Source organism: Diachasma alloeum, unplaced genomic scaffold, assembly GCF_001412515.2.
Source record: "Diachasma alloeum isolate Michigan unplaced genomic scaffold, Dall2.0 Dall_scaffold_00216, whole genome shotgun sequence".
In the NCBI taxonomy this organism is placed as follows: Eukaryota; Metazoa; Arthropoda; class Insecta; order Hymenoptera; family Braconidae; genus Diachasma; species Diachasma alloeum.
In genome coordinates, this window is record NW_021680381.1 from 502,395 (window position 1) to 646,573 (window position 144,179).

Sequence of the window (144,179 nt, forward strand, 5' to 3'; positions counted from 1 at the left end):
GGTTATTAACACCAATAATTGTTATTGTGATGATTATTATTGTATTCACGAGAAGAAATGCAAGTCATTTAGGCACATGGAGGTAGACTAACGAATAATTATTAAATATCGAACATGAACATGTAATTAACATCTAAAAATGGACGTATTCCGGAATTTTCAGTTTTGCGTAAAAAAATTGGTTTCCTTTGATTTCGTTGAATGACTAATTAATAATCAGTTACTCAATTAATTATTGATCAATCATCAGTGGAGCGAGACTATCGAATTGAAATGCCAACAATAGATAATGTTTTTCAAATAATTTAAAATAATTTACTTCGTTTTTTTTTTTTAATGAGTCATTATGTTACGTTTATGAATACAATGTTTTCTCCATCCACTCTTCCAATGTGAACGTAGCTGAGTTAGTATGCTGGGGATCACGTTCGTGAAAGATGTCTGCAAAACAAAGCAGATTCAGTTAATTGGTTATTCATACCGAGAAACATTGATGTAAGCGGTGAATATTTCGAGAGTATGGGGACGCATCGATGATTACGACAATTCCCACTGTATTTTTGATGAGATAAAAGTGTCGGGGAATATTCAGAGGTTGAATTAAAACATGGACACGTATGAAAAAATTCAATAGAAAACCTAGCGCATTCGCTAGAAAATTCTATTGGAATTCTACAGGAATTCTATGGAGTCATTGCAAATGCAAGTGCACTGCGTTGCACTGTAAAACTGAAAAATCAATTATTTGAAATAATAATAATACCAATAGTAATAATAACAGTAATGGGGAGCGTGGGGTAAAATGGACACATTTGACTTTTTTAAAAATATTCATAACTCAGAAACAGATTTATCAATTGAGCTCAGTCTAAGCTCATCACAAAGAGGAATCATTGTTTTTAATTGAAAAATAAAACTTCCATTTCATGAACAATTCAACACGTCAGGAATATTTCAAAAAAAGTCAAAAGTTCCCATTTTACCCTACCCTTCCCTAATAAAATGTAATAATTATAAAACTGAAAAATCAATCATTTGAGATAATGCGTTGCACCTGCATTTGCAATGACTAAGATAATCATGAGATATTTAAAATCATCATCCCTATACGAGCAATAATTCATCATCCAAAGAGTAGTGACCCTGACCGATCATAGTTTTCAGTCGGACTGCGCACATGATGTAGTCGTCAAAGTGAATAAGCCCGTCTTTAGTCCCATATCGATGCACAAGAATATTCAGAATGTGATTGTTCAGTCGATATCCAGCACTGTTGAGGGCCTGGCGGAGCTCAAAGGCACTGAGGTAGCCAGAGCCATCCGTGTCGTAGAGTCTGAATACAGCCTAAAAATTAAGCATGAAAAGAACGATCATGAATTTTAAAAGTAAAGCGGCAAAAACAATTATAGAAAAATCTAGGGAATTCGTAGATGTTAAAGTATAACAGCAACATCGAGCAAATTGAGCATTTTAATTCCAATATCCTACTGGACTTCTGAATTTCTGTTAAAAATTCTATTAATTTTGCTTATTCTGTTGAAAAAATCCGCAGCCTGTTGATGCATTTTTCGCCAGAGAAATGTTCAGTGGAGATTATTTCAGTAGTGAAGTGGTAAACGGAGATAAGTCGACTTATCTCCCAGTTGAGCTTTTGAGGAATATTTCCAAATCTAAGGGAGATAGCGAAATTTTCGTAATTACATTTGTTGCAGCACTCAATTGGCTCCACAAAAAAGGTTATAACAAACATTTTGCTATCTACCTTAGATTCCGAGATAATGGTTGAAAACTGGTCAATAGTCAAAATTGACTTATCTCCTTTTACCACTTCGCTACTGATTTTATAGAGAAAATCAGTAGAATTTGATTCCTTTCTACAATTTGTTCGATTGAGATATTTTTCCAGAAATTCCTCTACTCCTATTTTCGAAGTTCTTTTGTTTGATTTTTTCAATGAGAAAAGAAAAGAAATGGATTAAAGAAAATGATGTCGAGGGTTTTTTCGACCATAAGAGCCCGGAAAAAAATAAAAAATAAAAAACTCACCCTCCAGTTTCTTATGTCATTCCACAGCGTCTTGAACTCTTCGAAGCCGAGTTTCCCAGAGTGATCAGTATCCATCATGGCCACCATGCTGCGACAAATGTCCTTGCTGAATCCCTCGTTATGCATTTCTAGAATAATAGTTTCAGTTCTTGGTTCATTCGACAATTTCTCAAATAATTCCAACTGGTGATTTTTCATTGCCGTATTAATTAGCAAAAGCTATCTGGTAATGGTTAGGGAGAATTATACAATCATCAAGCGCAGCATCAGCATGGAACACAAAGTAGATATGACGATAAATGATTCGTTGCAGCAAAGTGATCCCAGGGAACGAGTTTAATTATTATGAACGAGTTCAAAAATTACAATTTTTTTTCAATAGAAATGATCAATGGAAAATACTCCACAGGAAAAATTAATAGAATTTGATTCCTCCATACAACTCATTTTATTGAGATATTTTCTAGAGAAACTCCTCGGCTCTAATTTTCTGTTTTTTTGCTCGATTTTTTAATGAAAAGAAGAGAAAAATTAAGTAAAAAAAACTTAGAAAATTCATATCTCAATAGGAAAAGTTGTGTGAGATGATTTTTTCAATAAAATAGTTTCTATTGGACATTTCCCGTAAAAAACGCGCAATAAAATTTCAGAATTGATGAATGAAATCGGCCAAAAAATGATCGGATTTTCTATAAATTTTTTTCGTGCGTGATTTCATTGAAGCGCATCATTCTTCTGGGTGCATTTCATCTAATTACTTATAAAACATCTCTGATACAAGATGGTTTATCACAAAAAAAGACAGAGGACCTTCTCCGTAGTCAATGAAATTTGAATAAAAAAAAAGTTCCAATATTTTTCTCTCAACGCATTGGTTTCATAATTGGAAACCTCTCTCCTCTAGAATATTTCACAGCTGCATAAGGTTGAAAACTCTCAGAATAATAGTTTTCTCGACGAAAATGTGAATGATGATTCTTACCTACAGGTTTACCGTACTGTTCATTATTACAAATAATTCCGCAGAGTAGGGAGATGATGAAATCGACCATAGAGCCATCTTGCTCAGTATTTGATGGTTGTGCTTCATTATGTCGAGTTTGTGGGAGTTCTAGCCAGTAACAACACACTATGTTAGCGAATTATTATCGAACACGTGCGGGCGTGAATCGATGAATTTACATTAGAGATAGACACTAATTACTTTCCATTACACAAGAGATTGTGCAATCAACTGTTTGATTCAAGCGTGCGAATTATTGCATTTTTCAGATGTACGAATTTATTAATAGAGAAATCTCCAATATTTTAATAAGCGAATTGATAAATTACCTGGAGAGCAAAGAGTAAAGCAGTAATGAAATGAAAACAGCCCAATAACCAACTAAAACATTATTCAATGTGTAACAGGACGATTCAGTGGTGAAGTATAACGTGAGGTATAACAGAATGAAGTAATTTTCTACATTTTAATCATGACAATATCTTTGTAACAAGTGGGTTTGGACGTATGAAAAAAATTAATAGAAAATCCTAGCACTTTCTTTAAAGAATTCTATCGGAAAATTCTATTTTTTTGCGCCAGTTCAAGTAAAAATTATGTAACAACCCTATGCGTTTTTAAGTAAATATTTGCTTTTAGAAAAAAGTTTATAGATGTTGGTATTTTCATAGAATTCTATAAAAATTTTGGGCCCAGATGTTCCAAGTTTTTTTGCCTCCGTTCGATTATGAAAACCAAATAAAAAAAACAGTGGAAAAAACTTGGAAAATTGGAATTTTTATAGAGTTCCAATAGAAATTCAATAGGATTTCTCAGAGAAGTGTTTGGCAAAAAAGTTTTTCCACATTTTTTCCTGCACTCACTCATCACTGAACGTATTTCTCCTAAAATTCTATAATAATTATGGAATTATCCTCGCAATGAAAATAGTCTCTCTATATTTCCCCCTAAACCCACTCGCTACCAAGATAACTGTACATTCTCGACTTCTCTACAAAATTCAATTTAGATACGACCACGAGATGTTTTTAGAGACGTACCTTTACGCATCGCGTAGTCCAGGATCTCTTTCAATTCCATCCAATCGACCTCCATGTCGTCCCCAGCGAGTTTCCGGAAAAAGTCACGAACTTTTTCCTCGTTGCGATCCGGCTCTGGCTGGTCCCTGACCTGTAAGCGATTGAAATAATTTGATAGAAAAGTTTCTCCGGTGACATTTCCGCAGAGTTTAATTGGTATTGTAATTAGGGCTTGTGTACTTGGGCGTTCCTCTTCCTCCTCTTGTGGTGGGAAAGAAATTGTGAAAAGAAATTTAATAAATTGTGTAATGGGAATAATTGGTAGGAAATTTAGTAGTGAAATGAGAAGAAGACGTGAAACGATTCCAGATCTGCTTTTCTTTTTTAAAATTATAAATTACCCATTTAGAATTTCCTCTCTGTCAAAAACATTCGAAAGATAATCCATCCGGGACGTAAGTTAAATTTTTTTGATTACTTGACTAATTGATATTACCCAACAATTTTTTAATTATTAAATCAATCATCAATTAAATATTCAAATACCGAATTAATTTATCAATCAATAATTAAGTTTGGAGGATTGACTATTATATGGTTAATCGAAACAAAATATCTTGTTAAATTTAGAATTATTTACCTGACAGTCAATTAACAATCTCATATTGTCAATTACTTCAATCATAGTTAATTGAAAATTTATATTATTAATTATTCCATTATTTTTCAAATTTTAAAGATAGATAAACATTCATTATTCTAAGGTGTAAGTTATTATAATATTACAAAAATATTAAAAAATATTGCAGTTTAAAAAAAAATATAGGAAGATTGTTTTCGTAGAGAATTTTCTGCTCTAGAAAAAATATTTTGTAGATATTTTGAAAGAAAGTAGATTAAAAATTGTGGAAATTCTGGAATTCATCTCTCATTCTCCCCTCCAGAATGATTCTCTCTAATTTATTTTTAGTGGATGAAGATAATTATTAAAGCCATTAGTAACTCACACTGTGGTCTCCTCCACCCCCAACCTCATCTCCACGATTAATTACCTAAAAGCCAAGCCCACTCTCATGCGTGTTATGTTAGCGTTTTAGCACTCCCAGAAGAAGAAACCATGTTATCATTAATTAATTGTATGTAACAGTGAGGATGAGAGGATGTTTATTTTCTGGATGATCAATGACTCGTCTATTATGTGGTGTGCCTACAATGACGTTATTTATTCAGTCATTGAGACTGATTCACTGAGTGCATGATCAACTACTCGTGCTGACGTGTCAGAAATGCCATTGTTCATATTGACATTTAATTTCGTAAAACTGAAGGTGAATTGTCGTACATACCCTGTCATCGACTTCTCCAATGCCAACAGATTCATCGTTTTCCCTGGAAAATTACAAATATCGATAGATAAATATTTGAGAATAGATTTGACAAGCAAGAATGAACAAATGGGGTCAAAAGAGATCGATACATTCGATGAAAAATGTCATAAAACATTTTTGTGGACAATTTCATCAATTTGAAGCAAAAATTTTGAAATTTTCAATAACGAAGAATTTTTACGAAACTTCTATTAATTTTGTTATTCGCGAGTCAGATAATTTTATGAATATTCAATAGATTTCCAACTTTCAGGTCAATATTGCGATGAAAATTATTGATGTTAAATTCAGGTTCATTGAGACATTATTTCTAAATAGGGGACGATGGAGTAAAATGGATACTTTTTACTTTTTTTCAAATGCTAATGACTTATTGAATTGTTAATGAAATTGTATCATTGTTTTTTTTCAATAAAAAGGGCTATTCTTCTTCCTCGTGATGAGCTCAGACTGAGTTTAATCGATAAATATATTTATGAGTTATGAATATTTTTTTAAAAGTGAAAAGAGTCCATTTTACCGCATCCTCCCCTATTTGCAAAATAATGAGAGTAAGATTTTCGCACTATTTCCTTTTTTACGGAATTATTTCCAAAATTCCTTCGTTAAACTAATTAATAATAACTTCTACGTACTCCATGCTATTTTTATTCTCAGAGAATATCCTCAACAAGAATTCCCCTTCCTCATTAGGATCATAAGTACTAGGAACGATGCAATACGTGCCAGGTGGCAATTTGAAACGACAGCTGACTTCCCTCAGATTGATAAACGAAGGTGATCTGGCAACGGACGCATTATACTTGAAGAAATTCAAGTCCAGAGGTTTTGGCAGGCGCTCTGGGTAGTCGAGGTGATAAATAGCAAAGCCAATTGTCAGACAATCAGCGCCCATTCGTTTCTGGGCTCTCCTGTTCTTCTGCATCAGCGCTACAATCACTGTACACTTATCATCGCCTTCGTCAGGGTATTCTAGGGTCACGATGTACTGGGGATTGTGCCAAAATGTTTCTGAAATGCAAACAACAGTTTTTTATTTATTTTTTTAATGAATAAAATTAATCTGAAAATTCTTCTGTGAATATGTTTGGAAGAAAGGGGTTTAGAGGTCTCTTGAAAATTTTATCTGATTCTATACGTACGAAAAAGTTATAGAGAAAAACCTAGGGCATTCGCTACAAAATTCTACAATTTATCTGTGAGTTTTTTTACGATAGAAATATCTGATTGTAAACATTCTAGAATTTTACTATCGAATTCGTTAGGGTTTTCTATAAAAATTGTTGATACGTGCAAGTTTTCTACATATTCTCAAAATAACCTTCTAGTCGTTTTAATTATTTGGAACAAAATTCCTGGGAGATGGACAAAAAATAAAGCTGAATTAATTCGAAAAAAGGGCGAAAACAAGAACAAAAATCATCAGATTCTGAAAAATTACCCAAGAAATTCCTGCACCCCCCAGCAGTGACTCCCCTCACCCACTCCCCCTCGAAAACGCTCATCTCCCACCTCTTCTTCCCCGAGTTAAGATCATCCTCAGTAAGCGAATCAGGATTCAAATTGCAGATCTCCAAATTAGTGAAGAACCTCTTCCAATCCTGGAAGGACATCCAAAATTCTCCGTCCACATCGAAGGTGAGTCCCAGCTCCTCCTTCTCATGATCCGGGATGAATCTCCACTCTGGTGATCCATCGCTCCAGGGGCCGTTCCACTCGGCCTCATTTCCCCAGGGGTTCCTCAGCCTCAGCAGTGGAATTCTCCCGGACTGATTGGGGGTCTGAATGTCCACGTACTTGACTCGGGTAATACTGTAGGCATGTCCCCTGATGAGGCCCTGGGGTGTCTCAGCCTCGAGGACATTGGGATCTGGCTCCAGCGAGCAGCCCATCATCGAGTTCCTCTCGTAGGCTTTCAGAAGAATGCTGAAGAGATTCGGGGGAGTCTCCTCCATCTGGTACATCTCTGTGACTCCACCTGTGAAGTCCTCCATAGCTTCACATGTTGTACCACCTTTCAGTGCTTCGTAGGAACCGTGGAGTTTGGCGTAGGCTTTCTCCAATAGGGCACTCCAAAATTCGCTGTTCTCTGCTGAACTGAGGTACATCAGTTTACCGTGGTATGTTGGTAGGCGATCGTCTATCACTACGTCCACCCATCTGCCGTACTGCCAGAATCTAGTGGGCATTGGTTTAACAGTGATTAGTACTGAGGACAGACATTCACTGTTGAAGTATTTAGAACAAGTGGGAAATTGCTTTTGTCACAATACAGTCGATATTTTTTTGCTAATAAATTAGCAATTTGCTTGTGAATGGAATAGAGTCATTTATTCCCTTGATGCTACTAATACAGTTTGAATTTCTAGGACTCTAAGGACTTTTAGATAAATGCAGTGGTTTCGCAGATATTTGAAAAATTATCTGTAACATTTTTAGAATTTTTAATAGCTTGCAGCAGACATCGGTCCAATCGTCAATTTTGAATTAAGACTTGTGTATTATCTGGTGGGCATTGGTTTAACAGCGATTAGTACTGAGGACAGACATTCACTGTTGAAGTATTTAGAACAAGTGGGAAATTGCTTTTGTCACAATACAGTCGATATTTTTTTGCTAATAAATTAGCAATTTGCTTGTGAATGGAATAGAGTCATTTATTCCCTTGATGCTACTAATACAGTTTGAATTTCTAGGACTCTAAGGACTTTTAGATAAATGCAGTGGTTTCGCAGATATTTGAAAAATTATCTGTAACATTTTTAGAATTTTTAATAGCTTGCAGCAGACATCGGTCCAATCGTCAATTTTGAATTAAGACTTGTGTATTATCTGGTGGGCATTGGTTTAACAGCGATTAGTACTGAGGACAGACATTCACTGTTGAAGTATTTAGAACAAGTGGGAAATTGCTTTTGTCACAATACAGTCGATATTTTTTTGCTAATAAATTAGCAATTTGCTTGTGAATGGAATAGAGTCATTTATTCCCTTGATGCTACTAATACAGTTTGAATTTCTAGGACTCTAAGGACTTTTAGATAAATGCAGTGGTTTCGCAGATATTTGAAAAATTATCTGTAACATTTTTAGAATTTTTAATAGCTTGCCAGACATCGGTGCAATCGTCAATTTTAAATTAAGACTTGTGTATTATCTGGTGGGCATTGCTTTAACAATGATTAGTACTGAGGACAGACATTCACTGTTGAAGTATTTAGAACAAGTGGGAAATTGCTTTTGTCACAATACAGTCGATATTTTTTTGCTAATAAATTAGCAATTTGCTTGTGAATGGAATAGAGTCATTTATTCCCTTGATGCTACTAATACAGTTTGAATTTCTAGGACTCTAAGGACTTTTAGATAAATGCAGTGGTTTCGCAGATATTTGAAAAATTATCTGTAACATTTTTAGAATTTTTAATAGCTTGCAGCAGACATCGGTCCAATCGTCAATTTTGAATTAAGACTTGTGTATTATCTGGTGGGCATTGGTTTAACAGCGATTAGTACTGAGGACAGACATTCACTGTTGAAGTATTTAGAACAAGTGGGAAATTGCTTTTGTCACAATACAGTCGATATTTTTTTGCTAATAAATTAGCAATTTGCTTGTGAATGGAATAGAGTCATTTATTCCCTTGATGCTACTAATACAGTTTGAATTTCTAGGACTCTAAGGACTTTTAGATAAATGCAGTGGTTTCGCAGATATTTGAAAAATTATCTGTAACATTTTTAGAATTTTTAATAGCTTGCAGCAGACATCGGTCCAATCGTCAATTTTGAATTAAGACTTGTGTATTATCTGGTGGGCATTGGTTTAACAGTGATTAGTACTGAGGACAGACATTCACTGTTGAAGTATTTAGAACAAGTGGGAAATTGCTTTTGTCACAATACAGTCGATATTTTTTTGCTAATAAATTAGCAATTTGCTTGTGAATGGAATAGAGTCATTTATTTCCTTGATGCTACTAATACAGTTTCAATTTCTAGGACTCTAAGGACTTTTAGATAAATGCAGTGGTTTCGCAGATATTTGAAAAATTATCTGTAACATTTTTAGAATTTTTAATAGCTTGCCAGACATCGGTGCAATCGTCAATTTTAAATTAAGGCCCGTGTAGTATACGGGTCTTAATTTAAAATTGACATTGATATAATGAAATATAATATAATGAATCTCTCTCTCTCAATATAATAAATAAATTATTGTTATTGCAATATTTATATTTGTTTTATCGTTCAAGAGTAAAAAAAATACTTCCCTCCGAACTAAAATGGCTTTTCAAAAATCCTCCAAAATCCCCACAAATTACCTGAAGTGAAAGATCCCAGCGTAATTCTCCTCGAACCCCTGGTCCTCCGGAACAACTTGAAAGAACAAATGTGGATACATGGTGAGATTGGCGACAGCAGCGAGTAGCCAGCAGTCCCCCAGCTCTCCCTGCTGGACATCGAACCTGGAGAATCCCTCGACGAATAATTGGGGATTGTCCGCAATTTCCTGAGGGAACAATGCACTTTGCAATCTGAAAAGCCACCCACGTAAATTCAATCCCTTACCATTGGTCGCTTCCATTCTATGTATCTGTCTGGACGTCTGGAGAAGTAGAGGGAGGAGTCGTCCGCTGGGAACTCTGGATCCTCGAACAGCTGGCCAGATTGGAGACACTGTTGACGCAGTTGATTGAAATCTTGAACAGCCCCCTGAGGTCTGAATCCCGATCCTTTCTCTCCTAACTGTCAATTATAACCGGAATTAATTCATTTGAAATCAATTGCAAACTCGAATTTCGTTGGTAATTCATTCACTGAACAAATTTCATTCATTCATTCATTCATTGGAATGGATTTATTTACTGAAGGAAAATAGAAAATGAGTGGACATTTTCCTCGAGCATGATCTATTTCGTGAAAATATTTCTTCGAAATTCGTGTCAGTTTCGGACAGGGAAGGCCATCAATATTGTGTTTCTTTAATATTAAACGGATTTGCGACTTACGTTGATAAATATTTAAATATATTCATAAAAATTTAAAAACAATATATTAATAGTTTAAGGCCCGGGTGTACTATCTTTCGAACGTTATCTCGATGTTTTTTTTCATCTTTCGTCAGCTGAAATTGCCAATTGAGTCCTGCATCATGCGGAACTTTTGAAAAATTATTAATGAATAATCAAAATAAAGTAGAAGAAATTCTTAATTTTTTCAAAGAGCATTTTTAATTTATATTCAGAATAAGTTGAATAACAAGAAATTGAATATGGCTATCCCTGGTTTCGAAGCACAATTTTCTTATTGAATTTTCCAGGGCCTTAATGATTTATCATTTAAAAAATTGGAACGTAATCATTAAATCAATTATTATTATTCCATTTAATTCTGAGAAAACTAATTAATTTATAAATCATTACCCCCGATGTTATATTAATCTTATTAATTATTATTTACGTGGAGACAAGGTTTTTACATTGAATTTGCTAATGAGTTCATTAAAAATCGATTCTTATTTTTTAATTTATTGTTTAATTCGTTATGAGGAAATTAATTATTAGATGAGAATTGAAAATAGGATGAAAAATTCGTTTTGCTATTGTTATTAATTTTATTAATTGTAATTTCCGTCGAAACAATCGTTTCCTATTGAATTTCTTAGTGTCTGAATGACTTATCCCCATTAAAAATTGTAACAAATTTATTCAAAATCAATTCTGATTACATTTATTCGTCAAGTCATCCTCAGAGAATTTATCATAAAATGGGAACCAAAGCACAACGGAATATTTTTTAATCGATAAATCATTTCTCCTCTTGTCATTAACATTATTAATTATAATTTACGTTCAAACAAGCGTTTCCTAGGGAATTTCCTCGTGTCTTAATCGGTTTATCATTATAAATGAAATGCCTGTTCACTGTCGATTTATTAGCATCAGTAATTTTGGCCAAATCCGGTCTTGGTGGAGTTAAAACTCTCGTTTTGAGACTGTCCACAGAACTTTTGGTTAAATTGCCACGAATTGTTCCATTCATTTGAGAAATTTTNTTGCAAACTCGAATTTCGTTGGTAATTCATTCACTGAACAAATTTCATTCATTCATTCATTCATTGGAATGGATTTATTTACTGAAGGAAAATAGAAAATGAGTGGACATTTTCCTCGAGCATGATCTATTTCGTGAAAATATTTCTTCGAAATTCGTGTCAGTTTCGGACAGGGAAGGCCATCAATATTGTGTTTCTTTAATATTAAACGGATTTGCGACTTACGTTGATAAATATTTAAATATATTCATAAAAATTTAAAAACAATATATTAATAGTTTAAGGCCCGGGTGTACTATCTTTCGAACGTTATCTCGATGTTTTTTTTCATCTTTCGTCAGCTGAAATTGCCAATTGAGTCCTGCATCATGCGGAACTTTTGAAAAATTATTAATGAATAATCAAAATAAAGTAGAAGAAATTCTTAATTTTTTCAAAGAGCATTTTTAATTTATATTCAGAATAAGTTGAATAACAAGAAATTGAATATGGCTATCCCTGGTTTCGAAGCACAATTTTCTTATTGAATTTTCCAGGGCCTTAATGATTTATCATTTAAAAAATTGGAACGTAATCATTAAATCAATTATTATTATTCCATTTAATTCTGAGAAAACTAATTAATTTATAAATCATTACCCCCGATGTTATATTAATCTTATTAATTATTATTTACGTGGAGACAAGGTTTTTACATTGAATTTGCTAATGAGTTCATTAAAAATCGATTCTTATTTTTTAATTTATTGTTTAATTCGTTATGAGGAAATTAATTATTAGATGAGAATTGAAAATAGGATGAAAAATTCGTTTTGCTATTGTTATTAATTTTATTAATTGTAATTTCCGTCGAAACAATCGTTTCCTATTGAATTTCTTAGTGTCTGAATGACTTATCCCCATTAAAAATTGTAACAAATTTATTCAAAATCAATTCTGATTACATTTATTCGTCAAGTCATCCTCAGAGAATTTATCATAAAATGGGAACCAAAGCACAACGGAATATTTTTTAATCGATAAATCATTTCTCCTCTTGTCATTAACATTATTAATTATAATTTACGTTCAAACAAGCGTTTCCTAGGGAATTTCCTCGTGTCTTAATCGGTTTATCATTATAAATGAAATGCCTGTTCACTGTCGATTTATTAGCATCAGTAATTTTGGCCAAATCCGGTCTTGGTGGAGTTAAAACTCTCGTTTTGAGACTGTCCACAGAACTTTTGGTTAAATTGCCACGAATTGTTCCATTCATTTGAGAAATTTTCAACTCTGCCACACCACTCTCTATGTAATTTTTGTAACGTGTTGTGATGCTGTAGGAGTACGTCTGCTTCTTCTCCATTTTAATTTCCAAATTTCCGACTGGAGAAGAACTAAATGAGATTTGATCTGAGGGGCTTGATGTCAAGGGTGGAGACCGCTTTGTTCTGGGCAACTGGCAGAAATAAACTGACCAGTGTAATAGTTCTTTATCTGGTGAGGAAAACTTGGTATTAGTGTCCGGTGCGTTATCAGGCATGATATCAGACTGTTTCCATAGTCCTTCAGCGAAAAATTAAAAATATAATGCCTGTTGGGGGCATGAGGCGACGGGTGATGCCGAGAACTAGTGAGAGACAAGTTTAAAAAATCGTAATGGAGCGTTTCATTACTGATTGGATAGAAGAAAAAAGGGATCGGAAGAGAGTGTAAATTGAAATCCAATTGCAGTGGGATGCATGAGCCATTGAGTGAGAATTTATGAGAAAATGTTTAACATGTGTCATGGAACGTTTACTCATGTCATTGATTAAGAGATCATAAAGGGATTACGGAAGTGTCTGGAATTATTGTTGCAGTGAAGGAAGTTCGAGGTAGAGTTTAAAAGTTAGGAACTGTAGAGCTGTAGGAAGTTGTGAAGAATGAAGGAACCAGATAGATGTGATCAACTAGTGTTTGAAGGTGCGAATAGAAAATTTAATTCACAGATTATTCCGTAATATCCAATAGGAAGGAAGGATAGGGTTGCGGTCAATTAGTGTTTAACGTCGTGATGCAAAAATTAAATTAATCATTCTGGAAGGGAGATTACAGATTCTCTCAATCAAGAAGATTCTCTCGTCTTCGAGGCTAGTAGGTTGTTACTAAAATATTAAGAGACCTTTGCAAATAATTTTAAGACCTGCACAGGAGGTCCTCATTGGAGGATTTTCGAGTCTAGTTCCACTCCAAAAAGAGCCATCCCTCGGCTCTTTCAAGAAATCCACTAGCTATTGCTGGAATTGTGAGGAAATTTGATCTGGGAATTCTGCGATTCCTGAGAATAAACATTTTTGAAGAAGTGATGAGAAAACATTTTTGGCGAGTATGTGACGTGTGCACTGGGAAATCCCAGAGGTCTCTCAAGTAATTTCCTGTTGTGCAAAAAAGGCCTAAAATTATCCCTAAACCCACTGCCAGTCAGATATTCGCTTATCAATCCATTTGAAATGCTTCAGTATCAGGAAATAATTTCATCGTGTTTCTTCATAACAACTGAATCACCTCCAGTTTACTCACGTCATAATCGCCTTCTCCCACTCACTCCATCTCCATTCGTTACCCAACAGTCCCTCCAAAACGTCCGAAAGGGAGATAATTGCTCCCCGCTTCAATGGTAAATACGCGGAAAATAAAAGAATTTACTCAGTAATTGGAAAATTGAAATTTTAATGAAAAATGCTAGCGTTGCTTGTAGAATTTTACGGAATTCCTTTTGGAATTATATTAGAATTGCATTACAAAATTTTATCTGTCATTTGTGCCAATTCTATTGAAAATTATGTGATTCTCACACGCGTTTTTCAGGAGATATTTTTCATAGAAAAAGTATATAGGTGTTGATTGTTCCATATAATTCATTCTATAGGGATTATTTCTATAAAAATTCTTGAACAAGTTTTTTATAAATTGTATTAGATTTCATTATGAGGAACAAATGAAAATGTAACAAAAAAACATGGAAAATTAATGCCCAAGATTTTTTATAGAAAAATCAAAATCAATTCTCCTAACAAAATGACAGAATTTTCGCTGAATTTTCAATAGAAATTTGATAGATTCTCCCAGCAAATGCGCTACGTCTTTCTATCAAATTTTCGCTTGTTTTTTGTTTTCTCAGTTGAGAATTGAATGGAGAATTTACGGAATGTCATGTGTACGTTTTTAATGGGCATTTGGTATTTTGGATGAATGATCGAATAGCGGAGATCTTTAATTGTTTTGTAAGTGGATTAGTTAATGAGAATATGAGGTAATTTTTATAAATTCGAATAACGTTTCGTCTGTTTCCTGGATTCAGAGATATTTATTTGAAAGTAAAATTCTACAGTAATTCATTTCAATTCTAATTCAATTTTTTTCTCATTTCGTATAGAATTTCTCAGGGAAAGCGCTGCCCCAGCCACAAAAAAAAAAATTCAGTAGCGAAGTGGTAAAACGGTTCAAGTCGACTCATTTCCCAGTTGAGTTTTTCAGGAATATTTCCGAATCTAAGGGAGATAGCAAAATTTTCGTAATTACATTTGTTGTAGCTCTCAACCGGCTCTACAAAAAAGGTTATAACAAAAATTTTGCTATCTCCCTTAGATTCCGAGATATTCACTGAAAACTGGTATTCACTGGAAAATTGAAGTTTTTTTTCAATACAAAGAACAATTCTTTCTTTTTGTGACGAGCTCAATTGATCAATTTGTTTCTGAGTTATGAATAATTGTAAAAAAGTCTGGTATCCGTTTTACCCCAACCTCCCCTATATAATTTTTTACCTCCCCTATAATTGAAAAAAAATTATATAGGGGAGGTTGGGGTAAAACGGACACGTTTGACTTTTTTAAAAATGTTAATGAGGGGTTGAAATGTTGATAAAATTTAATAATTTTTTCTTCAAAACAAAGAACAATTCTTTCCCTTTGTGACAACCCTAAACTGCGCTCAATTGATCAATTTGTTTCTGAGTTATGAATAATTTAAAAAAAGTCTAAAGTGTCCGTTTTACCCCACCCTCCCCTAAATTCGAAATTTCAATTAAATTCAAGAACGCAGGGCATGGCAATTTTTATAACAACCCAGGGTAACTTAGACTGCACTAGGTTTGTCTGTTAAATTTTTCCATACGTCAAAAAGTGAGGTTATGCATCAAAATACCTATAGTAAACAGAATAACCGAGCATCCGGGGATAATAAGTGAACCCAATCATGCAAATACAAAGAAAAATGTCCACAAAGGTTCAGTACCACTTTGATGGCGAATAGCGACGGGAGAACGCGTTTGACTTGGCACTCTTTCTTGACAAATACGTCGTTTCCAGGCTCGACAGCCGCCGCGTTCCAGCCGTAGCCACACGGCTGCTGATAATTTCCGTAATCACTCATCCCGATTGTCACCGGTCAACAATCAAGAAGTCAACACTCAGGAATTGCCTCACTTTGGTCACCACCAATTCGTTAACAAACACTAGATCGCGAGGGGAGTTGAGAGGGTTTTTCGCTAATTATTGGAGTCGCATCGACTCGCAAATCGGATCGAATCGCGGGGGACAACTGATGCGGTGCTAGTACTGCGGCGCGAGAGGACCGTTAGGTGACTAGCCATTCCCATTGTGATCTCATCATTGGAGAACTTTCCATTGGCCATTAATCGCGTTTTTAATCTCTTTTCTTGAGGAAAAATTGTGGATGAAGGCGGACTTACGGGGAGGGGTGTGNGGGGGGGGGGGGGGGGGGGGGGGGGGGGGGGGGGGGGGGGGGGGGTGAGGAGAGAATCCTTTCGGGATGATTATTCGTGTTACTGGGTCACCGGGACACACCTCCGTCTCAAGGTCGTTTGCGGAATGTTTTATTGGTGTTTTCGCTGTCGAGAGGCGAATGGGGAATTTACGGAATTTTATTTTTGGGGTTTTAGTGGAATTTTGTATTGTGGGGTTTTAATGGGATTAAAACCGTTAAATTCCAATGTATAACTTTCCCCAGAAGAAAAAATGGAACTGAAATTTACAGCTCTCTTTGATGTTTCCACGAAATTCAGAATTTTAAATGATGACATTCCCGAGTGGAAATCCTGTTCAGGTCTCGATCAGAAACTTATCAAGTCCGATCCGAAATTCTGATCAGGCATGTTACGCCTCCACCTTATGTTTTTCCACTAGGGTACCATCATTAGGCATTAATTAAATTTAATTTTTTTTGAGAGAAAAAATTTAGGGACTTCCTAGCCGGGAATCGAACCCGAGACCTTCCAATGTCGCGTCAGGTGCTCTTACTTTTTTTTTACCAAGTTTTTTATTCATTTTTACAAGTGTTATTTACAATATTTACAACTATTTACATAAAAAAAAGTGGTATATAAAAAAAATTAGTCTATTTTATTTGGGTTTATAAACATTGTTCACTCTGTGACGCTCGCGTTTAACTTATTCTAGGGTTTTGTTTTGAATTATTTGTTATTCTATTTTTCAGGATTTTGAACCTCTACTTCCTTTTGAAGTTTCCTTTGTATTTTATTTTGTGTGCGCTTGAAAAAAAAAGAGAAAAAGGCTTTGAAAAAGGAAAAAAAAGATAAAAGAGAGTAGAATGTTTTTATAATGTGAAAAAATAAGCGCAATTAAGTCCGGACTATCAATTTTTTCGGTAAAGATTTTCTGGTTATTCATATTGAGAATAATCCCTTTCCATCTCATCCAAATCCCATCCAATCATTTCGTATGATGTCACAAAGATGTGGAACGCTATATAAATTCCCTTCATTGATGTAAAAAAACAATTCACGGATTAAATTAATTAATTTTCGTAAATTTTCACTTTACGCCCAAGTGATGAGAATGAAATTTTGTGATGAAATAATGTTCCTTGTTCAATTTCTGGTGAATATCTCGAACTTTACGAATGAAGCCCCAATTTTTATCAGAAATTTTTTGAACCCCTTGTTCTCCTCATAAAAAACGAAGAAAACACATCGTCTCGTCATAAAAAATTCAAATCTCCATTCGTTACCCTAGGATCTGATCACAGGAAACCCCACCGAACTTACGTGTACGACATAAATCATCACTCAGCTCGTCTATCGACCTTCACACAATTGGCACTGTTGGTTCAATGCCAATGATCGTTCCAACGCTCCGCAAAATGCGGTACATTGTTAATTGAATTTTCCCTGCGTAAACTTACATTTTTCTCGACTTTCTGTCTGACGAACTCCGGCTCGGCAATAGCATCCATATTCCACCCGTAATTAGTCATCTTGATCCGCAGGGATATTATTCAATTCACTGAGCACTTTTGTCTCCAATTTTTTGTTTAATGACTCATTAAATGTTTCACTAGGTTTTTCAACAGGTTTCACAATTCTTTATCTTTACGACTGAGTAACGTATGGATATAACCACGGCATTGAGTAATTGCAATGCAGTCTTTGTATTATTGATCCCCTAATACGAAATAGAATTGTCGTTGCGAATGACAAGCGATTGCTAATAATTTCCATGAATGGAAACCGACTGTAATGGTTTGGTGGGTGAGGTGTTGTTCCACTTATTCAGTATTATATGACTGACTAGATAGTAATATTTCATAATTAATTTTACATAATTTAATTATGTAAAATTAATTTACGTAATTTTGCATAATTTAACATGATTCTACGTAACTTACTTCATTAATGAAAAAATAAGGGAGTAATATAACAGCTGATAAAAGAATAATTGAAAACAGAATCATTTGAACGAAAATACTGCGAGTATTTGTGAGTACTATATATAATCCCACATACATTAAATTTTTTTTTCAATAAAATTTTGCAATATTAGAAAAAAATCACAAGTCATTTACCAATTTTTCTCAGTATTTATTCAATGCCGTAAAAAATAAATGGCCCGATTACTCGTGCATCATTTCCCCATTCAATTGAAAACTGAGAAATTATGAAACATCTGCTTTAATCACTGATAAGAACCACAACACAACACCTCCTCGACATTTGCTTCGAATTGATAATCAATCAAACGAACGTGAATGAACAGACAAGGAACAGATTTATTCAAGTGACTTTGATTGCTAGTAATAGGTGAATGAAAATGTTGAACTCCGAAATGATAAAACCGCTTAGTCCGAATGATAAATCCACTCATGAACTTGTAATTGACATGAAGAATAGAGTGAGCGTAAATAAACAGCTAGGGAATACTACCGCTGTTCGTGAGTACTATTGTGCAATTGCAATGCTGAGCTTCTTATTATTGATCTCCTGACAGAATAATAGAATTCTCGTTTCAACTAACTGATGAATGATTGCCAATAATTTTTGCGAATTACTTGTACTGCAATCTGTCAAATGTGCATCCCCCACAGATTAAATCGCATTCAATTTCCTTCATTAATATAATAATATAAATGATAATAAAGTAATTCACCAGTATTTCTCAACATTCATTCAATGCAATAGAAAATAAATAGTTCGATTGAACTCGTGCATAATTTACGCGATCAATTGAATTGAAACTGTTCAATTTGACTTTCAATTTGAATTGAAAATTTTGAAGAGAAAATTAGGATAATTTGACTTTTCTACAAAACTTATTCTATTAAAACATAAACTTTCCAAGTTTTTTCCGCTCTATTGAAAATCAACGTCGACTGATTTTTTTCTATAAAATATTTTCTATTGAAAACTTTTATTAAAAAAAAATCGTGACAGAGGTGCCTCAACTTCCAACTTAAACAAAGAATTTCAAATTTCAAAAAATTGAGAATTGAGTGAATTGTAATGCAGTTGTAATGCAACAACTTCGTATTATTGATTCCCTGACACAAAATAATAAAACTCTCAGTTTAAATGACTGATTGCCAATATTTTTTACATACTATTTCATATTATTTCATGCACATTAAATCCCATTAAATTTTCTTCTTTAATGCAATAATATAAGTCATAATAAAAGTAATTCACCAGTATTTCTCAACATTCATTCAATGCAATAGAAAATAAATAGTTCGATTGAACTCGTGCATAATTTACGCGATCAATTAAATTGAAACTGTTCAATTTGAATTGAAAATTTTAAAGAGAAAATTAGGATAATTTGACTTTTCTACAAAACTTACTCTATTAAAACATGAACTTTCCAAGTTTTTTCCGCTCTATTGAAAATCAACGTCGACTGATTTTTTTCTATAAAATATTTTCTATTGAAAACTTTTATTTAAAAAAAATCGTGACAGAGGTGCCTCAACTTCCAACTTAAACAAAGAATTTCAAATTTCAAAAAATTGAGAATTGAGTGAATTGTAATGCAGTTGTAATGCAAGAACTTCGTATTATTGATTCCCTGACACAAAATAATAAAACTCTCAGTTTAAATGACTGATTGCCAATATTTTTTACGTACTATTTCATATTATTTCATGCACATTAAATCCCATTAAATTTTCTTCTTTAATGCAATAATATAAGTCATAATAAAAGTAATTCACCAGTATTTCTCAACATTCATTCAATGCAATAGAAAATAAATAGTTCGATTGAACTCGTGCATAATTTACGCGATCAATTAAATTGAAACTGTTCAATTTGAATTGAAAATTTTAAAGAGAAAATTAGGATAATTTGACTTTTCTACAAAACTTACTCTATTAAAACATGAACTTTCCAAGTTTTTTCCGCTCTATTGAAAATCAACGTCGACTAATTTTTTTCTATAAAATATTTTCTATTGAAAACTTTTATTAATAAAAAAATCGTGACAGAGGTGCCTCAACTTCCAACTTAAACAAAGAATTTCAAATTTCAAAAAATTGAGAATTGAGTGAATTGTAATGCAGTTGTAATGCAAGAACTTCGTATTATTGATTCCCTGACACAAAATAATAAAACTCTCAGTTTAAATGACTGATTGCCAATATTTTTTACGTACTATTTCATATTATTTCATGCACATTAAATCCCATTAAATTTTCTTCTTTAATGCAATAATATAAGTCATAATAAAAGTAATTCACCAGTATTTCTCAACATTCATTCAATGCAATAGAAAATAAATAGTTCGATTGAACTCGTGCATAATTTACGCGATCAATTAAATTGAAACTGTTCAATTTGAATTGAAAATTTTAAAGAGAAAATTAGGATAATTTGACTTTTCTACAAAACTTACTCTATTAAAACATAAACTTTCCAAGTTTTTTCCGCTCTATTGAAAATCAACGTCGACTAATTTTTTTCTATAAAATATTTTCTATTGAAAACTTTTATTAAAAAAAAAATCGTGACAGAGGTGCCTCAACTTCCAACTTAAACAAAGAATTTCAAATTTCAAAAAATTGAGAATTGAGTGAATTGTAATGCAGTTGTAATGCAAGAACTTCGTATTATAGATTCCCTGACACAAAATAATAAAACTCTCATTTTAAATGACTGATTGCCAATATTTTTTACGTACTATTTCATATTATTTCATGCACATTAAATCCCATTAAATTTTCTTCTTTAATGCAATAATATAAGTCATAATAAAAGTAATTCACCAGTATTTCTCAACATTCACTCAATGCAGTAGAAAATAACTAGTCCGCCTGAACTCCTACATAATTTACTATATAATTTACGATCAATTGAAAACTGAAAAATCACGAAACATCTGCTTTAATCACTGATAAGAACCACAGCACAACACCTCATCCGATGACCGTGAATGAAAGGATAACGAGTAGATGCATTCAAGTGACTTTGATTACTAGTGACAGACGCGTGAAAATGCTAAACTCCGAAGTGATAAAACTGCCTGGTCCGAGGGCTGGTGGCACACTGCAGATATCAAAGAGCCACCGCGCCTGTCATATGGCAAGTCTCGGGGTTTGAAAAACGTGAGTCAGTCGAAGCCCTCCGTCTGCTCGTTATTATGTAAAATGACACGATAAAGGAAAGATAAAAGGAATCGCGGGGACAGTTCTTTAAATAGAGCAACATCCCAGGGAAACTATTGAGGGGAGAATTGCGGTGCATCCGTGGGAGATTTGTCGCGTGGATTCTGCGATTGCGTTCGGGAAATCGATTTTCTGGGTTATTATATTGCGGTATGAATCTCTCCGGGAAACTCTGAGGGCAGTGCCGATGGTCCCGACGACCGGGGGATGGAAATTTGAGGAAAAATTATTCTCGGGAATTTTTTAGGAAAACAGAGTCACCGGGACCATGTGGGGACTTTTTTGGGGCTGACGAACTCGCGCCTTTTTTTTCTTTGCGAGGTCTAGAAATAAGTTGCACTGGGCTTTGTTTTGGTGGGTGAACCGGTTAATTCTTGGAATTGTGAGTTGAAAGAGTTGAGAATTATTTCGGGGGAAATTTGAGGAGAGGGGAGATTCGAGGGAGCGCGAACGGTGTAATTTCGTTGAAAAACTATAGCGCATCCGGTGGGGAATTCTATTGGAAATTCCGTCGGTTCCTTCGCAGATGATATTGGGAAGTAAAATGGTCTTGAATGCAAAATGGTTATTAGAACGAATTTGATGTTCGTGAGGAAGTTATTCTATTGAATTATTCTATTGAGATATTTCTGTAGAAAATTTTCGACATAAATTTTCGAGTTTTTTTTTCAGCAATTTTTTTACGAATGTGAATAAATTAAAAAATTTATTCACATTCAGAATTTTACTGGAAATCTATCTCATGCCTAACAAATAAGGTTTTTGAAAATTTAGACAATTCCAATTATTTATTTATAAACAAAAAAGGCTGAAGAAAATAATAATTCTGTGCAAATGATTTTTTTCAAATTTTTCTCATGCAATTTAATTGACAAATTTCATGATTGAAAATGGTTAAATCGATAGTGTGATTTGTATAAAAATGAAATAATAGAATTAAATTTTCGAAACTATCTCAAAAACTGGAAGTTATAAAAAAAATCAAAAAAGATTTATTGGAATTCACAAAATTTCCGACGAAAAAAGTCTTTCAACATTTCTATGCAAACCTGTTCCTCCACGAAATAAATATCTACGGAATATTTTCTAAACCTGTTGTTCGCAAAATGACAACCCATCAAAATAAATGTTTTCCTCAATTAATTCTCCGAAAGGTAAACACGTCCCAATGATTTACACATGAAACCCGTCCACAGCATAAATTTCCAAAAGTCTCCGAAAATGTACTACTACACCCGATACCCAGAACCCAGATCATTTCCTCAACACTTAATCAATTTCCGTGTTGAAAAACGAGAAGATAATTTCCCAGACCTTCGCCTCAATTTTCCTGCTCCTCTTTATGGAAAACATTCAACATAAACATCGAAACATGAGTTAATGATTGTTTGTGTAAAACATGAGATGTGTTTGGAAATAGCGGATCTAAAAATATGGAACCATCACCCCAGCGGGAAAGAGTTGGACCACATCCAGAAGAAATTAACGTTTTTACCAGCATCGTAAATATGACTTGCTTTATTGTTTATAATAAACTGCAGCTTTTCAACTCTTCAGACGCTATGTTTACGAAAGAATTAAATTCTTCGCTTACGGAAAATCTCGTGGAAAAGAGTTTTATTTAATAGAAATTAATTCTCAACAGAAAAGTGAAAAATTTAATAAGAAAATTTTAATAGGAATTATTTTATAGAGAAAATAGGACATTTTTTAAAAATAAAAAATCTGAATGCGAATTATTTAATAGACGAAATAGAACTTGATCATTCTACACAATTTATTGTATTCAGATATTTTCATTAGAAATTTCTCTATAAATTTTCCAAGCTTTGTCGCTCAATTCGATTTCTATTTTCTTAAAAAAAAACCAAAAGCTCATGAAATTAATAAAATTATAACGTTTTATTAAATATAATTTCTTTTATTTTTCAAATTGAGGAATGTGTTAATAATGGTTGATAAAACCTAATTTGATTATATATCAATGGAATAAGCTCCAGAAGAAAACGAAAAAAAAATGTTCTTTTCAAGATTTTTTTTTGATTTTTAAAATTTTTTTCTATTAATTTTTTCTGCGAAGTGATGATGATGATTTTGCAACAGAAGTTCAATAGAATTTTCTAGCGAATGATTTTATTCATACCACTTACACCATTTCTGTTTAGAAATAGAATTCTTTGTACGTGATGAACAAAAAAAAATGTATAAAAAATATGATTCAAACCTTGAATGTGACCTTAGCGGGATGATGAATGTCTCCACAGCCCGTGAGACCTCCCCTGAGATTCCTCGAGAGTAGATTATACCGACCAAGAGTCCCCCAGAGGTCCCCCGGTATTTGAACATCAAGCAGCTCGGCATTTCTAAATAATCAAATTGAAGATAAAAAATAGGAAATTAACAATAATTTCTCATTTGGGGACTGTTTTGCCATACCCTCTGACGAATTTCTCATTTTTAACGTTTCCATTGTCATCGGAGACTGCTCTGACGTAAAAATAAACGTAATTAGGCATGCTGAAGGCCTCGAGAGTGTCCAGCCGTGACTAGAGGCTTCAATTCGGGATAAAACTCATTCTCAAGAGGGTACGGAAAACTATGGGCAAGCTGTAGCAGGCATCGTCACCATCTCGACACTTCTGTCTTAAATATATATAGATAGTACTCTAGTCTGCATGTACACTCGAAAGGTACCATTTAAGCAATTGCTACACAATTTGTAAGACCGCGAATGAAAAAATTTAATAGAAAAACGCAGCGAATTCGTTAGAAAATTCTATTGAATTTCTATTAAACTCTATTTTCAGCCGATTCGATCCAGGGATAGCCATATTCATAAATCATAATTACCGTTAACTTTTGGAGCCGTCAATTACTCAACATTACTTTTAAATTTTAAATCATTTTCGTGATCGTCAATTTAAATATTCAAATTCTGAATTATATTATTAATCAATAAGTTAGGTACGAAGATTGACGATTGTTTGGTCAATCGAAAATCCCTTGACATTTTCACCATCATGACATTTTCCCACACCTCCGATTCTCCGCGGCCCATTCCTTCCCTCCCGATTTCAAATAACGTACCTCTTCAGTTGATAACCCAGGGAATCCCCTTGCCCGCGCTCACATCCCCACGTGCAAGGCAAAACAACCACATCCTCTAGCCCCAGAAAATGTGGTCCCCAGAGGATCGAATAATAGTCCTAATCGACATGGACTGTTTCTTCTGCCAAGTGGAGTCCCGCGATCAGCCGCACCTTAAGGGTCAGCCCTTGGTGGTCTCCCAGAACAACGTAGTCCTCGCAGTGAGTTACGAGGCGCGCGCCCTGGGCGTCACCAGATTCCTGAGATCCGAGGATGCCAAGGAGAAGTGTCCCTCGGTGGCCATCGTCAACTCGCCGATATCCCACGGCAAATCCGACAACACGAAGTACAGGGCGGCAGGCCAGGAGGTGCTCCAGGTCCTGAGGCAGCGCTGCCCAACGATAGAGCGTGCCAGCATCGACGAGGCGTACCTGGACATTACGAACCTCGTGGAGGAGCGCCTGGAGTCGACTGCCACCTCCTCCAGGGACCTGGAGGCTCCCCTCGCCAACACCTTCGTCGTCGGCTACAGCGGGGCCTCCAACGACGAGTCCGCGCGCTCGGAGGGCCTCCAGCGATGGCTGGAGGAGGTCTTCGACGACCCGAGCGACGACCAGTCGAGGCGACTGGCCACCGCCGCGGTGATCGTCGAGGAACTGCGAGGGGAAATCCTCCAGAAGTGCAGCTTCACCTGCTCCGCTGGGATATCCTGCAACAAGGTCCTGGCGAAGCTCGCCTGCGGCCTCCACAAGCCCAACAAGCAGACCATCCTGACGTCTGCCGAGGTCCCAGAGCTCTTCAGCTCGATCCCAGTCAACAGAGTCAGGAACCTCGGGGGGAAAATCGGAAAGACGCTGATGGAGAATCTGGGGTGTAGAGTCATGTCTGATCTCCTGGGGCTCAGCCTGGAGCAGCTGGCGAGGACCTTCGACGAGAGGACCGCCAAGTGGCTGTTCGGTGTGGCCAGGGGAGTGGACCAGGAGCCCGTGACGCCCAGACTGATATGCAAGTCCATCGCTGCGAGCAAGAACTTCTTCGGGAGGGCTGCTATCGTCGACCTGGAGGGCCTCAGAGGGTGGGTGGGAGAGCTCGCGGGGGATCTCGAGGAGAGGCTCCAGCAGGACCTGGAGGACAACCGGAGGAGGGCGACGACGCTGACTGTTTGCTATCACTATCTTAAGGAGGAGAGGACTGTCTCGCAGGCGAAGAGCTGCGCGATGGGGGCTTACAGGAGGGAGAGGATCGCGGAGACGGCTTTCGGTGTTATCAACAGGGGCGCCCAGATGCCGATTGTCTTTATCTCGCTGGGGGCCACCAGGTTCGTTGGGGTTCAGAAGACTGCGGGGTTCGCGGAGTATTTCAGGAGGGAGGGGGAGAGAAAATCGGGGGAGATGATAGGGGGGGAGGGGGGAGGGGAGAGGATTGAGGGGATTTCTGAAATTTCTTTGGGAGAGGAGGAGGAGGGGAGTGGGGGGGACGGGGAGAGTCTGGTGAAACTGAAGGAAATATTTCCTGATTTGGATGATATGGACCATTCGGTGCTGGAGCTGCTGCCGATTGAGCTGCAAGATGAAGCTAAAGTGTTTATGGAAGGGAGGAATAAGGGTGGTGAGGGTAAAAGTAGAGGTTCTGGGGGTAAATCCCCTGGAATGAAGAATGCGGGGGTTGGTAAGAGGGGAAATAGTATTCAGGATTTTTTTGTTAAGAGTTCTGGCAGTGGTGATGATTCTTCGAAGATTAGGTGTGGCGAGTGCGGCCTGATGATCCAGGGGGAGAAGTATTCTGAGCATTGCGATTTTCATGTTGCCCAGAATTTACAGAAGAGGATTAATCGGGATTTGGGGGATTCTGTGAAGAGGATCAAGGAAAAGAGCTCGTCGCCGGAGGGGAGTAAGAAGACTCGAAGCATTGATTCGTATTTTGGGAAATTGAAGAATTAATAAGTAATGAAGAATAGGATAGAAAGAAGTTGTACGATTTTTTTTGTTAAAGAATTCATTCTGTGGTGGAGCTGCTGCCCATTGAGCTACAAGGTGAAACTAAAGTGTATATGGAATTGAAGAATTAATCATTTCAAATTAAAAACTCAATAGAATGGACATAAAAATGTCATAAAATGAAGATTCAGTGACAGTCAAAAAATATATCTCACATCGCAGAATAAAATCTATTACTGTAAAAGTCCAATTCTTGTTAAATATAAAATAAGTATTCAAGAGTAATAATTGAGAATAATAAAAACGATGTATTTTTGCTAGTAATGAATATATTTTTCTCAACTCTGAAAAACACTGCCTTATTTATTATAAATTATCTACTCATATAAAGAATTTTCATCTGGATAACTATCGTATACAGTTCTCAACATGTTCAGAACAACTTCATCATAGTAATATCATTCTCTTAAGTGTTTACTGTTTCATTAACAAAAACAAAAACTGGGAATAATGAGGAAAAAAATAGTACGCCATTTTGACACACTTCAAGCCTCGTGAACATCACAAAGACTTTGTTAATGTAAAAAAAATAATGAGAGAAATACTGGTGCAGCTTAGTATTAACGTCAAGTCTTCTGTAATCGCAAGTTTCTCAGACTTCATCATGAGGTAAACTTTTTTTCTTATAATAATAACAAAAGGTAAACGTTTTCAACTTCTCAATAGGAACTCTAGTCTCGTTGTTTTGGTAGTTATATATTTATCTTGAGAAGGAGGCATTTTAGGAAGAAACGTAACAGACATTTTTTGTAGCTGAGGAAATTTTCAACAGAAAGTGTCTTCTGATATTTTCCTCTAAAATGCGTCATCATCGAGATAATTTCACATATTTAGGAGAAAATGTCAACAAAAAGTATTGCTCTACAATCCCTCAAAATTACTTGCTATGAAGATGATTCAATTAATATTTAAAGAATCTAAAGAACCAGAAATTTCCCCAGGGGACCTGTTCCTCAGAGAAAATCCAGAGTAATAGAGAGTTTTTTTGAAAAACATCTTCATCTCTCATTTTTTAAGAGCAGATTTCAATTTTTCAACGAGAAATCAACAAAAATTTTGCTCTCCATTAGATTCCAACACGTTTAACATTCAATGTATCACTTTCTGCCTATTCCTACGAATGAAAGAATGGATTTGAGCATTTACTTTCCAACGTTTTACCACTGGATCCACGAACGCTCCAGCCACAGGTGCCTAGTTCCTAGCAAAGATCGTCTCCATGGGAATTAAATCAGGACGAAACGGAGACCTAGTGAGTCGTCCCTGGAGTTCGTCCCAATGCCACCACAGTCCATTAATATTGATCCTCCCATAGGTAGCCCTGGCTTTCCCCCCAGCCCTGTTCCTCCTCCGCTCCTCATCCCCCAGCCACATCTGCACCTGCCTCTCCCTCAAGGTGTAGTCCGAGTGGATTCGAACATGGCAGAACCTCGCAGTCTTCTTTTTTTTCAATATCTGCTGCTTGACGCGGTGAGAGGCCACAGTCACCACCAGAGTGTGCCCCCCCTCGACCTTGACGACTCCAGCACGAACCCCCATAGTCCTCCAGAAGTAGTCGTTGAGCTCGTCCTCGAGCCTCTTCCACGAGCGCCGAAAGCCTGTGATGACGATGTTGCATTCCCTCCGACGACGTTCAATCATCTCTTGTTGGAGTTCTATGGGAGTAAGAGGTCCTGGTGAAGGATTCTCCGGGCTCTCCTCCAACTGATGGAGACTCTGCCTGACGACGTCTGGGAATTTCTCCGCAGTGCGCTCCCCCAGACGCTGGAATACCGAGCCCTGGTGGTCATTAGAACCACTCACAGAGTCCAAGACGATCATTCCAGTTAGATCACCAGCTGGATCGTCTGAAGACTGTTGATTCTCCCCAGGAACATCGTCTTTTGAAGCTGCTGGAGGAATTTCCTTCTTGGGATTTCCCTCTTCAGGCACACTCTCAAGGTCCTTGGGCTCTTCAAGGGGCTCCTCATCTGTCTGAGTCGTCTGATCGACCATCCTCTTCCTTCTATTCATCTTAGTCAGGATCATTTTAATCCCTTGAATATTACTGCTCACTGCCCTCTCGTATTTCTTCCTCTCAGTCTCGCTCTTCAAGAACTCGAACTTCTTCTCTCGTTTGTATTCTTCGAGAACTTGTTTGAGGAGAAAGTAGTTCCTTTCTTCAGACTCTGGGAGCTTCAGGTCGAAGACATCAGAGATTATCTCGCTCAGGCACTTCATCTTTGTCTCTCGAGGATCATCAGTGTCTCCAAGGTCTGGGATTCGTTTAGTGGGAGTTGAGTTAATGTTCTTCGTGCTTTCTTCATCTCCAGCAGATTCAGATGAGTCTTCATCGGTCCCTCCAGCTTCCTCAACTCTAATTACGTCAATCAGGTCTTCGATCATGTTCTCAACGTCTGAATGATGATCTTGAACATTAGCTCCTCTCGTTCCCCTCATCAAAATGTTATTCTTCTGTTCGTTATTGTAATTCTGGTTGTTCTCATCGTTCACACGTGCTTCGATCCCATCAGCTGCATGATTATTCGGGCCATTACCATCGAATCCGGAATCATTGAGTTGAATCTTTGAAATTGTGGAGTTTATCGTCAGCTCTGAATTGTCTAGGAGGCTCTCCACCCCAGACTGCTCCTCCCGTTTGATTTCGAAGATCTCAGAATCCTCCAGATCTATCGCAGCCGCTGGATTTCTCCTTCGTCTCTTCTTCGAGGGCTCGACGTTGTTGTTTTTCTCAACCTCTGGATTTCGTCTTCTTCCCCTCTTCAAGGGCTTCATGTTGTTCTGCTCAACCCCTGGATTCATGGTGATCTCCTCCTTGACCTCAGCTGCATCTTCGGATTTTTCCATCGTACCTGAGGTCTTTGGTTTCTTGCGCTTTCGAGTCCTCGGCTCAGGGTCGTCGTACATTATTGTCGGCGAAGTCTTCGTCGAGGCTCGTGTCTGTCGCTTCGGAGTTGTCGATGGTTCCGTCTTTCTCCCCATGTTGAAGAGGGGATTCTTCAATTTTTCCGCTTTTGATTGCTCAGGTTTCTCAAGGCGGCTCGACGACAACGGACACGGCCTGTGACGCCGGCTGACCTTAACCTTGCTTGCGCCTGAAACTGACGGCTTTTTCGGAGACTTCTGGTGGTCATTCAACAGAACACGCAGTTCGCGATTTGGAAACATAATTCGATCACTCGGTTTCTGAGATTTCCATTCTGGATTTTTTTCTGGGTACAGGAGGGGATTTTTCGCGGAAATTGCGGAACAAAGGAACACTGGCGAGTGTTGTGTTCGAGAAGTGTTTGTTTTGATTTGCACCGCCCTCTGCTGTTCTGTTTTACTCCCGGATTTTCGGTTGACCCCACGAAGATCCGATCAATTAGCCCCTCATGTAGGGATTTTCCAAATTTTTATTTTTTTCTTCATTGAAGTAGTTTTGAAGAAAATTGCGAGCTAATAAAAAACATTTGCTAGTTAGTACTTTTTTTTAAATAAATTTTTGAAAAATCACCCCTGAAAAAAAGGCGTTATCCCCCCTATTTCATTATTTCCAAAAAATTTTATCACCAATCGGTAGCAAATTGTTTGAAGATTTTCGCGAGTTAAGAAAAAATCGTCCATGCACTCCTATTATTGTGTAAATTAACAATTCCAATTTCAACTGAAAACCAGAGTTGATGACCAGAATTTGTAGCAGAGATGTCAGACAAGATATGAATGTTTTTTTTGGCTCAAATGAAAGAGCGGGTCGAGAAATGGCGTGCAGAAGTCTTTAAAGATGACAAATCTCTCTAAAGATGATGTCTGTTTTCAATTGAAAAGCGCAATTGTGACAACATTTTCCAGTGGGTTCTAGGAGTCTCCCCTGGTTCAACACCATCTTTAGAGGTCCTAGCACGCCATTTCTCGANTCTCCCCTGGTTCAAAGCCATCTTTAGAGGCCCTAGCACGCCATTTCTCGACCCGCTCTTTTGTTTGAGCCCAAAAAAACCTTCATATCTTTCCTGACATCTTTGCTACAAACTCGGGTCTTCAACCCGGGCTTTCAATGACAATTTCAATGACCGACAATTTTGTTGGTAAAGGAGAGTGACGAAGTAGTTCGTCTGGGATGTGTTCGAAAAAATTTGTGTAAACTCTGTTTGTGTCCGGCGTGGCGCTGTTGTACTTCACGAAAATGTACGAAATGGAATGTGTAGTACAATCTCTCTGGTATAAAGTTAAACGAACCCCCCCCCTTCCCGCAGCCTGAAATGGCCTGCTTTGCGAAATTCTGTATCCCTCCGCAGTTGTCATGACAACAGTTTACCGAGGCACTATTTTCGGAAGTTCACTTGTCAGGTCTTCGGCCGGCGGGAGTTGCCGGTAACGTCCAAAACATCGCTGACACCGCGGTTCATCAATCGTGTTGATTCTCATCGAGAGCCCAACGACAAGCCCATTCGTAAGAGCACCTCACGTCATTTTGATAATTGAAAGAAGTCGATCTGTCCGACAATCGTGATTAATTTCTCATCAACAGTGCGCCGATAGCCACTATCGATTGATTCTCGGGTAGTTGCGTACAGAGAGTTGGAAACTGTTGCCAAGTGCCCGAATTATTAATCGGAAATCGTTGGAAGATGTGAGTAGAAAAGAAAACAAATGAAAAATATAGATTTTGGCTTCAAATGGGGTGGGAGTGGTTGGGAAATTCATTTGGATTTGTTCACCATGAAACCGCCATTTTTCTCATCACCTCTACGTACCTCATTACAATCAATATCCCGTATCTAACTCGCGGGGCTGACCTTTCACCCCTTGAAACATTAATTTCATTTTCTAAAATTATTCTCATGGGTGTTGGGATTATTGGGGTAAAGTGTAGATTGTGATCTGATGAAAAATGTTTAGGTATCATCACGAGAGGGATCATGGACGAGGAGGACGAGGCGGGGGGAATCAGAGAGGTCCTCGTGACATGAAATACGAGGGTAAACACGATAATCACAGGTTCGGGGGGAACAGAGGGGGAATGAGAGGTAAACAGCCTGGTAGTGCCTTGAAGAAGTTGCAGTGGGATGTCAGGTCTCTCCAGCCCATCAAGAAGGACTTCTATGTCGAGCATCCAGCGGTCAAACACAGGTCTGGTTTCAAATACTAAATTTTTTATTACACTGGTGAAAGTGAAGCCTATTCGGGGGAGAGAATCGTGGAATTTCAGATCTCACTGGAATTCAATGAAATTCTAAGCTTTTGATCAGCAGGACGACGGGAATTGCTAAAGTTTCTTCAAATTTTAGACAGAACGTGAATACGCTGTTCGAAATTTGTAGAATTTTCATGGGAAATATGGCAGCAATTCTCATGAGAGTGACGTTGAATCCGATTATGGGAATATTGGTTGTGAAATTTCAAGTTTTAGGTAGAATTCAAGGAAATTCATCACTTTTCAGTGGGAGTGAAACAAAAATTTCACAGCTTGGTTGAATTTTCTATGGAACATGCAAATTCAGAAACAAAATGACATGAATTTTCAATTTTTCCCTGAATTTTCTTGATTTTTTCACAAATTTTCATGGAATAATTTCAGGATATCTTATCATTGAAAATTCAGAATTCCATGGAAAATTTAAGCAGAACTATAAATTTTCGCACCATTTTTCCCTGAAAATGAATAGAAAACCAGAAAATTCTGGTAAATATATTCTTGAATTTTCAGGACAGTGATACTGAATGTGATAAATTAAAAAAAACCATCAAATTTCAGACTTCACTGAAAATTCAATGTAATTTGACACTGAATATCCATATTAGATTGAAAATTCAAATAAATTACGGAATTCTCGTCTTTATGCCGCTTACAATTCTGGTATTTTACTGAATCTGCAATGAAACCCGAAATTTGATTATTTTTTTCCTCTAATCGCATTCAGTGTCACTGGTCCTGAAAATTGTCAACTGTCCATGAAATTTCATTTTCTTTCTAGCAATGTACCTAATTTCGCTGAATTATTGAAAATTTCATAATATAATTTTCTTTGCTTTTATTCATTTTCGTGGGATAATTGAACTGAAATATGGATATTTTCGCCAATTTTTGGAATGGTTTCGTACCTTCAAAAATTTCTATTTCTATTTATTGCCATATATACCCTATTCGGGTTTTTACATGTTTTGCGGTTTCATGGGCCGACTTCCGCTTCAACCGTGTCGCATTATACCCCAAGGAGCTGTACCCCACGTACAGACTCTCCTGGTGACCAAGGGAAACCCTGGAAAACCTTGGTCGACACGGGCGTCCATCGACCGAGCTTCATCGGAGAATGTTTTCCTAACACTTCTCCGATGATTCTCGGTGTCTAGACTTTCGTTCGACAGTTTCCGAAAGATTAAAAATCGCAATTGCCCCAAACTGAACTCGAAACCCGCGCCTCACGGGTCCCGCTGTCCGGCCGAGAGATTTAACCGCTTCGGCCACCGTCGCCGGTCCCTTCAAAAATTTAATTTTGTTGAGGCGTCTTATCTGGTCTTATTATTCAAAAGGCCTCAAAAAAATGTTTTCAAATGTTATTATACCCACAACGTTAACTTGAATTTTATGTTTTTGTCAAAATTTTTGCGTCTCATCAAAGGTCAATTTTTTTCAGGTTTTTAATATGTATTTCTGACGAAAATGGTTTAAAATCTCAAAAAATGAGAAAATTGGGCATGTTGCCCCACCTCGATTGAAGATTTCTTTCTTTTCTTACTTAAAATGAGTATATTTACGAAACATTGAAAAATTAATTTTTTTCAAATTTCGTTTTAAATTTTTTTTTCTAATTTCTCACTTTTTTTACTCTTCTATTCAAAAAGTCATTATTTATGGTCCATAAATCATTGATAAATAATGGCAAAATTGAAAAATTAAAAAAAGGGAGAAATGTTTAAAAACGCAATTTGCAAAACATTTTTTTGGATAGAACGAATCCGAATCCCAGACTAATGTTTTAACATGTTTCGTGAAAATAGTCAGATTCGGTAAGGAATAAAAAAAATATCCTATCGAGGGGATACCACGCACAATTTTCTAATTTTTTTGCGATTTTAAAGCATTTCCGATGATGTGAGCTAATTTGCACCATGCTCAATCGAAAAAAGGGAAAATTTCCGGCGGAAATACTAGGTATCAGAAATTTCAAACAAAATTTTCAACAGTGTTGAAGAACCGAAAGGGGGAAGAAGTTGAAACATTATTTTAGACAGTGAATTATTGATTGGAATAGGTCTCCGGAGGAAGTCAACAAGTTTCGTCAAGCAAATGAGATCACTGTGATGGGAAAAGAAGTGCCAAATCCCATTCAGCATTTTGAGGAAGGGAATTTTCCACCGTACGTCATGCAGGGGATAAAAAGACAGGGGTATCTTCACCCCACGGCCATTCAGGCTCAAGGATGGCCTGTTGCACTCAGTGGAAAAGATCTTGTTGCTATTGCTCAGACTGGCTCGGGGAAAACACTTGGAGTAAGTTGAGTGGCACGCAATAGTGAACGAGCTGCGTAGAACAGAACCAATCTATTTTTCATATTTTGTTGGATACGCTGATCCACACACGAAAAAAATTAATAGACAGACCTAGCGAATTCACCAAACAATTCTATTGCACTTCTGTTGACCTTTCTATGAGTTTTTGGTCGAAAGTATTCTGTAGAAAATTCAAAAGAATTCGATGTTTCTATACTATGTATTCGATTGAGATGATTTCTATAGAATTTCCTCGCCTCAAATTTTCTAAGTTTTTTTCTGTTTGCATGTTTGGCACAAAAAATCCATTTTTGATAATTGAAAAAAATTTTTTTTTTGCATAAGTAAGACTTGCTTGAGACCTCTGTCGTTTTTTTCTCAGTGTGCGAGAAAAGTTGAGACATTTTTTGTAACTTAATTGTCTGATTTCCACAGAAGGCACGAACGAAAACATTTATTAGAAAAACAGCGAATTCGCTAGACAATTCTATTGGATTGCTATATTGAACTTTCTATTAGTCTTTGGTCGATTCCATTGAAATGTTTAATAGAAAATATTCTATAGAAAAAGTCAGTAGAATTCGATTTTTCTATCCAATTTATTCTATCGAGATATTTTCTATAAAATTTCCTCCAGTCAAATTTTTTAAGTTCTCTTGTTTGATTCTCTGGATGAAAAGAAAACAAAAATAGCATGAAAAGAAACTTAGAAAATTTGAACCGAAAAAATTCTATAAGAAATATCTCAATAGAACAAGTTGTATAGAAAAATCGAATTCTATTGATTTTTTCTATAAAATATTTTCTATTGAACATTTCACTACAATCGACCAAAAATTAACAGAAAAACTCAACAGAAATTCAATAGGATTTTAAAAAAATTTATTTAAAGTCGCATCAACAACGAGGTTCTTGTGAATTTAGTAAAAATTTGGTACATTTCATTTACATTTGGTTTTGGTTTATACTTAATTATATTAAATGGTATGTTTTCATGTTCCTTCCGCTGTTTGAATATTTTGGGCAGTTCGTTAGGATATGTTTCACTGCCACGATTCCCCTGCAGCCTTGGTCAATAGAATTCGCCTAGCGAATTCGCTAGATTTTTCTATTAAATTTTTTTGTGCCTGGATTCCTCAACATTTCCTCCCGGACCCGTTTTGTGGACGAATGCATAGCACCCAAAAATGTCCAAGTCATAATTTGATCGATTTTATACACGTGGAATTTCTTCTACTCAAGTACATCCTCCCTGCAATTGTTCACCTGATCAACCAACCCCGGCCAGGTCCAGGGGAGGGTCCAGTGGCCCTGATCCTAGCACCAACCCGAGAGCTGGCGCAACAGATTCAAGAAGTTGCCAATTACTTCGGTGAGACGGCATCAGTCAGAAACACTTGTATTTTCGGTGGAGCTCCCAAAGGACCTCAGGCCCAAGACCTCGAGCGTGGGGTGGAGATTTGCATTGCGACCCCAGGTCGTCTGATAGACTTCCTCGAGAAAGGCACGACAAATCTCCAGCGATGCACTTATCTGGTCCTCGATGAAGCTGACAGAATGCTGGACATGGGATTTGAGCCCCAAATTCGCAAGATTATCGAGCAGATTCGCCCTGATCGTCAGATTCTCATGTGGTCTGCCACGTGGCCAAAGGAGGTTCGATCACTGGCTGAAGACTTTCTGAATAATTACACACAGCTGAACATCGGGTCGTTGTCTCTCTCAGCTAATCACAACATCATTCAGATCGTCGACGTCTGTCAGGAATTCGAGAAAGACTTCAAATTACAGAGACTCCTGCAGGAGATTGGAACTGAGAAGGAGAACAAGACCATTATATTCGTCGAGACCAAGAGAAAAGTCGACGATATCACGAGGAATATCAGACGCGATGGGTGGCAGGCATTGAGTATCCATGGGGATAAGAATCAACAGGAGAGGGATCATGTTTTACAGGAGTTCAGGAGTGGGAGGACACCGATTCTGGTTGCTACTGATGTTGCTGCTAGGGGTTTAGGTAAGATTAAAGGAGTATGAACGTAACTTGAATTTTAAAGAGTAAAATCTGAAATAAATTGTAAACGACAGGTAATATGAATTGATACATTCTGGTTGAGTTTGTGCTCAATCAGTAATAATTAATCTAGAAGTGCAAAAATAACACGAAATCTTATGAGAAAATGAACGTTTCGAGGCTAGGGAAAAGATTAAAATCTAGAAAAGATCTTAAATAGAATGAAAATTCAATGCCCAATAGAAAAATTATTGTCAGTGTCAAACTTTTGTAATAAATTATTGATATTACTCTGTCTCTTAAGGTTTCCAACATTTTATTATGTTTGACAGATGTCGATGACGTTAAATACGTCATCAACTTTGATTTCCCATCGTCGTCCGAGGATTACATTCACAGAATTGGAAGGACTGGACGTCGAAGACAGACAGGAACAGCATATGCATTTTTTACGAGTCAGAATATGAAGCACGCAGGTGATTTGATCGAGGTGCTGAGGGAAGCTGGACAGAGTATCAATCCGAGACTGAGTGAGATGGCTGAGATGGCTAAATCTGGTGGTTTTGCACGAGGTAATGAAATTTTCAACAATTCATTAGGGAAGTCGTAAGATGTAATAAGTGAATTTTTCCACGTTGAATCAGCAGTGAAATTTTAGGATGAGATTAGCTATTTTCATGTTGACTTTCATTTTTCTGAATATCGGAGGATTGAAGAGGACAAAATTTCCATTTACTTTGTCACATACTATGCTTCCCTCTATAAAGATCTCATTCTGGAATTGATGTACGTGAATTAGTTTTCCCACTTCGCTATGGAAATCGCGAATTATCTGGATATTGGTAGATCTAAAGAAAATTTTGAGACATTTCTTTGTTTTCATTGAATGCTTTTTAATGTAACTTGGAAATTAATAGAAATTTGACATCAAAATATCTTGAAATTTAAGGAAAATTTTCAAAGGATTTTTCTTACGTATTTTCCTCTGTTTTATAAAAATGGTCTTGTCTATCCCGAAGTTGATTGAACTCCATTCGTTCTAGCCCTTCGCTGCCGAAATAATGACTTAGCTTGATACTGATAGTTCTAGAAAGAATTTTAAGGGATATTATGAGTCTGAAAATCATTAATTCTTTTCATGATTAAGTGACAGTTGACAAAAATCTATAAATTAACTTACTATATATATTCATTTGGTATAATTTTGTCATTCTCCCAACCGAAAATAATTTGATCAATTAACGATATTTTTCTTCAACTAAATCATATCAATTTATTAATTATGTCTTCATTTGAATTAATGATGTCACTTCATTCGAATTGTGTTAAAACTGAATTATTGATTTGTTAATATTTTTTCATCATCAATTAATGTTAATTTTTTCCCCAGGCCCAAAACGTTTCAATTCCTCCGCAAATGGTGCAGAACGTCCATTGAAACGTCCAGCCCCTAATGACTCCAGAATACAAGGAAATGCCATTCGACCTCGACCAGGCCCTGCTCGAGGTGGAATGCCCTACCACTCAAACATGAAACCCTATCCTCCATCAAACTATCCAGTCAAGTCCGCGGGTGGGCACAATCCTGGCTATGGCTACAATCCCCAGAGAAATTACATGCAGAGCAACAATATCCAGGGTTACAACGGAGGAGCCAATTTTTATGGAAATAATTCACAATATTAATGTGGAGTGTTGAGACTTCTAAGTATTTCTTACATTTCGAAAATGAACGTTGTATCTTTATTCGGTATGTGGGGAGGGTTCGTTGTAGATTCGATGCACAATTCGAGTTGAATCAATAATTTGTTGATTTGGTATTATTTTATTTTTCATTATTATAGTTTTACGTATGTGATCTCGAGGATGATTTCAGTATATTTTCGTTAAAAAAAACGTTAGGAATAGATGGGTGGAACTATCATTTAGCAAGAGACCAGAAGGATTTGCTAGTCATCATTCTATTAGTTGTTTTACGAGATCATTCTTTAATTAGAAAGAGTTTAAATTAATTCGTAAATCGTCATTTTTATTTTCTCCAAATACGAATTAAACACTTCTGTGATTTCAGTATAGACTATTCAGTTTGTTAAACAAAATATAAAGACTCAATGTATGACAAAATATGGAAAGTTGAGGTCTTCTGTAGATTTGATTAATTTACTCATGAATAAAAACACTTGAAAAAATAAAGATTATTGTTTTATTATTATTTCATTGGGAATTGCCGTCTATATGAACCAAGCGACCTTCATTTCATCTCTGAATGTGTCGATAACGCCGCTCAACAGCTTCACAATAACAAACAGCTCAAAAATAAATTTTAGCAATGATGCAAAATGAACATCTTTAATTTTTTTAACCAAGTTTTTGTTTAAAAAAACCTTTATTGAAAAAAAATTTTCATTGCCGTTTTCATTTTTATAAGTAAAAATTTTTTAAAACCATTATTTAATGTCTTATGTGAAAATCGACAAATATTGCATATTTCCAGTCAAATAAACAATTGAAATCAGATTTTTCATTAAACAGTTGAAACTATGAACTTTAGTTAATAATTCATCTATGAATCATTAATCCGTGAAAATTATTAGAAATTATTGAAATTTTTTTCAGCAGTGCATCTGGGAATATCTTTAGAGTTATGCAATCATTTCTATATTAACTATATTAATGAATACAGAAATTAAATTAAAAAATCAATTTCTTTAGGGGTGGGGGGATAAAATGAAACAGCCAAAAAACGACTATTTGACGAAACTCAAGCAAAAAAAAATTTTTATTGACTTTTCTTTATTAACTTTTTTTATCATTGGGAGTACTGATGAGAATAATAATTTTTTATTCGTCTCATCATTCAACTGTTTACAATTCAATTGATTAGACCAGGCCGATTATACAATTTTTTTCATTCCATTGAAATTCAGTATCATATTTTCCTTGTTCTCCCGCTGGGTCTCCCCCTCGGCCTTCCTCTGGATTTTGGATTTTGCTGTTTCATTTGCTTTTCAATTAATCCATTGACAAAATCACCCCTCAAAGTTCCCAATAATTTCCCATTCTACTGAATGAAAAATTATTATTCTAATCAGTGCTCTCAATAATTAAAAAAAAGTTGATAAACATTTTTTATTACTTGAATTGCATCAAACAGTCGTATTTTGACTGTTTCATTTTGCCCCACTCTCCCCTATCAAAATAGAAATAATTCAATATTTGCAATTATTACAATTAAAAAATTAAAAAAATTAATTTCTATATTAATTATATTGATACTCAATAGTATGCCAAAATATTTAATGAATTACTCATAAATAAGAATACTTGAAAAAGTGAAGAATGTTCTTTCCGCTTTGAATTGGAGTCTCGTGCCGCCACAGCCCATCCCCACTCATTTTTTTTAGTGTTCACAGGGAGTCAATAGCACACCTTGGCGAATTCGCACAGTTAAGCAGCTGTAACCAGCTGTAACCACGGGAAAATTACCAAAAAAGAGGGAATAATAATTTTGTTTTCTTAAAAAATCGAATATTTTTCTGGATTGGGAATTTTTCTGTCAATTCTTGTGAAGTGAAAAGTGGAGAAAGAGTGAGAATAATTATTTGAGGGACTATTTTTCGTCGTTCGACCGCCATTTACATCTTCCTCAACAGATTCCCTTGTGAACTCTTTGTGAGACGCCTCAGTTACGTCTATCGCACCTGAATTATTGAATATTTGATATAAACAAGTGATTGTTAGCTCACAACTCCGTTTCATTGTAACTTTAGAGTCATGTGAGTATAGAAAATGCGTTATTTCTTAGATTTAGAATTGATTTGAGCCCCTTTTGATGTGGCTGGCCTGTAATGACCTGAACGCCATAGTGATCCTCCCTGATGTTAGTATTTTTTTCCAAAACTCCTTACGAAGGTGTTCTATTATAGCCATCAATCATGCTCCTTTATGAATTATTCTCAGAATCGATTTTGCATACATTCTCTGGCGTTTCGAGAGTTTCTTAACCTCATTCGTAATCAAAACATATTCTGTGCACGCATAATTGGCGCACTGTATCTTGGTATGACTTCATTTCATCGATTTTTTGCCTCGATAATTTCATTCCTTTTTTTCTCCTGGAGAAAGTATGTCCGAGATGTTGGAGGGATACTCGATGCAATTTCACCTCAAGAGAAGCATTCATTAGTGAACTTGTGAAATGAGATGTATCAATTTCTCATAAATTTGACTTTTCTACGGAATATCTGGTAGTTGAAGGGAGATGATGAAATTTTTATGGAGATTTACCTATCTTTGCAAATTTTTCTCCCACAAAATTTAGTTTTAAATTTTCCTAGCTGTCTCTGAAAGATTTGGGGAAGTTTATCGAAAACTTTATGACATTGTTGGAAAATTTCCGATTGAAGTCGTATAATTCAATTTAAAACCTAACTCTGAGTTATAAAACAAACATTGCATTCCTCATTCTGGAGTATGAAGTCTAGGGTAAACAGGGCAATTTCTGGGCGGGGTTTAGTTTCTGGGTGATTTCAACTTGCATTGATTGAATATTCCATAAATAACATGATAATTGTACTGATTATTTCATCTTCCACTAATATTCCTCATGTATAATCATATGATCAATTATTTTTCTATTCTTCGACATTTAATAAATAAATAAAAATGGCCCAGTCCTCGAGAAATTAAGGGTTTCAGCTGCATTCAACTACTTCTTAATTTCATTATTCTTTGTTTAGTTATTATCACTTCAAATAATTTTTTTCTGCTAATTTAAATATTTTTTGTCATTCCGGCCGTGAGGCAGCGCTTCACGGACGCTCCGCGTCCGTGAATCTCTGCTTACGGCCGTCATAACAAAATAGTATATTTCGTCACTAGGCCGAAAGAAACTTTTCTGGCGAATATGAGTTTGCAATCATATGAGCTAGAAAAGTTGTTTTTGGCCGTATGACGAACAGTATTTTTTGTTATGACGGCCGTAAGCAGAGATTCACGGACGCTCCGCGTCCGTGAAACGCTGCCTTACGGCCGGAATGACAAAATAGCTATTTCTGCACAATGTCCGTTAACTACGTTTGACAGACAGTGTGATGAAAAACAAAATTTGAAGAAGTTGTTATATCTATCTATCTATCTATCTATCTATCTATCTATCTTTATTATATAGACTCCAGGTTAAAAACCCATCGGAGCCTGCTTAGCAAACAAAAATACAACACCGTTACAATGCATATAATAATTCAAAACATTACGGTAGTCTCATTCAAGTCTTCCTGTATGACTAATTGCACTTTCTTTTTTATATATAACATCACATGCCAAGTACTAAATTTGGCGAAAGGAATAGCAAAAACAATAAGCATCAAAATTAACTAAACTTCTGCATTTCAAAAATCTCAGAAACTACTGGCACCAAAGTTGAGCTCAATCCTATTTATTTACACCGTATTTACGTTGAATTTTCTAAAGATTAATCACAAAAAACTCATGTTGCCACATACACACAGACACGGCCCTAAAAACGTCATTTCTTTATGTTTCATAACATTCTAGACAATTTGCAATCAAAATTAGAAAATCAAAAAATCGTCCAACAAGGCTTCCATTCGGAAGTAAAAACAATTCTTCATCTTAAAATCTATCCTGAACAAAACGTCCAATCCACAGGGCATTCCGAGACAGAGACCGTAACGACCGTTCTCGTGGTGGTGGCAACCGCAGTTCAGGGCCATCAGGTCCTCGTTACGGCAATCGTGACCAGAACTCCCGTTTCTCAAACAATCGCGACAACTCTTCCTTCAACAGTAACTCCTTCAAGAATCGTCAGCCAGGCGAGCGCCTCCGCAAGCCGCGCTGGGACATGAACAGTCTCCAGCCCTTCTCCAAGGACTTCTACCGACCCCACCCCAACGTCGTAGGCAGGAGTCCCCATGCAGTTGAGGCGTATCGTTCAGCGAAAGAGATCACAGTGAAGGGGACCGGTATACCAAACCCAAATATTTATTTCGAGGAGGGAGGCTTCCCAGATTACGTTCTCACTGAGATCAGGCGACAGGGCTTCGGTGAACCCACAGCTATCCAAGCTCAAGGGTGGCCAATAGCTCTCTCCGGTCGAGATATGGTGGGCATTGCGCAGACGGGCTCGGGGAAGACTCTTGCCTACATCCTTCCAGCAATTGTCCACATAAATAATCAGCCCAGACTCAGCAGAGGAGATGGACCAATTGCTCTGGTCCTGGCACCAACTAGAGAGCTGGCCCAACAGATCCAACAAGTTGCTGCTGACTTTGGTGTCTCTTCCCAGGTGAGCAGAGATCGATAGTAATAATTATTTTAGTCTCTTAGAAACTATGGGGACAATCTTAAGAAAGAAGTGTTGTCTATGGATATATCTCAAAGTTCTCGACTGATCATTATATAAATGATAAATGATTATAAATTTCTTAAAATGTTTTTCAATTAAGTCATCGTGAATCCTCTGAAAGCGATTACTGATCGATAATGTAATAATGTAAATTTATTCAATATGATTAGCTAATTTTATATGTGGTAAACAATTGTATTTGAATATTATGATTACGCCGACGTCTGCAGGTGAGGAACACTTGCATCTTCGGTGGAGCTCCCAAGGGGCCCCAGGCCAGGGACCTCGAACGAGGCGTTGAGATCTGCATCGCAACTCCTGGGCGTCTCATCGATTTCCTCGAGAGAAGCACCACGAATCTGCGAAGGTGCACTTACCTCGTCCTCGATGAGGCTGACAGAATGCTGGACATGGGTTTCGAGCCGCAGATACGCAAGATCGTCGAGCAGATCAGACCTGACAGGCAGACCCTCATGTGGTCAGCAACCTGGCCGAAGGAAGTCAGGAATCTGGCTGAAGAGTTCTTGACCAACTACATTCAGATCAATGTGGGATCACTGCAGCTGGCTGCCAATCACAATATCCTGCAGATTGTGGATGTCTGTGAGGAGTATGAGAAGGAGGGGAAGTTGATGAAACTCTTGGAGGAGATCTCCAATGAGCCTGAGAACAAGACCATTATCTTTGTGGAGACCAAGAGGAAGGTCGATGATATCACGAGGGCTATCAATCGTTATGGCTGGCAGGCTATTGGTATTCATGGGGATAAGAGCCAGCAGGAGAGAGACTATGTCCTTAATCGTAAGTTTGAGAGATTCTTTGGAGAGATTCTAGGAGTTGAGGGGTAAAACGAAATAAGTCAATTGTCAAGTCATTCGGATTTTAGTTTTTTCTGAATATCTCCGGATGGGGCTTTGCATGACATTCTTACATGATATTCTTTGATATGATGATTAAAGTAGTATAATCATGACTTGAATTTTGAAGATTAAAATCGGAAATAAATTCTGAACGAAAGTTAAGATGAATAGAAACATTTTGGCTCAGTTTGTGTTCAGTATTATTGATAATAATTAATCTAGAAGTACATAAATTATACTGTAATTATTATGAAGTACGTCATGTTTATGACGTATGAAAAAATTTAAGTGAAATTGTTTTTGCGAGCGAATTCGTTAGAAAATTCTATTGAAATTCTCTAGACATTCTATGGGGATTCTATTAAAATTTCAGAGAATTCTCGTTAAAATTCGATTTATTCTTTGCGCAGATTCTATTAGATTTGATAGGAAAAAGATTTCGATTTTTCTGTTTGAATTTTTCTCTTGAGATTTTTGTTGCTATATTTTGTTTTGTTTTGCGTTACAGGATCTGCGTGAAAAAATTCCAAGAGAATATCTTTCATACGGAAAAATTGAAAACTATTGACTTTTTCCTATCAAATATGATGTAGAATCAGCGCAAAAAACCAATAGAATTATAACGAGAATTCCCGAGAATTTTAATAGAATCTCAATAGAATTTTTTAGCGACTTCACTAAGTTTCTATTGAATCTGTTCATGTGTATTACACAGAGTCTTATGAGGAAATGAAATTTTGGACGTTAGGAAGAAGATTACAATCTGGAAAAAATCTCAAAAAATCAGAGAAAATGAATAAAATTTTTATGCCCAATATGAAAATTATCGTCAGTGTCAGGCTTTTGTAATAAATAATTTATGTTTCTACATGCCGAAAATGGCGTGTTATGTCGAAACACCCTAGTCAAACGAGACTATTAATTAAAAAAAAATTAAAGAAATAATTTGATGGATCAATTTGTTACACTCATCAAACTTAGAATTCGTGGGAAAAATTATTAATAATGAATCATTTTTCTTGGCTTTTTGAGATTATTTTCCCCGTTACACTTAAGGGCTTAAATTGGAGTTTATTCATAATACTTTAACTGAAGGATATTAGACACGTACTTTTTCATTTTGATGTAGGATTGAAAGTTGAAAAGGTTTAGGTGATTAAATATCTGCATTGTGACGATATAATGTTCTTCAATTGACTATGACTTATTAATTTTTAATAATACCTCAGAACCGAAACACTTTACTCAAGATTGAGTATTTCTATTTTGGTTTACCTAATATTATTATATTGTTGGATATCAGAATTAAATGGGAAATATTAAATGCGGATTCGTTTTTCTCAATGATGAATGATATAAAATCAGTATGTTTTAGGCAGTTGGAGATTTACTCAATAAATAATCTTATCCAGCCACTCAATTTGTCATATCTAATGCCTTATTTATCAAGGCATTCGTCGAAAACTTATCCTCAACACGTTTACTACGAAATTAATCGCCACTTCCGATGACTTTCGATTAACTTTGAATTCCTCTTTGTCTCTTACAGAATTTCGAAGTAGCAGATCTGCCATTCTAGTGGCAACAGACGTAGCTGCACGTGGGTTAGGTAAGAATCCCCATCAGAAAAAAAAAATTCAATGTAAGGGTCAGGCTGCGATGGTTATTAACGTAATATCGACAGAATAATCGTGTCCAAAATGTGGCAACGGATGACGGCATGGTGCCAGACTGATTGACGCTGGTGCTCCCAAACGTTCAATTATCGAATCAAGACAATCTTGAGAGAGAAACTAATAACTTAACTTAGCTCTAAGACTCCCCTTTAATTTTGCATTCCACCCGTGTCATAATCAATGAATTAACTCTTTAGCTCAGGATATTTAAAGATTTTTCCAGCTACTAAAGTCCCTAAAGAGACAATTGCATGAGTTCAATAGCTAATGTATATCCTGGAAAAATCTTTAATCAATTTCAGGTGCAAAGGTAAGACCACATAGGATGTTTCTCTTCAAAAAAAAAAAAAATCCCAAACAGAGAAAATTAATGAGACAAGTCTTGTCAGTCTGGTAGTAACTTGCTGTTCTATGTTTTTTCAGAGGCACATGCGACGGAGTTTTATCAATGATAACAACTCTGGAGAGCTTGCTTTGGAATTGAAAAAAAAAAATTCTTAATGAATCAAAAATATCCAAATAATGGGGACGCAACTGCAAGTTGTCCTTAATAAAGCTGTCGCTCAAATATAAAAAAACGCTGTGCCTCAGTCGAACCCGTGCCACAAGACCACGAAAAACACACCACACTCTCATGTACCTGCGACGGTCCAAAGTATGGAAGTTGTAATGTTAGGGAAAAAAAATAAACATCAGGAGGTTCGTGGAGGAGCCAGAGAGGAGTTCCACTCGATCGACGGAGATCAATTTTTTTTATTTCCTTTTTTTTTTTATTTAGATCGACGAAACCGAATGCGCAATGCTCATGAAATTGTTGGCGACCATTGAGAGACTAAATAATTGCAGACGTTACGAATTGAATTGCAATGGTTCGTCTTCAAGAAGTCGTCAGTTCATGGCATTGTCATTAAAAAGATATATATTTGTAAGTCATTAGAGAAAAATGGTTTGAAGTGCAACGTGGGGAGATGTGGGACCTACCCTCTGCCCTCATACCACGGGATTCATTGGTAGCTGTGCAACCAGAATGGATTAAAATGTGTAAGTTCCAGCTGGTTAATGATTTTAAGAAAATATTGTGATCCATACTTTGGTGCGGGAGAGAAGAGTGGTGACGTTCATGAAATATTTCAATCTAGAAAACTCTCAAGAGCTCGCTATAAACAAAATACTCAGGAGATTATTTAAACAATCTCTCTGTGCGAGACTGCAATGAAAATACAACCATCTGAGCACTGATTCCTCTACATTTCGAACAAAAACAATTATTTACATTCCAGCATTTGAGATTGAACAGGTAATTAGATTATTGCCTTTGTGGTTCGATTGACTACATAATCATGCAAATGGATAAATATTGTCACGAATTTTGATAATCTTACGTACGACTCATTATCACTTGAATATTATTTTTTTTTTAATGCATATCTGGTCCATCTGCATGATTAGGAAACCGTTTTCTTGAGAATTTAATGCTTGAATAAATTTGCTTTATAAGTTGATTGTCACCACAAAGCGGAAGAATTGTTTATTAAAATGATTTTTAATCATTTTTTCAATTGTTTGTGACTAATGATCTTGACTTAGATGTGGAGGATGTCAAGTTTGTGATTAATCTGGACTATCCATCCAACTCGGAAGACTACGTACATCGAATTGGACGTACGGGACGTTCACAGCGTACTGGAACGGCTTATGCATTTTTCACGCCTGGTAATGCACATAAAGCCAATGATTTGATTCAAGTGCTGGAGGAGGCCAAACAGGTGGTCAATCCGAAGCTGTATGAGCTGTCGAGGAATCCAGGTGTCTTCAAAAGTACGTTCAACTCATTTTTGTTAGGGGAGAGTGGGGCAAAATGAAACAGTCGAAAAACGACTGTTTGATGCAGTTCAAGCAAAAAAACGGTTTATCAACTATTTTTTAATTTCTTTTCTACCGAATAGAAAATTACTATTCTCATCAGTGCTCCCAATAATAGAAAAAGTTAATGAACAAAAGTTGATGAAAAATAAAATTTCTTTGCTTGAATTGTGTCCAATGGTCGTTTTTCGGCTGTTTCATTTTACTTTACTGTTTTATTTTACTCCACTCTTTCTACAAGTGTAATCATTGAATGCCTTGTAATGGCTTTCTGTCCTCAGGGGGTCGTTTTGGAGGAAGAAATAATGGAAGTGGTCCCAGAAACAACACTGGACGTGGGGGTGGCGGAGGACGAGGTGGGGGGTCTCGAGGGGGGCGTGACTCTGGTGACAGGGGACGATATGATCGTCCCGGTGGGAATGATAGAGGCAAGTGGGGAAGCAATAATGGTGAGTCATTCAGTGAGGATATTGAGAATATTGTAACAGCACACGCACGAAAAATATTTATAGATAATTGACAGGAAATTGGAAAAAAGAATTAATTTTAAAAAATCGTTAGAACATTGACAAGTACTGACTATTCTTCTACTGTCTTTTTATTGAACTTTTATGTAAATTTCTGTGTCATGTCATTTTTTCGCATCCCTGTTACCGATCTTGGCAACCGTTTGCACTATCAAACTAAGATAAGTCCTAAAAATTCCAGAAAAATCTGTATAAAAGAGGATTGTAATTGAACAACTTATCGGTGAAAGCTCAAGATTATCATTAAATAGTAAATGACAATTTTTTGATTATCAGTGGAGAAATTGTCGCGGATTGAACAGCGAATTCGAGTAGATGGGAGGCCGCCGGCCTATGAGGACAAACCGCGCGAAACAATCTCAAGACATTTTCTCTAAAAAATTATCTAGCTGCAAAAAGCATTCTTGGCCTTTTCCCCCAAAAAGCGAAACTTTTACCACCGCGTCACCAAATTATACATCAAATACCTAAACAATGAATTTTAAATTGCAGGCGCCGGTGGTGGCATGGGTGGCAACAACTACAGTAAACCCTTCTCCCAGAACAATTTCGGTGGCAACAATCCCAACAACAGTTACAATCAAAATGGAAATTCCTACGGCAATACCGGCTCATACAATCGAAATGGTTATTGACCCACCAGGATGTGAATGCTCCAGACTAACTGAATAATAATCCACCAAGCATAACAACCCTGACACCTAGAGCATGGATGGGAGGAGCGCAGAAAAAAAAGAGAAAACTGTGACGAAGCACAACAGTGCATAGAACTAAAATACTGGAGAGAGAATATTTTTAAATGTATATTTGTTGTCTCGATCGTGAGACAGCAAAATGATTCAAGATGCACCATCAATACAACATCTTGAGTGCAGACGAGTGACTGAATCGGAAATTTAAAATTAATATGTCATACAAATGTACGCATTTTCATTAACTACCGCGGATACAGATACTCGTATATTCATAAAGAATCGTAAACATTTGCGTTGGGTATAAAAAGTTTAGAACTACTGTGAAAATGAGAGAAAATGAGATACCAACTAGGGAAAATTGATTAAAACAATCTTAGACAATGTAGAATTAATCTTGAAAACTACTTAATAAAATAAATGAAAATTCTAATATACTCTGATTTCATTCAATGGATTAGTCCGTCATTTCTCCTACGCGTTGATGAATCCTGGCTCTATTAATCCAAGATTATTGAATCGATTTTTTCTACCGTACGTAGAAAACCAACAATGACTAGGATTTGATAATTTTCTAAACACAGAATCAAACATTTCACAATGGGGAACATTTTTTTATAAATGTTCGTGAGGTCTAATCCAATCAAGTCTGAACCAAGGATACATAATAATGAGGAGATGCGAGAAATCAAAATAGAGCAATTACTGTTATTAAATTTTGGCTTGAAAGAAAAATCAATGTTTTGCATTTTTCAATATTAAAAGTTTATTGCATTGACATTTACCAATGAAAAATGATGGAAATTTGTCCAAAGGTTCATTAATCTTTGGAATAAAACTGGAGAGAATATTTTGCTCGTTTTAATCAACAATTATTAACAATCTACGAATCCTTTACGGTTCCTTTAAGGTTCTCCTGGAAGATCCATATTTAGCCACGCAGGCCGGGCCTTAATCACGGAGATAACAGCACGAGTTGAGTATAAATACGTTGAAACGAGTGAGAAATTTGATGAGGGAGAGGAGACCCACTCGATGCCTCATTGGAGCGATTTTTATCAGTAAAATCGTACGACATGGGCAGAGTGTCTGACGATGAAACACTCATCTCTCAGGGACAACACTTCCATTGATTAGAGAATTGTTTTGTCTGGATTGAATTCAAAATCTAGTTCAATGTTTTTGATAGATTCTTCCTAGGAGAGATATTCAATAGAAGAGAGGCAAAATGGTTTGAGTAGATTTTACCGCATCACTGGCTTTTTATTACGTTTTTTTTGCTGTTCTGTAAAACTTTTTAGAGGATTGACGCGAAAAAATACACCGTCTTCATGTTTCCTTTCGGAACTTTTCAGAGATTTGTCAAATTTGAAAAAAGCAGGCAGAAAAATGTTTGCACGATGATGAAACTTCGTGAGTGATCAAATAATAAAAAAACGTAAAAACTGTCCATTTTTTGCGTCCATCCGATCTATAGTTTGCCACAAGTGGGAAATTGCTCTTATAGTTATTTTCACTAATAAATTAGCAATATGCTTCCGAATGGCTTTTTCCGCATCATTTCCTTCTATCATGTATAGTTCATTGTTTGTTTCATTTTATTAAATTGAATAAGATTTCATTTCAACCGATTTTGTCAGATTTCCTACTTAGTCGAATGTAAATTTAAAAAAAAAACTTTTCCGCATGACCGTATCTAATAAAACGTTTCGGTTTCTTATGGATTTTTATTTTTCCAGCAACATATTAATTTCTAATGCCTCTTCCAGCTTTCGAAAAATTCGAAATCTCCCAGAGTAGTCGAATGTTATCATCATCATTATTCCGAAGCACGTCTAAAAAACTTCGTTAAAAAAACCTGGTTAAATTCAATTTGGAAAAGTGAACTTTTGGTTAATTAAACTTTTGTCAAAATGAACCTCCATCAATAAAATTTTTCGATTATCTGGTCCTTAACCCGAAGAGGTAAATTGGTTAAATATATATTTTTTTATTATTCAGGATTGATCAAATATGTAGGCGATGTTTTTCGCTCAAGCACAGATTTTTGTGACATTATGTGGATTTTTCTCTCAGTGTATCGCTTTCATCTTCGAAATCGGTCAAAGGACACCCAAACGAATTTTTTAAGCTATCATTCAATGATTTCAAAATTTTTTTTTAGTTGTCGCGAAAAAAATTTTTTTTTGAAAAATGTCGGGCTCAACAAACACCTGCATTTGGGGGAAAAAAAGATTCAATTCTATCCATTCATTGACAAACAATAGAAAAAAAATTTGTTTAACATACGTACGGACACGGTCCAAAAATTGCATTTTCGAACTTTTTGCATCATAATGGATCGATATAACACGGAAAATCCAAAACTTAAATTTGAACGATTACAGTGCTTCCATTCGGAAGCAAAAAAAAACTGAATGAAAACTTATTATTCTCATCAGTATTCCCAAGAATTAAAAAAAGTTGATAAACAAAAATTAATTAAAAAAAAATAGTTTTGCTTGAATTGCCTCAAACAGTCGTTTTTCGACTGTTTCATTTTGCTCTAATATTTCATTTTGGCCCACTCTCCCCTATTTTTTTTTTAATTTTCGACATTAAAACTGCACGGAGAGAAATATTCAGTAAAAATTACGGAACTCACAGTTCGCTCACCGAGCACGGAATCGACTCAGAAAATTTAAGTGACGGTATCGTAATTTTTCACAGGAGATTTAGGTAAAAATTACTGAACGCTCTGGAAAAATTCCGTGATTTTAGGTAACAATTACGTGACAGTTCCGTAAAATTTTCCACATTGCACTCTGGAATTACGGAAAAGATACGTAATTTTTATTGAATATTTCTCTCCGTGTGAAGTAGGGAGGGTAGGGTAAAACGGACACTTGACTTTTTTTGGAATATTCATGACGTCTTGAATTGTTCATGAAACGGAATAATTTTATTTTTCAATTGAAAAACCACGGTTCCTCTTTGTGATGAGCTTAGACTAAGCTCAATTGATAAATCTGCTTCTGAGTTATGAATATTTTTAAAAAAGTCAAAAGTGTCCATTTTACCCTACCCTCCCCTATAGCAAACTCACCAGCACGTGTCAAATAAGGGCCCCTGCAATTTCGGAACTCTGCCGCGGTTTCCCCTTGAATTCGATAAGCATTAAATTTCGATTGAATCTAAAAAAATTCCACAAAATCATTCATTCATAAACAGTAGTAATGACTCATCGCCGGCAATTTCCCAGCAATATATCGAACGATAATCAAGTCGGTAGGTACAGACGGAGATCCATACGCGAGACACGCCTTTTTTGCAGACGCAATTGTTCACAGAAGAATAATGCAATGAATTATTTTCATCGATAGACTCCTACTAATAGTTGCCCCCAAGCCCTCGCCCGCCACCGATGTAAATTCACGTACTCACGATCCTACATATTTGCGTGACATCATGGGTGTAGAACAGGTGGGGGTTCCGACATTAAAAAAAAAGACAGCTGAAGCTTTAACATGTCTGACGTGCGCAGTATGACCACCAGTGAGTCGTGGAAGCCCGAGCGTTGAGGAGTCCCGTTTCCTAACCCTCCTGAAGTGCCCGGATTCCGAATAAAACTCATCGACGCAATTTTTAATCAATAATTAACGTTAAATCTCCAATTATGACTGAGGAACGAAAGGAAGTTCGTGTGTGGTGCGATGGCTGGTACGTTTCAATCCCATTTTCTCGTATTTTTCCGCAATTTATTGACAGATAAAAACATTCACGTGGGTTTGACATACCGCAAATATGGATACCCAATCTTGAGACCAGGGCAATAATGAAAATTCATAAAAGAAGGGGGACTTCTCCACGTGAAAATGATGAGTCACTCTTGACGTGTCACTTAATCAGTCGAAAGAGCATCGGAATAAATGAAAATGAGTAACGATGATGGTGGTGTTGGGCCACATTCGGTCAGGTGCAGAGGAAATAATAATAAATAAAGAAAAAAACTAAACTCCATAAAGTATAAAGTAAATTCAGTAGCAAAGCGGTAAAAGGGTTTAAGGTGAGACTACTATGAGTTTTGAAAGTTGTGGGCTATTGGAGTGAGGTTTCTCACGCATTGAAGGTCGATTATATATGTCTAAAAACGAATAATTTGTGCAAAAAAATTAAAATTAAAAATTATTTAGAATGTTAAAAATAGTCCAGGGCCTCCAATTTTTGAGGTACAGAGGTTTTTTTCAAAATTTTTGACAAAATGTGCACAATAACAATTACGCACATCTAATTTCCTTTTGTTTAATATAGGGGAGGGTAGGGTAAAGTGGACACTAGATTTTTTTAAAATTATTCATAACTCAGAAACAAATGTATCAATAGAGCTCAGCTTAGGATCATCACAAAGGGAAACAATTGTTCTTTGTTTTGAAAAAGAAAGATTAAACTTCATCAACATTTCAACCCGTCACTAATATTTTTAAAAAAATCAAAAGTGTCCATTTTACCCCAACCTCCCCTAAAAATTTGCGATAGTCACGTAAAATAGGCAGAAAAATTATCCTTAAAATATTTAAAATATATTCTTGATTCTTTCAGAAACATTTTTCGGGCTATTTTACATGAATGGTGCAATTTTTTATTTAAAAAAATAACGAAATGAGGTGTGTAGGAGTTGAATTTCAAAAAACTCACTCGTTATTGTTATTGCACACATTTTTTCAAGAATTTGGAAAAAAAAGAAATCTCTGTACCTCAAAAATTGGAGGGCCTGGGCTATTTTTATCATTTTAAGCCTCTGCGGAGTAAACGAATAATAAACAATTTTTTTTTTCATTTTTAGACGTATATAATCGATCTTCAATGTATGACACATCTCATTCCAATAGCCTGCGAATTTTAAAAGTCCATTTAGCCTTAGTTGAGTTTTCCAGGAATATCTCCGAATCTAAAGGAGATAACGACATTTTCGTAATAACCTTTTTTATGGAGCGAGAAATACGAAAAAGTGGAAATCAAGGTGAAACTATTGCACTAAATGTGTAAAGAATAGTAGAATACCTTAGATCATCCATTCATTATAAATCGTCGGAGACAAAAAAAGGAAAAATGCATAAGATATTGCTGACTCAAGTCAGCAATATTTCAGAATAAGGAGAATGAGCGTTAATTCATGAATAAAGAAATTAATGTGTTGTGATAATGCAAGTTCACTGAATTCGTTGATATCCCCATGCATGCGAAAAAGGACTGAATTTCATTTTTTGTACAAATTTTACAGCATGAGGATTTAATTTTTGTTATAGTTACGATATGGTGCATTTCGGCCATGCAAACTCCCTACGACAAGCCAAGGCCTTGGGTAATTATTTGGTAGTCGGTGTCCACACAGACGAGGAAATATCCAAGCACAAAGGACCCCCCGTTTTCACCCAGGAGGAGAGGTAAATAATGTCAATGGACTACACTAATTGTCGTATCGTGGACTTGAGGGGACACAATGTGTGAATGAGTGTGGAAAATACCCAGTTACGATAGCACAATCGAGTGAGGAAATCCTGGATCCTTGACCCTCATTTCCGTGTCTATCTTATTAACTATAGACCTGTGAACCTCCACAATGGGACTCCACGTTAATCAATATCGTGAAATATATGCTGGTACATTTAAAACACCAGTTGTAAACGATTTTTACTGGTCATTAGCGGAGGGGATGGGCGTCGTCACTAAATTATTTATGGCTGGAATATATTGATGGCAGGGCGTTTTAATTGCCCGATTTATATATCAATGGACTTGAATGGAAAATATTTATTATAAATGAAATGTTAATCGTGTGAAATGTCACTTATCCCCCTCCTGAACTCAATATCAGGTCCATTAAAGTAGTATTTTTGAACTCCACGTAAGTCGTTGAGTGTAGTGAGCAAAGATAAATTTATGATACAAGTTAGAACAAGAGGACAGTTGCATTTTTTAAATAAATGAATATTGTTATTGTTGATGATAAATTACCAGTTTGCTCTTAAATGGATTCTCTTCTCTTAATTAATTCACTATTATCTTCTTCTTTTTTTCATGTCATAGTACTATCATCAATTGAAATGTCACAAAAATTATGGGTATTATTTTGTTCTGCTAAATAATTCTACATTCAGATCCTCTCAAGACTCGAATTCGTTTTTAGTCCAGGGTTAATCTAGGGATAGCCATATCCATAAATTATAATTGCCGTTAAATTATTAAGTAGTCAACTAGTTAATATCACTCTTAAATTTTAATTATTGAAATAATGATCACTTTAAGTATTCAAATTCCGAATTATTTATTAATCAGTAATTTAGCTAGGAAGATTGATGATTATTTGGATAATTGGAAATCCCGTATAAGAGATTTAGTATTATTTAGTTAATGGAAAATTTGCAGATCCGTATTTAATTATTACATATTTAATTCACTATCACTTGGAAATTTAGATTATCCATTATTTTAGTATTTTTTACTTTCGATTAGTATATTTAAACCTTGATCAACGTAAATCGGAAATTTTTTTAATATTGAAGAATTGGAAGATTGATGGCCATTCCTGGTTCAATCAAGGTTTAATCAAGGTTTAGTCAGTGTATAGCCGGGGTTCAATAAGGGTTTATTCAGGATTTTGCCAGAGTTCAACCCAGGTTGTGTCAGAAGTTAATCGGGACCATGAATCAATATGAATAAGGATTCAACATAATAGACTGGTACCTAAGTTTAATAGAGATAGAGATTTTTATATAAAAAGCTCATGACGGTATTGTGTAACTTGATAAGCAATGATGCTGTTCTCATTATTTTTCAACTTGATTAAGAAGGCATTGAAATATACTTTTCAAACCCTCATTTATCATGAAAAAAACAATTTTCTCTTTCAAATTGCAGAAACAATGTACTGTAACCCGACAGCGAATTGTTCATCCCCCATCATATTCTGTTAGAATCAAGAGGGTATTGTTATCTATTTTTTGAGCCCTGACTAATTCCATTTTGATGACAATTTTTTGAGTGACTAGGCGGGACGCGCACTCTGCGCGCGCTAGTCAAATTGCTTGGGATCAATATATGTCGTAATTTTTTAAATTCCAATTCCCCTGATTTCCACGTTCTATAACAACAAACACCCTTTGAAATAGTACATGAATAGTTTCATTCACTTGACCAATAGTGATAGAACAATCGAAACCAAGGTGAATTTACAATAAACATCACGAAATTTAATTTTTGGATAAAAGCTCTCATATGTTAAGGAAGGAGATCAATCATTCTATCAATTTTTTTTCTATACAATACGAACATCTTAACGAACCCAAGAATATTGGAAGGGCGAAGCCCCCTATTTTAAAATATTGAATCCCGCATAACTTCATAGTAAGGCCTACGTTTGCTGCGTATTATCAAGTTGATATCTGGATAATCAACTTGGGTTGGTGAATTAAGGCCTGATCGTATCAAATAAGTAAGCCCTAGGGTAAAATTGATTCTCGTGGTGAATCATTTGCTAGGGGACATCAATTTGAATATTTAGCCTGAAGGATAATTTGTTATGTATGCCCTACCCTCATTTGAGTTAACACTGATTTAATCCTGGTGTTAATCAATTTCTCGTTTCCTTCCTGTGATAAATTTTAGATACTCCCCCCGGTAGAATAATCCGTCGAACTTCCAAATTTACATTTTCCCTAACTGGAGCCCGTGAAACCGGGCCTAAAATTCTTATCAACATGAAGCAGATAACACGATTGATTATTTGAAAAGTGAAAAATTTGTGCGTGTTTTTAGTTGAGAATAAAAAACCTGAAGAAAATGCTTTCTGAATGTAAACATTGAAAAATGAGAATGACTTAAAACAAACCGAAGTAGAAATAGGGCAGCAAACACTCGTGACAGTCGCCTTTCTCTAATTATCGGTCGCACGTGCACCAACTTGAAACAGGGAAATATTCCATAAAGTCAGCGACGAAGTTCCCTTACATTCATGAATAAAAACGAATGAAAATATCGAATGATTGTTGTTTATTCAAACAGGTACAAAATGGTGAGGGGAATAAAATGGGTGGATGAGGTAGTGGAAGGCGCCCCTTACGTCACGACCTTGGAGACACTGGACAAGTACAACTGTGATTTTTGCGTGCATGGGGATGACATTACGGTGACTGCTGATGGGGTCGATACATATCACCTTGTGAAGGAGGCTGGTCGATACAGGTGAACTACAGCAGATTCACCAAAAACCCAAGTTATCACACACATACATACAGACATGACCCTAAAAACATCATTTCTTCACGTTTCATAACATTCTAGACCATTTGCCATCAAAATTAGAAAATCGAAAAATCGCTCAAATACAAGGCTTTCATTCGGAAGCAAAAAGAGATGAATAAATGGCGAAAAAAGATTTAGAAAAGGATAGGAATAATAAAAGAAAAGGAAGGACATTACAAACAAGACGAGTATTTTGAAGAAAAAAAAATTGAAATCGGTTGAGTAGTTGATGAGATATACAAGAAAATATATTCAGATACAAACTTGAATACCTCCCAAACTAATTATCTGATTTAGCCAATTTTCAGTACCAAATATTTCAATGCAGAGAGGAAACTTCATGCGAAATTTCAAGTGAATATATCGATTTTTTCGAAAATTAGAGTGCAAATAAGCATTTTGAGGGAAAAGCCGAGATATAAAAATATCTCGGAAACTTTGCATGAACGGGCACATACATTTTGATTGTTTGAGATAGTGGACATCAAGACGAATATTTTGAAAAAAAAAATTGAAATCGGTTGAGTAGTTTTCGAGATATTTGCGAAAAACGATTTAGAAACAAATGGCGATTTCTCGAAAACAGCTGGATCGATTGGGCTGAAATTGAGCATAGAGTTAGTCATCATTAATACCTATAATCTGACAATATTTCAGATTTTTCGGAATCATTTTAGTCCTTTAATTCTCCAATTTTATAAAAATTGACCATCAGATGCACACGGGGTGGTCAAACTTCGTATTTTTACGTTTTAGACCATTCTGCATCGTTTCCAAGCAAAATTAGAAAATCGAAAAATAGAACGATTGCAATGCTTCCATTCGGAAGCAAAAAGCTGAACATTTTCAAAGAGCGTTGTTGAATAATATTAGGAAATAAATCCAATAGGGAAGAAATGGCAAATTAATAATTTAATTTATCTAATGGCTGTTAGATCGTCATTTGTCACAGTAGTCAATGGCTGTCAGATCGTTAGTTACCATGATAAATTATCCATTCACTATTTCCTCTCTATCGGACTTATTTCTTAATCTTTATCAAAAAAGCTCTGAAAAAATGCTCTGAAAATGTTCATTTTTTTTTCTACTTCTTTTGGTTGTAAAATCATAATTTTTAGGGACTCCTGCGTGATATAAAATCCAATGGAAATTGTGATATATTTTACATTATAAACATGGAAAAACAATCGAGATAACGTTCGAAAGATGATTTAAAAAAACAATATAATGTACTTCAATTGTATGAAGCTTCATGAAACGCTCTCATCTGTTCAATCACTGGTCTAGAATAAATCTTATTCGTTCGAACACTGGATAATCCCCCCTATGGTCCGCAAAAACAACAAAATACATTGTATAAATTTCCAGGGAAGTTCAGAGAACCGCAGGAGTCTCAACGACAGACCTAGTAGGTCGTATGCTCCTGATGACCCGTCAGCACTTCAGGCGGGGTGAAAGTGAATACAGTGTGGACAGAGAGCCGAGCAAAAGCATGGGGCAGGACAAAACAGCCAGGAGTCCGTGGACCGGCTGCTCGCAGTTTCTTCCGACGACCCAAAAGATTATTCAATTCAGCGATGGGAAGAGCCCTCAACCTGGCGATAGAATTATCTACGTCGCTGGGGCTTTCGATCTGTTCCATGTGGGCCATCTTGACTTTCTGGAAGTTGCTAAGAAAGAGGGAGATTACTTAATCGTTGGCCTACACACCGACCCCGCTGTCAATAGATACAAATACGGAAATTATCCTATTATGAATCTACATGAGAGAGTGCTGAGTGTGCTTGCATGCAAGGTGAGGTCGTTTTCGATATTGGTCGTTTTCCATATTGATAGAAAAAAAACATGTTTTGACACAAGACTTGCTTAACTCAGTTGAGGTCTTGTGAGCGTTCAAGTATTATTAGTTATTTTTGCTTCTGAATGGAAGCATTGTATTTTGATATTGGATTTCTATTCAATTTCCATTGAAAATTCTATGAGTTTTTGGCCAATTATTTTCTTTTGAACAGAAAATTTCGAATAGAAATTTTATAGAAGAAGTTAGTACAATTTCATCTTTTTCTATGGAACTTTTCCTCTCGGACATTTTCTATACTAAACTCCCATTGAAAATTCTACGAATTTTTGCCGGTCCTTTTGTTCTAGAAAATTTCAAATAGAAATTTCATAGAAAAAATCAGTACAATTTCATCTTTTTCTATTGAACTTTTCCTGTTGGACATTTTCTATAGGAAACTTCCATTGAAAATTCTATGAGATTTGGCCGATCCTTTTTTTTGCAGAAAATTTCGAACAGAATTTTTATAGAAAAAGTCAATAGAATTCCACCTTTTTCCATTTTTCTGATTTCTATCAATTTTTATGGAATAATTGAACTGAAATTTACAGTTTCCATTAGTTTTTTCTATCAAATTGTGTCTTTTCAATGACGAGATTCCTTTAAATTTCAGTGAAACATCACTTGATGACAATTTCCAAAAAGTGTACCGGAAATTTCTGCGAAAAATTGCAAACAGTGTACTGTTATAAATGACAGTTTTCGCTTGCACAGAAAATAACAATAACTTGGAACAACCGAATTTAATTTTGCGACTATAAATGTTCATTTCAGAATTACAATCCGCAAAGTTTCAGTTCAAAATCCTTTATTCTTGAAAATTTTCAAACAAGACTTGTTTGACAACATGTTTTTTTCTTTTCAGTGCCGTTTTTATTACGTTCTTTCATTCAATTGATTGTTTCAGCTATTAATGATTCATGAAGTCTTCAATCGATGATCCTTGATATGAATTATTCAAACATGTTTTTGTTAATTTTTTCATTGTTTTTCTTCTGTGCAGTATGTCAATGAAGTTGTCATTGGAGCTCCATACGAAGTAACCAAGGAACTTATGGAGCATTTTAACGTCTCAATCGTATGCCATGGACAAACCCCGATACCCACCTGTGAAGATGGTGCTGATCCCTATGCAGAGCCCAAACGACAGAATAAATTCAAAATTCTTGACAGTGGTAATGACATAACCACAGAAAAAATCGTTGAGAGGATCATTTTGCACAGGTAGGATTGTCATCAGGTTGATTGTTAAATTGAGAGATGCAAAAGAAAGTTTAGTTTATTGATCAATTGTACATAAATTCCCAAATCCGTTTTTTTTGCATCTCCGGAGTGTCGCTGGGTCCACAAAATGTAATAATGTAATTGTTTACCTGCGAATATTGCACTTGTTATTTTTTATTTGTTTTGTATTTACGTCGTTGTTTTTTGGAACCACAACACTTACCCATCATTTATTAATTTAATTCAGTTAAAAAATCATACAAATTGTATGCATCATTTTTCCCTTACCTCTCCTTAGGTCTGACGAGCTTTATGCAATAGTTAAGAGCTTGACCATCCGATAATGCATCCGATAATTTTTTTTGTAATATTCATTTTTTTCTTTGCTCGAGAGAATTCTATTTTTCGAAATAAATACTACATTTTTCTCTTCATTTATTGTGTTTAATGCTTAATTTATCAATCACACGATCAAACACACATTTTCTGGAATAATTGAAATAAGAAAATGGCGTTGTACATGTTTTCGATTTTTTCTTTCATTACATGTGTCACTCTCTTCCGTAAATCAAATATTTTTCATCGTTTGATTTTCTTATTTCAATTGCAAAACTGCGAGATGATATTCTGGAGAGCATACAACGAAATAAAAAAAAATCCATCGACTAATTTACATCTTCAATTTGAATTTCAAATCCATTATTTTTTCTTTGATGTTTAATCATTGTGTCTCGTTTTTCGAGTGTAGATAAATCCAGTGATATTACGTGTTTATTCAGCGTTTAAATTGCAGGTTGGGATTCGAGGATAGAAATTTAAAGAAGGAGAAAAAAGAGTTGGCAGTTTACGAAGTCCACGTCAACTCGCAAAAAAAGGAGACACCAGAATGCATATAAAGAATAGAGAAAAATCTCAATTTATTTCCTTTAAATCTCAAAGACAAGAGTTATTGATCATCTCTAAATTACTGTAAATATCTTATGTCACGAGAGAGATTACTAGAACATTTTTTTTTTAATTTATTGACAATGAAATTTGATCTGCAAAGTTTCTTTCGAGTTATCACTCAAATCGATCAAAAAAAGACTTGATTATTGTATTACATAAATTAATGAATAAATCTAATGGACACACTTGAGAGATATTCTTTCGAATTATGGGGAAAGGAATTTTCATGAGATAAAAAAGTACCAAAGAAAACAGTCAAGTGTTCATTGAATAAAACTGAAGTCGCTCAATACTGCTCTACTTTATTATTCCATAAATTATCATACATTAAATACTTAGAGAATTGAAACGGATGATGTGAAATAAAAATTTCTGTTGTGCACGTGATATCTTTCTGTATGAATTCCATGACAATTCAGTGAATTTCGTATGACAGGGAGATTTGCTACAATTTTTTCTTACTGAAGAAATGATTGAAATAAATTGTTTAGACTTTGAAAATATTAATATGTGAAAACATTCATAATTTTATAATTTCATGTATTTAATGAAAATGGTCAAAAACGTAAAAAATTGTCAAGTGTTTTTGAATTTGTGGTTTTTCAATGGTTTTTTTAATTCGAAAAAAAAAAAAATTCGCGATTTTTTTTTCCATAATTTATAGATAATTTGACATAAATAATCGAATAAGGGAAGAAATAAATGTCAGGACATATCTCTCTGATGTTGTAGATATCAATTAATACTCCTATTTAATATTAATACAGTACAATGTCATTTACTACTAATGTAATCAACCTTCGACAATTCTCACGAGCGTGAAGCATTCCAGAGTACTTTAATAGCCCGAAGACACGAATGCTTGACCATGAAAAACGTCGATATAATTTCCTGATTGCACACCACAGGAAAATTATCAAAACGGACAATTATCCCCATGAAGAGGAATTCTCTCGGAATTGCTGTGAACTTCTGAAATTTTTCTGTTGGTGTGCAAAGAAATAAATACGGCAAATGATAAGATATTTACAAAGTGAGATATTGACCTTCAACCAGCCCCATCCTAAGTCTTAAAATCTCCTCCACTTTCTCGAGTGAAGGGAAATAATAGTGATGAATTAATGAGCGAGTGTATCGCTCACTTGATCCCCATCAGGTCGCGTTATAGCATTGCTCTTGGTGAAATATTGAAGTAAGATGATGAGTTGATGATGGTGATGATAAACTTTAATCCTAATTTGACTCGTGAGCAATGGAGAGTGGAGCAAGAGGGCCTGGGGTAAAAGGGATCCTTTTCACTTCTTCAAGGAGAATTTATCAATGGAGCTCAGTGTAGGCTTATTCCAACGGGAAAGGAATGCGCTTCTTATTGAAAAAAAGTTATCTAATTTCCTGGAAAATTCAATGAGTTATTGAGGAAAGACTACTATAAACGTTCAATGCTGCGGATTATCAAAGTAGTTCGAATAGACTTCAGTTGAATCACTGAGTGTAACGAGAAAAAACAATTTTAAAATGCCAAAGGTGTATTTACTTTCGTTTAGAATTTCGTTCAGGTTTTAATCTTCAAAATTCGAGTTATGTTGATATTACTTTAATGTTTAAAAAATGTCTACAATTCAAACAGAAGTCTAAAACAATGTAATTGAAAAAAGTCCAGTCTGCTGAATTTTTAAGATGGAATACTTTTTTTCTCTCAAATTTTACGAAATGCTGTTGTCAATATTTGACTCCTCAATAGCAGAATTCATTTTTTTTATATAAAAAATCGTATGAAGTATTGGAACATTTATCTTGATTAAGATTTCAAAACTAAAAAAAGAGATTTATAATTGTTTTTCTGCACATTTTGCGAAAAATTCTGGAGAAAAATAAAAGTTGTCTATCTCAAAAATTGAGGGCACTACACTGTAAAAAAATTTTGTCTGAATTTTCCGGTACACTTTTTGGAAATTTTCATCGAATTTAATTATTATTGAAACTTCAATGAATTTCGTCACTAAAAATTCAGAATTTCGTGGAAAAATCAAAGAGAACTGTAAATTTCGGTTCTATTTTTCCCTGAAAATGAATAGAAACCCAGAAAATTCCGGTAAATATATTCTTGAATCTTCAGGACAGTGGCACTGAATGCGATTTAGGGGGAAAAAATCATGAAATTTCATATTTCACTGAAAATTCAAAGTAATTTGGCATTGAATATTCATATTAGATTGGAAATTCAAATAAATTAAGGAATTCTCTTTTATGCTGCTTAAAATTCTGCAATTTTACCGTCCCACTGTCCTGAAAATTAGCAGTCAACTGCACTATGAAATTTAATTTTTTTGTAACAGTGTACATCGTTGTTTCGATTATATCATTTCAGACGTCTATACACGGCTAACGGACAATAAATAATGACTATTTCCACAGTAAATCCGTCTTTGCATATATCGAATATAAAGAGAATATATGGAAATCTTCACTAAGGCAACCCGTGATATTTAAAAACTCATAGGAGTCCTCCCTTAATATTGAAAAGAAGTCAAAGGCTTCTGTTTTACCCTCTTCTCCTGTTGAAAATTTCTGCATGAAATTTCTAGTAAAAGATTCTCAGAATTCACGTCAAGTTATCAAATTCTTGGCTGTAAATTGCCAATGCATGTAACATTTCTCATGGAGCACTGAATAGCAGTTCTTCAATCATTTTGACTCCATCAATCCATGATAAATGAGATTTCCTATTCCTAGGGAAGATTCAGAGTCTTCTTATTTTGTCAGAAAAACTAATGGAATTTCATTGCAATGAATGATTCAACATGCATATTTGACGCGTCAGGAGAATTCAGTTCCATTCCAGTATAATTTTCTGTGAAAGTCTGAAAATTCAATAGTGAAGAGGTAGAACTTTATAGGTTGATCTCACCATCATTTCGAGTAGGATATCTCTGAATCTAAGAGGAATAGCGAAATTTTTTGAGGATCTTCTCCGAAAAGGAAATCTCTGCTAGATTTAGAGGTATTCCTCAAAACATTTCTCATGGAGCACTGAATAGCAGTTCTTCAATAATTTTATGACTCCATCAATCCATGATAAATGAGATTTCCTATTCCTAGGGAAGATTCAGAGTCTTCTTATTTTGTCAGAAAAATTAATGGAATTTCATTGCAATGAATGATTCAACATGCATATTTGACGCGTCAGGAGAATTCAGTTCCATTCCAGTATAATTTTCTGTGAAAGTCTGAAAATTCAATAGTGAAGAGGTAGAACTTTATAGGTTGATCTCACCATCATTTCGAGTAGGATATCTCTGAATCTAAGAGGAATAGCGAAATTTTTTGAGGATCTTCTCCGAAAAGGAAATCTCTGCTAGATTTAGAGGTATTCCTCAAAAACAAGTAGAAACAAAGGCATGACCTTTTTAGTTCATTACTCATGAATTCGTGGACATTTAAAATTCTTAAGAACTTCTACTAAAAGTTCCAGTTGGAAATTTTCAATGCTAAATGTGCAATGTGCATGAAGTATTTAATTATTGTTACAGTGAGAGGGCGGGACAACATGGATAGATGTTGGAGCTCAGGGAAGAGCTTAAGGCGCAAGTGTACTATCTTTCGAATGCTATCGGGATTTTTTAAAATCTTTCGTAATCCACAATTGTCAATTGAGTGGTACATCATGTAGAAATTCCCAAAAATTATGATAGAATGATAAAAAATAAAAGAAAAAATTCTGAACTTTTTGAAAGAGCGTTTTTAATTGAGATTCAGAATGAGTTGAAAAAAGTGGGAATTGTCTAAAATATTACAACTTTTTTCAAAGAGCCTTTTCCGCAATAAATGTCTCTGTGCAGTGTGGGAAAAGATTTACGAAATCAGTCTTTCCCCTGCATGATATTGGGTGACAGGCCGCAATTTGTCACCGTAAATCAGATACATTTTTCAATTTCTTGTTATTTAACTTATTCTGAACATAAATTAAAAATGCTCTTTGAAAAAATTAAGAATTTCTTCTACTTTTTTTTAATTATTCATTCATAATTTTTGAAAACTTCGGCATGATGCAGGACTCAATTGACAATTTCAGATGACGAAAGATGAAAAAAAACATCGAGATAATGTTCGAAAGATAGTACACCCGGGCCTTAAATAGTATATTTCGATACGAGTATGTAAAAGTGTTTTTTACCCGTTTGAGGCGTTTAGCGTTGAAGAGGAGTGCTATCCTCCCAAGGGTCAAAGAACACATTTCCCACAAGTGTCGAACCCTATTTTTCATCACAATGTAAAAAATTTTACTTTACGTACAAGAAAAATATTTAGACTATGTTGTGACGAAATTAATTTCCCACATAATTCCGGGCTGTTGTGATGGGGGTTTTCACTCGTGTAGACTTGGCGTCCGAGCCGAAGGCGAAGGCTGACCAACTACACGACTAAACAAATGGGATCGCAACAACCGGGGACAAGATTTTTTTGCAGGGATTTTCAAGTTTCCGAGTTTTGCAACTATGCAATACTAATTCCCAGACGAAGAATCGTAAGAAGCAGTACAGGTATTCCCATTGTTCTCCACTCTCTCTCATGGACGAGATATTATCTAGGTACGAAGAGTCTAAGATTATTGCACAGTTGAGCGACCAGTGTAACCAGGCGTCGGTTCGCAGAATTTTCTCGCTCTGTCTCTCACCAAATCATCGATGGTTTTATTTTGAGGTACACTTGACGCCAGACTGTGCAGACGTGAGGCCAGATAACACATGATAAATGCTGAGAACACGAGAAGTATTCCAAGGCCAGTGGCTACGTACAGAAAATTTCCGCAACTGCCTTCAAAGCCGACTGCCGCTTTATCGTAGAGATCTAGGTCAATCAGACGATTTTTTTAATTGTAAAAATAGTATATTATGTCATCAGGCGATAAAAGTATTATCTGGCGGATGTGGTTTTATAATCCGAGCCGAAGGCTTGGTTGGTAATATCAAGAATCCTTAGTTCTTAAAATAAGAACTGTTGGGGGCATTCAAATATTGCGTCACGCGTTTGAGGGGAGGAGGTTCCGTAATTTGAGACGACTCGCGACGGAGTGCGGGAGGAGAGGGGATTGCTGTAGTTGTGATGTCACATCATAATTAAGGCATATCGCCAGACAATACCACCCAAAAGTTCGTCCCTATGGATTTTCGGAGAAAATTCTAAATAACTTAATTTATTGCATTCTCATAAGTTATTGAGTTTTTGTATTCTCATGTGTTGTTGATGCAGGTAACAATAACTATTTGAACCAAATGAAAAATTATTAGTTGATTAACTCTAAATTGGTCACCATGTGAAGGAAACCCCACCCCGCGTCGTTTTTCTGTAATTACAATCGACTGGCTAACCGGAAAAATTCCAAAAAATTGACTTTATCAGTTGAAGTGTCTAACGAATTATAGTAGTTTTTAGAACAAATTATTTCGAACAGATGAATTATTTTTTCCCATGTTAAACAAAATTTCCCATTATGCGACGTTGCCGGATACTCGGTAAACGCGCCCGGGAGTGTAGAGTGTATTCGGTAACGCTAGAGCCTAAATAACACGGCGGGGAATCCCAGCGGAGGTGACCGATTCGCAGGGTCGCGTTTGGTGACCAGACTAGGGTTAAGGATGTTCGACACCCTTTTAGCCAAAATTGACGTTGTTTTCATTTTTCTGGCAAATTATCGATGGGAGTGACGTGAAAAAATATAACGATTTTGTGGTTTGTCATTCTTTAATGGCTTACGAAGTTGCGTAGTGGTGCGATAATTTTCATGCGTTTTTTCTACAGTTTTGTGATTCTTTTTAAAAGTTTAGAGAAAACGCAGGAAAATGTTCGCACCACCTTAAAATTTCGTCAGTCATTAAATAATGACAAAACGCAAAAACGTTATATTTTTTCACGTCAATTCCATCATAAGTTTGCCAGAAAAATTAAAAAAACGTGAATTTTGGCAGAAAGGGTGTAGAACATCCTTAAGTTATATCCCAAGACAGTCGGACCCAAAAGTTAGTCCCCCTGGATTTCCGGATAAAATTTTAAATAACTTAATCTATTGCACTCTCATAAGTTATTGAGTTTTTTTATTCTTATGTGTGGTTGATGCAGGCAACAATAATTGTTTGAATCAAATAAGAAAGTATTTGTTAATTAATATTTTGACTCAAATAAGGAATGATTCCATAAAATTTCCATTTTTAGAGTACGGTGAATATCGCAGTAACTATGTAGTACAAAATTTTACAAAAAATTCACGCTATTCGGCATTTACCAATCTATCACGGATTAGTTTTTCAAGAACATCGTAAGAACCGTTTTCTCATAAAATGAAACAATCGAGTTCGGAGCGACCCATAACCCCATTTGGCCTACACCTCGCGTGCTAGAGAAGTCCGCATTTCATTATTTATTATCTCCTAAACTGTGCAGTACAACTGGTTGGATTTTTTGTCAATAACTGAAAAATATTATCAACATTATCTATGAAGAGCATGCCAACAATCGTAAGAAAAACCTCTTTTCTAAGGATATACCTTAATAACGATAATTTTTCACTGCACCGGCATAAATCGACATACTGGTAAATTTGAAAAATCTAGGAGAAATCTGAAAAAATAATCTGAATTCCCGTGAGATTTTTTGTGTTCAGTGTTACCCTTAATTATATATTGAAGCTCAATGTTGCCATGTTTTTCTGAAAATTCGCCTTATACACGGTATACGGCCCGGAGTTTCGGAATGATAATTGGAAAATTCAACTACTTATGATATTTTTGGCGGATATTTTCATTGATAGGGCTTTCAGATACTTCAAAATTAGATGTTAAATTTTTTCAAATTTTTTCTCAAGCTTAACTGCAGTGTAATTTAAAAAATTGGAAAAAGCGCGGCGCGTCCCTCATAGCGCGAGGAACGGAGTGTTGAATAATAGTCTCTCATTTGACTAGGGTGTTTCGACGTAACACGCCATTTGGAGCACACAAAAACATAAACCATTTATTACAAAAATTTGACATTGACGATAATTTTTATATTAGGCCATCCATTTTTATTTATTTTTTCTAATTTTTTAAAGATTTTTTCTAGATTCTAATCTTCTCCATAACCTCGGAAACTTTATCTCCTCATAAGACTCTCCGTTATTTTTGTACATCTAGATTCATTATTATCAATAATACTTGACTGCCAATTGACCACAAACACAACTCGAATATTTCTACTCCTATTCACTTTTATTTTGAATTTATATCAGATTTTAATTTTCAAAATTTAAGTTATGTTCATACTACTTTAAGGACTTCAAGATGTTTATATAAAGAACCCCAGGGTTTTTGATTTCAGTACCCAACGGTTCTTATTTTAAGAACCCAAAGAACTGGATTCCATCACCAAAGTGCCTTGATTTAAATACCCCTTATGAAAAAATTTGATGGAAAAACCTAGCGTATTCGCTAAACAAACGATCGTGTCAAGTTTTGTAGGAAAATTCCTCGCGCTTCGCGCTCGGGATTTTCAAACCTAAAAAACTTGACACTCTCGTTTGTTTGCAACGAAGCTATCGGGAAATAACCGATCATTTTGAAGCTCTCGGGGTATTACTACTGAAAATATCTTAATAGAATACGTTCTATAGAAAAAGTCAATGGAATTCGATTTTTCTATAACACAACTAGAACGTTTCTACTCCTATTCACTTTTATTTTGAATTTATTTCAGATTTTAATTTTCAAAATTTAAGTTATATCAGTCCCCCTGAAATGAGTAGACCATTAATAGTCTTCATTAGTAGTCAAATGAAGATATATCAGTCGAAAATATTCTATAGAAAAAGTCAATGGAATTCGATTTTTCTATAGAATATTTTCGACTGATTATTTCAATAGAATCGGCCAAAAACTGATAGAAAGTTCAATAGAAATCCAATCGAATTATCTACCGAATTTGCTAGGATTTTTTATTAAATCTTTTCGTGCGTGACCATCGGTGTTGGATTTCAGTGAAAAATTACTGAGAACTACAACTTTTTCTCTGATTCTCAGAGGAATTTAACTGAAATCCAGTAGGTTTTGTCTTTGAAAACCAGAAACTTCGTCTCTCTGTGTACCGAATATTGAGGGCAACTTACCACTTGGCATCATGACAGTGTACTCTATATTCTCCTTGATCTTCGTGAACTGCGTCGTGTCATTGTATTTCTTCAGGTAATTCTCCGCCTTTGGTATTCCATTCTCGTTGGTCTCCTCGACGAATCCGGCGGCTCGTCTTTTCCTCTTTCCGTGACCAGATGGTTCGAATAAATCCAAACAAAAGTCCTGAATTTACAGAGATAAATCAATATTGAAGAAAGCATGATAGTCCGTTGTCAATATTTAGAAGAAGAATTAATCTAATCTTCATCTAAAAAGATTGACATTGATTTTTTTGAGACTAGAATAAACTCAACAGTAACGTGATGAACATCTAACTCAAGGTCTACTCATTATTACAATAGTATATTTCGTCATTAGGCCGAAAAAAAATTTTCTGGCAAATATGAGGTTCGCAGTACGAGTCGAAGGCGAGGGCTGCAATCATATTCGTCAGAAAAGTTTTTTTTGGCCGTATGACGAATAATATTTTTTGTCATGACGCGGAGCAAAGCGGAGCTTCGTCCATTTTACCCCTCCCACTCACCGGTTGGCAGTCATGAGGTTCCATGCAGGCTTTGATCTGTGAATGAATCCAGAGCGTCGACCTTTCCCTCATAGAACTAAGCAAAAACGCCTCAAAGTCAAGAAAAACTTCATTCTTCCTCTCTCGATACCTGGCAGGCTGGTGTGGAATAATCGAGGCAAAATCTCGATTTCTACAGCCCTCCTTAACGAGTACAACACTTCCAGGTGCATGTGGCTGGTCAGGATCAGGGCTAACAGTGACTTCGAGCAGTTTAATGTACCCCCAAGCACTCTCGGGACTTATTCTCGCACGTAATTGCAGCTTCGTGCCAATGGGAACCGCTTGGTCCACAGCCTCCGATCCTAGGGCATTCTCTGAACTATTTCCGGTTGCTTCTCTGTACAATGCAACTTCGTATTCGAGTCTGCCCGGGGTTTCTTCAACTACTCCTGAGACACGAGCGCCGTGGGGACTGTAATAATGATTAAACCTTCAAAGATTATCACTGTAATGCTCAACGGAACGAACTATTATTGTGTGAAAATGATGAATCAATTGGAGTTTTGCAAACATCTTTCTTTTATATGTACACAGAAAAATTTCCTAGAAAAATTCATGTGCTAAGCACCATAAACGAGTCACAGTCCGCACACTTGGAAAAGTTATTGTGTAGCATAAAAAAAATTTTCGTGCGGCAATCGTGCGTGGAATTATGGTGCCCCAAATAATTTTTCACATGCTGAACGATAATTCTTCTAGTGCTACACAATAATTTTTCCAGTGTTGCATGTCAATTTTACTGGTGCTGCGCAAGAAGTTTTCTGGTGCTGCGCAATAATTTTTTCAAGTGCAGAAATTGTGACTCGTTTATAGCAACTCGTTTATGGTTTTAGGAAATTTTTCTGTGTTGACTTGTTTGGTAATTTTTCTTCAACTTTTTGCTTCCGAATAGAAGCACTGTAATCGTCCAATTTTCACATTCTCTCATTTTTATTGGGAATGATGTAGAATAGTTTGAAAGGTAAAAATACGAAGTTTGGCGACCATGTCTGCATGTGAGCATGTTCACCGCGACCTTCCCGGTGGTCAATTTTTTGAAAATTGAATAATTGAGCGGCTAAAGTGATTCCAAAAAATCGGAAATGTTGTCAGATTATAGGTCTTAATGAAAACTAAGTCTGTATAAAATTTCAGCCCGATCGATCCAACAGTTTATGAGAAAAAGCGATTCGTTTTTAAATCATTTTCCGCGAATATCTTCAAAACTAGTGGACCGATTCCGATTTTTTTCTTTTCGAAATATTCGTTTTGTTGTTTTCTATATAAATCAATCAAAATATATATACCCGTTCATACAAAGTCTTCGAGGTATTTGCGTTTTTCCGTTTTTTTCATAAAAAACTTTGCAATTACGCTAGCTTGTGTAAAATCGAGATATCAACTTGAAATTTGAACAGAAAATATGTATACTCGTTCATACAAAGCATTCGAAACATTGTAATTTTCATAGTACCCATTGAGGTGGCAGTAAACATCTGAATTTTTTGCTGCTAGTTAGTGTTGTAAAGCAATAACTTTTGTCAGAAGTGAACAAATTTCCTCGGAAATTATTTATCGGTCAAGCATGTCGTTTTTCTTTTTATACATAATCTATCGACTTACAAAGTTCCTGCGAAGCCAGCAGCTTTGTGCCTTAACAAAGTGGGCTCTGGAGGTCTGCACATGAGTATCAACTCCTGGTCAGCCAGCATCACAACTCCTGGAAATGCCGGGAACCATATTCTCAGGTGAATAAACCCCTACAAATGTAAAAACATAGAATTTATTGTTCCAAGCCCTTGGCGAGGATAAATCATTCCGAAATCAAGGATATTATTTCATCTTAACGTACATCGTTCTGAGTTCACGAACAAAATTGCAATCAGCCATCAACTTTAGCAACCATATTTTACACAAAGATCCAATGAATAATTATAGAGTTATTAATTTCCATAGTTTAAGTAGAACAAAACATTAATTTCAGAGTAAATAGCATATTTTCGCACGCGTAGCGAAATATAATATTTTCTCGATGTGTCGAATTCTATGAGTTGGTTACTACTACAATATTTTTCTTTATGTGCCAAATAATTTCATAGGTTTCATAGTTGCCTAGCGCTTAGATAGAAAATTCCATTGAATTGTTATTGAGCTTTCACTGAAACTTTCATTAGCTTTTCATCGATTCTGTTGAACACTTTCTAATCTAGATAATCGAAGAGCAAAATTGTATTCTAAGAATTTTTATTGGAAATTGTATAGAAAATGTGAGGCAAAGGATAAATTTTTCCCTTTCCAAACGTAATCAATTGAATGTTGCTCAAATGAAACCGATGTTTAAATTGAGCTTTCCGTAGATCGGTGTCCGCCGAAAATTCCTTTGGAAAAAATTCCTTGGAAAACTTCTTTCAGAACTAATTGTTTTGGAAAAAATTACTTGGCAAATAATTACTTTGGAAAAAAAATTTGAGAAGAAAAAACTATGGAAATATTTTTTTTATATTGATTAAATATTTTTTTAATTAACTATGGGATTTTCGGAGAGATTATGCTGTCCAAAAGGATTTTATCCCATGCTTCTGGGAAAGAATTATTGCATGAGGCATTTTTACAGGAGGAAATATTGCATGAAAAAATTATTTCCGAAGGAATATTTTTTGAAGGAATTTTCCGGAGGAATTTTTTTTGAAAGAATTTTTTCCAAAGATTTTTTTCCCAAAGAATTTTGTGCGGGAACCGAAATAACTGGTATTCACTATGAAATCATGTTTATTTGAAAAATAACAACCAGATGATAGCTGGTCCGAATGAAAATCTCTTGATAAACCAATTTTTTTGTCACTGCTTGCGTTAATAATTCTCGAATTATGGGGACATCATTTATCATGTTTCGTGACACTTCTAGGCATTTCCACTCAAAATTATGAAATTGGAAAAAAAACGGATGCAATAAATTCTGCCGCATTTTCACTCCATTTTTACATCTTATTCAGTACTTTTTTTTTCATTTTCGTATAATCTTCTGTAGATTTTGTTATCCGTTTATTCTTATTTCTACGTTTATTCTTATTTCTTCCCCCTGATGTTTTCTCTTCTGAATTTCCATGTCTTACATTTCTTTTGAGAATTCCACAGCGCGCAAAATCCGTCACTTTCAAGAAGTAATGGTCCTCCTGAGGATCTGACGGCTCGGGGCGTATTTGACAATGAATATCGGTCAATGGATCCGCCGCTCTGTCATCCGCAAATAGCGGTGAGCCTTTGAACCCAATCGGGCGTTTTATTTTCGCTGTCAGAAGATCTGCGGTCGCTGTCGATGCGCTGCATTGAATATTCGACACTTCGTAGTCCTGCGCTAGTGTTCCTAATATCTAATCAGACGTGTCAAATATTTTAGATGTCGTGAAGAAAGAAGAATTTCGAGAAAATCAATTTAAACTCTGCAGCCGAGTGATAAAACGAGAGACATGTCCACTTGACATGTTCGGGTGAGTTCTTGATAAGCATCTCAGTGTTTAATATTTTCATAAGGTTTTTTATTACCACATGCTTGAAAGGTAACTAGGAAAAATCACAATCTCACCAAGAAAATAAAATAAAAGACAAATACTCCCGATGGTCATCACATTCCATTGGTTCCATTTTTGGTTGATCGTTTATTCTAATAAATGTGAAGGTTATAGTAATGATAATATAGATACACTGCTGTGACTCCTGAATTTTTTAACTTCTTTTCTGAATAATGCCATGGAAATGTAAATAATGCCGGTGTATTTTAGAATGTTTGTACTTAGTATTATTTGCCGTTTGCATACGTAACTTTATGTATTAGGTGTGTAGCTTTCTGCAGGCTTCGATGGGCGTTTGCCTGTAGCTTGAAATAAATAATATTTAAACTATTTGAATAGTCACTATAATGTTCAGTGATTAAATTTCTAAGTTTCAAGTCAAGAAATATTAGGGATAAAAATACCTCAAAATTAGATATAGATTTCTATAAATTAAGAATGACCTCCCGCAAATTGCGGATATATCTTTAAAAACTAGAACCTTTTTATCTCTGTAGTCAAGAAAAAAATCTACTTTTGGGGAAATTGACGCATGTCATAAATACTATTTAAACTATGTGAATATTCACCATAATTTTTAGTGATAAAATTTCTAAAGTTTCTAGTCAAGAAATATTAGGGATAAAAATACCTCAAAATTAGATATAGATTTCTATAAATTAAGAATGACCTCCCGCAAATTGCGGATATATCTTTAAAAACTAGAACCTTTTTATCTCTGTAGTCAAGAAAAAAATCTACTTTTGGGGAAATTGACGCATGTCATAAATACTATTTAAACTATGTGAATATTCACCATAATTTTTAGTGATAAAATTTCTAAAGTTTCTAGTCAAGAAATATTAGGGATAAAAATACCTCAAAATTAGATATAGATTTCTAAAAATTAAGAATGACCTCCCGCAAATTGCGGATATATCCGTAAGAACTAGATCCCTTTTATCTCTGTAATTAAGAAAAAATTCAACGTTGGGGAAATTGACGCATCTCGTTCTACCACTCCACCACTGAATTGGGGTTTTGCATTAAATGTGAAAATTGAATTCACAGTGATACAGGGTCATTTTTCCTTTCGATGAATAATGAATAATGAAAAATGCGAGCTGCAGCCCACTGGGGTGACCAAAATCTGCACACAAACGCCACAGAAAAACCCTCGTGGATTGTTCAGCTATAACTTCTCAATTCTTCATTATTTTTCGAAAACCAAAAATATGCATCTATCATCCGTCATCGAATTTCCACACCCCATCATTGTTATTTAATTTAAAAAATGGTGTAAAATTCTTGAAATTCTTCACTGAATTTTCACTCAACAATTTTTTGTCCCTCAAACACAATTGAAACATCACAAACCGTGCAGAATCCAGCAACGAGTAATCGCCACATGTTCCTGATTACGTACAAGAGGAAGATCCAACGAAATCAATGCACACGCGATTCGCTTATCGACCAGTCGATCAATTGCTCCAGAGTAATGATGCAATTTTGACGAAGGTTCGCGATGAACTGATGGTTAACGACAAACACCGTGAAGACGAGTCGAATGGGAAGAGCCCCCTTGGGCCTCAGGAGTACCTGGTGGAGGGAAGAGAGGCAAAGAAGCGGAGTAAAACCATCCGGCGAGTACTGTTAATGCATGCCCGGTGCTTCGGTTAACAACCATCCTTCTGGGCATCGTACGCGATTGTCCTATCTTCAGTTGGGAGTCCTCAATGGAGACATTTTATTCCTTAATTCTGTCACTAAGGCTTTGGCATTGCGGAGTGAAAAGAAACGGGAAAATTTCTAGAGAAAGAATTCTAGAAAAAAAAACATGTGCCATAGACGGTATTATTTTATGAGCCCGACGCTGCACTTTTTCCGATTTTTACTTCCGAATGGAAGCATTGTAATCGTTCAAATTTAAGTTTTGGGTTGTTATGTCGACCCATTGTGACCCAAAAAGTTGAAAATTGTAATTTTTAGACCGTATCCGTTCGTATGTAAGTATGTGTGTACGTATGTAAACAAATTTTTCTTCGATTGTTTGCTAATGAATGTATAGAATCGAATCTTTTTTCCCCTCATATATAGGTATTGTTAAGCCCTATCGCCATTAATTAAAATTTAATTTATTTATTAATTTTTTTAATTTTTTAAATTTTCCAAAAAATGTTTTTTTCGCGATAACTAAAAAATGTTGTGAATTCATTGAATGATGGCTTCAAAAAATTGTTTGGATGTTCTTTTGACCAAGTTCGAAGATGAAGGCAATAGCAATAATCGTTATTTTAATTTATTTGAAAATTTACAAAAATTCTGTTTTTTTTTAAGATCAGAATTTCCGGGATATCTTTGGATATCATGCTTCAAATTAATTCAATTATAGCTTGAAATGGTTGTTTTAATGCCATTAAGTCGAAGTTAAAAGATGAGTACGATAGCTATATTAGTTTATTTGATTTTGATGATGACTGTGAAAATTTCGAATTTTTCAGGAATTTCATTGAAAGTGAACTTTCTAATGGTTTCTTCAAAAGTGATGTTTCAAATTCATTCAATTATGTACAAATAACATTTTTTATTAACATTTTATCGAATGGCTGAGGGGGGAGATAGACCTGTTAAAAAGGCAATCGGTTGTATAGGAGAAAGGGATCATAAAAATAATGATGATGATGACATTCAACTAAGTTGACAAACTGACAATTTAATAAAATGAAATAAATAATGAATTATTCATGATAGAAAGAAATGATGTGCAAAATTACCATTGAAAAGCTAATTTATTAGTCAAAATCAGTATACTATATTCAATACAACAGCAATTTCCCACTTGTTTAAATTACACTGCAGTAAAGCGTCAGAAAAATTTGAAAAAATTTGACACCTCATTTTAAAGTGTCTAGAAGCTCTATCAATGGAAAAATTTCCGCCAAAAATATCATAAGTAGTTAGATTTTCAAATTTTTACTCCGAAACTCCGGGCCGTGTTACCGTGGACAAAGCGAATTTTTAGCAAAACATGGCAACTTTGAGCTTGAGTATCTAATTAAGGGTAACACTGAACATAAAGAATTTCATGGGACTTCTACGAGTATAAGATCTAGATCACTCTTGATTTTTTATTTATTTTTTCTAGATCTTTTAAACTTATCATTATGTGAATTTATGTTGGTGGGGCGCGGCGCTTACGGTGCGACCAACGGAGTGTTGAAAGATCGGTATGGAAGTCTAGTTACGCTAGGAATTGGGGTAGAGTGGGGTGAAATGGGATATCGGGGTAAAACGGGATAGTGGAGTAAAAGAGACGGCGGAGTAAAATGGACAATAAGATCAAATGGAATAGTATGAGGCTTAATTACTATTGAGCCAGTTTCACCTGTTAATGATTTTGCTTCGAGTAAATAGGGGTGAGATGGGAATTCAGAGGACATGGCCATTGGCGATCATTTCCTAATTTTGCGCGTAAAAATTTTGTCATTTCAAAATCTTGATATCGAACTGTCGCACTCCATTTGAATCCGTTTTGCCCATTTCGTCTGTCAAGTCGTATTATAAATATTTCTCGGACTCCGGTTCTATCGCACTTATTATACTTTTCTAGCGAAATAATGATACTTTCCGTATTTCCATGGTTCAAAATTAATTTTTTTCGTAAATTTGAACGATTATAAAGCTTCCATTCGGAGCCAACAATAAATTTCGATTTCTTCTTTCCTTCTGATTTTTCTGTATTGTATCTCTCTTTGTGTCTCATGAAAAACTTCAACAGAATAATTTTTGTACGCGGCGAAAAAAAATACTAGAATTTTTAGTTATGAATTCAGTCAAAAATTGTCATACCGTACCATCAATGACCAAGTTATGGACATCTAAGATGAATATGAAAAAAAAGAGATGATTCTGATAGCTCAAAAAACTAAATGTATAGAAGCCGTGAGCCAGAGCTTGCACATACACATGGCGCAAGCAGCTACTGCGGCTTCTGATAGCCCTTGCATACACCCAAGAAAATAGTATTTTTCCGGCCTGTTGCGATGGGGTATTTTACTCGTGTGGCGTTGGCCTCCGAGTCGTAGGCGAGGAGTGGCCAACCACACGAGCAAAAAAACCCCATCGCAACAGCCCAGGAACAATATTTTTCTGTAGTGATTTTCAAGTGTTCGAGTTTGGGAAGTATGTAATACCAATTCTCAGACGAGAAATCGTGAGAAGCAGTACAGAAATAATACTTTCATTATGATCGCTTCCGGATGGATGCCGCGTCTAGATTCAGCTTTTTGCCGACGTTTCGCAAACATTTCAGTCTGCATCATCAGGGCTAGGTTGTTCCGATACTGAAGCTCCCCGTTGTAAGGAAGTCCTTATATACCCCCTGACCCCTGGAGGGGGTAGGTAAAGTGGTGGGGGGTGTCCCAGCCAATCAAGATGTTTTTAATTGATCAGCTGGCCAATTAAAAACATCTTACTAAAATTCTTACGAAAAATCTATACAGAAAAATCTCAGAAGAATAACTAATACGGGTAGAAAAAAATCTCTCGACTTTTTCCCGTAAAATATGTCTTTAAAAAACATACGACAAAGATGATAATTTAAAAAATGCGTTGTTTTGATGTATTGGAAGATTATGAAATGAGCATAAAAAATGTGAATATACCGTGAACACGATGATAGATGCCATAACGCGTCAGATAACACATTTGAAATGTTTGTTTCGATTTTCTCATTAAGATTGTACACCTGTGATGCATAAAGTACAAAAGGAGTAGGCCCATGCATAAGATGCACGGCATTACGGTCCAAGGGCTACCAGGGTAGAAATCACCGTGCCGAGAAACGTTAAATTGCGATTCAGATATAAGAAAAAAGCGAACCAGCCAAGTAATAAAAATAAAAATAAAAAATGCACGAATCAGTTAAGCGGTTACTGACTCTTCAACACCAATTCCACTTCAAATTTTTAATTCTGGGTCAATGTCGTCATTCTCAATGAGTATAACTGCTTTATTTACTTTTAAATTTGGAAACAGATGGGTTTTGAATTTAAAAAACTGGTTTTTCGGATCGTTAAATCGGTAACTATAAATTTATGATCCCATGCAAACCGGGATCTCGTCACTGATTCGGTCGGTGAATTCGCGGGATTATTATTGCTTCGATCGTTCAACCGTTGGCTCAATTATACATCTTTCGGAGATTTTCGGAATTAATGAAGTTTTGAGAAATGGAGGGGAACGGAATTATTCATGCGCAACGCAAATGCAGGTGTTTAGATGTTTGCCGGCTATCGGTGGGTGGTTTTTCATTGAAACTGTAGTAGAATCAGATTTTTTGAAATTTTTATAGAGTTTGACTTAAAGTGTTAGAATTTTTTTGAAATTTCGTGGAAGACATTATTTGGCAAAAATAATTTTTTTTCTCAGTGTGCATTACGGTACAAGTAAAAAAAATAATTGTTGACGAGGGTGAGCGAGTGTGAGACCGAGCCGAAGGCGAGGTCTGCAATCACACTCGTCAGGAAGTGCATTTTACTACTGGTGAGAAAAAGGCGGTTCTTTGCGCGCGAAGCGTGTAAAAAAGTGCCCTTCTTTTCACCTGTATCATAAACGTCACTTACCAACTCGCCAGGTAAACCACTGCGACCAACGGATGCGTAAAAACGCGATTGCCTCAAAAATTGAGAACGAATTTTCAATCACCCTCTTAACAAGACACACCCACGAATAAAAATAATCTATTCAACCGTATCTGCTCATGAATCTGCGGGTAAATTCCTGAACCAAAATCATCTGAAACAAATCAAATCCATTCCCCTTGTCATCCAATGGCATTCTCTCGCACATTCGTCACGTGCCTTCATGCACATTAAAAATCCATAACTCGCCCATCACTCCGTTATGAATAACATAAAATAAAGAGGGAAAAAATTTTCAAAGAAAAATAGGAAAAACGGTGGATCAATGACCTCATATGCTTCAGCCAATGTAAATCACCTCCGTTATGTTATTCCGAACATAAAAAATTCGTAATATACAGACTCAATGCAACTATCGACGCGTCTCGCCCCCAGTGGTCATGGACGTTGGCTCCTGAGGCATGGATTTACTGTTAACCAAAGGATAGACCACGATCAGACCCATTCCACCTTCCATCGTACTTTTTTTTTGCGGATATACATTGCTTAATCCTCACACATGCGCTACAACTTTTTTATTTATCCGGTTTCCCTGAATCTCACGCTTTTATTCTGTGGAATCTCGTACACTCTTACGCATGCCTTTTTACTCATCCCGGTCTGTACGGGGATGTTTGTTTGTATGCACGAAAGCAAGATTAACGATATAATTGTCCGTTAGTGGCTGGCGCGTGCTGACCAACGTCTTGAGCCGCTTGTTACGGGCCATGGCCACTGTTAACAGCCCCGCTCCTTCCACTTACACTCATTTCACTCGGGTTACAATCATTTTTCAATGGTTTTTGTCACTCAACGGAAGTACTGAACAGGTGAAATTGATTCCACTCGCATTTCCACACGGAAAAATACATATTTTGACAATTATATACTTTGTATATGAAATTGGCCCGGTTTATGGATAAAAGCTATATAAAATACACGTAAAACATGTATTTTATGTATTTTTTCATGGGGGTTAAATCGTGGAATTCATTGATATTCTTCCACGGTCAAAATTCGTTCTCCAAATTGAGGTGTTTTTTCCGTGATTACGCATATATAAAAAATGCTACTGGGAATTACGGAATTTTTTAGTGCGTTTCTAAATATATTTCTTATGGAAAAAGAAGTCAATAAAGTTTCATTTCTCCGGACAATGGATATTGTCATGATTTTTTCTCTAGAAGTTATTGAATATGAATTTTCAAAGTAGTATGAGTAGTCAATTTTGTTTTGATCACAATGGACTTCATAGAGTAATATGATATGTGAAGAAAGATTTGTCAAAAGCAAGAATTTTCTTCCATTCATTAGTCTCGCGAAAATACAAGAGGAAAGGCTGTAGAATGTTTAAATAAAAATCACCAAAATACAAATAGAATTTCAAGAGAAATTCTATGGTTTTTAAAAGTTGAAAATTCTATTTGTTTTTCGATTCTAATATGAGAGATCAATAGAAATATTCAATAGAACAAATTTTATAGAAAATATTTTATTATTATTATTATTATATTATTATTTATTGAGAAAGGACAGCTTAGCCGATATATCTCTTCCCATATTTACAAGTGTTGGTATTGTTGATTGGTTCTATGTCATTAGAATAAGATGTGTTGAAGCAACTGATTTCGAATATATTGAGCAAATTTGTAACTACTTGAAAGAATGCAGCATTAAAGTGTAGATTAGACAGTAATGTCTAATAACAACAATAACAACAGTATTAATGATAATGTAGAATAAACCGAAATTTTGAACTATGTAGATATCCAACGACAGTGTAAATAATTTTATAATAACTTCACAACTTTAAACAATAAAAAAATAAAAAAATAAGTTGTGTTGGAAATTCATAATTTATTAATTTTATTCTATTAAATATTTTTATTAAAAACTAAATTGATTATAATTCAGTTTTTAATTTCTATTATAAACTGTAGAAAAATTTTCCTACTGAATTGATTCATATGTGTATTTAATGTTATCAGAAGAATAGCTTTTCCGCGGTGTCTTGAAATCGACCAAATTGAAATGCGTCCTCTAAGAGGACTCCTCTTCCTCAAACTTTATATGAAACTTCCTTTCTACTCAAAGATACCCCTCAACTTCGTCAGGTATTGAAACCAAAAATCGTTCTTTCGCAGTAAAAAAAAAATTGCTTCATCTGTGGATCGTTTTTTCAAGTTCATCAATCTCCTCACTCAACTTCTACCTTTCGAGCCGCATATGCATATAGTAATGAATATTTACAACGATTTATAACAACTCATCAAGTTCCCCAACATTTGTCACGGCTGATGGTTACAGTTAACAGTCTCTTTCCATCGATATTAAAATTATGTATACCGAGTTCAACGATTTTGCGATGTCTTCCGGCTCTGGTATATAAACATAAAGAGAGGCTCACCCTGAAATTTTATTTATTTGTCGAATAATGAATAAAAGCATCATTTTCTGCATGATTTTTTTTTACTCAGGAATCGGATCTTAAAGATTAAAATTGTTTCCAAACGCGCAGAATTACAGATGAAATTTTTTTGAAAATGAAAATTCAACTTCAACAAAATTTTTTCCAAGACATGAATTTTTGTTCTTGTTCTTAGGATATAGTCATCAATTTTAGCGTCTTAATTATGAAAAATTGGGGAGAAAATTTTACGTTTTAGACGCATTTTGAAATTTATTCGTCAACAGAAATTTTTATTGTTATCTCCTCTGAATTCCTTAAAAAAACAGCTCGTTTGGGTGTTTCAAGAGCCATTTGATGCGAAAAAATGTATGAAATTTAAAAACAAAAATTGAATGTAAATGAAACTTATGAAAAACTATTTTTCGTAAACAGATTGTGGTCGCTTATAACCTCAGCAGCTCCATAGCGACCTTAAATAAACTAGATTAAAAAAAAAAAAGAGCCATTTGGATGCTTCGACGATAAAGAAACACTATTTTTACAGTTAACCGAAACTTTGATAGCGACAACCCATAATTTGTTAACTCACCTATGAAAAACTTTAAAAGAAAAACTTAGCGAATTCGCTAGGCAATTCCATTGGATATCTATTGAACTTTCTACTATTTTTTTTCGAGATATCTTTGGATATAATAGTCAAATTAATTCGATCATAGCTCAGAATTGCTTCCATTTCAATTCAAACTTATAAATGTTCAATTTATTATTGTTTCGTGTTTGATTTTTTCAATTTCCCCTTTAACCATTTCCTACGATCACCGGTGATAATCCCCTTAGGTAAATTTTTTAATAGTTACATTATTTATTAAAATGCATGAGGGGATCAATTACGCAACGGTGATGCAACAGTCCGTGATGAATTGAATAGCGCGTGCCTCAGTGCGGGAAAAATTCAGCAGACGGGTATTGAGAGAGAACGTTAAATAACCTGTGGATGATTACTAATAGAGAACGCACTTGACCGTTAACAAGAGGAATTCTTTCTCGCCCTCTGTGGCAATTTATGGATATGTTGCACTTCCTAGATCATCTGGGCGTTGCGAGACCACTACAGATACCTTTGGAGGGTCAATGCTCATTGATCATTCCAGTAATTAAATATAGAGGATCAACGAAACCCTGAAATATCTCAATTTCTGCGCCTAAATGTAAGCTTTGCAATCGTTTAAATTCAAGTTTTGGATTGTTTGAGTTGTAAAATTTGTGTGTAAAATAATAGAAAACGTTATTTTTATTTCAGATGTTTTTTTCTTGGAAGAAGTATTACATATTTGCACTGATTTCCAATAATTTAGATTTTACGATATCAATTATTTCCTCTTGCTTGGATCAAATACGGCAGTTCGTGGAGTTAATTCACATTTATTGATCACAAGAATGAATAAGTTTCATTTTTTTAACCTACTAGATTAGTCGGCGTGCGTATATCCTACTCCATGGGCCTTAATGTATGTCAATTGTAGTGAACAGTCTTATATTAAATTTCTGAAGTGAATATCAAGTTTTCCGAAGGAAAACTTTTAGGAATGTATTCTATTTTTTTTATATTTATAATACATTCAGTGTGACGTTTTTTGAAGCCAATCTATTCGGCGTATTGAGCCATTAGATTTTTTATAAATGATCGTAGCATACATTAAAGATATTACGATAATACTATATTATATTATATTCTATGCTATACTATATTATAGAATACTATGTAGATATGTGCGATAGTGTTTGCGATATGTGTCGATTTCGTATACTATAATAAATAGAAAAGCAACTACACACTTGGATTATTTGTGGAAGTTTCTGGGTGGAATATTTCACGCTTCAAGCATTTTGTTACATACATTTCGCTTGACATATTCAAATAATGGCGGAACGCTTCAGCCCAGTCGTTACAAGGCTTCGGTTTTAGATTATTGTTCCAGTTATATGACATACTGCACTATTCGAGGACAAGACAACATTCCCTGCAATGGAACGGATTTCTGGTAAATTTTGGAAATTTTTTTTATCGTTCAGTTGGATGTGCCCAAATGGAGCCTCAAATTACACCGGAGTAAAAGATTGATGAAGAAAACCTTATATTGAGCAGCTTCGAAACAGTGATGAAATCAGCAATAAAGAAAAGAGGTATCTCTATTCATCATGTGCGCGAGTGACACACTGAAAATAAATTTCTAGGAAAATTCATGTGCTAGTAGCATAAACGAGTCACAATTTGTATACTCGGAAAAATTATTGTGTAGCACCAGAATAATTGCCATGCTACATCAGCAAAATTATGTAGCATCAAAAAAATGATGCTTATAATTCTTAGCATATGAATTTTTTAAGAAAATCCACCTCCGTGTACGAATATAATTCTGGAGCAGCACAGGAGAAATTTAGTGTTGTCATAGTAAAATTTCTTAAGGGTATAAGGCGGGGTACGTAGCTGGAAAAAAAAAAGCAGAGAATTCAATGAAAATTGCTGAACAGATTATTCGATCCATTTGAAAGTCATGTGCAAAATGTCAAGACCCCTACGTAAACAATAATAATGGGAATAATTTTTGAAGTTGCTACTTATACACGCAGTTGAATGGGGCATCGGTAATTTTTGTGAATTCCCTACGTTATCGATAGATCAATAGCGTAGGAAATTCTGGGCAGTCCATCTGCCTATAGGGAACCCAAATCTCCTCAGGAATCGAATGGAATAGGTTTTAAGGCTCTATCTCTCATAGTTTCCGAGATAATCGCGAAAAACGAAAATGCCAAAAAAAATTAATTTAATTCATCTTGTATAGGGTGTAGGAAGTGGAAAAACGCAATTCTGAGCCGTCCATCTGCCTATACGGAACCCAAATTTCCTCAGGAATCGAATGGAATAGGTTTTAAGGCTCTATCTCTCATAGTTTCCGAGATAATCGCGAAAAACGAAAATGCCAAAAAAAATTAATTTAATTCATCTTGTATAGGGTGTAGGAAGTGGAAAAACGCAATTCTGAGCCGTCCATCTGCCTATACGGAACCCAAATTTCCTCAGGAATCGAATGGAATAGGTTTTAAGGCTCTATCTCTCATAGTTTCCGAGATAATCGCGAAAAACGAAAATGCCAAAAAAAATTAATTTAATTCATCTTGTATAGGGTGTAGGAAGTGGAAAAACGCAATTCTGAGCCGTCCATCTGCCTATACGGAACCCAAATTTCCTCAGGAATCGAATGGAATAGGTTTTAAGGCTCTATCTCTCATAGTTTCCGAGATAATCGCGAAAAACGAAAATGCCAAAAAAAATTAATTTAATTCATCTTGTATAGGGTGTAGGAAGTGGAAAAACGCAATTCTGAGCCGTCCATCTGCCTATACGGAACCCAAATTTCCTCAGGAATCGAATGGAATAGGTTTTAAGGCTCTATCTCTCATAGTTTCCGAGATAATCGCGAAAAACGAAAATGCCAAAAAAAATTAATTTAATTCATCTTGTATAGGGTGTAGGAAGTGGAAAAACGCAATTCTGAGCCGTCCATCTGCCTATACGGAACCCAAATTTCCTCAGGAATCGAATGGAATAGGTTTTAAGGCTCTATCTCTCATAGTTTCCGAGATAATCGCGAAAAACGAAAATGCCAAAAAAAATTAATTTAATTCATCTTGTATAGGGTGTAGGAAGTGGAAAAACGCAATTCTGAGCCGTCCATCTGCCTATACGGAACCCAAATTTCCTCAGGAATCGAATGGAATAGGTTTTAAGGCTCTATCTCTCATAGTTTCCGAGATAATCGCGAAAAACGAAAATGCCAAAAAAAATTAATTTAATTCATCTTGTATAGGGTGTAGGAAGTGGAAAAACGCAATTCTGAGCCGTCCATCTGCCTATACGGAACCCAAATTTCCTCAGGAATCGAATGGAATAGGTTTTAAGGCTCTATCTCTCATAGTTTCCGAGATAATCGCGAAAAACGAAAATGCCAAAAAAAATTAATTTAATTCATCTTGTATAGGGTGTAGGAAGTGGAAAAACGCAATTCTGAGCCGTCCATCTGCCTATACGGAACCCAAATTTCCTCAGGAATCGAATGGAATAGGTTTTAAGGCTCTATCTCTCATAGTTTCCGAGATAATCGCGAAAAACGAAAATGCCAAAAAAAATTAATTTAATTCATCTTGTATAGGGTGTAGGAAGTGGAAAAACGCAATTCTGAGCCGTCCATCTGCCTATACGGAACCCAAATTTCCTCAGGAATCGAATGGAATAGGTTTTAAGGCTCTATCTCTCATAGTTTCCGAGATAATCGCGAAAAACGAAAATGCCAAAAAAAATTAATTTAATTCATCTTGTATAGGGTGTAGGAAGTGGAAAAACGCAATTCTGAGCCGTCCATCTGCCTATACGGAACCCAAATTTCCTCAGGAATCGAATGGAATAGGTTTTAAGGCTCTATCTCTCATAGTTTCCGAGATAATCGCGAAAAACGAAAATGCCAAAAAAAATTAATTTAATTCATCTTGTATAGGGTGTAGGAAGTGGAAAAACGCAATTCTGAGCCGTCCATCTGCCTATACGGAACCCAAATTTCCTCAGGAATCGAATGGAATAGGTTTTAAGGCTCTATCTCTCATAGTTTCCGAGATAATCGCGAAAAACGAAAATGCCAAAAAAAATTAATTTAATTCATCTTGTATAGGGTGTAGGAAGTGGAAAAACGCAATTCTGAGCCGTCCATCTGCCTATACGGAACCCAAATTTCCTCAGGAATCGAATGGAATAGGTTTTAAGGCTCTATCTCTCATAGTTTCCGAGATAATCGCGAAAAACGAAAATGCCAAAAAAAATTAATTTAATTCATCTTGTATAGGGTGTAGGAAGTGGAAAAACGCAATTCTGAGCCGTCCATCTGCCTATACGGAACCCAAATTTCCTCAGGAATCGAATGGAATAGGTTTTAAGGCTCTATCTCTCATAGTTTCCGAGATAATCGCGAAAAACGAAAATGCCAAAAAAAATTAATTTAATTCATCTTGTATAGGGTGTAGGAAGTGGAAAAACGCAATTCTGAGCCGTCCATCTGCCTATACGGAACCCAAATTTCCTCAGGAATCGAATGGAATAGGTTTTAAGGCTCTATCTCTCATAGTTTCCGAGATAATCGCGAAAAACGAAAATGCCAAAAAAAATTAATTTAATTCATCTTGTATAGGGTGTAGGAAGTGGAAAAACGCAATTCTGAGCCGTCCATCTGCCTATACGGAACCCAAATTTCCTCAGGAATCGAATGGAATAGGTTTTAAGGCTCTATCTCTCATAGTTTCCGAGATAATCGCGAAAAACGAAAATGCCAAAAAAAATTAATTTAATTCATCTTGTATAGGGTGTAGGAAGTGGAAAAACGCAATTCTGAGCCGTCCATCTGCCTATACGGAACCCAAATTTCCTCAGGAATCGAATGGAATAGGTTTTAAGGCTCTATCTCTCATAGTTTCCGAGATAATCGCGAAAAACGAAAATGCCAAAAAAAATTAATTTAATTCATCTTGTATAGGGTGTAGGAAGTGGAAAAACGCAATTCTGAGCCGTCCATCTGCCTATACGGAACCCAAATTTCCTCAGGAATCGAATGGAATAGGTTTTAAGGCTCTATCTCTCATAGTTTCCGAGATAATCGCGAAAAACGAAAATGCCAAAAAAAATTAATTTAATTCATCTTGTATAGGGTGTAGGAAGTGGAAAAACGCAATTCTGAGCCGTCCATCTGCCTATACGGAACCCAAATTTCCTCAGGAATCGAATGGAATAGGTTTTAAGGCTCTATCTCTCATAGTTTCCGAGATAATCGCGAAAAACGAAAATGCCAAAAAAAATTAATTTAATTCATCTTGTATAGGGTGTAGGAAGTGGAAAAACGCAATTCTGAGCCGTCCATCTGCCTATACGGAACCCAAATTTCCTCAGGAATCGAATGGAATAGGTTTTAAGGCTCTATCTCTCATAGTTTCCGAGATAATCGCGAAAAACGAAAGTGCCAAAAAAAAATAATTTAATTCACCTTCTATAGGGTGTAGGAACTGGAAAAATGCAATTCTGAGCCGTCCATCTCCCTATAGGGAACCCAAATTTGGTTTTAAAGCTCTATCTCTCATAGTTTCCGAGATAATCGCGAAAAACCAAATCACCAAAAAAAAATAAGTTAATTTATTTTATATAAGGTGTAGGAAGTGGACAAGCGTAATTCTGAGCCATCCATTTGCCTACAGGGAACTCAAATTTCCTCAGGAATCGAATGGAATTGGTTTTAAGGCGCTATCTCTCATAGTTAATTGATGGTGAATTTAATTCGCAGGCGAATGGTGAAAAGTCACTGTGCGCCGCGAAACAATTATTTTTCTTACTAGCCCATAACTTTCACGGCAGTTTTTATTTTTTTGTTGTAGAGATTAAGCGATGAAAGAGGGTCAGTTGATAGGGAATTTAATGCTCCGTCGAACAGCCTTTTTTCATCCCTTAATCTCAATTAGGAGGGGAGAGGTGAATTTTTAATTCGCGGGCGAATGGTGAAAAGTCTGTGTGCGCCGATAAGAAAATTATTTTTCTCACTGGCCCATGACTTTCGTTGTAGTTTGTATTTTTTTGTTACAGAGATTGAGGGATGCAACGGGGATCCATTGATGGGGAATTTAATTCTCCATCACTCCGTCTGTGTTTCATTCCTTAATATTACATAGCCAGTAAATGAGTCACCTGAAAGAAGAACATGTTGACGACGAGGATGGCATAAGTTCCCTTCCGAAAGTATCCCGGTGACAGCAGTATTGCTACTGCCGAGTTACCGGCACAGGCAGCTCGCCCAGCCGTCAGATTCGACCGTGGCGCCATCCCTTCGTTGGGGTGATACGATTTTTGGCTTGGAGTCGCCTGAACCCCGAGATCTGAGCCCTCTTTGTCAGCATTTCCACCACTGCCGCCACCTGCATGGCGTCCCCACAACCTTCTCACGCTGGTGTGTAAGACAAGCCACCAACCGTTTCCATCTCTCTCGCAGCCCCCCGGAGCCCATTTGTACTACTCATTCCCAAAATATACCTGCAATTCCGTACGAACCGAGTAAAAAACATTAATTGTCGTGTGCCCACCCACCAAGATGGCTCCGCTGCTGGAGCAGTACTCGATATTTGACGTTCAACTTATTTACATACTTTCATCATTAAACTCAACATCCAAACAATAGTCATCCGCAATTTAATCTCATCAAGTACGAAAATTGTCATTTCAATATGTGTGCGAGTGTTAACCAGTCAAGATACACCGGTTGTTTGAAAGTGGATTGATTATTAACAAAAGTGACGGCCGGCTGGCGTGCCAGACAGGTCAGTATAGTAATATCGAACTCCGAAGCATCATTTTCTCATTTCTCATTTCCAGAATTGAGAACTCGAGTGAAATCATGGGAATGGGGCGAAATGTTGGTAAAAATTGACTCTCCAGCGAGTTGTTCTCTCGGTGATTTTGTCAGTGAATTTCACTCGCGTTATTCAACGTCCACGCTTGTGTACAATGCATATTGATCTATTCATACTCGTCATTTTTTTACTTCATTCAATTTTCCCATTCATGAATTATTGAATGATGTGGGGAATAAGACTAAATGTTCTTTCGTTTATTCAAGTTGCTTCGGTTTTTTTTCTGCATGGGGTACAGCTTTTTGGTCGTATTTGCCTGCGTTCGATCACTCTGAGCTTGACACATTGGTTTTTCCATTGTTGTGACAGATATCCGTGCATTATTAACCTAATGTGGACTACCGTGCTCAATCAATAAATTTTTCTCGGGAGGACAAGTGACGGAAAAGTTTCCGAAACTCGTGGTGGCGAAAATGAATTGATAATACGTAGCGAGTGCATTTTTCACATGTTAAATGGGGGTCAGTTCGATATTTTTGGGGGATTCTGTGGCGAGTTTCGAGCAGAGGTTTTTTTCATTTTTCCAGTCCCGAAAAATGTCTCGTGTTATATTGCCCTTTGACTTTTTTTTACACTTTTAAAAAATTACTCTTGAAAGTTCAAGCGAAAAAGCTTGATATTTTTAACACAAAGGTACATGAAATTCCTGTATATTTTCTCATTGACTAATCAGTTAATTTCTTGAATATTCAAGTTATTCTCGATTTGCAGGCCCATACGGCACTGAAAAATACTGAAAATTTTGAAAATTTAGGCAACAACTTTTCTGAATTCTCAATCTGTTGAAAATTGAATTCTATGTTATGTTCAATTTTCAGAATGAGTTTCGAAATTCAAGTGTTCATTGGAAAATCAATGATTGTTTAATATGAAAAATTCTATTTTTTTGAGTTTTCAAGATTAATGAGAACTTTTATGAATGTTTTCACATCGAGAACATCGAGAATTCAGATGACATTGTGACTGAAATTTCAAGAACTTTCTAACAGTGTAGTAGTTCTAGACATTTTTCGTAATTAATTTGTTTGAAATTTAAAGAATGTTGTGGGGATACTGCAAATTGTAAAAGACTTTATTTGCAGTCGATTAAATTCTCTACAAATTTTATGTAGATTGCAGATTTCTTTAGATTCATAATAAAATTCTTCTTGGGGACTAGCTTTTGGAATTTATGCGAGTAAAAAAAATGCAGTGATTATAGGGAAAAATTTTAATTTTAAATTGAAAATTTTTCTAAATAATCTGCAAGAAATTTTGGAGCATCCATATAACATTTTCATCTCATGGGACCATAGTAATAAATGTCTAGAGATGTCTCCCATGCTCCGGAGATACAAATTTTTAAATTAAAAAAATTAAAAATGATACATTCCTTATACTTCCTTTCAAATTTAATTTTTAATTTTAAATTAAAAATTTTTCCTTACAAGCTATAATAAACTTCTGGAGATAAAAATGTTGTATGGATGCGCCAAAATTTCCAAATATTTTCGAAGCGAGTGGTTATAGAGACGAACGGTAAAAGACCTGATTTATAGCCGATTAGATTCCCTACAAAAAAGTGTCTTCAGATTGATAATACAATTCTTTTTGGAGACTTTTAAAATTTATGCAAGTTCAAAACTAAATTGCAGAATTACAGATTGTTTTCGGAGCAAGTGGTTGTAGAGAAAAATTTTAATAGACCTTTTTGTAGCCAGTGAAATTTCTTACAAGAAAGGTATTTTCAAATTTTGGATGTTAATGGAAACTGATTCCTTGGGGATTCGTTTTTTCAATTTATCAATTTTCAAATATCTCTGGAGCGAGTGGCTGTAGAGAAAAATGTCGAAAGACTTTTTACATGGCCGATGAAATTTTCTGAAAAAAGTTTCACATTTTATCTCAAAACTGCTCACTTCGGAGGTAATCAATATTAATCCAGTGGGGATTCATGTTCCTAATTCATCCAAGGTTAAGACATCTTTGCAGATTATTTTGGAAATGTCTCCGGAGCAACTGATCATAGTAATAAATATCTATAAATAAAAAAGGTGTCTTCGCATTTTCTCCCAAAAATATTCATTTGGGATATAATGTTGATTAATTTTTCGAGGATTAATTTTTTAATGTATCCAGATTCTAAACATCCTCGCAATTTTTTTTACCAAGATCGCTTTATCAAAATATTAAATTGATTGAATACTTTGAAATTTTACAAAATTATACAGCCAACTATTATATTTAAAAAATTGTGTATATATAGCATGTATAAGGGAATTGTTCGCACGCATAGATGTACATATACGCGACATGTGCGTAGTACATTCATATTATCATTTCGAGCACTCATACTTTCAAATTACTATCATTGAGGAAAATTGCGATGACTTCCATACATTTGTAATGTAGGTCTTTCAGGATAGTTCGGCTAGAATACGGAATTACACATATCTCTGAAGCAAGTGAGTCCCTTTTACAAAAATACAGATAAAACTCACAAAACCTGTTCTCATAGACATGAAAATTGCCTACGAAAATGGTCGTTTATGAATCTATCTTAAAACTGCGCATTTCGGTGATCATTTTTATAATTAGCAGAGACTCTAATCCTTTGGTTTTCGTATCTGTTGATCGTTGTCATTCTCTCGTTGACGTGTGGTGGTCGGAGAAATAATAAAAAAAACCTTCGTGTAGCAATTGACATTCCCTAGCTAAAGTCTTTTGATATTTTCTCCTGGAATGATACAGAGTTGAGCAGCAATACGGATATTAATGACTTTTTTTATGGTAATAGTTCCGGAACTAATTCATCAATTGACTTCAGTCTAGCCTCATCGCAGGAATAAGAGTGTATTTCCCATTGAAAAAAATTATTTCGTCTCGTTTATGGATTCCATGAGTGACGAACATTTTCCAATTTAAATTCATAAAGTGTTCATCCGGCTCTGATCACTGTTTCTTCATCATTCCATTATGAAATAACTGAAACTATATTTTTGATATAGTGGGAATGAACGAATGAATGAAAAAATGAGTTTCGTATTGATGTGTTGGAGGTGCAATTTCCTGACCATGATTTTCTACAAATATACGTAAGATTACGAGTGACTTATTTTTCCAACTGCTTGCATCGATATTAACATTTCTTTTTTAGGAAGGAATCATTTTAGAATTAACTCCAGATTTCCTCGAATTTTCATGCCTTTTTATGTGTTTTTTTCTATTAAAGAATTAACATCTCAAATAGTTAACAATTCAATAGACATGGATTGTAATTCATTTTTTGTTTGTTTTAGTGCATTTATTGCATGTTGCTGTCATTGCTCCATTTCCATTAATGCAATGATTTACATAAAATCTTAAGTATAACAGAAGAAACGAGAGAATTTCCCGTTGGCTGAAGCAGCAATTTTTCTTTATTCCAGATTAAACAGTGCCATTCCAGACTAACGTTGCTCATAGTCGTGATAAACATATTTAAATTCATTAAAAAATACCAGAATAATTAACGATAAAGTCCGTAATTTTAATACACCATTCTAATTTATAATTCTGAATAGTAAACACCAAATGCAACGAATGTTTTTTATACATAACAGTGAGGATTGAGGTAACGTGAGGTTTAGTGATTTCTGTTGTGATAAATAATTGAAGATGCGACGGAATATTGGAGTTAAATAAACTTCATTCGGTGATTTCTGAGGAGGCAGTGAGGGCAATTGGCAAAGATGTTGCCAAAGGGGGACTTTGATCATTTTTATACAACGTGTTAATTCGCGGTAGAACGACCAAAGATACTAAACAGAACTCTCTAATTATTCAGAAGAAAGTGTAACAAGGGCACTTATTGTGTCCAATGTTAATGGAAACCTCAAGGTCACTCTGATCGCTAATTCTGAAGTAGAGTTTTGAAATAAAATATTGGAAGAAGACGACTTTCGGGGAAAAGTCCAATTAATTGATTGAATACGTTCGCGGCTATTGGATTTTCGGTGATTTTGGAAATTTAACTTTGCAAAAATGGCTCGAAAGAACGATAACTTGAAGGGGATTAACGTGGCTGTCGTTGGCCTGTCTGGCACTGAGAAGGACAAAGGACAGGTTGGCGTTGGTAAATCATGTCTGTGCAATAGATTCATGAGATCACTCAGCGATGATTACAGCGTTGACCATATTTCAGTACTGTCACAGGTAAAAATGACTTATCTATTCATTTATTAGAAATGTAATTTATGCTAAAACGTAATGAATAGAAAATGTTGTAAAATTTTCTTCTGGTTGTTTTGGCGATATTTTTGAGAGGAAGAGACATTTTTTCTATTTTCTTCCGGGAAAATTAGTTTTGGAAATATTAGCAGACTAATGCGCGATCATTTCCGAGACTTCAACATAAAACGTAAAGAATTCCGTGGAGATTATTTTCTAAGGAAATGTTTAAAAAACTTTTTGAAGCTGAGGAATGAATTTTTCATGGATTTCGTTTCCGCGGGTTTTCTGTGCTTTTTTTACAATAGAAAATGTTGGAAGGACATTATTTTACAGAAAAAGTCAACATTTGATTTTTCTATGCAACTTATTCTGAAATATTTTTTGGAGAAATTCGTTTGCCTAAATCTTTCAAGTTTTTTGGTTTGATTTTTATTGAGAGAAGAGAAAAGTGAAGAGGAATTTCTATAGAAAATATCTAAAAGTAAGTTGTATAGAAAGATCAAATTCTATTGACCTTCTTCTAAAAAATAATTTCTGCTGAATGTTTTCGATTGGAAAAAGACGCAGAAAAGTTGCTGAATATTTCATAGAATCGCTGAAAAACTAATTATACAATTCAATTAATTTATTTCCTTGATAGTACAAAAGTTTTTTCTGTTTTTCATCAGTACCAGCCTATCGAAAAACTAATCAATTTTCAATAGAATTTCAATAGAAATCCAATAGAATATCCCACCGAATTTGTGTGAATTTCCATTATAAAAAATCCAATGTAAAGTTTTTTGTCACCGGTTTATTCGGATATATATGTGGAAGTCCGTATGAAAAGGGACCACTTTGTCGATATGGTGTTATGTATACTCTGATAATATTGATAACATTCCGCACATTTTGAGCCCAAAATGATCTTCATAGGGTCAAAAATTATGTCGTTGGAGAAGATGGAAAACACAATTTAACATTAGTGCAAATGGAAGTTGCTGACACAAAAACGTGAATATCTCGGAAACTAGAATCGACAAAGTGGCCCTTTTTCACGTGAACGTCTACATATATGCATATATATATATTCTTTTTTTCTAAATACAATAAAACGAAATGAAAAATCATATTATAGGGCCACATGCAAAACCATACACGCGCATAGCGCGCGTACGTCTCTAGTTTTATTAAATTTTTTCATGCATATTATGAAAGTCTCCTGACATGCCATTCCAAAGAGAGTAATTTTTAAAAAATTACGTCAATTATTTTGAAAATATCTCCGCAGCTAAAGAAAAAAAGTCTCACCGTTTTCATCTGATCCTTTTAAAGGGAGATTACTTGTGAGTTGTAAAAGTCGTGGGATATTGGAGTGAGAGATTGCTCATGCATTGAAAATCGATTATATATGTCTAAATTTAAATTTAGACATTTAATTTAATTTAGAGATTTTGCGAATACTTATTACAAAAAAATCAATTGTTTACTAACTGGTCATTATTTCCTTGGCCACCTGGTGTATTTTTCGGACTATTTTACATGAATGTTGCAATTTTTCATTAAAATAATAACGAAATTAGCTGTGTAGGAGATGCATTTCAAAAACCCTAATTCGTAATTGTTATTGCACATATTTTTCCAAAAAAATTTAAAAAAGAAAGACCTCTGTAGCTCAAATATTGGAGTCCCCAGTGTATTTTTAACATTTTAAGCATTTGCGGGGTAAATGAACATTGAACAATTGTTTTTTTTGCGCTAATTATTCGTTTTTAGACATGTATAATCGATCTTCACTGTAGGAGAAAACTCATTCCAATAGCCGGCGGCTATTAAAGCTCATAGTAACCTCCCCTTAATATCAAAGATATCTACAAAATAATTTGTACCAACTTTACGTTCTACACCATCCAATCACAAAGGCCATTCTGATATCATTAAAACTTCAACATGTTAATACCGTAATTAAAAATTTCGATTACAGTCGGATTTTAGTGGTCGTGTAGTGAACAACGATCACTTCCTCTACTGGGGTGAAGTGATTAAAGCAGCTGAAGATGGTACAGAGTATAACTTTCAAGTGATAGAGCACACAGAGTTCATAGACGATGCTTCATTTCAACCATTCAAGGGTGGTAAAATGGAGCCATACGCAAAGAGATGCTCAGGAACAAAGATAACGAGCGCTGAAAAACTCATGTACATTTGTAAGAATCAGCTTGGAATTGAAAAAGAATATGAGCAAAAAGTATTGCCTGATGGTAAATTAAACATCGATGGTTTTTTATGTGTATTTGATGTGAGTGTCGTACCAAATCGTACAATCGAAAAGCAAATTGAGATTGTAGCTAATATACTTAATAATTTGATTAAAACTAAAAAACCAGTTGTACTTGTTACAACGAAGAATGATGATGCTAATGAGCAATATGTCAAGGAGGCTGAGAAATTGATAATGAGAAAGGAGTACAAAAATTCAATAGTTGTTGTTGAAACATCAGCACACGAGAATATTAACATCGACAATGCATTTCTAGTCTTGGCACAAATTATTGATAAAACGAAAATGAGGAGTAAGGTTGTACCATTTGCCGAGGCAGCTAGGGCACGCAAGGAACTGTTGGATGCATCGACAGAGTCACTTCAGAGATTAATCAGAATACATGTGACGGATTATCGAGCACTCTGGTCTCAAGCATCCAAGAAACTGGGACAACACAAAGAATTTCAGAACTTTGTGGAGTTGTTCGGAATCGATGCTACGCAGAGATTGTTTAGACGACATATTAAGAAACTTAAGGATGAACAGGTGGCCAAGAAGATTCAGGGATACTTGGATATGCTGCCGGAGATTCTTCACGAGATCTGTCCTGATATTTCGAGTCTTATTAATGAGTGAGTTGATTTTCCTTTTGTCTATTTACTTTATCTTATTCTGGATTTTTTGTGGGAATTTGTGAAGAATTTGGGTGTTCGGTATTGAGATGAACATGAAGTTGAGAAGACGAAATATTGACGCATAAAAATTATCTTCTTGAACACGTCAGTATAGATAAAAAGATTCTAGATTTCAATGAAAATCTAGGCAATTCAGACTTCTGCACTGAGAAAAAGTTCTTTGAAACACGTCTTGACTCGTATCAAGAAACTTATGGCTCGAAAATTGATAACGAAAAAATGTCTTACACTGAGGACAAATAACTTTCGTCGCGAAATTTTTGTATCGAAATATTTTGGATGTGAGGGTAAAAAGTTGATGAATAGATTGATTCAACTAGACTCGGTTTGAGAAATCACTTTCTTGTTATAAATAAATTATCTTTGTTTTTGGGACAAGTAGAAAATCTCCTGACGAAATTTTTTTTTCGTTAGTGAAAGATATTTTATTGTTCATTTTTGAGCCATGAGTTTCTTGATGCAAGTAAAGATGTACTTTTCCAAAAATGTTTGTTTTCTCATTCAGAAATAAGGCAAAATGAACTTATTTTAAGAAAATTTCCCTAAGAATGAGAGAAAAAAGTTTTAATTGTCATTCATTTTTACTTGAATCGATTATAATTGTTCTTATTAAGGAAGATTTTCTCTGTTAATTGGAAAATATTGATTCTGGAACTCGGAATTTTTTTTTTTAATAAGAAGTTCTTGAATCGAGAAAAAATTCTCGTTCTTGAATTAATGAATTTTCCTGTTTTAAATCTAATCTGTTTATAGTTTTAATTTTTCTGTTACTCAAAGTGCATCACTGACCATTTGGATTCAATTAATCTTAAACTAATGCTCAATTCATCCTGAATTGAATTCATTTTCAATGTTCTCAATTTCAGAACGAAAAGGTTCTTAATTTAAGGATATCCAAGTACTTTGGCTATTTTTTCTCCAGTGAAATTCTTTTCTACTGTTGTAGTCGAACATTAGAGCTTTTATTAGAACCTCATTTGACCCTAAGTTTCCGGACATTTTACAGTGATTTTATTATTCAAACTTTCCAGGTCTGAATTTGAATGTCGACATTGGACCGTTAGAAAATATTTTTGAAATCTGAAAACAAAATGAGAAAGTTTACGTTTGGAGGAAGATGCATGAAATAATTGAAAAATTTCAATTTTGAAAAATTACGAATATTTTCTATAAATAATTTATAAACAATCAATTTTCCACCTTAAAAATCATTTGCTCGAAATCGTAACAAATTTATTCACATTCAGAATTTTACCAGAAATCGATTCGTGCCTAAAACAAGCAGGGGACAGCGAGCATATGAAGTGAGCATGTCACGGAGTGATGTCTTATTTTTTTTCGCCATCAATACTTTGATGGCAGGCTTCCGAATGCTCTGAAATATTACAAAAGTTGATAGCTTTACAACACTAACTACCAGCAAAAATTTCAGATGGTTACTGCCATCTCTATGGGTTCTATAAAAATTCCAATGTTTCGAATACTTCGTATGAACGGGTATATATATTTTCTGTCCAAATTTCAAGTTGATATCTCGATTTTTACACAAGCTAGGGTGATTGCAAAGTATATTTTTATGAAAAAACCGAAATATCTCCAAAACTTTATGAACGGGTATATATGTTTTGATTGATTTGAATAGAAGGCATCGAAACGAATATTTTGGGAAATAAATCGAAATCGGTCCACTAGTTTTGAAGATATTTGCGGAAAACGATTGAAAAACGAATCGCTTTTTCTCAAAAACTATTAGATCGATCGGGCTGAAATTTTGCGCAGAGCTAGTTCTCATTAAGACCTTTAATGTGACAAAATTGAAGATTTTTTGGAATTACTTTAGCCAATAGATTACTCAATTTTCTACAAATTGACCACCGGGAAGGTGACGGTGGACATGCTCACATGCAGACATGTTCATTAAACTTCGTATTTTTACGTTTCAGACCAGTCCACATCGTTTCCAATCAAAATTTGAGAATCTGAAAATTGAACGATTATAATGCTTCCATTCGGAAGCAAAAATAAGGTTTCCGATAGTTTAAACAATTTCAATCATTTATTTATAAACAATGAATATTCAAAAGAGTAACAATTCTCTGCAATTTAATTCACAAATTTGATGATTGAGAATGATTGATTCTATAGTGTGGTCTGTAGCAAACTGTAAGATACTTGGATATCCCTAAGAACTCAATGGTTATTGATTTATAAACTTTTCTCACTGGAAATAAGTCTGTCTTTGATACTGGATTCTTGGATTTTTATTCTGAAGTGGAATAATCAGTTGCTAATTCTGCGTACGTCTTCTTGAGGTTATGACAATCAGTAAATTGAGTCTAGAAACTGCATACTTTTTTCTCTGCAAAGAGTTTTTTTTACAGAAAAAATCCTGGAATATAGAAGAATGTCCAAGAATTCTCTCCATTTCCAAAATGATTGTCTTATTAAGCACAAAATTATATCCGACGGGGATATTTGGTTTTAGAAGTTAATGACTTTCTCATTACCGTATACCTTTCGGTTTCTTACGGATTTCACTTTTCCTGCAGCATATTAATTCCTAATGCTTCTTCCAGCTTTCGAAAAATTCGAACCTTTTCAGAGGTGTTCCCTCGCGGCCACCCATCCTTCTAGTACCAAAGCTAAGCTGGCTCCCTTTTTTTTGTTTAACAATTGATTTATTTCAGTCAGTAACAATATTTACATTTTATATACAAAAAAAACAGTGTTGACAAAAAAATAGTACACCATAATATCCAAAAGGAAATATGAAAAAAAAAACATGGAGTTGGCTCTCGTTTTTATACCTTATCATTATGCCGGGGAAAATATTTCCCGTGCGCTGGCCTCGTAGGGGTCCGTTTTAGAAGTTCAATACCTGATTTATCAATATTTTTTTCAGTCCTTACATCCTTATCAATTTTATTTCTAGGGAATGGTCTACAGTGCAACAGTACATAAAAGAACACCCAGACTTCCATCAACACTTTTACGAGTGTCCAGAGGACATTTCCTGGATCGACTACGACTTTGGGGAGAATAACACCACAAAAATTCCTTACGACGTTCTAGAGACACCCGAGGCCGAAACTGTCTTCAAAAACCACATCAATGCCCTCCAGCAGGAACAAAGGAGACTAGAGTATGTTAATTAAATTTCTTCGTTGTATTATTAACAATTACTTAGGTTCCAATATAGCATTTATTAGGTATGTCGATTAATATTAGTGACAATATTAGTTATATTAATTTCATATCATTTTTATCATTTGAGATTAGTTATTAAGTAGGTATAATACTAATAATTTAATGCTTTTGCTTCGTTCTGGGTGGCGTTTCTTTATGCAGACTTCCAAAAAGGTAATGAACATTCGCTTTTTAGCGCTTAAGAGATGTCATTTGAATAGCTCTTTGATGTGACTCAGTGCCCGCATGAATTCATTTAATTTATTCATTCACATGTCATTGAATTAATTTTCATTGACCGGTAGAATAGAATTATAACTCTATTTTTCATTCAACTCCTGTCATTTTCCATGTGAATTTGCTTCGAACATTTCTGGGGAATTTATTAAAATGTGAGTGTTTCAATTAGATGGAAAAAACAGTTCAAACAATTGCTGGAGGAAACTGGATATGTCACGCCTGGAAAACACTTGTCAGAGGTGCGGGTGTTGTTCATGGGGCGCGAGTGCTTTGAGGCACTTTCACATCACGATTGTCAGGAGATTTACGATCAACATCAGAAGGAAATTATTGAACGTGCTAAGCATAATTTCCAGGTATGCATTTCTTCACGGTGAAAATGGACGGTTGGGGTGGGAGTTTTGAGTGATTTATTGGGGGGTTTTTTGTTGGTTTTTTTTCAGGAATTGTTGCTCGAACATGCAGACTTGTTTTATCATTTCAAGAGTATAGCACCGTCTGGTACCATTACGCAAGATGACATCAAGGAAATTATGGACGCTTTACTGGATGATTTTAGGTAGGAATTATTATCCACTTGAAAGCATGCGAAATTAGAACTATTAGATCGAGATTGAAATGTCGAGGAAATTTTTTTGTGCATTCATTTTCGTTTTTTGGATTCATTTTCGAGAAATCGTATATAACTAACAGACATTTCTACTTTAGTTTTTATTTTTGCTGATTTTTAATTTTAATTCGCAATAAAGTTTGAGAGAATTTCTTCCTGTAGGTCATATTTTTTTGTGACAAAGATCTCGATAAATTCTTCTCAGTTCTCTAATTTCGAAGACATTTGCAAAATAATATTGAAGCGAATGAAACGAATTCTTTTTTATTCGAAAAGCCGTAAAATCGTAAAAATTATTTGTTTGAAATTGTAAAAAAGGTATTCATATTCAGAATTTTACTAGAAACCGATTTCATGCCTAAAAAATAAGGTTTCCGAAAGTTTAAACAATTTCAATTATTTATTTATAAACAAAGAATGTTTAAAAAAGTGTGCAAAATGTAATTTGAATGACGCTCAATGTTCATGACTTTTTCAAATGTTTCTCACGCAATTTAATTGACAAATTTAATGATTGAAAATGGTTGAATCCACAGTGTGGTCTGTACCAAACTGTAAAAGAGACTTGGATATTCTTAAGTTCCTTCGAATTTGTGTTGGAATGCCTAAAGCACTTCTATCCCCCTTCAAAATAACAGTAATTGAGTATTAAAATTTTTATTTACAACTATTTAATCCTTTTAATCAATTAAAACAGGTACAAGACACTGGACAGACTCGACCAGGACCGCAAATTAATGTTGTTCCAACATTTGGGCTTCGTGCATTGTCCAATTCGTGAACACTGTCCAGCATTCCCAAATTGCATGGACGCGCTGATTGAACGAATACTGGGTACAAAAGCCCACAGGTATGTAAAATAACTCTCCCCCACCTTCTCCCTTCCTCCGCCTCCTTCTCGTTCATGAATGAAATGATAAATCCTTTCATCAATAGTGGTACGCACAATAATGACATACAACTTTACAGGCCCTCGTCGTGGAACCACAGTAGTCAATGGCAATTAACGTCCGAGAATAATCAGCTAAATTTGGTTATACTAGGCAGCAATGGATTGGGAAATGAATTTGCCCATGAAATTAAAACTCAAACCGAGGATGACGAGGTGGAAATTGATTGTCAGTTGTATACACTTGGATACAGGGTTATTGATGGTGACGTTGGATTACCACACAATTCATTTACTACTTCCGATTTTATGCCACATGGTAAATATCACATTTTATAAAAATTTCTTATGATTCGACATCGATTATTCTATTCAATTCCAAGAATTGTTTGTTTTGAAATTGATTGTGCTAGTTCATTCTTCTCTTTTTTATTTTGGTTTTTAAGGATGCCATGTATGTCCTTATAAAATTCGATTTTCCAATCTTCACTAGAAAATTGTTTTTTTTTTTCTATTGATTGTATCAAACACAGGGTGAACATCGGCAACAATTTCAAAATTTTAGAACTTATGGGTATCGAAAAATGAAATGAACAAAATGAGCCTTATACACAAGCTCTCGTGGTGTTACGATTTAAAGTAGCTTCATTCTTCGGCCGGGCTACGCTGCACTTTTGGATATTTTCAGTGTTTGAATTTTTCAACTAAATTGCATGGGAAAAATTTGAAAAAATTCATACCCTGTCAGTATTATCTAAATTAAATTTCGCAGAATATTGATATTTTTTCAAACATTTGCTTCTTATAAATATGTAATAGAACTTGTTTCTATTACATTAATTTTTATAATGCATACCTGAGAGTATGAAATGTAATGGATTTTACTTTTTCATTTTCACATTAAGTCATCATGAAGTTTTCACGATTTGAATGGAGAAAAGGATAAGCGGTCTAGTTTATTATATGTGCGAAGAAAATGAGAAGAAGAAAAAGGAAAAGAAGAAGAAGGAGAAGAAGAAAATTACAGTTTTCGTAATTTTGTGGGATTACTAGACTAGTTTAAACTATTGATTTGATTGAGAAAAATGATAATTTATTGTATCTATTGAAAATACCAATTTTGATGTTTCTTTGCAGGATCATTCTGTGTTTACTCGAACGAAGATTCATTCGAATACATAAGATCATCTCTGGAGAAAACTCTCCTGTCAAATCTCGAGCAGGAGGACAGATTACCGTTTCAAGGTCTTCCAATAGTAATAATGTTCATTCCTGAATCGACAATTGACGAGATGGAGGCAATGAGACTGAGAGAGGAGGGACAAAATCTTGCTGACAGCTTGCAGTGTCCATTTATCGACGTTTGCGTCGAAGATTTGGAGCCTGACAAGCGTTTTCCAAGTTCTCTTGTTAAAGACGCCCTACAGCAGCTCATACAGTCGATAAATCATCGCGCTGGCTTCTTGAACATTTACCAGAGTGTCATCGAGTGTTTGGAGCCTGACATCAGGTAAACATCTTCATAAATCTCCTCGGAAACTGTCCGTTAATACTTCAAGTGAACTTCCAAGTAATAGTCCCTAGAATTGAATGAGTTTGACATTTAAAAATTATTTCGGGGGTTCCCGGGTTTTTTTAGGGTATCATAACAGTGTAAAATTTCTGCTAATTGAGAGTTCATTGCAGAAAATAACGGCTGCAGGGTGAAATGTCAAATGACCTTTTTAGCACTATTAAAAATTTTCATCTGAATTGTCAAAAAATACAAAACTTTTACACATTTTCAAATGAATCAAAATAACGATTATTGCTATCACCTCCATCTTCGAACTTGGTCCAAAGAACATCCGAACAAATTTTCAAAGCCATCATTCAATCAATTCGTAACATTTTTTTGTTCGTGAAACAAACAATTTTTGAAAAAATTGAAAAAATTAATGGATAAATTAAATTTTAATTAATGGCGATTGATAGGGCTCAATAATAGCTGCGTTTGAGGAAAAAAAAGATTCAATTCCATCGATTCATGAGCGAACAATCGCTGAAAAATTAGTTTACATACGTACGGATATGGTCTAAAAATTGTATTTTCGGACTTTTTGGATTATACTGGGTCGATATAACAAAAAATCCAGAAGTTAAATTTGAATAATTACAATGCTCCCATTCGGAAGCAAAAATACGCCTGGAAAATCTATAAACTCACTCGTTCTACATTTACAAACATAAAAAGAAACTCAACCCTTCGCTCTAATTCCAGGATAATCATGTGCATGTTCTGTGGAGATCCATACTCGGTGGAAAATGTACTGGGCCCTCTCCTGAGCCACCAGTGTTGCTTTTTGAGCGGTGAAAAGTCAATAGTCCTCGAAACATTCCTGGGCGAGTCAAAAAGAAGAGTCGAGGTGATAATCTCGAGTTTTCACGGTGCTAATGCCTTCAGAGATGAATTAGTGCACGGTTTTATACTCGTGTACTCGACAAAGAGAAAAGCATCCCTCGCAACATTGAATGCATTCTCAATGAACATACCAAATTTACCAATTCAAATAATGGCTGTCACCGACACCGGTGGAGCCAATGCATTCTTCACTAGTGATCTTAGTCACCTACTTATCACCGAGGGAAATGCAACCGCAGATCGCTTGCAAGCGCATTTCATGACGTCAGCATCGAGTTGTCAGCAAAAAAGTAAGGACTTGTATTTATTATTCACTCCCTTGTACCTCGAGTTGGAGCACTGAATTGTTTTTATTGTTCTTGTACATTTCTTTTTTTATTGTTCTTGTATTTTTTTCTGTTCTATTTTAGCTGCGTTCTATACACCATTCTTCAAGGAAGTTTGGGAGAAAAAACCGGAGATTGAGCAGGCGTTCAACATGGAGGAGCCTGGCAATCTCAACGACAGTGGTGAGGGCACTTTGGAGTACTCTGCACTACATCCAATGCCACCACCGAGACACGAGAGTTATCACCTGCAGACACCAGATGACGGGTAAGGCATCTTAACATGCAATTATGCAGGATTCAAGTGCTGAAATGTGATACGTTGAGGATGTTTACACATTTTCACATCGGATTTTTCCATATTTGAAGGAAATTGTGTTGTTTTTCGGGATTGGGGCGTATACAGAACTTACTTTTCTCAGGGTTGTAACAAATTTAATGAAAAGAAATCTTATGTCATTGAGATATCTTATTTTATCATGGGGTATTCATTTCTAAAATTTGTAATAATCCTGTTCTGGTGCATACATTTGGGACATTCTGTTCATTTCACTTCTGAATAGCTCATCTGGATTGAGCTGTTTCAATTTTTTAATAAAAATGCAAAAAATTCATCTTTGTCGGTAAGGAAAATCAAAATATTGAAATTTTTGGAAGAAGTGTGGTGGAGTGTAAACATACTCAATTCAACTTAATAGTGTAGTATTATAGGTCAATTTTTATTGACAAAAATCCAACAGTGATTTTTGTCCCTGTTTTTGACATTCTCAAATTCTATGAAGAGGTTATCGTGAATATGAGTAGAAATGAAAGAGTTTATGGAAATTTTATCAATATTCCTCATTTACGAATATTAAAATTTTCTGCGGACATTAATTCCCTTTAATCTGTTTACAATGATCGAAAAATTTAATTTCATTAGAATATTTTCTTCTGGGAACAAATATTTTCCAGTGTAAAAAATTCTAGTTTAATAATATCATAGGAGGAATATCAAATATTTCTTTTAAAAATATGTTACAGAATACATTAGTATATCAATTAGTATGATCATGTTGCTCCATAAATTAGATTGAATTGAGCATTTCGTATGTCAAATCGGAACGAATATTTTTATGCGAAAACCCTTTGACTGTTGTAATATTTTACCGAATTGACACAAGTTTGTATTTTTACACCAGAAATTAATCCTATTAATTGGATAACACAATCATAGATTAAGGAAGGGTTGAACCAAGCCTTGTCAGCCAAATAAATCGTCAGAATAAATTTATGCCTGTAGTAAATTTATTCCACAGGTAGGCAATTTGTGGAATTCGTTGTGGAATGCTTTCATTCAGGCATCTGGTCGTGAATATTGACTCAATATTTCATAATTCGTGGTATTATTGCCAAAGAGTTATGATACATCGATATACCACGTCATTTGGTGAAATACCATCGAGGAACTTTCGATTATAATTGATCAACAAATTATTTTTATTTATTCTGATGCTCAACTGAGGATTTTCTTCACTGGACTTGGTGCAACCGGTCAAAAATGAATCAAATAAATAAGTTTTATTAAATAGTACAAATTAAAGTCTTTATTCAAATCAAAAATGTTTCTCTACTTGAGGTTCTGTTTATGTGAAATTAATGCTTTTTATTATTAATGAACCTTTCTTTGATCCAAATAAATTTTTTATTAATAACAAGTAAAGTGTTCTTATATTAGGGGTCGGCTGCACCAAGCCTTGTTAGCCAAATAAATCGTCAGCATAAATTTCTGTCTGGAGTAGTTATTCTACAGTTGGACATTTTTTTCGTCATAAAGTGCTTTCATTCGGCCATTCGGTCGTGAATATTGACTAAATACTTCATAATTAGTGGTATTATTGGCTAAGTAGTGATGATACATCGATACATCACGTTTTTTGCTGAAATGCCTTCGATGAATTTTCGATCAAAATTTATCGGCAGATTATGTTTATTTATTCGGCTACTTAACTGAGGATTGTCTTAACTGGGCTTTGTGTAACTGAGCCTAGGTCAACCATATGCTATACTTAACAATTTTTGAATATTCAAGGTGGAGAATAATTTTTTGTTTATACCCTAGCCTCATTGGAGTTAACATTGATTTAACCCTTGGTTTAATTCATGTTTGGTCTCCTAGGGATAAATTCTAGATACTCCCTTGAATGAAATCATTGAACTTCAAAATTTACTCTTTCTCTCTCTCTCTCTCTCTCTCTCTCTCTCTCTCTCTCTCTCTTAAGTGACGACTTAGTTAATGGGAGATCGCAACTGGCCCAGTCATCCCTGAAATTAACAAATAATTAATCATCAACACAGATCTTGATATATTCAACAGAAAAATCTAATGCGAAACAGTATGTCTGTTACTTTCAGAAGTGGATCGGAGTCGTACGAGCAACTAACGCCAGACGGTGATCTCGGTGATCCTGGGCTCAACGAGCAGTTCAATGACCACCGTGCAACACCCAGCGATGACAGTGACATTTACAGTCAAGTGGACTTCCACCGGGAGGAGCGAGAGCGAGAGTTGCTCAAAGGAGGAGATTTCGCCAATAAATTGACAGGTAAAAGCCTCACTCAATCTCAATACAACTCATTCACCCGTTACAATGACGGAAAAAAAGTTTCGTGTTTTTTCGAGATTGATTTTTCCTGGGTGGAGAATCAAAGGATATTGGTAAATCAAACCAACCATATGAATTCAGAAAAAGTAACAATAATGACGATAAAAATAAAATAATAATCACTATGAGTAATAATAGCGTTGGCTAAATATTCTTTTGATAAATATTGTAGCTTCCTCGGGCATAATTGAGAGAAATATATCTCAATTACAGTAGAGTAAGACCAGATTTGAGGAAAAATTAGTGGAAATTTGAACTTTTCCCTCTGATTTTTAGGGAAAGTTTCTTTTAAATAAGTGAAAATCTCATTCATCACCGGGAATTGATGCTCGGTAGATTTCAGTATAGCGGAGTTTTTGAATTTCCATAGCAAAGAGGAAACCCATGCATGTGTGCAGTGGTCTTGATTAAAAATAGTTATACATTCTGATACAGGTTTCGAAGTAAAATATACAATAACGCTAGGGGGCTACGACCCCCATTTAACCCCCATGACCTTATTTTGACCCTTCCTTTCTGACCCTTAATTTTGGAGTCTTAATTTAGAGCACGAAAGTTTCATCACCAAAAGTCGATTTGGATTTTTACAATATAGAGAGATATTGAGACCCTTATTTTGACCCTTGTGACCCTTAGTTTCTGACCCCCATGACAGTAATTTGACTCTTGTGACACTTATATCGATCCTTAATCTGACCCTTGTGACCCTTAATCTTACGACCATTAATTTTACTCACATAATCATTAATCTGATCCTCGTGACCCTTATTCTGACCCTCATGATCCTTAATATCGGAGTCTTAATTTCGAGTACCAAATTGTTATCACCAGATGTCGATCTAGATTTTTATAATATAGAGAGATATAATGAAAAAAAAGGTATAAATATACAAGGCGAAGGAAAAATAATCAAAGTGTGACGAACAAGTAAATCACACAAGGTTTTTACATAAGGTCCATACTTTCCATACAAATTTCCCTACATTCTTCAACATAACTCTGGCATAGCATAATCCGTACACAATTGTAATGATATATCAATTTCTTTGTTTAAAATTCGCAGGCTGGGTGAAAGACACATTTATGCATCAAGACGGGGTCTCCAACTCGTACTCCCACCGTGCATTTACGACAGGTCGTCGTCACATACCCCAGATAAAGTCAAGACCCAAGGGAAACAGTCAAACATTGAAACAGCCTGGAAAAATTAATCTGAAGGACTTTTCAAATGTAACTGATGCAATAGCACGTATGAATACTGGTGAAAAAGTCGAGCATTCATCGAAAATGGGGCATGCACCACTGGCAACACCAGAGCTCGTTGATCTTGAGTACGCTCATCCCAAAGACGTTGTACCAAATCTCTATCCATCGTACGAGGGAGAGTACGCTTATGCATTAGTCCAGGATTCAATTTCAAATAATAAATCAAAATTACGACATAGGAGGGAAAAAGGACAGCCGTCTTACAGTGACTCGGACTCGGAGTGGAGTTCTTTGGAGAGACAGAGGGTTGCTGATGTCATTGCTAAGGCTAATAAGAAACCAACGACGCACAAGAGGACACGGAAGAAGAGGGCTGCTATTCCTGTTGCTACGCCCAAAGTACCTTCTCTGGGGAGCATGACCAGTGGTGACGGCATTGTCGGGCTCAATTACAGTATTAAGGATGATAAAACTTGGCGAATTGATCTCACTGAAAGGGGTAAGAGTTTTGTTTGTTTTATTGGGTTGGTTTTAAGAAGATGCGGGTAATTTTATTTTACTCTGCAAATATTGCGATGAAAATCATATCCGCGTTGTTGAGTTTGGGTGGCGAGTCAAGGGATATTGGAGAGAATAATAACTCTGTGGATTAAAATAGTATAAGTGAGACTTTTTTAAATATTTTAGCTCCTTCGGACTACTGCCACGATCAACATTTATTCGTAGTATTTTTTTAATGTTTCGTGGGGAAATTTATCAATTGCAAGTGAATATTACTTCAGAGTATGAATTTTGTTTTCATTTTTTAAAATCAATTCTCCAATTCATTGAATAGTGGGACTGAGTGTTGATTGTGTCTAGGGCTGAAGGGAGCGGAAAGATTAAGGGGTAGCAGAATGCTGCTAATTTTCTAAATTTTTGAACAAATTTGCTGCCGAAAGTGATCGATATTTTTATAAATGGAACCACTTTCAGAAGATTGTTTTTGACTCACATTTTCTAAAAACTCATCAAAGTTCATTTGTAGTAGACAAAAACAAGTGGGCAATTGCTATTTCTTACAGCTTGATGTGGTAATTTTGCTGATAAATTAGCAATTTGCTTCCGAATGGATATTTTTGCTTAAATTAGGGTTCCCAGGGACTTGTGATCCCTATACTTCAACGTAATTTCGGACACTTATATTTGACCCTTATTTCTAATTCTTATTTTTGACCCTGATTTCTGACCCACATGTAAGTTTTGACCTTTATTTCCGACCTCTGTGAGCCTTAATTTCGTGATTTGATATGCTTACGGCTATGAGTCGAGAATTGATATTGCAATCGGTACCATCTTTGAACTCGGTTTGGATAACATTGAAAAAAATGTTTTGAGTCACAGTTGAATCCATTTGCACAATTATTTGTTGAGTAATTGCGGCAAACCTAAATCCAGAAACATATCAAAATTTGGAAGACTACATCACCGATTAAAATTATTTTGGTATTGAATTCTAGGGCTCATTGGACTCTACATTCTATTAACGTACTTCCTCAGTGAGTTATACTTAATGAAAATTTCGCAATGAACTGAAGAGCTAAAAACGATTCCCAAAATTTTAAGTATTTTTTCCACGCGAATTTTCGAGATATGCATCGACAAAAACTTAAAAAAGACAAAAATTGAATGTTTGACGATGGATATCTCACTAATTCGCGCAGAAAAAATACTTGAAATTTTGGGAGTCATTTTTATATGTCGTCAACATTGTCGTCAACATATGATCCAAATTTTAGGTCTTCAGTTCATTGCGAAATTTTCACCAAGCATAACTCACTGAGGAAGTACCTTAAGAAAAGTACAAAATTTGATCAATTGATTTTTGACAAAAACGTAAAAAAATCGGTCACATATATATATATATATATATACGCACATACATACATAGGTACATAGCCTGCAAACATGATCTAGATCCTGAGCGCAAATTATTTACGCAAAAAACTGAAAACTTAGATTTTTAAGATTACAATGTTTCTATTTAGAAGCACAAAGGCTCTTGGCAAGTTATATTCAGACGATTCAAAATCCTCTGAAATGCAAGAATCCATAGGTATCTGATGAAGTGCTGAGACGACCTTTTAGGATACAAACGAATATCCTTATGTTTTTTCCAGTATCACTTGATTCTTCAGCTAAATTCTCAAATACTTATCGCTGATCGTTTTTCGGCGTTTGTAGGAAATTAGTAGAGATTTTATTTAAGGATATCCAAGTATTTTGGCTATTTTTTCTCCAGTGAAATGCGTTTCTACTTTTGTAATCGAACGTCAGAGCTTTCATTTGAGATCCGTTTGACCCTAAGTTTCCGGACATTTTACAATTTTATTATTTAAACTTTGCAGACCTGAATTTGAATCTTGATCTTGAACGGTTAGAACACATTTTAAAAACCTGAAAAAAATTAGAAAGTTTACTTTTGGGGGAAGATTGATGGAATAATTTAAAAATTGCAATTTTTAAAAATTTCGAGCAGTTTTTAGGAATAATTTTAGAAACAATCCATTTTTCACCATAAAAATCATTTGTTCGGAATCGTAACGAATTTATTCACATTAAAATTTTTACCAGAAATCAATTTCATGCCTAAGAAAATAAAATTTCAAAAATTTAAACAATTTCAATTACTCATTAAAAATGAAAATTCTGTACAAAACGTAATTTCAATGACGCTGAGTTCATGATTGTTTTTCAAATCTTTCCTTACGCAATTTAATTGACAAGTTTGGTAATTAAAAATGGTTGAATCTATAGTGTGGTCTGTACCAAACTGTAAAAGATACTTAGATATTCTTAAGGGAAGACCGCGGTGAGATCTCAAAATCTTCATTGGATTAGGGCACGTATTCAGCGGATCGTATTACACCGTAAAATGGATGCATACCTTTTTTCTTTGGGGACTAAGAACATATTCAAAAAAAATTGTCAATCGTATGAAAACTGAGGCACTCGGATGATTTTAAAGGTAAAAATGAAAAACGTTTTTCGTTCATTCACGGGGCAAAATCGTTTGTGGTCATCATTTTTTCCACTTTTTAACGCCTACCATCATATATCAAAATTCGCTCAATAACTCCCCAGCTCTAACGAGAGCTTTCAAATTTTACTGCGGTCTCCCCTTAAAGAGAATGTGGGATAGCTCAGGGTTCATTGGTGTGGGTATGTTATTGAATTAAAAACGAAGATAATTATTTGATGCAGTCACTTCCTTTTTGATCAAAGAGAATAATTTCACCAAAAAAATTTGAATATTTTTGTTTAATTTCGTCTCAGTAACTCTGTGCTTTTAGGAGAAAAGTTCGGGGCTGAAAGTTTTCTCGACATTTCAGTAGTGAAGCGGTAAAAGCGTTCAAGTAGATTTCGTATATTGGCCAGTTTCCAATGAATATCTCGGAATCCAAGGGAGATAGCAAAATTTTTGTTGAAACCTTTTTTTAGCCCTCAATTAGCTCTGCAAGGAAGGTCATTACAAAAATTTCGCTATCTCCCTTAGATTCGGAGATATTCCTCAAAAACTCAGCTAAGGCCTAAATCGATTTAAGGAGAAACGAACCCTTGCGTCTATATGAATTTTTAGAATTGCGTTATTTCCTACAATTATTATGTTATATCTACGAATTTACTTTATCAACTCGATCATTGCATTGTTGAGTCACTGCAGTAGTTTCATAAACAAAAAATAATAATTGCAGTAGAAAACACAATTCTAAAAGTTCATATCGACCCAGGGTTCCGTTTCACCTTAAAGCGTGTTACCACTTCACTACTGATTTTTTTCTTTCAAAAAAATTCGTAATTATTAAGGGAATTTGATTTTTGACGAGATGAAAAATCGAATCATTACGTTTCGACCGTTTTGTGAATTATAAAAGTTTTTAATTAATAATGGGGGAAAATTAGTTTCTTAAAAGTCGTTATTTATTATCAGTATCGAGTGAAACACCGGATAGCTCAGAGTCTAGTGAGCCTGAACACGGCACGAGATCAAGATTAAAAGCTAATAAACACGCGCCGGTTAGTGTGAGAAAGAGATTTGGAAATTCAGCTGCAACGCTACAGCATCCATTCAACCTGAAACACGTGACCCAGGATATGTTCAGTGTGTCCTGTGAGTCCGATTCTTTAATTTTAGAATGATTAAAAAAGAAAATTATCAGATAACATAACAATCTACTTGCTTTGCATGATTTTAAAATGGAGAAAAATAGAATATTTAGTTTAATCAATTGAAGACTATGACTCATTCATTAAAGATGAGAATTTTTTGTGGTAATTATCACTTATGAGTGAACATTTTCAGATGATGAATCGAGTCTGGACGTTTCCTCTCCCCGAGAGATTAATTCCCCAAGTGTAAGTATTTTTCAAAAAATTCTGCAGCGAAGTAGGACAACTTTTTTTGTGAAAACCTCGAAAAAATTATAAGCATTTCAATTAATTTTCCCAAGATATGAGTTAAATGTCTAACAAATTCTTTTTGGACTTGGAAAAAATGAATATAAAATGTTTTAAAGTATCAGGTCTGTCCACAAATTCGTGCGTATTTTTTAGGACATGAAAAGTGAAGAAACATAGAGTACATTTCGTTAATCAAATATATATTGTTATCTACATCGTTATCTGCAACTAATCTCTATAACCCTTCAATAACATCTCGATGCCTTTTTTTGTTTTTTTGTTTGATTTTCTTAATGAGAAAAAAATAAAAATAGGATGAAAAAAACTTTGAAAATTTGAGCTGAGGGAATTCTATTGACTTTTTCTATTGGCTTTTTCTATTGAATATTTCAATAGAACCGACCAAGAATTAACAGAAAGTTCAACAGAAATCCAATAGAATTTTCTAACGAATTGGCTAGGTTTTTCCATTAAATTTTTTTGTGCATAAATAAATGAGTCACACGCTCGACATTCCCAAATACACACGAGCTTATGAACTGACCTGATATTTCTGAAACTATGAAGTTTAGGTAAAAATGCCGAGAGCCTGTTCTTGGACCCCACGAAATTGTGAAGAAGGAAAGACCCTCATCAGTGTCTTGAATTTTCACTCACAGATAAAGACTTGTTCACTGCTACTTCACTGCTGGATTAATAATACAATACTAGACCTGTACAATTTAAGATATTACAGTTTGGAATATTAACGAAGGGTAAGGACGGTGACAAGCTGACGAGGAAGAAGGACAAGCAGAAGGCGAAGGAGGACGAGAAGTTGGAGAAACGTCGGCAGAAGGAGGAGAAGTTGAGGAAAAATGCTGAGAAGGAGAAGGAACGAGAGAAGAAGAAGCAGGAGAAGATAAAGCAGACCAAAGGGACAAATCCAGGCTCAACAATGTCTGGACAATCGCAACAGTCACTCATCGAGGACTTTGCACAGAGTGAGACCAACAGAATACCTCTGTTCCTCGAGAAGTGCGTGAGATTCATTGAGGACGAGGGACTCGACTCTGAGGGCATCTACAGAGTTCCTGGAAATCGAGCACACGTGGAACTTCTCTTCCAGAAGTTTGAGGAGGATGGAAATGTGGATATTCATTCGTTAGACATTCCTGTGAATGCCGTCGCCACTGCTCTCAAGGACTTCTTCTCGAAACGATTACCACCCTTGATTGATAAGGAGCGCATGGCAGAGTTGGAGGACATTTCTGGTATGATTTTTTAATGATTAAAGCATATCCTTAGAAAATAGATTTTTCTTCCGATTGTCACCATGTTTATCATAGGGGAGAGTGCAAAAAAATGTTGTTTATTAACTTTTTTTATTCTTGGGAGTACTGATGAGAATAATAATTTTCTATTCTCCTGAACAGAAAATTATTTAGAAGTTTTGACTGGAGGAGAATAAAAAAAAAGAAAAAAAGAATAAAAAAAGAAAAGTGTAGTCGGCATAATCTAATTAATTGAATTATAAGACGAATAGAAAACTGTTATTCTCATTAGTACTCCCAGAAATAAAAAAAGTTGATAAAAAAATTTTTTTTGCTTGAATTGCGTCGAATAGTTATTTTTCAGCTGTTTCATTTTGCCCCACATTCCCCTAGATAATCTTTATAATATTTTGCAGCTGTTGAAGAAAATTCTAACTAGCTGTTCTGCAGTGTTTAATAGATAATAAGCTCTCTAAACTTACTAGTTTCATAGATATCTATGAAATTACCTGACGAACCTTTTACGAATTAGTAGATTTTGCGGAAATTGTAACAAAACTTATATTAATTATTTTGTCGGGGTTGTCTTTGGAATAACTCCTTATAAACGATTCGTCCATTCTTTAAAATCAATGTTAATTAATGTTTCTGTGATTTTTAATCAGGTGCACGAGGTATCAGTAAACCAATGTCTGCTACGTGCATGAATATGGAAGGTCAGTGTCATAATAAGTTGTCCGTTTAGATTAATTTTTGCAAGGAATCCTCTCATAATTGTTTTTTTTCCATTGTCTTGTTCGCAGATCGAAGTTGTAGACTTCTTGCCCTACGATTGATGCTCAATAAATTGAATCCAGTCAATTTTGACGTTCTGAAGTTTATTTTTCAACATTTTGTAAAGTAAGTTTTGGTTAGAAAATTAAATTATAATTTTTTATGGAGGGGGTTCCATAAAGAGCCGTAGAATTTTAATAGGAGATATCTGAACCGAATAAGTTGTACAGAAAAATCAAATTCCATAGATTTTTTCAATAGAATATTTTCCATTAAATATTTGCGTTAAGCGCAAAATAAGCGGAATTTTTCAGTGGGATCAGAAAAAATGAAGCTTCAATCGAAATCCGATGGAATTTTCTAGCAAAATTGCCTAGGTTTTTCTACAAAATTTTTTTGAATGTGATTTTCCACTCGAATCCTCTAAAGATCGATTTTTCCTAAAAAACCAACACCCATTAATTCTTCATCTCTTCCTCAGAGTTGCTGAAAATTGCAAATTAAACAGCATGGACAGTAAGAATCTGGCAATATGCTGGTGGCCTACCCTATTACCAATAGAGTTCAGCGACCTCGGGAGATTCGAAGCAATGAGGCCATACCTCGAGGACGTCGTTCAAACGATGATCGACCAGTACCCCTTCCTCTTCTGCGACAAAGAGGCCATCGTAATGGTTTAGTAACGAATTTCTCAACAACACAAAATACACATACACACGTGAATAAATCCAAACAATTAATAATTAACTCACGGACTGTCACAGAAGGACCTAAAAATGGTGTATAAAGTAAGTGAATTTTTTAATGATTTATCCGAAGCAGTAAAGTTCATTATAAATAATGAATAACTAATGAATTTACATAGAATTACTGAAACAATGAAAGAAAACATAGCGCTTGGTCCTACTCTTAACAATATCAATAATTAATACTAGAGCGCATTTTGCGTTGATCCAGATTCACTTAATACTGGGTAAATAAGATGAATTGAATTTTTAAAAAATAATGAAACTTCTTTTGCAACTGATCAATTGTCTTGGACGATCGTCACTGGGGATAATGAGCAGTAGAGTCAATGCAGATACCATTAAAATTGTGTGAATGTGTTTATTATACTCGAGAGCGAATTATTTATTGCGAATGGAAATAGTGATTAAGGAAATGAACAAAAAGGTCGATGTTGCTTTTTTTTTTTTTTTCATTAATGCAAGTGGGAATTCAAGGGAGGGAAAAAGGACAATTGGTAATGTTAATTGATGAGGTGTTGTGGGACGATCGTCAATAGTCGAATTTTCCATGGACGTTTTTTCATGATTAAAATAACAATTGTAAATTAAATGAACCATAGGAGTGTGATTTATCCTCAATTATTTCGTGGAGAGAGAGAGAAAAATGAGTTGTGCCATGCCGATTGTAGTTTGTTTGATGGTGATCGATGCACGGCAGTGATATATTTGCTTACACCATTCCGTCTAATTGGTTAATGGGGATGGGTAGGAGAGTGAGGGTTTTTTTGGGGCAGGTTTGAATACTGCGTTGAAGGGGTGAAATTTAATGAGTTTTATCTTATTATTGTGATTATTATCTCGGGCATGAGTGATTTTGGGAGAATATTTCACGGAAAGAAAATAGTTTTGAAGGAAAAACATTAATTTTTGGTGTTGATCAATTGACAATATTTAAATTTTTCGTTCAAGAATTGGAACAAACGGAGAAGGGAATATTCTTGAATAAAGAATTAAATTTTGAACGTAAGAATCTCCGTATTCTTAATTCAAGGAAGTATAATGTTTTTTATTTTTTATATATATATTTTTTCATTTGTTTGAAGTGCGTAAATTTACAGGATTTATTTGGATTGTCACCTACACTGTTAGAAAAAAATTTGAAATTTCTTGGACGATTGACTTGCAATTTTCAGGAGAGTGACATTGAATGCGATTTAAGGATATCCACGTATCTTTTACAGTTTAGTACAAACCACACTATAGATTCAACTATTTTCAATCATCAAATTTGTCAATTAAATTGCGTGAGAAAAATTTCAACAAAATCATGAACATTCAGCGTCATTCAAATTACATTTCGCACAGAATTATTTGTTTAAATATTCGTTGTTTATATATAAATAATTGAAATTGTCTAAACTTTCGGAAATGATTTTGATTATTTTTACGGTGGAAGTTTTTTTAATACACTATTTGTAGGAAATGCTCGTAATTTTAAAAAAATACGCTTTTCATATTACGAGATCAGCCGCGTGTGCTGCGCACGCGCCTTCTCATATCCTCACGTAGTGGCGCTTTGGTTTTAGTCTTACGCTTACGCTTATTCGAGATTTTCGAGATATTTCGAGATCGATTTCCTTTTTCCTTTTTACGATAGAGAATAGGATTTCATCAATCTTTCCACAAAAGCAAACTTTCTAATTTTTTTTCAGATTTTTAAAATGTTGTCTAACGGCTTAATATCGAGGTTCAAATTCAGACCCGTAAAGTTTAAATAATTTTTTGTTTTTTTGTATACCCTCTCGGGTTTTTACGATTTGTTCCCTTCCCACCCCCCACCAATTCCTTGTAACGCATTCGCCGAGGGCCAAGGAAAAACCTCACTTGAGGGAAAAACCTTGACCAGGTAAAGTCGCCCCTTGTCGTACAATGAATCTGTGAAAATTAGAGCGTTAAAAATTCATTTTGCCCCCCCCCCCTCCCCACACCGGAATACGAACCCGAGTCGTCCGCGTGCCAATCCCGCGCTCTAACCACACAGCCATCGCCGTCGGTGTAAAGTTTAAATAATAAAATCATTGTAAAGTATCCGGAAACTTAGCGTCAAATGGGGCTCAAATGACAGCTTTGATGTGTGACTACAAAAATAGGAAAGCATTTCACTGGAGAAAAAATCGCCAAAATATCTGGATATCCTTAAGTGGGAAAAAAATAATGAAATTTCAGATTTCGTTGAAAATTCAATGAAATTCTAACATTTGAGCACCGTTAACACGAAAATTCTTCAACGTATTTGAATTTTCAATGAAAACATGAATATTCACTGCTAAATTACATTGAATTTTCAATTAACTGAAAATTGAAGAATATATTAACCAGAATTTTCTAGATTTCTATTGATTTTCATGGAATAATTGAGCTGAAATTTCCAGCCCCTATTCATTTTTCCATGAAATTCTAAATTTTAATTACGAAATTCCTTAAAATTTCAATGGCACTAAAATGCGATAACAATTTCCTTAAACTGTACCGGAAATAACAACGATTTTTTTTTAACAGTGTATGAGGTACACTCCCAGTGGTACATTATTAATTGTTGAATATTTGGACAAAAATCACTCCTTCCTGCGATGATTGCGAAATTAATGCTAATTCTACTGGACTCATTACTTTCCACTGCTTGAAATACAGAATTGAATTGTTTTATTGATAAAATCGAGCGAGAACCAAAAGTGTAAACTCAATGAATGTTTTCGCAGATATAACGGAGGGTATTTGTATTCTGCTACATTGTGGACAATCCATCGAAGTGCATCAAGCGATCATGTACATGATTAATCCACGAACAATTTGTTCTCCTCTAAGAGGATCAAAATAGCATTAAAATTCATTCATTCACTGCAAATTTCGAATATTTTGAGAATCTCAAAAGGAAACAGTATCAACTAGTTGTGCCATAGGATAGCCTTATCCAATCGAAACTGAGAAAGTGCTTTGGTGTCTCACAATCGCTCGAGTCCTCGAATCATCTGAAATTCATTCATCAAAGTAATTAGGGGAGGCGGCCCTGGAATTTTAAAGTCCTTCGATTTTTTAATCGTAGATTTGAGAGTTCTTAGTACTCGCTAGGAGCTTCAAAAAATTGGGAAAGTAGCATATTCTAAAGAGTTTCAAGGTGCACAAGGGATCAAAAAGGGACAAAATCTAAAAAGTCGCTCAAGTTTTTGAATCCTCCACGCATTCTCTCTTGATTATCATCAATTTAGAAATATATCCCGCGGTATTTACCCAGCATTGTATTTTTTTAGAGGTATCTGAGTACTATTGGCCCAGTAGAATCTTCAGTTTTTCGTTGCGTGGAAATTTGGGCAAGGATTTTCATGTCAATTGACAAAATACACGACCCGCCCCTTCTATTACGTAGATTTCCCTTTGTTTTCATTTTGGTTTTTGTTTTTTTTAATGAAATTGAGTTAAAAACAATTAAAATACGTACGGAAAAACAAAGGACTAGGTAAACAATCAAATCTTTAAGGGATGCTCTTTGAACATTTTACAATAGGGAACTTACATGAAGCACAATTCTTTGTAATTTCCCTATTCACACATTCCTCGTAATATATAGATAGCTAAATGGCGAAATTTATGGAGAAATATTGCCCAGATGTCTTATAGTAATTAATTGAAAATCAGTCGTTTTCGAGGTCAATTTTACGTTTATTACGCCACGAAGACGGTCAGGCAACGCTTTATTGGTCGAAAACGAAGAGAGTGGGGGGTTGTCATCCTCCATTGGCCGAGTCGTACCTCAAAAGATTGGGTTAGGTCGGCTCGAGCCATTCTGATTGGTCCAGCGCTCGACCGTCTGTGTGACGTCATTACCGATTTCAAAGCGTTTGAAATCTTCAACTTTTAACAACTAATTATTAATTAATGCGCAATATTTCAAACTTTTGTGAATAAAAAATGAATTATTCAGGTTCCAGAACAGCTTTTTTTCGCCTTGGCGGATGCAAAGTGAAATTTTACTTTCCGCCAAGGGGTAGGCGCAGTCAGATTTCCCGCGAAGCGGAACAGACGGAAAATAACGTCCTGACCACGGGAGGTTAAATAAAGGACCCTTCCCCATGTGCTTACCACCCGAGCCGAAGGCGAGGCTGGTAATTCCGCACGTGGGCCCGACTTCTTTATTTTACCCTCTAGGTTAGAAATATACTTTTTCTGCCTTGTGACGAAAATAGTTATTTTAATCCGTGGGAGGTGTGTAGCGCTCGCTGAAGACTGTGCTATCCTCCCATGGATCCAAAAAACATTTTTTCCACGAGTATCGAACCCTATTTTTCATGACGATGTGTGGAATAGTATATTAGGTGTACAAATTAATAAGATGCTTTTTTTCATGAAAATCAAAGTTTATTATAAAATAAAAGAAGACATTTAACGGTCGAAATATTCCCCATTATTTTCGGTGACTACTCCACCTCACTGGCAACTGATGAATTCCTTCGCGAAAGAAATTTGGCGGTTTTGACTCAATAAATTCCGCGACTTGAAATTCTCCGGAGTTTGCTCCTGTTCCACTTCTCTGAGGGCCCTAACAAATACCAAGAACTCTCAGCTCCATTGCAACAAAATCCAGGACCTTTTGAAGTCCCCCGCGGTCTCCCCTTAACTAAAAGAATCATTCTAGAGATATAAAACGTCATAAACCCCTCAGTCCGTGGTCTTTGAAGTAACGGCGCACAAATGACTGCCTCCAAACATACAAATAATCAACAAAACTCAAATAAATTGATAATTTCTCCATATTTTCTGGTCAATCTGTTTCGCACTTACGACGAATTTATTTCGGCAATTTAGACATTAAAAAATGAATTGAAAAAAAATAATAATGTAGAGGAATCTCCTCACTCACTCCGATGTCGTAAATTTGGGGAGAAATGGATCTGCTTTGTGTGTGAATCTCGATGATTTTTATTCAATGTTAAAAATTTGTAATTTTGAAGATGCCATTGTCAATTTTACGACTTCGGGGGTAATCGTAGACGCTTCAAAGCTTCATCAGTGTTAATATTTATATAGAGAAAAAAAAATTGAACGAGAGAAAAATTGAATAAAATGAAAAATGATGGAAATAGTAATTCGGGAATTGGAGCCATCGGCTTATGACGGCTCTACCGTTTCATTTCATTTAGAATTTCATAAATAAAAAACGAGATTTTATACATTCGTACGTATGTAATAATGTGTAACGATGTAATAGAATGAAAAATAAGATGAAAAATAACGGTGATAAATCGATGTTCTGCAAAACTTGTATATCTCTGATGTATGGATCTCGATGCGGATGGAACGAATATTCCTCTCCTTAAATCGCTGAATTTCCAAAGCCTCTGAAAATACGTTGACTATTGTCTCGTTGCTACTGATATTAACGTCAGTATTTACAAGTAAAATTTGTCATAAAACTCTTTCAAATAATGACAAATATGTGTTGAAGTGGTGAAACGTAATTCTCAATGTCAAATGTCGAATGTTCGTTGATTAGGAAAATATCCTACATTGAGAAGACAAGAGTTTTCTGAGAAGTGTATCTTTACTTGTATTGAGCAATTCATGGCTTGAAAATTACCAAGCGCACAATATCTCACAATATGAAAAAAAAATTCGTTCATATAAAAAAATGCATTCATATCAAGAAAACGAGTTCTCAAATAAATTCAAATGGTTTTTGCATTAAAATATTTTGGAATTGAGGCTAAAAACGATTAAATGAATTAATCAATTTTACTTGGCTTGAGAAATCGCCTTTTTGCCATCGAGAAATTGTCCTCGTCTTTAGGACAAGTACAAAATTTCTTGACGACAGTTTTTTTTTCTTAGTGCAAGATATTTTGCTCTTGAAACTTTTCGAGCCACAAATTTCTTGAGGTAAGTAAAGATGTATCTCTAAAAAAACTTTGTTTTTCTCAGTGTAGCAGGGGTTTTGGGTCGAAATGTTAAGAGAGGTTTTTGATCACAAATGAAAATTCGGGTCACAAGTAAAAAAGATATCGGTGGCGATTTTATATTGATTATTTCAAAGAAACATTTCGAAGAATCTTTTCATAGCCGAGGAAATTCGCCATTAAAATAGAGAGAATAATAATTAATTTATTACGGTAATTTTTTGAGTTGCACTTACAGAAATGGTTTATTTGGATTAAATAAACTTTATTTGAATTACAAATGGAATCATTTTCAAGACGGCGAAGCCAATCAGTAGCGAAGCGGTAAAACAGTTCAAGTAGATTTTGATAATTGGCCAATTTTCAGTGAATATCTCAAAATCTAGGGGAGGGAGCAAAGTTTTTGTCATTAACTTTTTTGTAGAACTCAGTTAACGTCAGTTAACGACAAAGATTATTACGAAAAATTCGTTATCTCCCTTAAATTCGGAGAGATTTGTCGAAAACGTAGCTAAAGGCTAAATCAAGGATTGAGAGAACTTATTAACTTTTAATAATCCTTAATTTAGATCGGATAAATCATTTATTTGGCTCTAATAGAGGGCTCTAATAGACCCCGAAGAAAATGAGAAAATGTTGAATTAAAAAAACTCATTCAGTTCCAAGATAATAACAAGATAAAACTGTAATTTTTTGCGTATCATGTTTTACCACTTCAATACATAAATATTGAAGAAATAATTTCAAAGAAATTACAATGCCTAAACAATTACCATTCAGAACTCACTGAATCTGTGAATTGGCCTCTTGTTTCTTTCATCCATTTTCCACTGAACCCCTGAATAAAATCGAGGGACCTACAGTATATTTGCTAGTATATTTGCGGGATTGCGAAGAGATTTGATAATAACACGGGTGAGAATAACGATGAATGACGGATCTCAGCCTACACGAGTGATTGAACGATAGTTAAAAATATCTGTCCGCTGATTTTCGATTGAAAAAATTTAAAGAGTGGGAAATGTAAAAGAATCAGCTGATTAAACCATCTTTTTCATTTCTAACTGAACGAGTCGAGCATAAAAATGAACAGGAGAGTCTCTATTCTCCCTTGAGACTAAAAAATAACGAGAGAAGGATAAAAACACGAAGATATTTGTCGATGATACTCTAAACACTTCAGATAATTTCAGACTCTTGTTCTATTCAGTAATAAAAACGAAGAAAATGTTAATGCATAGAGCAATATTGTAAGAATGAATCGAGGTATAATGATTTGATGTATAAAAGAATTTGTGCAGTATTAAGGCAATTATTTCAATGATTGATAATTACATTAATTTCATTAATTGATTCATGTTCCCAAAACTATTGATATTAAATAATTAACAAGAGAGAGCGCGAGAGGGGGATGGGAGGAAGTAAAATGTCAATTTGAGAAAAGCACAATGATGACGAAAAAAAATTGGATGTTTGTTGAGTATAAAATGTCAAATTATCCTTCGATAATTCACAACTGAAGACAAATGAACAAATTCCAGCATCAATTAATTAACTAATTAATTAATTAATTAATTAATCAAAAGTAAACAAAACTGCTTTTTAATGTGTATATATTGTTGCTTACGTTCGGCCGATGTGTGAAATCGGTCCATTGATTATTCTAGTATTATTAATTCACCAATTAACGGTGTGAGTGTGTGAGAGATAAGTGAGTAAAGTTTTTAATGAAAAAAAAATAAATTATATATACGTGTCATAATTCAATTGGTGGGCCTCGGTCGAACGTGAACGTGCGCATAATTTATAAATTTATTGAGAGGAGTATGATTGATTGAGGATGAACAGAGTGAACATATTATTTGTAATCATTCCTGACTTTGTACTTTAACGAAACAGTTTTTGAAAGTTTTTTCTGATGATGCTTTTTTAGTTTATTTTATTCATTATCGTGATGAACTTTTTTGTTGAATTTTACGGTGGATTATACGTAAATCAACGTCGAAGTTGATTACGGAGTTTATCCTTGGGGAGTGTAGGGTTACAAGTTTAAAAGGTAGTACTGATGAATATCAAACAGTGTAATCCATCATAAAGTTTAATGAGAAGTTTTCGTGCAGTGTGCTCGAATAATAATGATACATTTCATCAATGAAGAAAGATTAATCGATCCGCATCAAAGTCTGTACCGGTTAAGAGTCTTCGTGATGAGTAGAAGATGGCACTTTTTTTTACTAGAGCCGAGGAAAGATGGGAAAAATGAATGTTTCGTACTTAGTAAATGGAACGGAGTTTTTCATTCTTGTGTGGAATCTCAATGGGGCGTTGAGAGGGACTACGTATTTTTTTTCCCCTGGTGGTATCCACTTTTGAATAGTAATATGGAAATTGTGGCATGACAGGTGCAGAGGGAATTAAAGAAACATGAGGGGATGGAAAAAGAAACACTTAAAATGGAAGTTGCAAATTCTCACGAACAAAAGTATCGATGTCCAAGAAGTATTTAAAATAAAAATCGTCTTTATGTACAAATTTGGAGTTTTTATTTCGTTTACCTGAAACTGGCATTTCCTCCGCACGTCACGGGTAGAAATATTCAATGGAGAAATCTAGTATTTTTCGCTAAGAAATTCTATTGAATTTTCATTACGTCATCGTTATTGGCCTCTTTGAGAGTGCAGTGAACAGCATCCGGATACATTTACACAGCCGTACATTTACAACCCACTTTTTTGTTTATCTGTCACACAGAATATTAAACGTGAAATGCGTTGAAAGATGAGAAACATTTGAAAAGCTACTAGCAAATTTTCGTCGGAAATTTTTTAGAAATTTCCGAAATGAAACTGTTTCACAGCCTCAAATACTGCGCTCTGATTGGTCGAAATCCGATTCGGAAAAATAATCAGTGAAATGTTAAATTTCATGATTTTCGTTCGCTTAAATCGCATTGAATGTCACTCCTGCAAAATTACTAGTCGGCTGTCCATGAAATTTCAATTTTTTTCGAACACTACACGCACCTTCCCAAACATCTCATTTTTCCTCAATCCATAAAATCTTCTACAAAAAAAGTCTTTCGACAAATTTCTCTGAACCGCTTCCCTTCTCAGATACTCACAAAATAAATCCTCCAATCCGTTTCCTTCACTCCTTCTTTCTTTTTTAGAAATCGACAGTCTTTCCTCCTTGCCCCTGTGTCCACAAAGACCACCGAGTTTTTATCCACCGGAAATGTAACTGGACAAGACCCCCCAGAAATTTCCCTTTCAGGTCCAAGAGACCAGAGGAATCGTGTGCATTCACATGGGAATCCCTCAAAAACAAGTTAGAAAGTCATTCACGAGTCCAATCGACGTACAGAGACCCCATTTCAATGCGCCACAGGTCTGAACCCTCTGGCATCTTCAAACATTCAAGATTTCGAATGTTCAAAGAGTGAAAATCCAGGATAAAACAACTGCATGTTTTAATTCATCTCCATTTCGTATTCCTTCTCATTACTGCATTCAATTTTCTACCACAACGTTTTGTACATTTTCCCTCGCATGTTTCTTTATCTCAACCAGAGCGACGTTTTGATGTGAATGTATACAAGTGACGAGAACAGATGATGAGACTCACACGTGTGCAAGTGAAAAGAGTACATTTTCTCTCTCAAGGATTTTTCATCTTTTTTTCTTTTTAATTTAGCCTCAGTGACGCTTGGGGTTTTCGTTTCTTTTCAAATGGGCGATGAATCGAGAGAGCAAGACGAACGAAATTGTCATCCTCTAGGTATAGCGGTTGAGACAGGCACTGATACATAGAGAGAATTTTTTTGTCACTCATTTTTTCGTTGAGCTCTTTTGTCACCTCTCGTGAAATCTCCTTTTATCGCTTCTCTTCCTTCGGTGCTATGTATGCGAATCATTGACAGGGTTGAGGGGAGCTCCAGTGACTGGTGGGTTTTTAGTAAAATGTGATATGCTGGGTTGCAGTATACATATAATACGATATATGAAATTTAATTTAAGTTTAAGATTTTTAATCAACGTTACTATATTTCAGCAGCGAAGTGGTCAAACGCTTTAAGTCAATTTAGCCTTTAGGTGAGTTCGCCAGAAAGGGTCTAGGACATTGTCTTAAACGGCAATGTCTGTAAATTATTCCCTACGCATTTATTAATTAACTAGTGAAACTAGTGATTAACTAGTGAATTAACTAGTGATTTGATGGACATTGCCATTTAAGACAATTTTTTCGTTCGTGGGACTCGCAAACCGTTTTACCACTTTGCTACTGATATAATCAAGTTTTTTGGTCGATCTCTAATATGAGCTTGTGTGATTTAAAACTAAGGCTATGATGAGGGAAAAACGGTAGAAAAACTAACACGTGAGGAGTACTAGTGGGGGGACGGATAGAGATTATTTGCGGCCAGTTGACCAACGGGAGATTTTGAACGAATTGAGTTTGTTTATTAAAATGTTTGGGTGTTGCTGGAGATTGGTAGCGAAATTGGATGGTAAGCGAGAGATGTACTCGTGAATGGGTTCGGTGTTTGACATGTCATGGAGGGATTTTCAGTAAAATGTGATATGCTGGGTTGCGGTAGGTGAGGGGGTAGAGGCGGTGGGTGATGGTGATAAATGAAAGATTAAGTGTGTGATTTTTTGCGGGGGGTTTAGAGGTGGTGTTTCATGGGCAATATCTTAGTTAGGGGTATACTGTAGAATTAAAGAATAGCTGGAGGTTTTACGGAGGGGGATTAAAACGTATGATACAATTATTTTGAGAGCTTCGGGATAATAATGACTTAGTGCTTGAGCAATGTGAGGAGAAATGTAAAATGGAATTAACAATTTTCAGCGGATTTAGAAAGAAATAAAGTTTCTGGTTTCCAGCACCATGATACTGAAATCCAGAACCATGGTATAGGGATCAAGAATCCTGAGTTCTTAAAATAAGAACCGTTGAGGGCATTTGCATTTGTGACATGGGGGGTTTTGTAATTAGTGAAAATGTGTGAGGGGGGAGGAGGGGGTTGCCTAGGTAGTGATGTGACACAGTAATAATGAAGGAGGAGATAAGAATGTCAAATGAATAACTCCATACCCAGAAAAATCATTTATTGGAATTAATTAAAATAAGATTATTGAAATAGTATGAAATAAAGTTTTTATCAAAATAAAAAAACTCTTTATTTGAGGTTCTGTTTATATTACACTAGGGGGCTACGCCCCCTGCTCGCTCCGCTCGCCAACCCGGGGGGACTTCGCCCCCCTCGCTCGCTCCCCCCCTATCCGGGTGACCGAGGGGGTATGACCGAGGGATTTTTTTCCACAACTCTCTTCACCGAACTTCACTGTAGAATATCCCCTTATTATGAACACCTCTCAATATATAGGTCCCTCCCTCCGCCCCTTTCTCGTTGTGTATGTGATTGGAAAGGTTCGGAAACTTGAAATTTTCATTTTTTTCACTAATAATAATAGTAATAATAATAACAATCGGATGAGCTTTACTTTTCTTTTAGATTCCTGGTTTCGTTTCATTAGGACTTCTATTCCTATTCCTAGTTAGCAATGACAGGCCTTGGTACAGTGTTCTTTATGCATTTCAGAGGAAAAAAAAAGCAAAACTTCAAAAAAAATTTGGGGCATTATTTCATATACAGATTTGGTGGAATGGCTGGGCATCCCCCCCGCCCCCCCTCCTTGTGAAACCCCCCATGGACACCCTCCCCCCGTATGGGCACCGCCCATATTTCAGCGTCCCCTGAATTTCTCCCGCTTATTTTTTTAGTATAGGAAGATGAATCTGTATTTAATCAAGTTAACAGTGGTTTGAACGATTACAAAGCTTTCATTCGGAAGCAAAAATACCCAACGTTTGTCATTTATGCGTAATCCTCTTTCCATCTCAATAGAATTCACAAAGTTTTCCTTCTACTTCTACGTCTGCAGTTTTTTTCCACTCAGAATAGCAAAACATTGAAACGTAAATGTGTACTCGTCCGTGTGTCAATGGGGTCCGGTGTTTTTCCCCACTGGAATATCCCAAGTAAAGACAATTGTCCAAAGTTTTTCGTGAACGCGCATATACCGTGGAAAAAGATGAGAGAGTCGAGCTTTTTTTCCACTGAAATTAGCATGAGGCTGAATGAATTTGTCACTAGTCTCTCTGCGACCAGGAACACAATGCTTTGGGCCACACTCTTGAATCTTGAAGTCGTTAACCCAGTTCGCACAACCGCTTGTCACTGTGAGACATCATTTCTCATTTCTTGCTTTCTCAAATTGCAACAAAAATGAAGAAGAAAAATTGTGAGAGTCTCCATAACTCCGGTGGAATTATCTTCATCATTCATCCGGAAAATTCAAGGTATTATTGCGAGCACGTGGAGGAGCCAACAATGAAAGTTTTCATCCGTTTTCATCCGGGAGGAGAAAACAAAGTGAGAGGAATTAGGAACAATCGCGTCTCGATTCAATTGACAGAAGGCCACAAATGGCGGCGGTTGCTGGTGCCAGTGGGAGAAGGGGATACAAGAAAAGAAGTTTAAACTCGTTCGTGCAATTTCCCGCGGCTTTGATGCTTGGCATATCTCCTTCTCTCTCTTGTACCCTCGTTACAGGTATCTCAAACTTCAGTCCAGCAAATTGCAAAGTTCTTTTGAAACAAAAGGTCTTACATGAGTCTGTTCTCAGAAAATCGATGGGTGATGTTTTTACATCGGTTATCAACAAACGAGAGTGTCGATTCCTTCGGTGTTTCTTGTCCAGAAAATGATCCGATTATAGTTGTAACGGAATAATGTTTTTGAATTTCCGCAAGTAATACCACCAGAGCTTCAAAATTATCGAGCAATTCCCAATAGGTTCGTTGCAAACAAACGAAGGAGTCAAGTTTTTCAGGTTAAAAAATCACGAGTGCGAAGCACGAGTTTAACTGTTTTCCAAAATATCAATATATTTCAAGCATTTTTTTCGTTTTTTCCTATTGAAAATGGCCATTTTTGAAATTCATCGATTCGAAAAATCGTAACTCCTACATTTTTTTATTTTTTCGAACTTTTTTTTTTTTTTACTCGATATGATCTCCCGCAAAATCAATCGCTTGGGATTTGGATTTGCTCATCTTCTTAGAGGAGAAAATAAACAAATAGTGTCGTAAAATTGAGATAATGTGATGGCTCCATTTTTTTCCTACCTAAAAAAACGTATTAAAAAAATGACAAAATTTTCCGTCAAATATTTCTGGGACTTGAAAAAAGTGGTGAGACCCCCCTCCCCTCCACCCTTAAGGAATTGTCACTGCAGGTGTCGCATAGAGGCAGACCGACGGAAAAAATTACTTTGCAAGTTATTCTAGACATAGCAGCAAAAATTCGCAGTTTATTCCACAGAAAAAAAAGTTTTTCTTCCTATCGATTATTGAAAGAAAGTGCTTTTTAGTTGAGAAATACAAAAAAAAGCGAAATATCAAGGAAAGTGGGCTCGACGGTCGGATACTGGAATCTCCACGGTACTTAAAGTACTAGCCGAAAGTAGTGAAGCTACTTCCTCCCAGTACTATTTCTACTTGATCGGCAGAGGTGGTACTTCACTCAAGGATACAAAAAGTACTTGGGACAAGTATTTTTCGAACTTTCCACAAGTGAACTTCCCCCCAAGTACCGGTCGGTACAGGTGAGAAGTACATGTTTTTTGAGTGATACAGTTTTGAGGAAATTTTCATAATATTGATTTTTACATATGAAACAAATTCAGAACAACTTAATTTACGGTTATTAATTGCATGTAAATATTTACCCGCTGAATTGTATACAACTAAATTATTCCTAATTAAACTCTTCTGGAGAATAAAACGAAAAAAGGGAAAAACCTCTCTGAAAACTCCAAATGAATTCGCAATGTTTTTTTCCCTCTTCCCAACGGTAAACTAGGCGGACCAGGCTCAGTGTTATGTTTGTGACTTGGACCAGGCCCTCGAGCCCGCACAGGGAGCCCACGACGAAAGCCCACTTGAATTTCGAGGTTATAGTCCCGAGCGTTCATTAGTGGCATGAGTTTACTTCTGCGTTGGTTTGGATAAAAGCAGAGAGGGGGTGGGTTTGTATGCTTGGAGGGAAGGATAAAAAAAAACATTCCCCAAGAAGAATGAGAATTATGGGGACAGAGGGCACCTTCGTGTAGGGCTCTGGTCAGTAGTAATGGTACCTGAATAGTCAGTCCGATAAAAAAAAATCCCAATTGTGAATAAACTTCTTAGCTGAAGTTTATAAAGAATACGAGATTATTCTTAAATTAAAAAAAAAATAAGCAACTCCAAAGATAATAGAGAGAAAAACTACTTGAATGTGATAACTGTTAAAAAAAATGTTTTCGAAAAATTACAATAAGAACAAAAATACATTGAGAAAAAGAGTCACTTTCGCCAAGAAATAATTTTTTTGGGAGAAGAATTAATTTTTTTAGGAGTATATTTCTCATACCCAGTCATTCTCCAAACATTACAATTATGTTGAATTATGAGATGATTATGCTACAGATGACCGTGAATGAACACCCCTCATTATTTTTCAATTTGTTCAAATTTGAGATTTTCTTACGTAAAATAATTAGGAATAGTTCTAAATTTTAATAATTGTTATGAGAGTTTTTCTTGATTGTGGTCAAAGTGCTATTACCATTCAATGAATTCTAATATTTAATTTTGAGTTATCGTGGGACAACCAATTTACGAAATTATTGGGAAATTCTAAAAAATAATATATGAATTAAATTCTGATTGATGTCAATCGTTGGGGCTCAACAACATCTGTATTGAAAAATGATTACAGTTCATTCATTCATTAACGAACAATTAAACACATGCATACGGACAGGGTCTAAAAATTGCATTTCCTGACTTTTTGGATCATGCTGGATTCGATTAACACGAAAAATACGAAATTTAAATTCGAATGATTAGGGTAACCTGGCCAATAGGTAGACACCGACCAAAAAAGAGACGATTTCAACTTTTTTTTTAGTATATACTATAAAAAATATAATAGAAATTGTATTAAAAATTACGTGAATTACGATTGTGAGAAAATGTTCTCAAAATCGTAATTCACGTAATTCTGACCGTAATTTATTATCTCAAAAGCATAATTTATCCATTTGAGAAAATCGTAAATTACGTTTGTGAAAACATGAATTACCATTTTAAAAACGCAATGTTCTGGGTGTACGAACCTAGTCCAGAAAACGTGAAATCTGGACGATATGAGCTCTCTAGAATCATTCTGACCCAAGTGTTGATTACACTTTTCACTCTAGTATATACCACCTTCTTTTACCATCGTTTCCCCGATAGTGAAACCGTGGAACAGAAATTTGTTGAGCTCTCTATCAATCGCCATTAAAATTTAATTAAAATTTAATTCATTTATTAATTTCTCAAATTAAAAAAAAACGTTCTGAATTGATTAAATAATGGGTTAAAAAATTCGTTTGGATGTCCCTTTGACTGAGTTCGAAGATGAAGGCGATAGCAGTAATCGTTATTTTGATTTATTTGAATATTTGCAAAAATTCTGTATTTTTTGAGAATCAAAATTTCCAGGATATCTTTGAATATCATTCTTCAAATGAATTCAATTATAGCTTAAAATGTTTGTTTTAATGCCATTAAGTCGAAGTTGAGACGATTACGATAGCTATATTGGCTGATTTGATTTTTATTATGATTAGTGAAAATTTCGAATTTTTCATGGATTTTCCTGAAAGTGAACTTTTTAATGGTTTTTTCAAATGTGATATTTAAAATTCATTCAATTATGTATAAATAACCCTGTTCTATTAACATTTTATCGAAGGGCTGAGGGAGAGATAGAACTATAAAAAGACGATTGGTTGTTTAGAAGAAAGGGACAATAATAACAATGATCCTGATAATATTCAACAAAGTTAAAAATCCGACAAAATCAGTTGAAAAGAATACTTATTCAATTTAATAAAATGAAATAAACAATGAATGATAGATGACAGAAGGAATAATACAGTAGTGAAGCGGAAAACTGAGATAAGTCGATTTTGACGATTAGCCAATTTTTGCTGAATATCTCGGAATCTAAGAGAGATAGCAAAATTTTTCTCACGACTTTTTTTATAACGCTCTATTGGCTCTACAAAAAAGGGCATGACAAAAATCTTCCTATCTCTTTTAGATTCTGAGATATTCGTCAAAAACTAGCCAACAGTAAAAATCGACTTAACCCGGTTTACCGCTTCGCTACTGAATAATAACAATGATCCTGATAATATTCAACAAAGTTAACAAAGTTAAAACTCCGACAAAATCAGTTGAAAAGAATACTTATTCAATTTAATAAAATGAAATAAACAATGAATGATAGATGACAGAAGGAATAATACAGTAGTGAAGCGGAAAACTGAGATAAGTCGATTTTGACGATTAGCCAATTTTTGCTGAATATCTCGGAATCTAAGAGAGATAGCAAAATTTTTCTCACGACTTTTTTTATAACGCTCTATTGGCTCTACAAAAAAGGGCATGACAAAAATCTTCCTATCTCTTTTAGATTCTGAGATATTCGTCAAAAACTAGCCAACAGTAAAAATCGACTTAACCCGGTTTACCGCTTCGCTACTGAATAATAACAATGATCCTGATAATATTCAACAAAGTTAACAAAGTTAAAACTCCGACAAAATCAGTTGAAAAGAATACTTATTCAATTTAATAAAATGAAATAAACAATGAATGATAGATGACAGAAGGAAGTGATGTGCAAAATAACCATTCGGAAGCATATTGCTAATTTATTATCAAAAATAACTATACTATATTCAATACAAGAGCAATTTCCCCTTGTTTTATTGAATTTGAAAAAAGCCTTTATTTGCTTCTATTTAAATAATAGTACATTAGAGTACAAGGGCACAAACTTATTTATTTGATTCACATAAATCATTTTTCTGGGTGTGAGAAACCCAAGACCTCCCGAACTTCGCCATCGAAAACCCCCAGGATCATCGTAACCCGGCGAACCCTGAACCTAGAATCCATCCCCAGTAGAAAAAACCCCGTGAAAAAGCCGTATGCGCGAGGCCGGCAGGGATGACAGAGGGTTGAAGTTATGACGTCATACGGCAGAGGGTTGCCCGGGCAACGGTTGGCGTTGCGCGGCTGTGACGCATAGCGTCGCCACTGCCGCTCTGCCATTCCTCCCGTAAAAATCAATTTGAGTAGTCCGTTTGGGGTCTAGGTATAACGTCCGCGTTGCGTGGCTCGTACGGGCTGAGCCGCGCCGCCAAGACACAGAGGGGCTATAGGTGAAGTCGGGTGGGTATAACCCAACTCGTATACACGCTTGAGTTGAAAGCGCCGGGCCGCGCCACCTCTCTTCCCCCCTCTACCAAGTTTATTTCGTATGTCACGGGCTTGAATACATACTGAACCGAACATAACAGAGATACTACCAGTCGTGAGTTACCGTCCCGATCGAGCGGTAAAGCTCGAGCGGTTCGCGAATAATTTAAGCAAAACCCTTAACTCCCAAAGGAAAAAAAAAAGAAAATTTGAGTGAAAAAATAAATAAAATTCGTCCAAATTTTCCGAGTTCACCTCGAGTTTTGTCACCCCCTCAGAAGTAAAAATGAATGAGAATGGCCAGTGACGAAAGGTCCAGGGGCTCGTGAAGGGAGACAGAGAGAAAAAAGTATTAAAAAAAACGAAAGAGGGACATATACACTGGCAGAGACGCGGTCTGACGCGCGCGCTCGTTTGTCCACCTCTCTCTCTCGTCAGTGTGATTTGCCACGAGCGAGGGAAAGCATCGCGAGGCACCGAGCACAGCGGAGCCCGGCGAGACAGCTGAAAGCTCCTGAGAAACCTAACCCACCCAGCACAACTCAGCTGACCAAAATTCTTGACAATTCAAGTTTATTTTTTTTTATAAATAATTTTTAGTGGAACAGTCGGGGTCAAGGCCGCGTCCCAATCGCGCGTGAGGAGGTGTCATCGATGAAGGGACCCGCGGTGACTGTGACAAACGCCGATTTAACAAGTTGACAGCATTGAGAAGATGAAATAAACAAATTGTGATTTATTTACGTTACGTTGGACTGTCTAAATTTGGATTGGAACGGGCCAGCGCGAGTAGTGTCGAGCCCCGTGTGAGAGAAACAAGTGGTTAACAATGACTGAGAATCATCACAGTGTCCCAGGAACGTCGAGTGCCACTCAGGGCGGCCCTTCAGAAACAAATGATGTCAAACGTTAGCCGAGAGCAATCGTAATAACAGAAATAACTCAAAAAAAAAATCCCCACCACCACCAGAGCCCTTTTTTGGACCCTCGAGTCCCCCCAGATTGATGCCTTCATATCGCTAAAGCCACCAATGAACCCTCCGCCGATCCCCTCAAAACACAAAAGACTCATAACAAGTGAGTGATGACTTCTGAGCAGACGAGGTAGAAAGCTGGGGCTTTTAAAAAATTCCTGAAACTTACATACGTGAAAAAACGGGGGGAGGGAGGGAGGGCTATCGATGATGGTGGACGGCAGCGTGCCAAGACGGCATTTGTCCGGTCCCAGTTACTGTGGTGTGTACAAAGTTTATCTCATTCTCGAGGTCGTTGTTTCAGCCTCGTAAAAAACCACATAAACAAAGCAAATTAGAAACGTTTGAGGGGATTTTATTGTCCGTTATTCGGATAATGATTAACAATGTCATCGCCATTATCACTCGTAGTAGTTGTCGTTATCGGCTTTACTACGAGAGACAGCACGCAAGAACGAAGGACAAGGTGGAGAGCACGTGCTGCAGGCTCGAGCAAGACTCAGCAAATCGACAATTGATGAGTCAATACTGAAGCAAACAACTCCCGTTGATAATTGCCACAATTATAATTAGTATTGAATGAGAATAGTTGTGATGAGTAAGTGTACAACAGCACCAGTGCATAGGTAAAGTTGCCGAAGGATATAGATAAATTTGGAAGACAGATAATTAGAGAGATCAACAGAGGTATATCTTTGATCAATCGTTATTCCACCGTCAAACATGGCCTCGGTGGCAGCTTGGCTGCCGTTTGCACGGGCAGCGGCGATCGGTTGGGTGCCGATCGCCACTCATCCGTTACCACCACCGCCAATACCTAAAGATCGACGTAAAGCTGACGATGAGAAGCTCCAGATTAACGTCAGCGGTCGTCGCTTTGAAACTTGGAGGAACACGCTCGAGAAGTACCCCGATACACTGCTGGGCTCGAATGAACGTGAATTTTTTTACGACGAGGACAGCAAGGAGTACTTCTTCGATCGGGATCCAGACATATTTCGTCACATATTGAATTACTATAGGACCGGTAAACTCCATTATCCAAAGCACGAGTGTCTGACGAGTTATGACGAGGAGCTTGCATTTTTCGGAATTTTACCTGACGTTATTGGTGATTGTTGTTACGAGGATTATCGGGATAGAAAGAGGGAGAATGCTGAGAGGTTGATGGACGATAAATTGAGTGAAAATGGCGATCAGAATTTACAAAAATTGACCGATATGAGGGAAAAAATGTGGCGGGCATTTCAAAATCCTCATATATCAACAGCAGCACTTGTATTTTATTATGTAACTGGTTTCTTCATTGCTGTCAGTGTATTAGCTAATGTTGTGGAGACTGTACCGTGTGGCACACGTCCGGGAAGGGCTGGGACATTGTCGTGCGGAGAGAGATATAAAATTGTATTCTTCTGTCTTGATACCGCGTGTGTCATGATATTCACGGCTGAGTATTTGTTGCGACTTTTTGCTGCACCAAGTAGGTGTAAATTTGCCCGTTCAGTAATGTCAATAATTGATGTTGTTGCTATATTGCCGTATTACATTGGCCTTGGTATAACTGACAACGACGATGTGTCCGGGGCCTTTGTCACCCTCAGGGTCTTTCGTGTTTTCCGTATATTCAAGTTTTCGCGACACTCCCAGGGCTTGAGAATTCTCGGCTATACACTCAAGTCTTGTGCCTCGGAACTTGGATTTCTCGTTTTTTCATTGGCTATGGCGATTATTATATTTGCCACTGTCATGTTCTATGCTGAGAAGAATGTGGAGGGGACCAACTTTACGTCTATTCCGGCCGCTTTTTGGTACACCATCGTCACTATGACTACGCTGGGGTGAGTTGTACTTTTCATTTCATTTTTAGAGTGTTGATTGTAAGTGCTCTCGTAGAGTGGATAGTTTTAGAAGTACGTGAGCAATTGTTTAATGGTTTTTATTGCTTTTGCTTTGTACCCGGTGAAAAAAAGCATCGGGGAATTACTAAGCTTTCACGGTGAGATGGGTTCATTGCTTTATGACCGGTGAAATAACCCACTTTACCGGGTTCCGGAGTAATTTTCCTGGAGGACTTTTTTCTCTGTGTATGAGAATATTCATGTGCTTTTTATTCAGTTATTTTTAAGAGGTTTGGGGAATTGTATCTTTTGACAATTTTTTTGTTCGTGTACGTTTTGGGATATCTATAGAAGATTGGTGGAAGAAAATCTATTCTCTGTTCTGTTATGAAACCAGAATTCAGTAGCGAAGCGGTAAACCGGGTTAAGGCGATTTTTACTATTAGCCAGTTTTTTACGAATATCTCTGCATCTAAAAGAGATGGAAAAATTTTTCTTATCAACTTTTTTATAACCCTCAATTGACCCGACAAAAAAGTCATGAGAAAAATTTTGCTATCTCTTTTAGATTCCAAGATATTCATCAAAAACTGACCAAAAGTCAAAAGCGACTTAACCCGGTTTATCGCTTCGCTACTGAATTCCACTGGGGTTGAGTGGAAAGTCATGAATTTTTTGCACGATTTTACAAAAATATGTGGGGGGTGACGGAATTTGGAAAAACTAATGTGGATTATATCGCAAAAATTGTTGGGGAAGATAAGAAAAGAGTATTTTTTGTTTGTTTAAAGTGCGTAAATCTACAGAATTTATTTACACTATCAGTAATGTTCTGTTAACATAATCTAAAGATTCACAGTTTTTAGAATCATTGATTTTAGAAATTTAGGCTGCTATTTGCGATAAATTGCTGGACGGCTAAGGAAAATTCAAGTTTCGTGGTAGGAACTAAAGTAAAAGAATCACCTAAATGGGGATATGATGGCTTCTATACCTTTAAGAATGTTTTAATTAGCAGAAAAAAATTATTTGAAGTGAAAATAACAAAACAAAGAATAATTAAATTGAGAATAGTTGAATGCAGCCGAAGCCCGTAATTTCGGGACGACTGAGCCATTTTTTTTTTATTTATCAAATGTCGATCAATATAAAAAATAATTGATCACCATTATACATCTGTAGTATTATTACATACATACAAACGAACTTGTAATGAGCATGCGCTTTTATCAGAGTATCACCAAATATTGAATTTCAGAAATTCACACTCCAAATTGTGTTCTTGAAGCAATTGAATTGTAGTTATTATTAAAATCTTATTCAGTGAGCATAGGAATTAGAGCATGAGTAAATCATTTACTGTAACATGAAAATTTAACAGCTGATAAATCGGGACATATAATTCTCATCGGTTGTACTGCTTTTGCAATGAAAATTATTATAAACAATAAATTGAAAAAAGAAATATCGAATCTGACAGGGAAAAGGGCGTAAGGAAAAGGATCACCGTTAGTCAATGAAAATGTTGCGGTTCTTCCCTCAACGACTATTCCCATTTAATTACTAAATTGTATTATAGTTGGGAAATTCCCCATGTAAATTTGAAATTACACCGATTATTAATGCACGTAATTGCCCATTTACACAGATTAATTTACGCGCCGCGGTAACCAATATTAGCCACACAGCGTAATGAGTTTTGTGTCAAGCTGATGTCTACATGACGCCATTATTTGTTAATGTCAAGATAGACCGGCTATGAGCATAAATAAAAGCGAGTCAGCTATACGCCATCAAATACACGAAGCCTTTGTCGGGTTTTTCAGTGCCATGCCAGGCTGCAATGCAGAGCAGTTTGTCAGACGACACGTGTCCTGCATGGAAGCTTTTCGCAATAAGTTCTCAACTGAGATACGTACCTGACTTTTGGCTCTTTTCGTGATATAGTGGATGAGGATTTGCGTTATGATTCATTCAGTTATTCTCCAGAGTTAGACAGTAGAAAGTGGCAGGGAAGGAAAAAAAGTTGATACGTATTCTGGTGCTAACATCTCTGAGTATATCCTTGATGTTCGTGGGAGGAACTGTGAAAGTTTACTCGTGAAAGTTTTCTTTCATCAATTCTATTCTTCTGGGAGGGCAGGGCGAGAAATCTGTCGCTTTCCTTTGGCTCGGAAAAACGAAAATGTTTTAGTTGAAAAAACACAGGTTCGCAGTCTATTTTTATTCACGTTCGGAAAATCTATGTCAATGATTATTTTCGTTTAAGCATCACTCTTGACAATGACGTTAAATTTGTCGTTGCAACATTAGAATTTTGTAATTGTTTATTTGGAGTTTTGTAACTGTGGAGTGAAGTACTTCGTTTATTCTGTGGAAAACTTGACGATTTCGGTTTTTGATTGCGAATGGATATGACCCTAGTAGGTCAGACTTGCAATGAAATTATTGTAATGGATTGGTAAAACTATAATATTAATTTTCCTCACATTATGGGATATTTGATCTGGATGTATTGGAGTGGGCAATGTCACAAGACAGATTTTATCAAGAATTTAATAAAATACCCCCATTACCTTCAGATAGGTACAAAACAAACAATGAAAATTTAATTCCTCGTAAAACTTGTGATTCACCAAAATATTCGATACTAGGGGGCTATGCCCCCTGCTCGCTCAGCTCGCTAGCCCCGATGTGACCCCCATGGTCCTTATTCTGACCCTCATTATACTCCTCGTGACCCTTATTTTGACCCTTAATTTTGTGTACTAAATTTTCATCACCAGAAGTCGATTTAGATTTTTATAATATAGAAATGAAGAATATATAGAGACCTTTATTTTGTCGCTTATGACCCTCAGTTGCTAACCCTTGGTTTTTAAGCCCCATGACCCTTATTTGGACCTTTACTCTGACCCTTGTGGCCCTTAATATAATCCTTGTGACCCTTATTGATACGTTTAATCTGACCATTGTTAGCCTTAATTGTATCCATATGGCTCTTAATCTGACCCATCTGATCCTCATGACCTTTTTTCTGATTGTCATGACCCTCATTTTGACCTTCGTGACGTTAATCCTGATCCAAATGACTCTTATTTTGACCTTTGTTACCCTTATTTTCTGACCCTTGGTTTTTAACCCCCATGACCGTTATTTGGACCTTCACTCTGATCCTTGTGGCCCTTAATATAATCCTTGTGCCCCTCGTGACCCTTTATTCTGACCATTGTTACCCTTAATTGGATCTATATGGCCCTTAATCTGACCCATCTGACCCTTATGCTATCCCTCACGACCTTTCTTCTGACCGTCATGACCCTCATTTTGACCTTCGTGACCTTTATCCTGATCCACATGACTCTTATTTTGACCCCCGTGACCCTTATTTTGACCTTTGTCACCCTTATTTTTGACCCTTGATTTTAAACCCCATGACTCTTATTTGGACGTTTACTCTCATCTTTGTGGCCCTTAATACAATCCTTGCGACCATCCATCTGACCCTCATGACCTTTATTCTGACCGTTATGGTCCTTATTTTGACCCTCGCGACCTCTTCTGATCCACATGACTCTTATTTTGTCCCTTGTGACCCTTATTTTGACCCTCGTAACCTTTATTTTTGGACTCTTAATTAGGAGTACCAAATTTTCATCACCAGAAGTCGATTTGGATTGTTAGAATATAGAGAGAAAGCAGAATTTCCATCATGACTTGCAACTAACTCACATATTTAATAACAGGGACTGTCCCATTCATTTCTTCAATAGCAAAAAGAAACTTTGGACATGTAAAATTGGAGAAAAAGTGTCGGATGTCGTTAAATTCGCAGTTTTTTCTTCGTTTTGCAAATCGATACAACCAATTCTCTCCAATTTTCATCCCCTTTGAATCGCCCACGATTAAAGAGAATGGGATAGAAGCCTCCAATTATCCTTCATGCAGCGAATAATAATTTCTCCCCAAAACTCCGAGACTTTTCTCTCACTCAAGCGTGTCCAGTCAACGGGTTCTGTCGGTCACTCTTCCTTCAAACTTTAATCGGAGGATCAACAGGTGCTTCGGAGGTGCTTCCCGGAGCCAACTCCTTGTCTAGTTCTCTCTCTATTCTACGCCCATCCCCTACCTACCAACCTATGCCTCTCCCATTCTCCAACCCTTCTCCGATAGTACTTTGTCACGGGAAAGTATTTTTATTCCCCCAAAAAAACATGATACAATTTCGACACTCCGGGGAAACTTTGACTTTGAAGCGAATAGTGAGAAAATTTTCCGTTTAACAGTTCAGGTGAAGTTATTTTTGTTGACTCGTAATATTCACTTATAGAATAGTCGATAGGATTATTTCTGAGGTGACGTGGTGGCACGAATCTTACAGAATATCATACGTAAATATTTAGTTATTATTTGCAGAGAGGAAATTTTTCTGGTTTCCAATAGATTCCAGAAATAGATAGCTTTTACCTCCACGAGGAGAGAAGTTGGATAGAAATTACGTAGAAAATCGTGATAAATTTTAGAGAGATATGGGAAGAAATATATTTACACTAAAGGTTGTATATCTCAGGAACCGCTCGGCCGATTGCGTCCACCCAAAATACCAAATTTTAGTATTATAAGAGCTCTATATCAAATTTCAACTTGCAATCTCCTTTTTGCTTCCTAATGGAAGCCTTGCAATCGCTCAATTTTTACTTTTTCTAATTTTGCTTGGAAATGATGGAGAATGGTCTGAAATGAAAAAACACGAAGTTTGGGCACCCCGTGTGTCTATGGTTATTGGGTGGTCACTTTTTCGTAAATTACATGAATAACCGGCTAAAACACTTCCAAAAAATTTTAAATTTTGTCAGATATTTGGTATTGAATCGGACTACCTCTCTGTAAAATTTCAGCCCCACTGGTCCATTAGTTTTTGAGAAAAAGCAATTTGTTTTCGTTTGGTTTTTCGTGAATATCTAAATGTCTCAAAAAAATATCTAAAAACTATGCAACCGATTTCAATATTTTTTTTTCAAAATGTTCGTCTCGATTTCTTCTATCTCAATCAATCAACATATGTATACCCGTTTATACAAAGTTTTTGAGGTATTTCCATTTTTCCGTTTTTTGTTTAACATCCTTGTACGCTCTCTCTTATCAACTTCTACGCTCTTCTTATAAACAATCCGTTTTACCCCACTCCCCCCTTATACAATTTAGTTCGCGTGATAATGATCAGTTAAAATACTTTCAGAATTAACCTAACGCAGTTGTTTCAGCCCAAGCGCACATCTTCGTCTTTTCCCCAAAAGCTTTTATGTAATTTCCCAAAAAAAAACTCAGACTCTATCTCTACTACCCCCAGCGGTTTCCTAATTTCTGAAAACCCCACAAACCTTTCCCACATTATCCCACGAGTTGAATGCAAATTACACAGTGGACTCACCTCTATTACGCGGCTTCACCTCTCCCCATCACCTTCTCCTCCTATCTTCATACCATTACAACAAAGCCGATAGGTATTTACCCCCTCTCCCGTTGTGCATAATGCATGTTAGAAAACATCGATCATATCGTGCATATAATATGAACCCTTACGCGCATGTACAATGTTTTATTTATAACAAACTAGAAGCGCAGATCATGTACTTTTCCAGGTGGTAGTGGTTGTTCGTGTTAGCCACGTGGCATTGTCTAGGTTTATGGCCAACTTGATGGCTTAAAGTAGTATGAATAAACTACAGTTGAGTCATTAAGTGTAACGATGAAAAATAAATTCAAAAAGCCGGCCAAAAATTATTCGTCATTGATAATTTTTCCCATTAATTCTAGCTTTCATGAGTGTTAGACGTTGGTCCATCAAATTCTTTCTCCAATTTTTTTCTTAAATAATAGTTTCTCGTTTGACTAGGGTGTTGTGACATAAGACGCCATTTCGGGCACGCAGAAACATCAATGATTTATTACAAAAGTTTAACACGGACGATAATTTTCATGTTGAGCGTAAAATTTGTTTTTACATTTTCTGATTTTTTAATGGCTCAGATATCTTGCCAACAGGCCTTTTGTATTTACATTTTCTGATTTTTCAATGACAAGATTTCCGTAAATTTCAGTGGAACTTGGACACAATAAAAATTTCCGGAATTTGGCATGGAAAATTCAGACGAAAATTTTTAATAGTGTAAGACTGCATTATTGTTGCACTTCTAGATTAATTATTATGGATAATACTAGACTGACGATTGACCTCACACTCAATCAGAATGTTTTCATTCATATCAACTTTCGTTCAAAATTTTACTTTAAATTTTAATCCTCAAAATTCACGCTATGTTTATACTACTTTAATGCCTCCCCCTCCTCCAACCATTCCACGTTTTGTTATCGCTACCACCGTGTAGTATCCTAATTTAAAGTGTACACATACGTCATGACATCATTTTTCTAAAGTTGTGTCACACAGAGAAAAAAGTTTGGTTTCCATTCACAATCTCTGGATTTCAGTACTGTGAGGTACTGACATGCAGAGAGCAATAATACTGAAATTCAGCGAGTGGTTTTCTGCGAGAGAACAATAGATTCCCCTCCGTCTCACCTCCAAAATGCGCTACCCGCCCATAAATACCTTAAGACTATGAACGATTGGATTGCAGGCAGGAGTATACAGCTCTCGTGGACGCAATGTGTTAAATTTCATCCTTTCAACAATCTTTTTCGAAAAAATGTTCGGAAATTCAGGTTGAGATTGCGCCTAAAAAATCCTCTTGATCTATTCTATAAACTCTGAAGAGGATTTCACGCAGAAAAAATTGCCCGAACTCCTTGGATATCCTCAAATATGCCCGGTGGCTTGGTGTATGCGAGAGGTTCCGAGTTCAAAGCTCGGCCGGGTAGAATGGTACGATCTAACCATTTAAAGTCTTGATCATCATCGCAGTATACACCCTAACCGGGTCGAAGAGATGTAAAATAACGATAAAAAAATTTATCCTCAAATCACTCAATTAACATCTTCATCAGAGGCTTTCAATTTTTGTTATTTGCAATAAAAGAAAACCGCAGATCATGTACGTTTCCAGAAGCTCATGGTTATCCGTGTTACCCACGTGACTCTGTCCACGTTTATCTCCAGCTTCGTGGCTCAATGTCCTCCCTCCATCGCCGACTACCCCCTGTTTGGTTATCGTTACAACCGTGTTGGAATTCAACGTATGTATACGTGGACTTATCTGATGAGCGTCGTGGGACACCAACGTATGTGCGCACGTAGACAGGTGCTATGCGCTGACCCATACTACAAGCTAGGGGTTGGAAATGGCTCAACGCCACACACCGCACAATATTGCGGTCACTGGGCTACATATCCTCTCCCCTCAAATGCCCCTCGTCCCTCTGTACCTTCTCATTTCACCCTTCGTCTTTCACTCTTTATGCCCTTGCTCCCGTCATGTTTTTTTTCCTCTTCCAGCTTCAGTTTTATTTGTGCTGGGGATTTTTTTACGCGGGGTTATTTTTTCCTGGGGATATCACACGCAGTCATTTTCAGCTCGCCCTTTCACCTGCTATTTTTATACTACTTGGATGCCCTTTGACACACTGGGGGGGTTAGTTTTTTTTAGTTGGGGTTGGAATCGATTTTTATTCCTCATGGGAGGGAGGTGCGATGCAGGGGGAAGGGGAGAGGTGTCGTGGGGTTTCAGGGCTTCTGGGGGGGAAGGGAGGGGGAAGGGTGATGCGCATAGCGGGGGAGATAAGAGGCCTGTCCTTCGAGATTTTCCAATGTTATCTTTAAGAAATCCCGGAGTTTTGCGTTTCAAGGAAGGGGAATGGGAAATTGGAAGTAGACGGTGGGGGACATTGGAGGTGGAGGAGTTTACGGTAATTGGGATTGAGGATGGAAGATGTAGTCGTTCGGTTGTGTCTTGTTATACGTAACATTTTTGACGGACGGAAATAATAGTGGAAGGAAATGATAATGGTTATTTTCAGGGATTTGGAAGGTCTGTCTTTGGGTTTGTCGTTTATTTTAAGGGTTGGCACAAATTTGAATTGATTTGAGTTATGAATATGGTAATCAACACAGTTTGGTGGGAAAAATAAACATCCACGGTATCAAAATTTAATCAGGGCTGAGGGTGAATGGAACTCCTAAAAAAGTGATTTTAATGCCGAAATATTCAACCCCTCGCCCTGGAGGCATTAGGGATATCCAAGTACTTTGGCTATCTTTTCTTCAGTGAAATGCTTTTCTACTTTTGTAGTCGGACCCCAGAGCTTTTATTTGAGCCCCATTTGACCCTAAGTTTTCGGACATTTTACAAAGATTTTATTTTTTAAACTTTGCAGGTCTGAATTTGAATCTCGATATTAAATCGTTAAAAAACATTCGAAAGATTGGTGAAACAATTGAAAATTTGCAACTTGTGAAAATATCGAGCATTTTTTATAAGTAATTTATAAACAATCAATTTGCAACCATAAAAATCATTTGTTTGGAATTATAACAAATTTATTCATATTCCGAATTTTACCAGGAATCGATTTCATGTCTAAAATATCTTCCTACCTTTGGGTCGAGAAATTAAAAATAAGGTTTCCTAAAGTTTAAACAATTTCAATTATTAACTTCCTGACCTGAAGGAAGGAAGTTATTCCTTGCAAGCTATTATTTCCTAAGTGCAAGCTTGGTATTCCAAGCTTGAACTTAGGGGCTTGAACCAAGCTTGAACCTGTGGTGATACTTAGGTAAAACCAAGCTTGGTGATAGTCTGCGAATCAAAGCTTGGGTACCAAGGTAATCCCAATCATGGTCCAACCTTGATATTCCGAGCTTGAGCTCAGGGGTTCAACCAAGCTTGGCCCAATATGTTGGCGGGGTCAAGAGGGGGAGGAGGAGAGGGGGGGGGGTAAATAGGATGACAGGGTGAAAGGGAGCGATGACAAGCATCACTATCAAGCATGTGCAGAAATTATTTTTTTTACCACGCTATCCCATTTTACCCCACTGTCTCACTCACTCACCATTCGATTAACCGGACTATCCCATTTTACCCCTCTCTCCAATTCACCCCGCTATTCCATTTGACGCTACTGTCTGAGTGACCCGCTGTCCTGTTTTACCTCACGGTTCAACCCCCCGCCCCCCCCATATATATATATAATAAGTGAATATATATATATATATATATATATATATATATATATATATATATATATATATATATATATATTCACTTATTATATATATATATGGGGGGGGCGGGGGGTTGAACCGTGAGGTAAAACAGGACAGCGGGTCACTCAGACAGTAGCGTCAAATGGAATAGCGGGGTGAATTGNCTTATTCTACAAAAATAATGTTTATATTGACGTCAGTCAAATCCAAATCCCGAAGAATCCACTTGCATTTTCCCACATTAAAATGAAAACACCACATTCCCGAGTACAGTGATGTACGTTCTCGCTTCGCGTGCAATATTCTACGCGTACCGCTTGAGAAATTGCCACAATTTTTCTCTGCTAAAAGAGCTTCCAAGCTCTGAAAATCCCGTTGTCTAGTTGTACACACCATCGTTTCACTCCGGTAGCATTCCTCCACCCCTTTATCCCACCCCAACACCCCCTACCACCTCTCAGCTCTATCTCCGCATGGAGTAACGACTCAATTTTCCTGGAGAAACTTTTTCACCCGGCAGTTAAGATGACTTTGAAAAAAAAGTAGTAAAGGCGAACGAGCGGAGGAGTTAAGTTGAAGGTGGTGAGCGGATTAAGGACTCGTGCGCCTACTGGGGAGTGTAAAAAAGAAATAAGTGCTTGCCCTATCTGCAGAAAGAAATGATTTCCTTCTAGCGGAAATAAAAAAAGTTTTCACTTCATTCAAGAACGTTTCTGCTCCATCTCTGAAAACTTGAAATGAGTACAGGTTGTATGAGGGATTCTCCGGCAATCTAGACACCTTTTCTTGAAGGTCTCCGAGAATTCTGAAAAAAATCTGGTCTTTCATACTCGTTATGGTATTCTGTGATTTTTGTCTGATTTTTTGGACGATCGGTAGCGAAAGCATTACGTGTATGTGAATAAAATTAAGGATGTTTAGCAGAAATC

At 35.8% G+C, this 144,179-nt stretch overlaps 9 protein-coding genes across 25 annotated transcripts in view; 6 read left to right on the forward strand and 3 right to left on the reverse strand.

The window, feature by feature from the left end:
* LOC107037304 (calpain-A) overlaps window positions 1–21,536 on the reverse strand; it is a 21,749-nt gene extending 213 nt beyond the window's left edge. Inside the window, exons 1-14 of one of the 10 annotated variants that reach the window (XM_015255791.2) lie at window positions 21,265–21,536; window positions 21,055–21,148; window positions 17,704–18,088; window positions 10,029–10,205; window positions 9,782–9,969; window positions 6,898–7,634; window positions 6,092–6,467; window positions 5,415–5,457; window positions 5,076–5,120; window positions 4,090–4,219; window positions 3,029–3,157; window positions 2,047–2,174; window positions 1,149–1,344; window positions 356–441 (exon numbers count right to left, since the gene is read on the reverse strand). In XM_015255791.2, coding sequence (XP_015111277.1) covers window positions 356–441; window positions 1,149–1,344; window positions 2,047–2,174; window positions 3,029–3,157; window positions 4,090–4,219; window positions 5,076–5,120; window positions 5,415–5,457; window positions 6,092–6,467; window positions 6,898–7,634; window positions 9,782–9,969; window positions 10,029–10,205; window positions 17,704–17,775 — 2,307 coding nt within the window. In that variant the 5' untranslated portion in view covers window positions 17,776–18,088; window positions 21,055–21,148; window positions 21,265–21,536. Of the gene's footprint in view, window positions 442–1,148; window positions 1,345–2,046; window positions 2,175–3,028; window positions 3,158–4,089; window positions 4,220–5,075; window positions 5,121–5,414; window positions 5,458–6,091; window positions 6,468–6,897; window positions 7,635–9,781; window positions 9,970–10,028; window positions 10,206–15,774; window positions 16,109–17,703; window positions 18,089–18,363; window positions 19,537–21,054 lie in introns of those variants that run through there. The other 9 variants (XM_029126056.1, XM_015255790.2, XM_015255788.2 and 6 more) reach the window with 9 other exon arrangements.
* A 2,135-nt stretch (window positions 21,537–23,671) lies between these two features.
* LOC107037283 lies at window positions 23,672–23,969 on the reverse strand. Its single transcript, XM_015255753.2, has 2 exons — window positions 23,890–23,969; window positions 23,672–23,816 (listed from the first exon to the last, which is right to left on the reverse strand). The coding sequence occupies exons 1-2, from the start codon at window positions 23,967–23,969 to the stop codon at window positions 23,672–23,674; spliced, it is 225 nt and encodes a 74-aa protein (XP_015111239.1).
* A 318-nt stretch (window positions 23,970–24,287) lies between these two features.
* Window positions 24,288–26,770, forward strand: LOC107037279 (DNA polymerase eta). Its single transcript, XM_015255748.1, has one exon. It carries the CDS (start codon window positions 24,630–24,632, stop codon window positions 26,478–26,480), a length of 1,851 nt encoding a protein of 616 aa, XP_015111234.1. The 5' UTR covers window positions 24,288–24,629; the 3' UTR covers window positions 26,481–26,770.
* A 4,054-nt stretch (window positions 26,771–30,824) lies between these two features.
* LOC107037315 (ATP-dependent RNA helicase dbp2) lies at window positions 30,825–38,214 on the forward strand. Of its 2 annotated transcripts, XM_015255807.1 has the most exons (7): window positions 30,825–30,966; window positions 31,045–31,146; window positions 31,416–31,646; window positions 33,770–34,007; window positions 35,250–36,024; window positions 36,354–36,593; window positions 37,412–38,214. In XM_015255807.1, coding segments are annotated over exons 2-7 (1,782 nt in total). In that variant the 5' UTR covers window positions 30,825–30,966; window positions 31,045–31,144; the 3' UTR covers window positions 37,708–38,214. The 2 variants fall into 2 exon arrangements, with proteins under 2 accessions (XP_015111293.1, XP_015111295.1); XM_015255809.1 differs by having other exon boundaries at window positions 30,825–31,146.
* A 1,235-nt stretch (window positions 38,215–39,449) lies between these two features.
* Window positions 39,450–48,443, forward strand: LOC107037308 (ATP-dependent RNA helicase dbp2). The gene is made up of 7 exons (XM_015255799.1): window positions 39,450–39,797; window positions 41,692–42,328; window positions 42,619–43,189; window positions 44,798–44,857; window positions 46,512–46,742; window positions 47,069–47,236; window positions 47,807–48,443. Coding segments are annotated over exons 1-7 (1,812 nt in total). The 5' UTR covers window positions 39,450–39,795; the 3' UTR covers window positions 47,950–48,443.
* Window positions 48,444–51,511: 3,068 nt separating this feature from the next.
* On the forward strand, window positions 51,512–61,323 carry LOC107037325 (ethanolamine-phosphate cytidylyltransferase). Of its 4 annotated transcripts, none has more exons than XM_015255828.1 (6): window positions 51,512–51,705; window positions 53,292–53,429; window positions 56,047–56,226; window positions 57,655–58,081; window positions 59,130–59,350; window positions 60,130–60,213. In XM_015255828.1, the coding sequence occupies exons 1-6, from the start codon at window positions 51,662–51,664 to the stop codon at window positions 60,134–60,136; spliced, it is 1,017 nt and encodes a 338-aa protein (XP_015111314.1). In that variant the 5' UTR covers window positions 51,512–51,661; the 3' UTR covers window positions 60,137–60,213. The 4 variants fall into 4 exon arrangements, with proteins under 4 accessions (XP_015111314.1, XP_015111313.1, XP_015111311.1 ...); XM_015255827.1 differs by lacking the exon at window positions 60,130–60,213 and adding an exon at window positions 59,649–60,098; XM_015255825.1 differs by having other exon boundaries at window positions 51,513–51,705; window positions 60,144–61,323.
* A 3,581-nt stretch (window positions 61,324–64,904) lies between these two features.
* LOC107037284 lies at window positions 64,905–73,959 on the reverse strand. Its single transcript, XM_015255754.1, has 6 exons — window positions 73,927–73,959; window positions 72,115–72,372; window positions 70,625–70,761; window positions 68,981–69,434; window positions 68,433–68,619; window positions 64,905–65,146 (listed from the first exon to the last, which is right to left on the reverse strand). Exons 1-6 carry the CDS (start codon window positions 73,957–73,959, stop codon window positions 64,905–64,907), a joined length of 1,311 nt encoding a protein of 436 aa, XP_015111240.1.
* A 13,829-nt stretch (window positions 73,960–87,788) lies between these two features.
* LOC107037322 (rho GTPase-activating protein 190) lies at window positions 87,789–115,122 on the forward strand. Of its 4 annotated transcripts, none has more exons than XM_015255818.1 (20): window positions 87,789–88,041; window positions 91,542–92,307; window positions 94,289–95,199; window positions 98,195–98,404; window positions 98,611–98,622; window positions 98,858–99,044; window positions 99,132–99,247; window positions 99,996–100,148; window positions 100,268–100,506; window positions 101,325–101,697; window positions 102,448–102,878; window positions 102,999–103,182; window positions 105,309–105,499; window positions 106,623–107,264; window positions 110,736–110,915; window positions 111,108–111,160; window positions 111,942–112,458; window positions 113,124–113,174; window positions 113,262–113,358; window positions 113,714–115,122. In XM_015255818.1, exons 2-20 carry the CDS (start codon window positions 92,137–92,139, stop codon window positions 113,910–113,912), a joined length of 4,917 nt encoding a protein of 1,638 aa, XP_015111304.1. In that variant the 5' UTR covers window positions 87,789–88,041; window positions 91,542–92,136; the 3' UTR covers window positions 113,913–115,122. The 4 variants fall into 4 exon arrangements, with proteins under 4 accessions (XP_015111304.1, XP_015111305.1, XP_015111306.1 ...); XM_015255819.1 differs by having other exon boundaries at window positions 111,960–112,458; XM_015255820.1 differs by lacking the exon at window positions 110,736–110,915.
* A 17,763-nt stretch (window positions 115,123–132,885) lies between these two features.
* LOC107037277 (potassium voltage-gated channel protein Shal) overlaps window positions 132,886–144,179 on the forward strand; it is a 125,622-nt gene continuing 114,328 nt past the window's right edge. Inside the window, exon 1 of the mRNA XM_015255746.1 lies at window positions 132,886–134,087. Within this exon, the coding sequence (XP_015111232.1) occupies window positions 132,973–134,087 (1,115 nt within the window). The 5' untranslated portion in view covers window positions 132,886–132,972. The remainder of the gene's footprint in view (window positions 134,088–144,179) is intronic.

Coding starts and splice junctions, on each gene's coding strand:
- LOC107037283 (XM_015255753.2), bottom strand. CDS start 23,969: ATGCCTAATTACGTTTATTTTTACGTCAGAGCAGTCTCCGATGACAAT. Junction 23,817..23,889: donor AATGAGAAATTCGTCAGAGG/GTATGGCAAAAC, acceptor TTGATTATTTAG/AAATGCCGAGCTGCTTGATG.
- LOC107037279 (XM_015255748.1), top strand. CDS start 24,630: ATGTGGTCCCCAGAGGATCGAATAATAGTCCTAATCGACATGGACTGT.
- LOC107037315 (XM_015255809.1), top strand. Junction 31,647..33,769: donor CATCCAGCGGTCAAACACAG/GTCTGGTTTCAA, acceptor TGATTGGAATAG/GTCTCCGGAGGAAGTCAACA. Junction 36,594..37,411: donor ATCTGGTGGTTTTGCACGAG/GTAATGAAATTT, acceptor TTTTTTCCCCAG/GCCCAAAACGTTTCAATTCC.
- LOC107037308 (XM_015255799.1), top strand. Junction 46,743..47,068: donor GAATCCAGGTGTCTTCAAAA/GTACGTTCAACT, acceptor TTCTGTCCTCAG/GGGGTCGTTTTGGAGGAAGA. Junction 47,237..47,806: donor CAAGTGGGGAAGCAATAATG/GTGAGTCATTCA, acceptor TTTAAATTGCAG/GCGCCGGTGGTGGCATGGGT.
- LOC107037325 (XM_015255825.1), top strand. CDS start 51,662: ATGACTGAGGAACGAAAGGAAGTTCGTGTGTGGTGCGATGGCTG. Junction 51,706..53,291: donor CGTGTGTGGTGCGATGGCTG/GTACGTTTCAAT, acceptor TTTTTGTTATAG/TTACGATATGGTGCATTTCG. Junction 59,351..60,143: donor GAGAGGATCATTTTGCACAG/GTAGGATTGTCA, acceptor TTTAAATTGCAG/GTTGGGATTCGAGGATAGAA.
- LOC107037284 (XM_015255754.1), bottom strand. CDS start 73,959: ATGTGGCGATTACTCGTTGCTGGATTCTGCACG. Junction 69,435..70,624: donor GCTGGCTTCGCAGGAACTTT/GTAAGTCGATAG, acceptor TCATTATTACAG/TCCCCACGGCGCTCGTGTCT. Junction 65,147..68,432: donor CACTGTCATGATGCCAAGTG/GTAAGTTGCCCT, acceptor TGATTGACCTAG/ATCTCTACGATAAAGCGGCA.
- LOC107037322 (XM_015255818.1), top strand. CDS start 92,137: ATGGCTCGAAAGAACGATAACTTGAAGGGGATTAACGTGGCTGTCGTT. Junction 102,879..102,998: donor ATCGAGTTGTCAGCAAAAAA/GTAAGGACTTGT, acceptor GTTCTATTTTAG/CTGCGTTCTATACACCATTC. Junction 113,175..113,261: donor TACGTGCATGAATATGGAAG/GTCAGTGTCATA, acceptor TCTTGTTCGCAG/ATCGAAGTTGTAGACTTCTT.